Consider the following 109572-nt stretch of genomic DNA (forward strand, 5'->3'; position numbering starts at 1 on the left):
CTCCCATACGGCTTTGCTCCTCCAGAGGGTGGCTGCTGGTGGTAAGCAGGTTTTGCAATGGTCGATTTTGTGCAGGAGCTTTGCCAAACCTAGTGGGAAATAAAACAGTTCCAAAGGTGCCCGTTGATGCTGGGCAGGTCTTGTGGCTGGACCATGCTGTATGTGTCCTGGGTGGGTGCGGACCTGCTGCTGGCTCCTCACTGGGCATGGTCAGGGTGCAGGCCAGGCCAGCACTTCCCCCACTCCTCTTTGCATTATTATTGCTGTCATAATTATGGCTTGTGCCAGGGTCTGGGTTTGAGCACTGGGATGTTTGCAGCTCAGGGATGGGTCAAAGCTCTTCCCAAGCCTCTGTGCCAGCCTCTGCCATGCTCCCAGCTCGGTGGTATGTTCTGAAATCTTTCCCAAAACTACATTGTTTTCCTGTCTTTCTGTACTGAGCCATTTCCCTCCCCTCCTTCTTTCCCTCTTATTTCTTTTGGATTCACTTGGGTGAGTTCCCTGACATTGTTCTTGCATTTTCCCTAACTGGGGAAATTAATTGATTTGCTGCTCCCCAGAGGACCTGGAAAGCCTCACCCCAAGACAGACCAGTGGCCTGGGCAGCAGAGCAGGGTCCGCAGTGCCCACCAGCAACCATCCCCTGTTAATAAGTTTATAACCAGTCCAATCCCACAGCCCAGGGGATTTAGAAAGGCAGGCAGGCAGGTTTATAATCTTGTTAACCCTTCACAGGAGTGAGTCCCCAAGCAGAGCAGCCTATCGCCCACTTCATGGAGGGAGGAGGGGGAGGCAAGCAGGCTTCCCCACATGCTGTATGTCAGTGTGCCTTGGTCCTGCTGGGGTGAAAACTAAGTGAGCTTATTCAAGCTTTCTCATAAGAATGTATTTAAATTTCACTAATCCCTATCTCAGGGAGGTACATGGGAGGCCTGGGCTAGACCAAATGTTGGGCGACACTTATCTTGGCTAGGTATGGAGTTCTGGCATAAACACCTTTCCCAAAAGCTTCTGGCAGACCAAGCCTGGCCTTGCTTCCACCTGAAACAGCCTCTCTTCCTAATTAGTGCAGGACTGGATAGTTAGAAATCTTTTTGCCGCCTTCTCAAGCAAAGCCTTTTAGAGTAACAAAGGAAGAGCTGCATGTCGATGGAGGGCTCTGTTTGTGGGAAACAGTCATAACCCCTCTCCAAGCCCCAGCAGTCTCAGAGACCAGCTCTGCCAGGCAGGTGCCTGCAGGCTGAGCTGCTTCTCACTGGGCAAGAAGCACCTCCAGAAAATGCTCCACTTTGGTTGACTTGATACATATCTTTCAGGTGGGATCAGCTCCCTCCTGAAAGGGAGGGAGCCCCTGTCCCCACCAGGGTGTCGGTGATGGGCAGTGGAGACCTGACTTTGACAGCAAAAGTTCATTGGGATAAGCCCTTCATGCTGAAGAAATCCACTGTCTGAGAAAGATATTGGAAAATGGGATGAAGTTTAGAGGAAGGTGATAAAAGGGGTCAAAGAACAGAGAAGCCTGGCCAGCGGTGAGAGGTGGCATCTCCACCTGCCTGCTGTCTTGGTGGCTGGGTGGTGCTGGCTTGTGGGGCAGATACGGTGGGAGAAGGGGGTCTTCCTCCTTGAAGAGTGAGGAGGTGCATACAGCCCAGGGTGGAGACATCTTCCTTCAACAGATGGAGGGAGTAAGCATTGGGAAACTGCCTTGGCTTTAAAACCTTCTCACATGTCCATCTTTAGGCTAACAAGCAGGCTTTGGTTCAGGCAGAAGTGAATGGTGACCCACCAATACAAAGAGTGGGGAGATGAAATGCTCCCCAGGAGCAACCTCCTGAGCTGCACGGCCAGAGGAGACCTCGGTTTGGCTGCAGGGCATGGCGCTTGGTCAGCGAGGGGGGTTGTTAGGATTGTGTAGGGGTGCTATGGCCCCTTTGTGAGGCAGGGACGCTGCAGAGATGAAGTGTCTGACGATGACCAGCACTGGCCATCTGCCTCAGGGAGGAGGGCGTGGGTGTGCAACCATGCAGGTGGTGGTGGGATGCAGTAGCTGCCCCTGGGCAGCCCCTCTAGTCCCCTGGGGTCTCCCTCTTTGCCCCAGAGGAAGGGGATGAAGGAGCACCAAGGCCTGCACAGCCATGGGGAGGAAGGTGCCCATAGGGTGCAGAGACATTGATGTGTGACTGCTGCCAGGCTGGCTCTTGGGGATGAGCTTTCTCCATGAGTGGTGTCACTGGGAAGAGGCAGAACCCTGGGCTCAGGGGAGAGGTGTCACCCAGCTGGGGCTGGCAGCACCAATCCATCTGCCTGCAGGTGGGTGTCCAAGGAGTTGCTGTTGCCCAGGGCTGGGGCAGGGGGCACTGTGGTGGGTGCAGAGGGCTGCCAGTCCCTGGGTGCTCCCCATAGTACCTGCCTGCTTTCTCCACCAGTAATTTTGGCAGCATGTTTTTGTTTGTTCCCTCTTCTGTTCAGACTTGTCTGTGAATGTCCCTGATCTTATGAGCTCATTTGAAGCAGCTTCATGGGTAATATTTATGAAAACAATGTGGGCTGCACTGTGACTGTGGACAGTGTGCAGTTGCTTCCTAGCTCAAGAGTAGCTGATTTATTTTGTTTGATTGATTATCAGTGCTTTGTAGCTGATTTTGTAAGCAATGCAACTGCATTTTCTGTTTTCTAATTGGATGCAAATGCCTCTTCATCCTACACTAATTTTGTTTTGTCATGAAGCAAATGTTGGGTCATTATTAAGCAAGTGCCTGATGTCACCCAGGCAACCCTTTGCTCCCATGGCAGCTCCCAGCATCAGTGGGACACAGGCAAAGACCATAACAAGGTGCCCTGCCAAGGGCTGCACCCTCCCACCTCAAAACTCCTTACTGCTGCTTTCCAGAGCCAAATGCTTTTTTTTGGCTGCTGCAGGACATCTTTGCACCTCTAACTCCCACCCACACAAACCTGCTCAGACCCTGTTCCTCTGCTAAGCCATGCACAGAGGCTCCCTGTGGGCTCAGTGATGCTGCTGTCAGCACAACCTGCCTGTCCTCAGCTCTGGCATCCTTGTGCTGCTGATTTTTTGAGCTCAGGATCCTGCCTGGAGCTGCCACCTATGTGGGATGATTTGGTCTTGGCCGAATCACCTGATTCAGTCAGCGATGCTAACTGCGGGACCTGGCCAGGCTGGGCATCCCCATGGGGTCTTGGCTGTGTCTGGGCTCTGCTACTCCCCGCACTGAGGGCGGCCAAGCTTGGCTGCCCCTGCTGCATGGCTGGTGTGGGGCAAAGCCCTCCTGGCTCACTAGCAGGGCTGAGAGCACCATGTCCTCGTACCTGGCTCTATCCCTTGACTTCTCATTTTGCCCTGTGTTTCTGCCAGGGATGCACCTCTTTACTTCTCATGCTAACCAATACACCTGTCCTTGTGGTTGGGTCTCCTCTCTTTCTGTAGCTATTTTTCATGATAAATCTCACAATTCCCTATCCTGCAGCCAGCGCTGACTGCAGTGAGTGCCTGCCTGCGAGGAGCCAGCCCTGGTTTGTGGGGACAACCACATGCAGCTCCTTCAGCTGCAAGTGCGATTCAGTGGCTGTCATTCACCTACTCTGGTGCTCACATTGGTCTTTCCCAAGAAGCAATGAAAGAAAGAAGGCAAAAGACAGACCAAGGAAGAAACGTAGAAGAGCCTTTTATCCACAGACAGGCTAAAGGCTGCTTGCCCAGAAGGTCCTTTCACCAACACACAGAAGAGAGGTGGATCTGCTACCTCGTAGCAGACAATTGCATCTGCTCATGATTTTCTGTTGGATAGAAAAGAAACTCATCAATTGTTTTGCATCCTTACCCAAACCATTACTTTATATCTCTGATCTTAATGGTGCTTTCTAAAGCAAGAAGGCTGAAATGTCCTGCCCTGGGCAGTGAAGGGGAGGAACCCTCGAGAGAGCTCTCCCTTCAGGCAGCATGTTTCTTGGCTGGAGACAGGGAGGATTGTATAATTGGTATTTAGGAGAAAATCCAAATTTAAATGTGCTGCCAGGAAAACTCAAGGGGGAGGGAAGCAGGAGAGATCATCCTTCCCATGGTGTCTTCACAAAAGGATTGAGAACTAACACCTTGAAAGTCCAGGAGCTGATCACTTCTAAGGCTGGAAGTCCCGAGATGCTGTGTGTCCTGGGGCAAACAGCCCTGCTCTGACACAATGATATCTGTGGGTCCTCTTCATCTGGGGAAGTTGTGAAGTTGAGTTCTTGGCTCCCCCACCAGCAGACAGACATCTCCTTTGATGTGCTGGAGACGTTTCTTTAGTTCTAGTTTCAGACAATATGGCTTTTCCACCTGCCAAAGGAGCTCTATGGGCTGCGGCTTGGGCTGCACAAGCCTTCCAGATCTCTTTGCCATCAGTCGGTACTGAAGGCTAAGTTGCTTGAAATGATGGGTTCCTGGGCTTTAGCCTCAATATTGGGGCTGGAATAATTGAGGAGACCAATGGCTCTATTTATTTGCTTGTATGGCTTTAACATGTCCTGGAGATGACCCTACCTGAGCGGACAGGCTGCAAAGAACTGTTTGGCTGGGGAGAGCAGTCATTGAATCCCGCAGTTTCAAATGAAAGTCTGTTTTACAAGAGATGAGTCTTGAGCGATGTCTTCCCACACAATTCTGCATTTTCTGCTGGACACCCCTCCTCCCCCACATTGATCATGCGGGGCCAATGCTCCCAAGGATGTTAAACCCATGACCTCCACCTATTGCGGGCGAGCTGTTCCTGGCATTGTTTGCTTGTGGTCTGGGTAGGAAGGGCAAGGGGAAACTTGAATGATGAGAAGAAATAACTTTACTGTTGGTTGAGCATGTTGCAGCCATTGTCTTCCCCTCTTTTCTTTCTGAAACACAGGCAGATATATTGCCACCGTCTTCTCCACCTGTTTCCTCTCGGCAGTGGCCAAAATTTGATGGCTTGGAGAAGGTGCAATGCCCTGGAGGAGGAAAAGGTGGGATGGTGTGTTAGGGCACTGCCAGTCCCAGTAACAGCCTGCTTTGCCTCCTTGCTCCTCAGCAGCAAGCAGCAGCTCAGCTGGCTGCTGTGGGGTGGGGGAAGAGCACTGCTGCAGCAGACACAGTCGCTGGTTCATAACCCACTCCCTTCCTGTGCCTCTCCCCGGCGCTCCCAGTTTCTCCCCCACTCTCCCCTTCATGATCTCTTAGAAAAAATGTATTGGAAATGCGCCTGACTTGTGCTATATTTTGCTCGCAGCGTTTTTTCACCTCACGGTCCTGCCCTGAGACTTATTTTGATTCCACTCATAGCTTCACCCACCCCCTGCTTATACATGCTAGTGTTAAATAAAGCTGACGGATTTATTCTCACTCAACTTTTTATATTAAAAATATTTTTTCAAGCAAAAAGAACTTTTTACATAGAAAAAAATCAAATTTTTTCAATGAGTTTTCAAACTAATTTTCCTAGCAGTCAATGAAAAGGTGGATGTGCAAGTTAAGTGCATGTTTATACGCTGTCTAGCCCAGCGGTGTTAGTTTGTACTTAATTCATGCTTCTTTCATTCACCCATTTATTTAAAAATATAAAGTCTCGTTGGTGGTTCCCTAGGGTAAGAAGCCTGAGCTTTCCAGCTGGATTTACTCTGAGTTGCTCAGCTAGGTCCCAGTTTGGTAAAGAGCTTGAGTGTATGGCATATCCCCTTTGCCAGTGGGATGTTTGCCTTCAACACTGGTTGTACACAGCAGGACTGGGACACTTGGGGAAGTTATGTGTGGCTTAGAAATCCTTCCTGATTGTAAGCCCAAGTTTCAAAACACTGAAAAACTTTTGAAGCTCTTTTGCTGAAACTTTCTAAATAAGACAGATGTTAATCAGCAGGAGGAGCATCAGCATCTGATGATTTTGCCAGTGTCAGTCTGTATTTTGGAGGATGGAGTCAAGGGTCTGAGGGTTTGGAGATAAACTTGGAAGCTGAGCTGTGCTCTTCTTTCCTGAGAGCCTCTTTGCTTTGATTTTCATTTACTTCATGACCTTGCAGACAAACGTGTGCTTTATTGCAACATCCCACGCAGCCAGTATGAAGCATGAACACAGAGGAAGGGTGACCGTGGCTCCAGGTGCAGCTGGCAGTGGTTGGTGGGACCACGGTTGGACTGCTGAAGGATTTGGTTTCGAAGGTGCTGAGTACCCAAGCCCCAAACAAACACCTGTCTGCTTAACGCTGAGAAGCTGGTCAGAGAGGTCACCTTGTCCTGTTGATGTTGCCTCCAGCACTTGTGCTATCCCTTCTCTTCAGCAGCACTGACTTATTCTAGCCAAGGCTCTGGCCCATGACTGAAAGGCGTAATTCTGTGAATTAATTTATTAGCAGAGCCTCAAAAGATCTCAGAAGGTTGTACATTGAATTCTGGTGGTGGGATGGAAATTGTCTCTTACTGTGACCAGGACGATTATTAGAGGACTTGGAGTATCGTTAATGTAACCACCAAGAGGCTGGTGGGTGAAGGCTGTTTGTGCACCCATTTACAGGTGAGCTGCTGAAAAAGGCACCTCAAGGTGGGCATGGCGCATGCCCCTTGAGGAGCTGTGCCCTGGCACGGACCAGCTCTCCATCGCAGGAGAACAGGCATGGATGGAGGGTTACTCCACCCTGGGGCAGCTGAATTTGTGTGTCTGGTCTGCCACAAAACTTCCTGGCTAGCCTTGACCGAGTCACTTAGTACCAGAGCTGGGGATCACCAGGCACTTGGACTCTCCTGCCTTAATGGAGCATGATGTTCAGCTCTCTGTGAGATGTTCAGCTCTCTGTGACATTGTCTGTGGGATAGCAGAGTAAACAGCATCTTCCCACTGTTGGGTTGGTGTGACGATGACTAGCTTTGTGAGGCTCTTGGTGCGGGGAAGGCTGCAGCTGTCCAGCAGACTGGGAAATGGCTCCATATACAACCCCTTGTTCTTAGTCCGATTTGGCCAAAGCCTTTGTGCAGATGTGGACTAGGTGCTGGGCACGCCTCGCCTTAGTGGGGTGTGCATAAAGTATCGCCAAATGCGTCCATGTTTGATGTCTATTTGGCATTATTTATCCAAATTTTGATCTTGTAGCTAAATTAAGTAATTTTTAGGAGGGTTTTGGCCACCTAAAGATCTAGTTTATCCGGGTTTTTAATATTTCATCTGAATGCCCCCAAATGGAAGTCACTTTAAAAAAAAAAACAAACAAAATGCAGGAAAACTTCCCATTGTCATTATTTTAAAGCACCTCAGACTTGCCCAGCAAGGCTTCACATGGCCATTGGGGAAGCTCTTCATAATAAAATTAGTTGTTCATGCATGGGAAAAGTAATATCCAGCAGCACCAGCTTCAAGGAAATATTTGGCTAAGAGTTTGTGGTCCCAAGCAAGCATGTCCATATCTGATCCCCAGCTGAGCCGGACTGGTGTACGCTGATGCTCAGCTAGTGAGGTCTGGTACCACTAACGGGGTAAGGCTGGGAGCCTGCAGAGAGATGCTGTGGGAACAGCATAAGAAAGACACCGTTGTCAACACCAAGAGCTTACCTGTGACCTTAGCTGTACCCTAGAGCTGATGGGGATGCAGGACCCGTGTCTTCCCACTGCTCGCAGCTCCAGGGAAGCATGTTTCCAGGGAATTTCTCTTCATTTCACACTGTGCCCACCAAGATCACAGCCCCGCTCCTGCCGAGCCCTGAGGTGGCTTGTTCGAGCTCTGTCCTTGCTCACTGGCCAACCTTGGATAACGTTTCATGCCTCAGTCCCCACAAACCAGGGGTCATGCTCCTTCTCTGGCTATGTGGATGTGTGGTGAGATGGGGACGGAAGTGACTGTTAAAAGGCAAATCATACTTCTGAGCTCCCAACAGATAGTGGAACAGCTGAATTTGCTTTGTCTTAAGAAGAAAATGTTGTGGGCTGGAAAAGATGCTAAAAGAAAAAAAAAAACCAACCCCAAACCTAAACCCCTAAGTGCTACAGTCTGTTATTACTTCCAAAGCTTTGCTATGGATTTTAAGCCTTTAGGGATGGCGAGCACACATGTCCTGTACCAAACGCTGCCCTTTGTCCCTGGAGGGGCTGTTCCCAAAGGCACACAATAGGATGCATCCAAATTACCCTGTTGTGTTGATGATGAGTGCAACAGCCCTGCTGGAGGGGCTGGCGGAGCTCCCTCCCTGTTTGTTCGGGAAGGCACTTGCGATGGGCCATGTTGGCTTTGGCTTGCATAAGCTTTAATCTAAAGTTGAGATGTTTTTAGTTGATCTGTGTTAATGTTGGGTGGAATTAACATGCATATGGGGAGACCACGTGACGTCCTCCGACCTCCCCCCCATTTTTTTTTTCCATTGCTTTAACGGATTCCTGCCAAATCAGAGTGGCTTGTGCCCGGCAGGGCTGGGCTGCCGCTGCCAGCAAGATGCCCGCCGTCTCTGTCCTTTACAAGGGAGCTATCATCATCAGCAGGTAATCCCCCCACAGCTGGGGCAGGGACTGGGGAGGGGACATGGGGCAGCCCTGGGGGTCCCGGTGGCCACCCCTAGCCAAGGGTTATCTGCTGCGGCTTCTCCAGGAACAGGGCTTGGTAGCAGAGATGGCTCGTGCGCAGCAGAAAGAGTCGAGGACATCATTGCTAGCGCCTGTTGTTGGGTTTCTTGCGTCTCTAGCTTTAGTGAAGCTCACTTCTGCTCCGCCGTTCATGCATCAAATCGGGGATAAAAATTGATTGTATCAAGTAGGCATCTGCTTTACCGAAACCTCCATCCTCATGTTGCATTTCAGCCTGGTTTGAGCTATTTCTCTTTACTCATGGTGGAGTTTCCTTGGTGATTTACGCAAAATACTCTGAAAATCCTGGATCGTATATTGAACCAGTATGGGCTGAGGGCTGCTCTGGCTTTCTAGAATGCTTTAGGGCTCCATTTTCTGACAGCCAGGTGTGACCAGTTGTTTGTTCAGTCTCTTGAATATGTGAAACATTGCAAGAATATCAAGGAGGTGTATTTTTTAATGAAGAGAAAAAGCTTCCAGTCCAAATCTTAGAGGTGGGTGTTACTGGTTTTGCAGATAGCTTGATACTTTGAGAGGCATTTGGATGCCTGCAAAGAGAAATCATCAATGTTTATTCCTCTCCTGCATCCCACTGGACTCAGAGGAGCCTGTTGTGCACCACAGTGTTGTCCCTCCTCAGCTGTATCCAGATTTGGGATCTGGTATTGATTCAGAAACTTCTTTTATCTTATGACTTAACTCCTGGGAAGTGGAGTGTTTTGGGAGCCTCTCACCCCTGGTTTCCCACCTGGTACACCTGGCTCTGGGTTTGTCAGATCAAGGTCCACCCATCCTCATGGGCGTGACCACCATGGGCCACCCAAGGAGGAGAAGCGCTGGTGGTTGCAGGTTTGGAGTCCGGGGTCCCTACCTAGGGCAGAGTGCAGCTTTCAGTATCATTTATTTGGGACGCCCATCTTGCTAGTGGGTGTTTAGGGGGAGACTGCAGGGCAGTTGGGAGAGTTACTTGGCACAGGGGAAACTCAGGTGTATGATGATCTTGCACCCACTTTGGCTTGTGATGAGAAGCTCCCACCCTTGACCTGGTGAGGCAGGGACTTGAAGTGGCTTAGCAGATCTTGCATCCCCCTTTTCCAGACCCCCTGCCAGACGGATGGAGACTGCCTGCATTACAAAACCTCAGTAGCAGATCGTGGCTGGCTGTCTTCATTACAGGCTGTCTGTATTTGTGAAACCGGTTTATTCCCGGAACATTGGTCCAAGCTCTGATCTCATTTACCGGGAGCTGGACAGCTGTCCAGCCCCATTAATCTGGGGTAATGAATCACAGACAGGTCCATCAGATTTGCTGGGTGGGGAGGATGATGTCCAGCCCTGCACATATTCTCTCATTTATCCGCATAAACTTTGGGGGAGGTAGGAGGGGGCTGCTTTTTACCAGCGAGGACTTAATATGTGGGGCTGTGTCCTTCAACCTGCACGTCTACATTGTTCCATGGGCAACATCTGGGGTGGTGGGAAGGACGTGCTTGCACACATGTTGGCTGGGCTCCTGTGCACCTGTTTATTTTAGCCTGTGAAAGAAAGATGCTTCTCTTCTCTCTCCCAGGACGCTCATGGGACCATACGGAATGGATCGAACTGTGCACTGCTTTGATTTCTATGACTGTGCAAATGGGCTCGGTGAGTACTGAACCTCTGCCAGGGACATCAGGGTGGGCTGGGGCAGCTTGAACATCCCCCTGGTCCCCAGCACCTGTGCTGTGATGTGCCTCCCTACGTGAAGTTTGATACCTCACAGAAATACTGGTTCCTGTGTCTGCCTGTGTCAAGCATCTGATAGCACCTTTTGCAGCTGGGAGGTTAAAATAAGGTCAAAATCCTGACTATTCCCCACTGATGGTGAGCAGCCGCAGTGCTAAGAGCTGTGCAGGAGCCTCTTCTGAGCAGGATGGGGGAAAAAAGGCTTTTCAGAATTTTCTGGTTAATTAAAATTTAAAATTTAAAAAAATTAAAAATTAAAAAAACCCAACCCAAACCCAAGAATAAAACCCCAAGCACTTGCCTGCCCCTGCCCTGCTGCAGGCAGGGCCCTGTGGGATGCCACCCTGATGGGTGATGCAGGGCGTTGCAGCTCTCCTGGGGACCAGGCTATATGAGTTGTTTTTGGAAAGTTTGGCCCACGGGCAAGGGTATGATCGCTGAGCAAGTCAGACATTGTTCCACGATGCTCTGAACATCAAAGCATGAAAGAGAAGGGAAAATAGATGGTCATATCCATCAGAATGTGAGAAATAGCCACAGGTCCATGAAACTCAGCCTGAAAGGATCTGGTACAGCATCTCTTCTGACTGCTGTGTATCCAGCAGCATAAATACTGGTGCTCTTTCATGGACGTTATAAAAATTTGCAATCCTGTGCCAGGACTTCTCAGGGCCCACCACACAGTCTCCTCCATAATTTTTTATTGCAAGTGCAGCCCATCATCCCGCAGAGCAGCTGTGGGCCCCCTGGTGAGGCCCCTGGTAACCATTTGGGGACCCCTCCTGAGAAGTTAAACTCACCAGAGAAACAAGGTCAGGTTTCCTTAGACCTGAGATTAATTATAGATTGATTATTGGCTGTTTCCACCTCTTGGGTAACAGGGCTTTGCCACAGAGGAAAGGCTTTGCTCACTCTTCTCCTGGTCTTCTGTTTATGATGTTCACAAGAGCTCAGGGAAATGTCTTTGTTTGGTGAATGTGACATTTTAATCTCCAGAGGTGGATTTGGTTGAGTTGATGGGATTTTAGCTGTTGGGTTAGATTAGCTCGTTAAAGAAGGAGACCCAGAAAAGCCTGACTGGGCTGCCACTGACCTCTGGAAGAGGTGCACAGACCTTACAGCTTGCTGTGAGCCGCTTTGCTGGGTCCCAGTACGCCTCCTTTGCCCCAGTCTGCCATCAGAGGGTCTTTGCAGGGTCTTGCAGACCCTCTACAGGGTCTTGCGATGTGCTGCAGGAATGATGTGGATTTTCTATTGCCATCATCAGCTTTCTTCATCCTCTCTTGTGAGGCTTGAAATGCTCAAGACAAGTGGTTGTCGTCCAGAAATCATCTCTTTCAACTGAGGACCAAGTGGTGGTTGCAGGATATCCATGTCTGCCATAGGTGTAGCTGCTCAAAATGTTTTTTTTTTGTGTGTGTGAGAAAAAAAAAAGATGCTTCCATGAGTTTCTTATGTTCAGATGTGGGTGTTATTCTGGTAGAGCTTCTTTAGGGCAGCATCAGCCTGCTCAGTGCCGGCATGGCAGGTCAGCGTTTGGCCCCAGGTCTGTTGCTCTGTGGCTTTAGGTGGAAACCCATGTGTGAACCTCAGCAGAAGTTCAAAGGGGTTACTTGGCAGCTCCTAAAATGTGAACTTTGAATTACAGAATAGCCATCAAAGGGAAGTGCTGATTAAGAAGCATTTCTCAGAAACATTGAGATCCCATTATCTTGACCTTCATCTTCTTAGGACAGGGCAGTGAGTGATTCAACTCTAATCTGTCCCTTCCTCCAGACAGAAAAAGCTGGCCAGGGCTGCAAGATCAACAGAGGGATTAAGGGAAATGTAATTGAACATGGCTAGCTTAGGCACAAAGCAGGCAGCCTCTCTCTGTGTGGACCTCTGGGAGCATGGCACAGCCACCAGTGGGGTCAGGATGTGCCAGAGATGATTACAGTTAGGCTAAACAACCAGATTAGCCAGGACACCCCTTGACCTGTGGTATAGGGAGCTGGGAGCAGGTGAGATTATAAACCTGAGAAGTTGAGAACTGCGACACTGGCATTAGTGGGAGTGGGATTAGATGTGCCAGAGAAACTCGAGGGTCTGGAATAAATTTATAGGATCACTAAGAATCTCAACAAAACACTGTCTCAGTTAGCCTAACCTGTATGCCCACCTGGAGTTTCCTCATAATCATTTATTCTGAAAAAGAGGAAAGACTGGGGACATGGGCATTGGCTCCAGGACCTTTGCCAGAAAGGAAAGATTAAAGAAAGAGATCCAAAATAGGCTAGATTATCTGGCCCTAAGTATGACTTAATAAGCATTATACTGGGACGTTGACGCTGTGATAATTAAAGAGCCGTTATTTACCTACATTAGGTCCCAGATATAAATTTCATTGCAATAGGTGTTTATAAAATATGAAGACTCCTAGGAATGCTACCACCACAATCTTTGATGATTGGGGCTTGTTGCAACCAGTCCTGGGCTGTCCCACAGCTTGGTCTGAGGCCTGGCAGGGGTGAGGCCTTCCTCTTCCTACTCCTCCTCCTCCCCGCCCTGGTGACGACTCCCCAGTGCATCTCTCGGAGGCAGGACTGGCACTCTTAGTGCCTCTATGGCAAAGTGATGGCTGGGAGGGCAGCATGGGCAGAGCCTGGCAGCACCCAGATGGTTTGCCAACAAGGGAGTTAACAGTCAGGGCTTTTTCCTTCCCCCCCCCCCCCGTCAAAGTTTGAGTGTGTCTGGGAGCAATACTGTGAGTAATCACTGATTTTAATAACAAGATCGGATTTTCTCCTGACATAGTTGGGGATAAAGGAGGATTTGTAGATACTTCAGTTATATTGAGCCATTATTACAATTGATTTGCAACACAAAAAGGAAATGAGTCATTATTGATTTGATACCTTGGCAGAGGAGCCTGTCACAGGCAGGTCCTGTTGGTTTGCTGGGTGATGCTACAGCTGTGCCTCTTCTGAGATGCAGACTTTTACATGATTTGTCTACTGTGTTTTATCATTCCTAATTAATTCATGTTCTGTTGTGAAGAAAGACATATGATGACTTCCTGAGTCATCACCTTGACTTAAGCCAGATTTCCAATGTCCTCCCTGTCCAGGGGAACCAATGGGGCTTTGCCTCTGCAGGACCCCCCACCACGCCAGGGGTTTCCCAAACCCACCCCAAGTGCGAGCCTGCTCCCCAGATTCTCTCTGCCAGCTGGTGGCAAAGCTCACCAGCAGCCACCCTAGCCCCTCTGGGAGCCGAGAAGCTTTCTAGCTGAACATCCTCAATGATGAGCAGGTTTTACCTTCTGTCAGTGGGTGCTGGGAATGCAGCATCTTTTCCCCACTTTGGTCCACAGGTGCCTAACCACCCCCCATGACTCAGTGAGGCTCACACCACTCAGAGATACCTCTTTTGGACAATACTTTAAATTCTAGGGAATTTCTTAAAAAAATGCAATGGAGAACAACATTGGTGCCTTCTCCTGAGGACTTCTGCCATGAGTTCCAATGGCCATTGGTACAACAGCTCCTCCCAGACACCTGGGGGATGTATGGTTTAATGCATCAAGCCCAGAGAATAAACTCCAGCACTTGGATGGGGCTGGGGTTTTGTGCCTGGGAGAAGCAGCAATTGGTGCATATGGGAATGAAATGAAAAATTGTGATGAATTTGTTTTTAATCAGAAATTTAATGTAAGGTGACTTGAGACACAAAGTCTTTCTCTAGAGGTAGCTGAAAACTGGGAGGGTCTTTAGAGCAGAGCTTGGGTTATAAAAACTTTTTGTGCATCCTGGTACCCCACCAAGGCTCAGAGCAGCTCGTCAGCCCAGGGAAGCAGCCGGAGGATGAAGCTGGCTTCATGCTGGCAGTGACCCTCTCTGTGGTGCCGCCTGTCCTCAGCATGCCCTCCTGTCCAGAACAGCAAAATGCCTGACCAGCGGCTCTCGGGGGAGATTTGTTAATTAAAGCCAGGCTTTTTAATCCTTCTGTCCACAGCCTGGATCTTTGAAGCAGGACTTAATAAGCCCTGGACAAATAAGTCTCTTAGGCCTTTTCCTGCCAGCCAGCTTATGCATGCTGGCAAGGACAGGTCCTGTGGCTGGAGAGGTGGTCATGCAGAGCATGAGTCCTTTGCCAAGGTGCTACAGGGTACCCAAGCCATGCTGCCTCAATGGGGGGGTCTCAAGGTTACACCAAAGGTCACCTCTGCACCCTCGCTCCTGCCCCAGGCTGCTCCTCCCAGGTCCAAACACTGATAAAAAGTGTCTGCTCTTGGGGCTGCTCCCGATGTGCAGCTCTGCCATCGTTGGCAGCTTCAAAGGCTGTGGTGGAGCTGCTGCTGGAGCCTGGCAGGCAGGTGAGCATGCAGAGAGGGTGTTCTCACTGTATTGAACCTGGGACTTGTCCAGATGTCCTGTGGGAATCGCTTGTCCCCAGTAATGTTTCCTATGACAAGTTTTATCAGAGACAAGAGCACAGGCTGAGGCATCCACACCAGTGATGAACTTGGACCTGTTGGAGCAGGTCCAGAGGAAGTCACAAAAATGATCAGAGGGATGGAATGCCCCTGCTGTGAGGGCAGGCTGAGGGAGTGTGGGTTGTTCAGCCTGGAGAAGAGAAGGCTGCGGGGAGACCTTATTGTGGCTTTTCAGTACCTAAAGGGGGCCTACAGGAAAGATGAGGAGAGACTTTTTAGCAGAGCCTGTTACAATGGTGTAAAACCACCACCCCTTGTCCTAAAAGAGGGTGGATTTAGACTAGATATAAGGAAGACATTTTTTACAATGAGGGTGGTGAAAACATTGGCCCAGGTTGCTCAGAGAGGCTGTGGATGCCCCATCCCTCGAAACATTCAAGGTCAGGTTGGACAGGGCTCTGAGCAACCTGATCTAGTTGAAGATGTCCCTGCCTATGGCAGGGGGTTGGACTAGATGACTTTTGAAGGTCCCTTCCAACCCAAACCATTCAATGATTCTATGACCTTGGGGAAGGTGGTTGCTCCTTGCCTATGCCTTTCTCGGAAGCTTTGTCTCCGTAGCTCTTGCTCTGAGCAGGCGTTATTAGATGCCTTTAGTCTTTGTGTTGTGTCAGCGGCCCCATCCTGTTGCTTCTGCTTCTGCTTGTGTAGTGCAGGGGATACGTGGGGCTTTCCACAAATGGTTTTTAAAAGGGGTGTCAGGTGGTGCCAGGGTGCCAGGGAGCTGTGCAGGAGGCTGTGTCCCTCTGAGGTGGCCTGTGAAAACTATGATTCTTCTGCCTTCTTTTTCTCCAGGTATTAAGGTAATTGGTGGCATCAAGGAACTCACCGGGGAAGAATATGGAGTTTATGTCAAGAGGATCATTCCAGGGGGTGTTGCTTACGTGGACGGTGAGTTAATCATCATGTGGAGTACTGCAAATTCTGAGAAAAGCCAAAATCCAGTATATTTATTTTATAAGTTGCCTTATTAGACATTTCAGGTGCTTCCTCCCTGATTTTTGAGCAGCAGGGGTATTTTTTTTTAGTGTGGCAATTATTGTAACATCTGATAGTGGCTTTCTCTTGGCTTCCTAGCATTTGTATGATTGCTTCATGTCTTTAAAGCTAGATCCGTCTCTGTCCCACAAAAAACTTCACTTTGCTGCGTGTCCTTTCCCACCTGCCACTGACTGCCTGTAGCCCCAAAATCCTTTTGCAAATTCAGCTCTGCTCTGGGCCACTGACTTAATTCTGAGCGTCTTCAAATAAGGAGGTATCTGGCAGGGCTCTGCAGATTATTTTTTTCCCCCTCCAAATTTTACATCATTTTTCCATCTAATAAAGCAAAATAAATCCAAAACAGGTGGAGGTGCCATTCATGGTTTTCTACCTTCCCTCAAACTGAATTAAGTAAAAGCCTTATTGCTTTTTTTGGTATATACTTTCTTAACTTCCTATAGCAGAGGAAGTGCTGCAACATTCGCATGGATTGTCAGGGAGGTTGCAGAAACTTCATCTGTTGAAAAACAGGCTGGATGAGCATCTCAGGAATGCATATTTCATCCTGTCTCTGGGCAAAGGGAGGAACTGCCCAACCTCTCCCAGTCCCTTCAAGCTGTATTTTCTGCAGTTTCTATCCATTGGTTTTCTTTTCTAGGGCGCCTGCAGCCAGGAGACCAGATCCTGGAGGTCAATGGAGATTCCTTAATTGGGGTTACAAGTGAGAGGTACCTTATCCAAACAGAAATTTTGCATTCCTGTTGCTTTTGTATAATTCTGTGAAGTGGTTTAGGTTAGAGGTTGCATGGAGGACATGCATGTCCTGTGATGCAGACAGCACTGTTCCAGAGACCCAACCTGGAATTATCAAATGAAAGTTCCTATATAAAAATAGACTGGTGAACCCAAACTGTATTTGTGAGATATTCAGTTAGAAAAATGCTGGGTTTTTTAACAGCTCCTGACACCCCCACTCCATCTGCTGCAGCTTCCCAGCAAACCCTGCAGCTCCCAGGACAGGAGATTAGCCAGTGCCTAAGCCCAACAGTGCTGGTCTGTGTGGGGGATTCCCTCCAGAGCTGCAATCCAGCCCCTCACCTCCCTGCCAAGAAAATAATTAACTGATCCAGAGGAGTACTGCAGTCTTGGGGCACCTCTTTTCCATTAAACATGGTGCTAGCCTGCTGCTGCCTTGCGCTTCTGCATGGTATGCTTAGGCTGGCTGGATATTTGGGAACCAGCATGAGGAGCTTCTGCTGCAAAGCTCCCAGGGTGGCTGGGTTTGATGAAGGTCCCCGAGCACATCTCTGCAGTTGCCGGGAGGCTACATCTGGCTCCCCGCACACTGCCCTGACGCCCACAGGGATATGTGTATTTTGAACCAGAAAGTGGTTGTCCCTGAGATGGAAACTTCCCAATGGAGGAGGTGTGCTGGGAGGTATTTGCTCACTGCCACATGCATCTTCTGAGCCTGCTTTGTTATCAGGGACTTCTAATTTAGTGCAGAAGTAGGAAATCAGGCTGCAACTTGACTCCTCTCTGGCCCTGCTGCCAGGGCAGGGAATGGGGCTGCTCCACAGGCATCCAGCCACAAAAAGTCACTTGGCTGCTGATGGGTTTTGCCCAAGTCACGGGTCTCTGCCCAGTTTGCCATGAACTTTGACAGGCAGCCATGCAAGCTCCATGGGGCATTGCTGCAACCTGGCATTGACATGTTGAAATCCTTGTCTCACAGAGCCGTGGACATCCTGAGGATGGCATCAGCCACCAGCCACATGCGCCTTCTTATAGCCCGCGATGATGATGCCAGGTGAGGGGTGTCATCTTGTGCCAGGAAGGGGGATCGCAGCACTTGTCAGCACCGTAGCTGGAATGCCTTTGACCTAACTGAGCTCAAGGCCCATGGTGAAGATGGAGGTGGCCAAGGGTCTTTGATAATTGTACTTGGGTGGGAATGCGCTGGAGCTGTAATGGGAAGGGAAGGGAAGCAAAGCTGCTGGTTCCCAGCTGCAGACCTGGCATCGCCCCAGCCTGTGCCAGGTCTGTGGGGCATCCTGGCATTGAGCAGATTTCTGCAGCGTTTCCCTAGCAAAGAAAAGGGCAGCTCCAACCATGGCTGTAGGGTGGCATGGGCTCCTTCAGCTCTGCTGTGTGGGGCTGAGGTGCCTATGGCTTATCACATTCTGCAGGAACAGCAGGAACTTCCAGCAGTAACTTCCCTTTCCTTTCCTTTCCAGTTAGACACATTTTGTTAAGGTCTTCCTTCCCCAGAGGATTCCTCCTTCTCAGGGATGATGAGCAGTTCCTTCCTGAAACCTCTCCCCTTGCCACTCCCTGGAAAACCTTGCTTCCTCTAGAGAGGCTTGGAGGATTCAAAAGGAGAAGGAAAGAGTTCAGTTTTGTCTTGGCTGGATTTAAGCTGTATGGGACAATGATGGTGTCATGAGAGAGGGCAGGGTTTTGAAAACTGAGGTATGGGATTAGTGGGGTCCTTTGCTCATGCCTGCTGGGAGATCTGGTGCGATGTGCTGGAGCATGCTCTCCCTGCTGAATAGAAACACAGGTCTGGAAACTTGACATGCACCAGAAACCACTGAAATGAGAGTGGGTTTAGGTAGAGCACGGTCGTGAGCAGGCAGGCTGTTGGCGCTGAGGCTATGTACTGCATGTGGGTGGCTGAAGATCAGAGTTGTTTGCTCAATGTACTCGCATCCCGTTAGCGTCAGAGATGATGGTTTCATTCGTTATCCATCAGCAGCTGCAAAGCACTACTGCCTTAGTAGAATAGTGAGAGTGCTCTAATGACAGGGGTGAGACTAATTTTGACACAGTAATATGCTGGTGGAAGAATTATTTGCTATTAATGACAGGCTTTTTACCTACCTCTATTCCGCTCTTCCAGTGAAAATAACATCTCAAATTATTTTATTAGCTCCAGTCCTTCAATAGCTGTTGAGGAAGCACTGGGTGAAGCAGGCACGTCACCAGAGCTAGACTCGGGAGTTTGACCCTCTTTTGGTCTGAGTAAGGATGCGCAGGATGCACTTCTGTGTCACAGCAGTCCCTGTGCTGGCCTTAGGAGTGGAAGTGGCGGTGGGCATCTTGCACTGTCCCCTCTGGGGTAGCTGTTGCTGGGGCTGGTCCTCAGCAGGAGGGATGGGTTTCCACAGCTGAGCAGCTTCCTGTGCCCAGCAGCAGCAGGACTTGCTCGGGGATCACTTTTTTTCTCAGCTAGAGTCCCCAAAGCAGGTTTTCTGCCTTCACCCATGCTGATCTGGTCCAAGCTGTTCAGGCAACTCGATGTGCCTCCTAATATCTTAAATTGCAGCAGATGTTTCTGAAAGCATACGCATGCGTGGCTTTGTCAGCAGGTCCAGCTCCTTCGGGCATCTGTTGGCAGTCCCCAGTCACCCTGCAGAGGAGCTGACTGTAAACCAACTGAGGGAGACTGGGAGGGCAATGAAACTTTAAGCAATTTATTTGGCCTCCATTTGCCATCAGTTATCTGTTAAATCTGCAAAAGGTTAGCGGGTGGAAGAGCAGGGAAGTAATCAGTTGTGGGGTTTTTTTGTTGTTGGTTTGTTGTTTTTTTTTTATAAGATTTGCAGAGATTTCACTTACATAATCAGCTCGCACACTGTTTAATACATGAATACATATCTCCAGGATTAAGGGCTGTGGCAACAGGGGAAGGATTTTTCTGCTTTCTACTTTTTTTTTCTTCTTAGTTTTGTCTTTATTTTATTGATGCCCTATTATCTTTTAAGTCTGTCCTTGAGCGTGGGCGAGCAGACAGCCCTCTGTCTGGGTTGAAACGGGCTCTCTGGCTTCCCAGGGACTGTCAGCTATGTGGGCGATACCCACGGAGGTGCTGTGCTGTGATCTCCCGTGAGTTGAAGGCAGCCTTTCACCTTCCTACTGCCCAGCAAAGTGGCTCACGAGACATGAAAGACAAGAGAATGACACGGGGAGGAGTGTAATTCAGAGTATTTGGAGATACTCGCATGCAGGTCGTCTTCATAAACCCTGAGCGCACAAGGCATGCGGAGGAAGAAACATAATGGTTCTGGGTTTGGAAGACAATTCAACCTGCCTGCCAATTTTCCCAGTGACTCAGCTGAGTAGCATTTTGTTGTGGTTGCCCTCGGGTGAATTTGACTCATAAATGCTATAATTTGTCCCTGGAGTTAATTATAGGCCCAAATTACCTGTACTCTTAATGGAACTCAGTCCTGGCATGTATAAGATGCATGTTTTCAGCCTGTCGCATCAGACATGCTGTAGAGAGCAGCAGTAATGCTAGGGCTTAAAGCAGAAAATTCAGATTTAGAGCTGGACACACTGGGTTTGGATGATGGTTGGTTCTGATTTTTGTCTGTGCTCATATTTAGCTAATGAGGATGATTTTATTGCATATGCATAATTATTGTTTATTCATTCTCAGCCTGAAAGTTACAATAGTTCCTTGTTTCTATGCATTGCACAGATACCATCCTGGTCTTTCAGGTTTATCACTGTGAGAAAGCCAGTTTATGCTGTACCTCCTGTCCTCGCATGATAAAATGCTAAATACATTGCATCTCTGCATGATATGCACAGTCACCTTGGTGAAAATGGGTTGTTGTATTAATAGGGCTTGCACAAGAAGCAGTAAGGAAAGCAGTTTGCTTTTCTGCAAATGCACAACCAATGTCAACCAATACCCAGGAATCAGCAAAGAGGCTGTTGCTGGAGTTTGTGCCCAGCATGGTGTGAATGAAAGGTAATCCCTTTTTTCCTGTGAGCCCTGCATGTGACAGCGGCTCAGCCCATGGGTTTGTTTGAGCACTTGGTGCTAAAATGGAAGGCAGTAGCGGGGTTGACTCCTGCAAGCCTGGGGTGTCCCAGGGTCACTGGGGAAAAACATGCAACACAGAAGCAGTACGTGTGCATGTCACCACTTCCTAGGCGTTAATGAGAAAGCAAAGACAAGCAGCTGTGATGTGCTTGTGATGTGCTGCCCAGCACAGCCAGTGCAGGAGGGCTTACAGTTTGGGATGTGCTGGCTCTGTGCAGCCCCACCCCTGGCAGGTCTGTGCTGGGATGGACTTGGGCTCCATGCTGAAGCTGCTGCTCCAGTGCATCATCCTGCCTGGACAGCAGTGGAAATGCTGCACCTGCTGCGAGCTAGGGGCAAGAAAATCTGCTTTTGTGATGCTTTTGCAGTGCTTCGGGTTCACAGTTCCCACTGACCTGCAGGCTTTGCTTTTTTTAAGACAAACTATTAATTTATCTGGTGTCACAGGCTCCTCTTTCTCCCCCAGCTGTGGTGCAGAGCTGAGGTTTCCAGACGCTGTGCTCTCACATAACCTTTGATGTAGGATTCACCCTTTGTTCTCCCAAGAGCAAAAGGGCAGGACGAAAAGGTATTATGAGATAAAACAACAACATTCTGCAGGAAGATTGACCCCCCACTGCTTAATCTGCAGCAAAGTCGGCCTACAGCTGGCTGCTGCTGGCAAACCCCATTATCCCACTCCACGCTGTGGGGCTGGGCTGAAGGCTGCGCCAGCCTGACCTTTGTTGCAGGGATCCTCCAGACCTCAAATGGCTGCATCTTAATGAAAAAGAGCTGGAGAAGGAATTGTTAAAATGAACTTTCCACCTAATACAACCCCATGATTTTTTTTTAAATAAAGCTGGCGGTTTAGTCCTGCAGGCACCTGACAATTCAGAATGGTTTAGTAAGGGTCAAATTTTAAATATTAAAGACATCTTTTGAAATCTTTTGGTGTCTGAAAGCACAAAGCAAGACCTGTTGGCATTCCTTCAGCGTACTTGTTCATTAATCGGCACTGTTTGGGCATCATCTGCCCACTTGTAAACTCTGTCAAATACAGCACTGAGCACAAAATTAATTCTCAGGAGATTGACACCAGAAAGTGTATTGCTTGCTGCTGGGATAAATGTGTGCTTCAGGTTAGTCATGTGTTTATGTCCTTGGTGGAACTGGGGCTTGCAGTACTAACCAACAAATCAGGAGCCGGGACAGTCACCTGTGATGTAGCATTTAGTCACACCGCCCCTACAGCAAAGCAACCCTAGGCTTAGAGCTTGTTGTTCAGGCTCCTGAGCAAATAATGATAAATACTGCTTTGTGGATGAACTTAACGACATGAAATATACAACAAAGAATGCCCAAATCATACCTGCTCTTGCTTATGACAGAGTTTGACAGCATGGATCAGTGATTGGGTTGGCATTGTTTAGCAGGGTTTTAAGAACATAAGAGCTGCCAGACTAGTTGCATTTGCATTAACTAAGAGTTTTTTAGCCATTGTTTTAAGTTCATTACCTGTTCTGTGCTCTCATGATTATTATCTAGGAAAGTGTAACAAAAGATGACCACAGAAACACCTAGCCCAAAACAAAAACCCAGCTGCTGATGGCTTGGCAACCACTGGAAATAATACATTAGCTTCCAGCAAGTCAGACCTGCCATTGCAATAGGTCATGGGAGGGATAAGGCCATCACTGCATGAGTTACTAGTGCAAAGGGAGTGTGTGGATCACCTCTAGAAACAGAGGCTAACTGGAAAAATCCTGCAAAGGTAAGACCCACCCAAGGCTTAACTCAGGGAACTACAGAACAGCAAACCGCTGACCTACTGCTATAGGGTCAAAGCTGTCCTTTCACTTTGTCAGTGCTTTTACATCTATTTCAGCGTCTAACCCTACAAAACTGCTAGTTAGAACAGTTTTGTGGAAGGGAGGTGGTGGTTTGAACAAAGTAGTTGTCTTTTTTTAAGGTCGTGGGTTTAGTAGATAAAGACAATAGTGTTGATGCAAAGTATTGGGATTCACCAAGGCATTCCACTAAGTACTGTGTGACACCTGGTTTTAAAATTAGCATTAAATGGAATGAATGAGGCAGACATTTGATTGCAATAGTAGATAAGGCAGGCACTGGTCTTTGAAGTTTGTTAATGGGAAAATGTAAATTACTGAAAGCATTTCCAGCAGGAACCTAAGGAGCTGGTGATTCATCATTTAATATTGTTGACTCTAATCTAGCCAATAATATATAACATCTGTCCCGGTAAAGTACGCAGATGACACAACGTCTGCTTGTGTGTAAGAGCAGTCTCTTCGCTGAGGAGACTTTGCTGTGGCTTGTTTCCTACAGATTTATGTCTTGAGCTTGTCTGACTGTCAAGTGTGAGAGCTAGCCACTCATAACCAGGCTTTTCCTGTGGTTGTAGCATCAAGAAGGCACCTTCCCATGGGGGTTCCTTCGTGCCTTCAAAGTGGACATCTAACGTTGTTACTGTGGCCACAGAAACACTTTCAGGGTCTCTCCTCATTGCCTGGCTGCTTTTTTAATTACACCTGTAAGAAATTAGTCATCCTTGAGGCTCTTCTCTCTGCCAAAAGGTTGGATTGATCCAGAAGTTTTGGGTTATGAAGAAGACTGCACAGTCATAGAGAGACAGCATGTTCCTGGGAGCTGTGTTGCCTAACGAGCCAATGTGGCAGGGACGGGCACAGCAGGCTGATGCTCGAACATGGCGTCCCCTTTCTGTGCCTCCTCATCCAAAAGGATGTGAGATGCTCACGGCAGCTCAAAGAAATGATGCGAGAGCTGGTAAACGGTGGTTCTTACTGGTTTAAGAACTCAACATGTTACACCTGGGAAAAGGAAGGTTGCAAAGCAATTCATGTGTTCTGTAAAGGTAGTTACAGCTCAGCAAGGACTCAACACACTTGGGTAGGTATATGGTGGTCAGACTCAGCCTGGAGGCAAAGCACTAATGAAGACACTTGGGCACCAAGCCAGCTTTCCAGGGGATGTTGTGGATGCTTATCCTTTGTAGAGAGGTAATATAGGAAGCAGCAGGATTACCTCAAGACAAAGGGATCATGCTAAATGCTGTGGATTGCCATTCTTCCCTGTTCTTGAATTCACTGACAAGCCTTTCTGATCTCGGTATCTGTAAATGTAGCACGTGCCTGCTGGTTCAGCATTTTCAGCCATGAGCTGCTGGGAAGCCTGCACTGCCCCAGCATGCTTTGCAAGTGCAGGTGTTTGTTAAGGTTGTATGCTCCAAGAGTTTATCCTGCAACGTTCATGGAGGGATATCACTGTGGATGGATTCAGAGAGTGAGCTGTGGCTTTTGCCTGTGCTCCAGAAGCCATCTCTCGTATTTATCCCAGCAAGAGCTAGCAGGATCTGCTTTCTATCTAGGAAAGAAGGAATAAAAAACCAGAGAATAATCTACATTTAACTATTCTGGAAGGAGTCATAAATAGGCCAAGCATTTTTGTTTTATGTTTACATAGTTACAGCTCCTTCTGACAGTCTGTTTATGTGGTCTGTTGGCAAACCTTCTGAGCCTTATAGCTGGGGGTTAAATTATTCCAGCTGATTCCTGGGAGGGTCTGCGCAGTGGGTGAAGGGCAGGGTGCAAGGCAGGGCTCCTGTGTTCATCTGCTCTCTCTCAGGAAGGGCAGTCCACATCATCAGTGCCTGCCCATACATCCCTTCCCAGCTCCTCTTGCCCATGTTCACCCCGACCACTTTCCAGGGTGGGGCAGGAGCACACTGAAGTTCCAGCCCATCACAGGAAAGCTGCACTACCATGAGATTGATTATCGACCTTAAGTCTTGCACAACCTCTTGAAACCAGGAGGATTATACCCTTCTGCATGAGAAAGTTCTGTCTGCTCCCCATTGCTGGAGGGCATTGGCCCTATAGACTCGGTAGTAAGTCACTGCCATCAGAGGCACCATTGTCATATAATCAGGTAGGGAATAGTTTTAAGCAGCAGCTGACTATACCATGTTTTTGTTTCCAGGAGAGAGTTCTCTGAGCTGCTGGAGAAGTTCGGCTCCCAGAGCAATACAGGCTCAGCGCGGAGCTCGCCAGTCCTGCATGGAGGTAGTGAGTAGCTCAGCATGTCATTAGGGGGAAACCAAAAGCCCCTCTCTGCCGAGAGTCATCTTTATCCCAGTGTTATTGTGAAGGAATTTTGGTTGGATTTGTGTAGGTGTTTGGGTGGAGGTTTGAAGGAAGAGAAGTCCTGCTCATCCTTATTGCAAGCACTTAGTGCAGAGCAGCGTGCATGGCCGGTCCTGCCAGCACAGAGCAAGCAGAAAGCAAGGCAGTAAGCTAGCCTCCTTGGGGTGAGAAAGGGAGAATTGAGTTGGGGTCACAACAGCTTCCCCAGTCCCCAGACTCTGCCTAACTGACAGGCCAGGCAGGTAACCCCAGCAATACCCGTCCGTGCAGGTGCAGCTTTCTATTATGGATTTCAAAGCATTTCAGCAATCATTCATTCAGAGATCATTTTTTTTCACTTGCAAATGGGAAATGTTTAATGAGATGCAACAAGTTTAACCTAAGCCAGGTGCCAGCATATCAAATCATGTGTGCATGGGGAAAGAAGGTGCCCATCTGGCTTGCTATACCACCAGAAGGCTGCCAACACTTCCCCTGTGGCTGTCAGGGGGGTGACAGTCCCACACTGGAGTTGTTCCGAGGAGGCTGAATGTTTCCTCTCCATGAGCGATATACTGATGTCTTTAACTACCATGTGGTTTTCCCCAAAAAGCTAGGAAAATGGTGTCAGCTCTCAGTGGTAGAGCAGGGGAGGAGGGTGATGATGGAGTATTTGTGTTCCCTGGACTGAGTCTGACTTTGCTGTTCAGGTCGATACCTGGAAAGTACATCCTCGGGCTCCTCCTCACGGTCTCAGAGCCCGCTGCTGCTGAGCCCCGCCAATTCCCACGGCCCCTTCATCGGAAACCCGGCACACCCCCCTCACACACAGTATGTACGGGTCACGTGGGGCCGGCCCCGCAAAACCTGTCCCTTGGTCAGTCATGAAGGCATCACCAAATGTCTAACACCATCTTAGGGGTAGATCCAGTAAATACTTCCAGTGTCTGAAGAACTGCTTTGTCTTATGTCTTTCTATATGTCTTTGTCTATATGTTTTTATATGTCTTTGTCTTTGTCTTATGTCTTTCTATATCTATATCTTTGTCTTATGTCTTCTAGATCATTGTATCACCACAATGGCTAGGAAACCACAGCATCTCCTAGAAGTCCTTGTCATGGTGGCATCTTGACTGTTCCTGGGAAGCCTGTGCCCAAGAGCTGAAAGGCTTCCCTGTTGAGGCAGTCAATATGTCTGTGATATGGTTAAAAATGCAACTGCTCCTCTTCCTCCCCTCTGAAACCCGGGGTGAAGCTGTGGCTTACAGCCAGCTGAGAGGACCCTGCACATCCCCTTTATAAACCATGTAATGAGTGGAGTGTTTCTGCAAGGTCAGTGGTGCTTTCAGAAGTTGTTTCAGGAGCTTGTTTTCTCCTGCCCTGCTTCTGGCATGTTGACATCGTGCAACAAGAGCACAAGCACTGGCCTCTCAATGCAAACGCTCCCAAAGCCCTTTGCTTTGGTGTGAACAGCAGCTGCCTACAGACACCACATCCTTTGTCTGCAGAGCATCTCCTGGAGCATGTGTTTTCATGTGGTCATCTGTCCCTTTCATATTTCGCAGGGTCAGAGGTTTGGATGGGCAGAGCTTGTTTTTCTGCCGAGTCTCACCTCCGGGGTGCTTGGGGTTGCCCTTCTCAAGAAGGCCAGCTTGAAGGGTGTTAACCATCGTGGAACTGGGACCATTTGTCCCCAGGGCTTGCAGCTTCCCTTCTTTTGCCAACATAAACAAGCCAAGTCGCTGGTAAAAAGAATCAGTCCTCACTGCAGAACCAGTAAATCCTCTTGCTAAATACCAGTTCTTTATTAAGGATTTGCAAAGGACAAATATTTGGCACCAGAGGTTTAAGCTGCTTGCATGGAGTGAGGGACCCTTACAGAGGAGAGGCCAGCTCATCTGCTTGGCAGTTGGTTTGGACAAAGCAGACACCCTTGCTCTGCTGTTAACCCACCGCAGGCTGCAATATAGGCTAGAGGGGACCTGACTCGGTGGCCTCCTCACTCAGTGCTGCCACACTGTGCCGTGTTCTGCTTGTCTCCATGACAGTGCCAGACCTGAGTGGTTGTCTCCTGGGAGCAGCATGAGCCATTTGAAATCACAGACCGTTGACTGCAGCTGAGCATTGGTGGTCAGCTGTGGAGATGTAATTTGGGCCACAGGTCTTTTCATGCATGTGGCTGCTATCCCTTCTGCTCACCGCAGGTTGTCCCCAGGCTGCGACCTCTCATGTGAGGTCCTGCCACCCCTTTGAGCAACAGGACCCAGATATGATTGTCACCCCAGATAGTGTCTGATATTTTGATTTGAGTGGAGGGTTTAATGTTACATTTTGTGACATTTTTTTCTTAAAATATTTCTTGGAGCGATGTTTTTCTACAAGACTAAGATGCATGCTGCATGAGTGCAGTCTCTTTCCCCCATATAGCCAGCTGGCTCTCCCCGCGGCCCACTGCCGGTTTGGGGAGTGCTGGATGCATGCAGGTCTGTCACTGGGGCGTCTGACCGCTGGGGATGGCACTGCTGAGGAACACAGGGCAGTTATGCACTGCTGTCACTGTGAGCCACAGGATGCACAGCTGTCGTTGCATCTTAAGTTATCAGATAACTTAAGGAGGGCCAGTAACTGTAGACTGTTTGGTGAGTGGCTGCTGTGGAAATAGACTGAAAAGGAAAATTGCCAGTTGCATGCAGCCCATTAGGAGGAAAGGGCTTACTGGCTCTTAGATCCCACCAAATCCTTCCCCAAAACCTCCCTGTTGCGATGCTGTCCAGTTGTTCCCACCAGCCTGTGGGTGGTCAATGAAATCTCTGCTCCCACAAGCTCTTACTGCAATTGCTAAACCTCCTTCCCTGCAGGGAGCCACCTGCCATGTCCCAGTCTTGGTGGCATGTTGGGTCCTGTCTAGCAGGCAGCTCTTTGAGGGTAGGGTCCAACTCAGCCACCGCTCCATTCGCAGTATCTCCTTGACTGGGTGAGTTGTCTGTACCACTGCCACAGAAGTAAATCACAGTATGGTGGGTGTTGCTATAAATGTGCTTAAGGGCTCACTTCTTAGGGCATTTTGCAAGGTTTTGACTCCAGACCTTGGTGAAGACATAGCTGTGTATCCTGAGCTTCACTTTGATGTTTGCTAAGGGTTGCTTCATAGTTGACCAATCTGTAAATTGCTGTCGGGTGATTTAACTGGAGTTGAACAATAATTACATTGATCCTTTGAATGCTTTTGGCTATAAAAACCAGGAGTGCCAAATATATTCTGGTTAAACCTTTAGTTTCTTCTCTCTTTATTTTCTAATTGCAAATGAATATTGCCCAGCATTTGAGATTATGCAAGCCAGTCACTTAATGCTGAACAATATCTGCTAAGAAACAGGAGTCCTCACCTCCTCTTTCCAAGGTTGGGTGAAAGAAGAGATACAGGGACAGAAAAGGTTGGGAGAAGTTAGAAAGGTCATGCCAGGCAGAGTTTGTTCAGCAACAGGGGAAAATAGATCAGGTCACCTTGAGTCACCTACTAACATCTCTCCCTTGCAGCTACTCCATTGAATCAGGAATCCAGACCATTTCTATAGCAAAATCCTCCGGCTTAGGGCTGACAATCAGTGGTGGATCTAACAGGCCTGATGGCCCCATGATTTATGTTCAAGAGCTTGTGCCAGATGGCGACTGTTACAAGGTAAGTCAGTGTGGAGACCCTCAGTGACTTTGCAATGGAGACCCCTCCTAGAAGCTGTAGCTGTTCTGAAGAAGCAGCTTTTCTAAGAATAGATGAATAATGCATTGCACAGACTAATGAGGATTTGTGTTGCAGGAGAAGGCTTTGGACAGAGGGACATTCCTTTCCAATGCTCTGACTTTCTCCTTCTTTTTTTAGGATGGTCGGCTCCGACCTGGTGACCAACTAATCGCTATCAACAAAGATTCTTTGGTGGGCAGCACACATGAAGAGGCCAGAAAAATAATTGCAAAAGCCAAACTCAGGTAGGCATGTAACATATTTCCCATCAGCATCATGGTGCTGTTGAGTCTTAGGCAAAAACTCTTCATGTCATACCAATGTTTGGCTTCAGGAAGCATGAGGATTATTAGTCTTAAATGATGCTTCAGATTGGTCCTGATAGGTGATCATATAAGGACATCTTGAATGCATAGATCATCCTGAAGGGTAATCCAGACTTTCCCAATGCTCTGGTCCTCACAAATATCCCCTATCACTGCCCAGCAGAGTTCTGCAACAGAACTGAAGTTCAAACAAGCAACCCAGCTGGTGGAGATCCAACTACACTGGTACAGGCTACATGGGCTCAAGAGGGATTATCCTGGAGAAAGTACCATGGGCATGGAAGTTCTGCAAATTGAAGTTGTGCTTTTTTGTTGTTGTTGTTAATAAAATATTCTGTATTTGTTGTTTGTTTAAGACATGAGGGAAACACAGAAGTGGCCTTTATTCCTGGAAGGGGACGGTTACATCCTGGACTGTCAGTTCATAACAACATCCCGTCGCCACCCCCAAAGGCTGTGGGAAACGGTCTGAGTTCCTGCAGACTGAAGGTCCATGTGAGGTCCCCAGAGGTAGGTTGAAGTTCATATCTAAGACCAAAGACATCAGTCGTGTGACCTTTCTTTGATCATAAAACTCTTCTTTAGGGACTCCATGGCAGTCCTTCTGGATGGTAGAAAGTCTGCAATGCAGGTGTATGTAGCCCTGTTTTACAGCCAGGTGTTTTAAATCTGAAATATTGTTTCTTCTGTCTTGGGTTTGAGGCGCCAAAGGATTTGTGGAGGTAATGAGATGAGTTTCATCTCCAGGGCCTGCATTTAGACCTGTTTCAGAAGTCTCAGGTTGTAAAAAAACCAAAACCCTTCTGTGGATAGCAACCTGCATCTCATTCAATAGCAGTCATAGAGCTGGAAGGGATCTCAGGAGTCAGTTTGATCTAGTCTCCTACCCAAAGGCAGGAACAACTCTTTGTTCTTAAAGACCTCTGATGAGGATGAATCCGCAGTGTTCCTAAGCAGCCCATTTCTGTTCTTCACTAGTCTAATGATAAGCCAGGTTCATTCTTCCTGTGAAGCCTAGCTCCATGTTGTGTTTGCAGAGACAAGTGCTTGAGCTGCGTGTGGTGAGACAGGGTTTAACCACACAACCTTCACAATAATTTAGGTCTGTGGCTGGATTCTGTGCATTTGTCACTCTTCTCCTGGACTGGTGCAGTGCTGGGTGTATCTTCTGCCCTCTTCCACATACACTTCTTTCAGAAAAGGCCGACTGGATGTTCCTTTCATACAAGCATCATTCACAAAAGGTCTTTCTTTCCATACCCTGTGGACTCATGGACTTGCAAGAATGTCATAGATATGTAGCCTTTGGGTGTACCAGGCTGGAGACATGCTTATGGAAGTCAGCCTTAGTCCATATACATATAGCTGAATAGTACAGTTAGATCCTTCATCATCCAGCAGAAGGTGTGCTTGTGTAATGTTGTGCACCTACATAAAATTACACTGCTGGCTGGAATTAAATTCACTTTGCTGCTAGAAGATGGAACTTTTAATGAGGTCTAGGCTTCCTCATTAGCGAAACGTGCTCAGGCACCTGTGCTACCTGTCTGTATGTCTTCAGCCCCAGTCCTGTGCCTCTCTCTGCAGGTAAGTTCCCAGCTATGGAAACACCGTCTTGGTGGTGCTCAGCATATCCACTCTGTGACTCTATTTTTCCCTCTTACTTGTGCTTTCAGCCGTGACCTGGCACTTAAAGGGTGGGCAATGTCACTGTTATAATTATGTGTTTTGGGTAAATAATACAACTGGCCATGGTCAGAATCAAGACCCCACTGGTGTGTTGGATGCAGAGCTTTAGGGAAAACCTCTATGGAGAAGGCATGCAAGGTCAAATTCATCCTCAGCTCTCAATTACAGTAATGACAAACTTGGTTTTCTGTGTGTGACCAGAGATTTTGAGATGGCTCAGGAACGTGCCTGTGCCAAATGCTCCCACAGAAACCCCTGGAGTTTCTTTTGGCCCATCTGCACACCAGGTGTATGTGGTGCCTTTGCACTTTATGGGCCAGATGGGTTCCTCTCTGTTAAACTCCTCTGTCTTCTGCTTTTTATTCACACCAAAAGATTCTGCTTAGCGATTGCCTGTGCTGTTTTGTCTTCTTTTTCTAGAATAGACGTGAAAATCATTTTCCTGTGCCTTCTTTGTCACCGGACATTTGCCCACCAGAGCTTACTGTTTCAGGTACGAGTCCTACTAAATTGTTTTCTTTGTGTGGGTGACAAGCACAGCCTTGTCTCCTCAGTGCTGAAGATGACGAAATTAATTTTGTGTTTATACTGCTGTAGTGGAATCTAATGTGGTGATAATAAGCCTCAGCCCACTAGGAGAGAGGGAAGGTAGCAGCTACTCAACGTGTCGTTATTATGTCCATGTTTGTCCATAGTAGCAAAAGTCTTTACTAAGACATGCAGAGGACTGGAAATAGGATACAAAAAATTCTTCTACTCTCAGCCTGTGACTCCTTTGCAGCAGTGTCTTTGCCCATGTACAAAGATCATGTCAGACTTGCAGGCAGCAGATCCCACTGCAAGCAACATTCCCTTCTGATGGGAATGGGTGGTCCTGAGAGACCCGGTATAAAAAAAGTCAATTAACGATAGTTGTAATGTACACAGCAACCCTGGGCATTATACAGGCATTAAGGCTGCCCTCAATTGGTCAAATTGGGAAATTGCTTATAGATTTGATTAAGTCAGATTTCTCTCTACATCCAAGCTTCACTTTTGGCTTACTTTTCCATGCTACATTTTCTCTCCATGCTCTGAGTCCTGTACTAAACTCTTAACTTTTGTGGGAAAGACCTACTGTTCACCCGATAGGTGTGATAGCAGTATCGGAGGGTGAACTCAAATCACCCTGCAGCTTCACAGGTCCCTTAGGAATCACAGGAAACCTCAATAACCCTCATGATCCAGTGTCCAGGGAGATGACCTCCAGCAAGATACCCCACATCCCTATGATATGAAAGTTGCTTCTGCCCAGAGGAAAAGCTGGGCTTTCCCTAGTGAGTCCCTAACAAGCACAGCCCACCATAAGTCTGACCTTCCCCATGTGCTACCAAGGCACTGGCCCTGCCTGTGAATCCCTATGCCACGTTGTAATTTCCATCTGGAATGTGAAGAGCGAGCATTGCAAGTTAAATTTTGTTTAGTCTATGCCTGGGATTATTGTGAGAGAGAGGGAGCAGACAGTGCTGGGATGAGTGTGTGTCAGCGCTCTGCTCCCAGGGATGCCTGTCTCACCCTGGGCAAGCTCAGCAGGCTTCAGCCTTCACCTTCCATGCTCTGCACTGCAGAGACCCTGGGAGAGGGACTGGCCTTGGTCTGTCCTCCCTGCCCCGAGCATCCTGCAGCCTTGATTCCAGGTAGGCTCTTAGGTGGCCACCACCATCAGCCAGAGCTCCCAGTGATGGGGAGCAAAGCCCTGGGTCGTGTAGGCAATCCAGCAAATAGCAATGACCTAATCCCTTCCTGACTTAGCTAGCTTTTTTTTATTACATGTGGTTTTTTAATATGAAATACTGAGGAGTCTCTGTGTCAGTGGTGTCATCCATGAAAACAGACAACTGGCTTTGAAGGAGTAGCAACCAGGCTTGGAGCCTGGGTGAGTGACCACCACTCTCTGGGTGCCTGATGGATGTCCTGGATCTCTCCATGTCCAGAGCTGACAGTAAAGCCACGTGGAGCTAATCCTGATTAGCCATGCATCGAAGGGTAACAGTTCTGCCCTTGAACTTGGAAAGTAAAGTGTTGGTGGCCAAACCAGCAACCCATTTATTACCTCTTGCTGCTTCCCAGCTGCTGCTATTAGCAGAGCGGATGAATACCCAGATTAGAAGGATTATGCTTGTGCAGCACCTCTGCTGCTTCTTGCTGCCTTCTCCTTGCACCAGGTCTCTGTCCTGATGGTGGAGGAGGGTGTGGTGAGAGTGCTCAAGAGGTTCAGGAGAAGCAGTGTTACTTGGCAAGACAGGGCCTCCCGTGATGTTGATCGGATCCCAGTCAGGTGAAAGAAATTGTTCCCTGGGCAAATCCTGTGCCACTGGTATGAGAAGGCATTTTGTCTCCGACCTGGGCTGATGGCTTGCGGGTGAGCAGGGGCAGGCAGGCAGCCAGCAGGGCTGCAGGCACAGCAGTCCTGCACCTTTCTGGAGTCTGGCAGGGGAGCTCCCAAGTGAGTAACATCTTCTGCAGCCCTTTTCCCAGGGAATTCCACAGTTCCTTACGGCCAAGGGTTAATTGTAGTGAAAAGGTGGTGTTCCCTCCAGGGATGGAGGAGCACAAGTTGCAGGGCATAGCAGCAGGGCTTGCACTCTGTACTATTTCAGCTGTGAAGGCAGTGCTGGTAATGATGAGCCAGCTGTCAGCAGCTGGTTCTTCTGATCTCATGACAGCTTTTCACCAGCAAAGCAGCTGCCATTTCTGCCTCTTTCTCCCTCTGTGTCTGACTCATAATTCATGTGGCTCCTTGTACCCAAAAAAACCTGTCTGCCCAACTGAGGGAAAAGGGTTCAAGGCTTTTTGCTGTCTTGTGGAGGGAAAAAGCCTTGCAGTGGTGTTTTTCTGCATCAATTTTAATCTGTCAATTACCTTTTCCATGGATGTTGTGAAAGCCAAGGCTGCATTTTAGAAAATGTTGGGTTTCAGTTTTGCTTAATCAATTAGAGAAGACAAGATCCAGGCAGATTTTTTTTTTCCATATATCACCATAGCTACAGAACCCAAGACTCCACAAAAACCTGTGATTGGAAATTTCCAAACTGCTATTTTTTCAGTCCTAGGTCCTTGAATGAAACATCCCATTTTAAATTGTGCAGAAGCCCAGTTTCAGTAAGGGTTTGCCCCAGTATCAAGTATTTTCAACTGTGGCCTAGTTGAACCTTCCAGGACTGGATCCAGTAAATCCCAGTCTTTGACTTTTGGCCTGATGCACACACTTTATATTTCATGCAACAACATGAATTTTTCTTTGCAGGCACCTCTTTCCTCCACCCAAGTGCTCTTCCATTAACATTTATTTTCGGCTTTTCAGCACCCACTTCAGCATCTAATCATAAAGCAGCTTCAGGCACCAAACCAAAAGTAGCACTGGATCCCCATATCAGGCTCAAGGATGGGAAATTGGAACTGGTAAGTGGAATGGGTCCCTCTCCTGAAAGCGAGGTTTCCTCTCAGTCCTCTCCCGAGGTGCACTACACAGAATATAGTCCACTGGCATGACGCCTCCCTGCTTCAAGCTGTGATGTTACTGGCAAACAAAATAAGCTTATGTGAATGGCCTCCTCATATTGTTTTTCTGTGAAAGAACTGATCGAGACCTTTCAGCTTTGATTCTTGCTCCAGTCAGACATGTGAGGACTGGGCCAGGTACTAGCATAGGGGTCACTACGTGCTTGGTTTTTGGGAGGGATTAAAAAATGCAAGCCTGAATAGCAATAGGCTAAGAGAAGCAGCCTGCCTGTTTGCACAGAACACCCTGATCATGTCCGAAGGGGCATTTAAACACACCTTGGTTCATCTTGGCTATTTCTCAATGCTCTGGGGAGCTCCAGAAAATCTCCTCCTGACAGTTGCATCTCCCTTGGATGTAATGCATTTGACTCAGGGCTAAGGGTGCAGGCAGCTGCCCTCCAAACTTTCTGATGCTGCTGTTGCTGCTGGGGTGACCTCGGGCAGCCTGGTGTGGGCGAGGGCAGGCTGAAATATGAGATATTTCGCTGAGGATCCAGCCGGAACCGCTGCTCCTTTCATAATTTTATGGAAAATATATTCCAGGGGTACCATCAAAAGGCAGGGCATCAAAGAGCTGCCCATTTGCTCACCAACACGCTGGTGAAGAGCAGAGTGCCCTTGGAGAGACATGCTCCCAGGTATTGCTGGATTTGGGGGTGAGGGGAGAGCGTAGGAACGCAGCCCCTTCTGCAGGGCCGGGGACTCCAAGGCGGACCCGATGCGATGAGCATCTGCTGCCACCCGACGGCAGATGCAGCGCTTGCCCTTCTGCTGCTCTCGCCTCCCGAGAGGGCAGCACGCAAAGAGGAACGTTCCTTTAAGCCTGCATAATTCTCCTAAAGTAGGATTTAGGATTGCATTTTCACAGCGACCTCTCCTCGTCATGGGTATAAAAGCAGCTCCTCTTTGGTGGGAGGACTGGGGGCGCTTGGCTTCCCCTTTTTAAAGCCAGTGTTATGAGTGGGCAGCTGCAGTGGTGCCAGGGTCATGCACGCTGACCAGCACAACCTGAGATGGTTTTGGGGTGGCCCACACCAAATGCCAACACCTGCAGCCTGAGGATTAGGGCATCCCGAGCCCTGGAGCCTGCAGCACTGCCTTGTGCAGGCGTGGCGGGCAGAGGAGCAGGCGGTGGGACTCAAACGGGCCTTGCAGGCAGCGTGTCAGAGCAGATGGGTCCCATGGGCTTGCTGGTGATGGAGTCGAGAGCAAGGACTCATGTCCATCCCTCTTCCAGGGGACCATGCAGGAGGTGCTGTACATGTGTGAGCAGGAGCCGCAGGTGCAGCCTGGGACAGGCAAGCGTTTAACTTGTGCTCTTTCCCAGAGTCTGCTGAGCTTGACTTTGTCTTTTAAAAGCTGCCTGGGGTTGAATTGATAAATATCAGTAGGAGACAGGGCATCAGACATAATGAGAGAGCAAAAGGTGCAGTGGAGAAAGAGAATGTTCGAATGTCTCCTGTTGCCACAGGAAATACTCTGTGAATAGCTTTTATTTTCTCGCTCCCAAACACAATTCCTGGGCATCAAAGGAAAGAATGGCAGAGTTCTTGGCAGCTGAGCTTTACTACAGCTCCACTGGCTTTTGATAAAGCTCGTGACAGTTTTTCTTAGCAGCAAATCTGTATAAAATATTCTTGGAGGGGTGTGAACATGTCCCTGACTTCAGGAACAGGCATTTCTGTACACATGTAAGAAAGAAGTGACTGGAAAACCAGCCCCAGCCTGCTCCTTTGGGAGATGCTGCCTGGAGAGCCACTTCCAGCAGAAAACCCAGCACCAAGTATCTTCCCAGCACCTACTTCAAAGCATTGTCTTTCCAGTATTTTTCTTTTTAAAGGCTTAATGTTTCTGCTCAAGGTTCTGCAGTACCTTGGTCTGGATGTGACTGAGGAGAAGAAGAGGCAGTTACGGCAAAGTTTGACCACAGACTCACAGGGGACGGTGGCCTATGGAGGTGAGCAGGCAGCTCTGCGCGTGATGGGCTTTTTCATTCTTGCATAGCTTTGCTGGAGGTTTGAGAAAGGACAGAGGCATCTGCTGAAAGGTGGCAGGTAAGACACCCAGCAGGGTATTGATATAGCCTCAAAACAGCTAAGGAAAGTCACAAATACAAAAGAAGGTGCTTGGTAGAATCGTATGTAAAATGAAAATACAAGGAAGTCAGTGTGAGGCCTCACTTGCCTTAAAACCCTAGCTTGCCAAGCAAGAGCTGGCCAGAGGACACACAGAAGATAAAAGCCTGCTCTGCTTTCGGTGACCTGCCAGAGCATATCTGGCCAGCCGAGTCTGCTTCCAGAAGTTTTTTCACAAAAAGTCAAAGCCATCAGCAAAGTCACACACACCCCCCAGGACAGAACAGACTTGCAAAGCACAACACCTCTTGGATGGATGTTTTTGTACAGAGTGAGCGATGGGACACAGAACCACACGTCTCTCCTAAGAGCGACTGGCTTTGTTATTTCTGGCAATAGAAATAAGGATAATTAGGGGTATTTGGCAAATGTGCTGGCAGCGAAGATGCTGCTCTTGCAGAAAGGCTCTGGCTCCTGCTGCAGTGCAGGGGCTGAGGACTGGAGGCGCTGGGACCCCGGTGCCACCTCCCCTCTGCTGCACTGGCTCCCGCCTGTCCCTTGCAGCCCCTCACACCATGCTTTCCTCCATGTCTGAAATCAAAATGAGCCTAGATTTTCAGTTATGTCAGTTTAACACCTTTTCTAAGTGCTGAAGTCATTGAGTTGTTTTTTGTTTAAATCAGCAGAATGAGAAATGCCAGCAGGCAGGTGTGTGCCTTTTGTTTGAGAAATGTGGTTTTGGCTTAAAATTTTAAACCATGATAGCAAAAACTCCACTGTGAAAATATCTGGGGTTTTTGAGTTTTAAAAATTTCATTTGTTTTAATTGGATAAGAAATAAGAGTCTGGTAAAGATCGTCAACAACTTATTTAAGCTTGGTGGGATTGCCGAAGAACCTAGGAGTTTTAGAGAAAACTGTTTGGCCTCTCTAAACCTGCTCTGCTTGGCTGTAAGTGGATATCCCCAGAATCGGCAGCATTTTCTCCTAACACACAGTGCTTTTCTCTCTCAGCCTGGTAAAACTGATTCTTTCTCGCAGATCTTCTCCAAGTGCTCAGGGATCTGATGCAGGACGAGCTGGACAAGGCTGGTCTGGATTCTAACTCCATGCTCTTCACGCAACACGAAGTGGCCAGTTTGCTGGATACATCGGCTTTTCACTCTCCGGTCAGCCAGTCCTCCTGCATTGACTCCGTGAATCTTCTATGTGAAATCCATGAAATTCTGAGACGGGAAAAGCTAAATTACCATTTTCTGATCGTTCTAAAGTTATAAAGAGAAGGCAGAACTATGCACTAATAATTTTGATGATAGGAAATTATATAAAAGACCTCAAACTTCTCATTTTTAATAAGGAAATAACAATATCTATGGGATGATATGAAGGAAGCTGCCTCGCAGTGATGCAGAAGGAAAATAAGCCATAATTAATCAATTCCAACTAATTTCACTTCGTTCACAAAAGGAAGGTTCACTGTAGCACAGCTATTCCAGCTGTCAGGGATCAGAGAGTGAAATCCTGTGGGGTGAAAAAAAACCCTGCAGTTGAATTATTTAATGTGCCCTTTGATCTGTTGCATAAAAATGCTGACTCCTTTTCAAAGTTATTTTGATTCATTGTTATTCTGGGTAAGGAAAACAATATGCCTGCCATATAACCCCATGCTTGTCATAAAGCATAAGCGGTGCGTGATGCTGTCTGTCCCTCTGCCTTGCAGACCTTCGATGCTCTCAGCTGTAATGGCAATGAGGAGCTGGAGCAGCTGCAGCTGGAAATGATGGATCTGCGGCAAGAAGTCCGAAAGCTAAAGGTGGAGCCTCTTCTCTGAGCAGATTTCTTGACTGGTGCCTTCTGCTTTAGCTCGCTGTAGTTGTACACGAGGGTAATGGCGTAGCCTGTCCCTCTTGAGAAGTCACCAGTTTGCATTATGCACATTCCTCGTTACAAAGGAGACTCTCACCCTCAGCTCTCCTTAATTGCCTGTACTGAAAGTATGCAGTCACTTTTTAGCAGTGGGTAAATATATTTAAAAGTCCAAAAACGTGTCTCACAAATAATTCAAGTCCATGAATAACAGAAGCACCGCCTGTCCTCCCATCCTGACCTAGCTGCAGATTGCCAGCATGGCTGTTGGCACCACGGTGGTGTCCAGGTGGATTTCTGCAGGCATGCAGGTCGCAGCCCAAAAAGCACTGTGGTGGGGGAGAGTGCACACGACTGCTTCTGTAAAATATTATTCTGGTGGGTAAGGGCTACAAGACCAGGGCATCTTCTAGAAAATGTCCTATCACTTGTTGCTTCTAATCTGATGAAAATTTTTTCCATAGTCTCTCCTGAAAGAGGTGGAAAACAGCAAGAAGTCAATGGAAGAGGAGCTTCAGAGACTGAACCAGGTTAGTGAAGAGATTGCTGGGGGCCTTGGGGTGGTTTTGGTGGTTGGCAGCTGAGGTGGATGTGGTGCATTCACCAGAACTTCTCACTGCTTCCAGAAAGCACTGGGGTTCCTCTCCGAGAACCGGACGCTGCACAGCAAGCTGCAGCTGGCAGAGGTCGTACAGACACAAGCTCAAAGTGCGGAACAGGACTATGAGGAAGTGATCCACTTGCTGGAAGCTGAAATTGCAGAACTGAAGATGCAGTTGGTGGGGAAGAAAGCAAAACATGTCTCTGAAATAGAGGTAATGCAACCCCTCAGACTGGGGAAAAACCCACGGTTCCCCTCCTTCTATTTATAAAGGAGAAAATGAATGTAGCACATACATTATATGCTGTGTATGACCACAAGGCCAACATATTCTCTGGGTCTGAGTTATAATCTGTATATATTCCACTGTCCATTCCAAAAGGACGGTGGTTTTCTGTTTGTAGCAAATATCATAAACTCGTGTTTCAAAAAGCCACAACTGGACCATCATCATCACCTTTTTCTTCCTCTGGCCGTGTCTCAGGAGGACGTCCTGGAACTGAAAAGACAGTTGTCCCTGGCTGACAGCCAGTTACGAAAATCCGAAGTCTCACGGAAGCGCCTGGAAATCTGCAATAGGAAACTGCTCCTGTTTGTTCAGGTGAAGTGCTGAACCACCCCTGGTGCTGGTGGCATCACTGTGGCCTCTTACCTTAAGGGTGATTTTGCAAGTCCAAATAACTTCCTGCTCCATAAGCAAGAGAGGTTTTTTTTAATTCTATCTCATCCTAAAAAGGCACACTGCCTGTTGGTTAGGAGAAACTAGGGAATGAATTCATATATCCTCATATACCTAAGAGCTATGTAAACACTGTGGTGCAGGTTTTGCCTGGTGACTCTGCTGTCCCTGGATCACCAGTCCCCCTGTAATGCTCTGGTTAAGGCTGCTCCAGGAACTCTGTTGGACATGATGGTCAAAGTCATATGTTTCCCTTTGTATAACTGAACGCTTGGTTCTCTACCCAACAAATGTAAACTTGAAGAGTGGTTTTGTTCTTCCAGTGGTTTTCCCCCTCAGATTTCCTGAAAAATTGCACACATAATTGCTTTAGTCTTTTAATTGACTATTCTTCTACTTAACTACCTGTATTGGGAATACAAGCTTGTGTAATTAGTAAAATAGCCACAACGGGATCACTAGTATTCAGTGTATTTGCTACAGCTACTAGCAGCCTATCCCAAGAGCTCTTGAAATCAATAGGAAAAGGTGGAGCAAAAGGAAGAGTAGATGCTGTGCCCTCTGCTTCAGAGAAGGAAGAATTAAAATGCCTTTAGACCTGCAGTTTGGGGCTGGACTTAGGAAATGGATTTGACTTGGTCCCAGGGTCAAAGATCACTGGATTTTGACCACTGGAGCAAAATATCTTCCTTTTTTATACATTCCTCAGTAGTGTTTGAGAATTCACTAACCGTGCATGGTAATGAGTGTTTACGCATGCAGGTACAATCCAGAAACCAGGGATTGCTAGTAGCAATGATGAAGACTCGCTGAAAAGTAGCCTGCAAAATTGTCCTTTGGAAGAGTATTTTTATGTTGCATTTCATATATTTTAGTATTGCCATTAAAAAGGCATAATTTAGATATGTCTGTGTATCTGCATAGACTGTGAATATTGCTTGAGTTGCAAAGGCCTTGAGACATTCGCTTCAAGGGCAATGAATAAGCAGAAGCTGATTACTGTCATATTAAATCTGATCACCAGGAAAAACCCATGGGGTTTGTTCTCAGGAATTATTCATTCCTACAAGTTTGAAACTTTGTTGTTGTTGTTGTTGTTGTTGTTGTTGCATGGCAGAACGTCCACAAGGTCCTGAGCACACCCAGTCCTTTACCAGATGAGAAAAGGTAGGAGATGGCTTCTGGGAATCGCGAACAACAATATGAAATGTTCTTTTCTGACCTTTCTCAGGGGAAGGTGATTCACATATAACAGAGTTTTTAAACATACTGTTGCTTTGGAAGTGAAACCATGGGAGGAAGATGATCTGGAGGCTGCTGGTGGATTAGTACCTGGGGCAGGTTGGGCTCCGTTCAGGCTTTTTGGAGAATAAGGTGGAACACTCCTCTGGTTAAATTACTGTTGTTAGCAGAGCCCCTAAGCAGGTTGTTTCAAAGAAGCGGAGTTTTGACCCACCTGCTTTTCCCAACTTACATCAATTTTTGGCACTAGGACCATGTCCTTTTCTACCAGCAGTTACAGAAACTGATAGCATGTAAGCAAAGAGCTAGCATGACTCTCAACCACATGCATGGTTGGAGAAATAAGAGTTCAGGCTTCTGGACTCCCTTTCAGCCTGAACCTGTCTCGTATCACTTGGAAAAAATGTGTCACAACTGTAATAATGCTGGTGTGATTTTAACTGATGAACTTGTTGAAAGGTCACAGTCTCATTGATAATGACCAGCCCCTTAAAAAAAAGCCAGTTTTTAAGAATGATGGAATCCAGTTTTTAAGTTTCCAAGATGATTACTTCTAATATAACATAGGAAAAATGTTTTTGAGAAATTCTAAAAAATGCATTGATATCTGTCTGTGATACAACAATGCAAGTATGTCTAAAAGAGAGTGTCCTGTGATGCTGAGCAATCGAGGTGCAATTCCCCCTGAATACACAGAATTTATATAGAATATTCTTCAGGAGAGGCTGGTCAGGATTTTCAATGACCATTCTATGACAGAAGTATTGATGGCACTTTCCATATTTGTAAGAGTCAACAGTGAAACAGAAGAGGATAAAACAGGCGCAGTCTCAGATACATCTCTTCCGTCTTCAGATCTTGTTGACCTTTTGCTATCAGAAGCTAAAGAACTGTTAGCGCCAATCCTCTCCAACAAGGACGGTAAGCACTAAATTAACTGGAGAAACCTGAATCCAAACGTCTCAAGGATGTCTGTTAGTGTTATTTAGAGTTTCTAACACCTTACACATTTTTTGCCATACCAGTTAAGCCTCCCATACGTGTATTTGATTCTCTTATGGTAACCAAGATGCAATGCCCTCCGTGTACCCATGTGACTCATCTTTGAATCTGAAATGCAGACTTGCAGTGTAAGAAGTCAAAGGGTGTGACTTGTGCCCAGGGCTAGAGGAAAGGCATTTATCCGGGGAAACAAAACCTAACAGGCAGGAGGATGGTTTCACAGAAATGTAGAAATGCTGGTTGAAGGGGACTGCTGGAGACCAGGACTCAAATCTTCTGCTCCAGGTAGGACCATCACACTAGATGAGATCTCCAGTGGGTTTAGCCAGCTGTGCTTTCAGCCTCCAAGGATGGAGATCCACAGTCTTTCTGGATAATATGTTCCCAAGCTGCATGATGCTCTGGGAAAAAGATTTTCCTACTATCTAGTCTGAACTCCCACAGGTGCAATCTGTGGCCACTGCCCCCAGTTATATTGTCTGCCACTGCCAAGAAGAGTTTGGCTCCGACATCTTGCTAATTGCCCTTGAAGTAGGAGTGGGTGCTGCAAGACTGCCTCTCAGCCTCCTCTTTGCCAGGCTAAACAAGCCCAGCTCCCTCAGCCCTCCCCAGCCTCTCCTTGCAGGTTATGAGCCCTAGGGCTGCCTTTGCTGGACCCCATCCAGCTTCTCAATTGCTTTGAATCAGGGATCCAAACCTTCGTTACGCCATCCAGGTATGACTACAGCAGTGCTGAGCAGAGGGGAATAGTAACCTCCTTGTTTCCTTGGTGTATAAATCGGCCTAGACTTCCTTCCACTTACATGTCTGTGGATGGGAGAAAATCAGAGAAAAGACATCTAGCTCCATGGGAGTCTGAATGAACTCTGGGGCTCTGAGCTTTGTCCATGAGTGGTAAAAGTGTTTTGGCAGCAGTTATTTGGCCCCGCTTCTCTCTTTCCATGCAAAAGGAGAGTTTATGATCTCCTCCTCACAGTCAGGGGAGTGCACAGCCCCAGAGAGATGCTCAGTCTTTATTCTTTGATGCTATTCACCAACTAAACATGGCCATGGTCCAGCATTGTCTTTGTCTCAAAGCACAAGACATAAGGAAAATAATTGTCGCCTTTAAGGAGCACCTCTGATATATGAGTGTGTCAGGATTTTCAGAGTTCCTGCATCATTTAGATGTGCATTATCATAATGTAGCAGTGCTACTTGCATTGAGCATGTTCTCTAACCCTTACTTATTCTTGGCTATGTGCTTACATTTGCAGCTTTGCCATGTGACAGGGACCAGTGCCTGCCTGTGGAAGGAAACCCAAAGTACAAGGAGTAGGTGTCAAAACTGCTGTGGTCTATAATTTTGTCAATACACACATTAAAAGTTCCTGTTTGTTTTGTTGGATTTTCTTAAATCAAAATTTTTGCTTGACAACTTTTAACCAGATAATCTAGCAGAGGTTCTCCAGATGGCCATGTCAGAGAAATATGTCACTTCCTAGACAGCAAGAGACTACCCACCCTGCACAGTGATGCACAGTGTGAATTCCTGGATATCCCTTTTATTTTCTAAAATATTCTTTTTCTTCCAGGCTAGATGGGAATTTACAGTTCTATTGCTTGTCTAGCTGTCGTTTTTATAGACCACTCAGTTCTGAGTAAGGGAAAAAGTATCACTGAATGTGTTAATCTTTTTTGTTGTGGTATCAAGATGCTGCGAAGTCCCAGCCAAGGAGATGAGGACAACATGGCTTTGTTTGGACCTTCAGTATCTTAAGAATTTCCCTAAAAGCTCTTAAATGGTTTACATTTAACAGAACTATGTCCTAAAGATATCTGCTGAAAGGGCACTTTGAGACCTAAATATATACTACCACTGTCGTAGCTGATCACCTTAACTCAACCTGAATATCCACCAGCACCATTTTTTTAGTTAGGTACAAAGTAGACATTTACAAACCATGATTTCAAGGTTATGAAAAGCACTTTCAGACAAAACAGATGGCCACTACAATTCACTAGGCATGCAAGATCGGTGGCTTTCTCTTTTCTTTCCTAAATAACCAGTGTTGCCTTCATGTTATCCTCTGCGTCCTTCTCCCAAACTACGTAAAATGTATTTCTCATTTTCAGCCATCTTCATCAGAAGACCACGTGGCCCCCTCCTCCAAGCCAGAGCACGAGTGATCAACCACAGCCATCAAGTCCAACCAATGAACTGCCTAAGAAACCTACATAAATCTCCCATGGCCTGCTCCTGCTCTGAACTGCAACTGTCCATAACACAGCTGCTGCTATGCTAGGAGATGGGAAGGACACACCATGGATGCTTCAGCTTCCAGGCAAACCAGACTGAGAGACAAGCTTTCTAACATGAGACTAATTCTTCCTAACTACCCAAGACTTTTTCAGCACCCTCCCCTGCGCGTCTACCTCCGAGTTATCACACAAGGCTATTTGCTCATGGTTTTGCAGCTTTATAGGAAAAATATTCTCAAGATGCTACAAGGGCCTGAATTTCACTGGCAGCCTTTTAGAGCTTGTAGCCTGGGTAGTAAGAGGAGCATGAACTTACCCAAGGGACTCAGGGGTCTCCAACAGATTCCTTTTGGCATTTCATATGAAAAACCAAAGTATATTTAGAGACTGTAATCAAAGCAGCTTAATCTGTAGCATCCTAGCTATCTTGGGATAGGTACTCCTCTTCTTATTCTTTTTGTAAAGCTTATCCCAGCGGCAATGCTTGAAAGGGAAAGCACCAGCTCAGCTAGCCCGAGAAAGAGTGCAGAGATAGCCAGCTGTATGCTACCTGTGACGATGTACTGCTGAACACCAAGCACCCCCTGGAACACAACAGAGGACATAGTGAACATATTTCAGAAAAGGCCCACAGTGTCACTTGGAAATTAGATACATGTGATGCAAGATTGTATGTGGTTAGCAATGAAAGGGGTAGAGATCTGAGACGAACACAAGATCCGGGAAATAAAACGGAAACGCTGCTCACAAGGCATTTGCTTTCTGGGTTCTGATTGTAGTTGCTGTGTTCAGTGTCTCTCAGACAAATACCCTGCCTGGGTCCATTTTTCCCTCCTCCTTATTTCGGCAGCTGGTAGCAAGATGCATTGAGAAGCTGCAGGAAAATGGAGTGCATTCTAGCTTTTACAAAGAAATGTTACATTTACTTTGAATCTGCTTTGGGGGGTTCGAAGCATGTGGATCCTTGATAGCCTAAAATAAAGGCTTAGAAAAAATCATGACCCTCACCAGTATCTACTGTACTCAAAGATATCACTTTGTAACTTACAGTTACTAAAACTGTAACTGTGTGGTGGAACTTCACAGTCACATAAATAACCACTCTGAAATTTTGGTTAAACTTCATATTGTAGCTCAGGGTAAATGAAATCTTTTGAATGCATGCCTCAGGATATAAATTAAAGGACTTCTTTTAAAAGGAAACATAATTCTTTGGATCATTCTTTCTTCCTTCCCAGGAAGGAGATACTTTCAAAAAATATTAATCTGGGGATACCCTGTGGTTAATAGCTTTTTCCCCAGTGCTCTCTGTTTTGATGGAATGATAGAAAATACTGATGTTACTTGTGGGTTTAGCCCTATGGCTTTGTTCTCATCCCATGTGTTATACAGACAGGGCAAAGCTGCAAGAAGACGGGTAAGAGGTGCACAGAGCAAAATCCAGTCTCACCAGTTTGGTCTACCCTGTCTCTGGAAAAACATCTCCAGTTTCCCTGGGGTTAGTATGGCAGATACAGTCTGCTCCTAGCAGCAGCATGTCTTCAAAAGCACTTGGCCAGAGGTTGCATCCCAGGGAGATGTCTCCAGCCACTGCCTGCCACACTTGCCAGGGAATAGTACAAACAAGATTTTGGGAAGTAGCAGGTCTTCAGCTGTATGGTGTCATTACCTACACCCAACGGCACCCGAGAAACCTAGTAGAAAAGAGACAAGTTACGGGGAAAACAGAACTATTTAGGCCAAACTTTAATCTGATGGAAGTCAACAGGAGTTTTGCTACCAACTCCAAGAATCATGGAATTTTCTCAAAATATGAGTATTGAACTCGGCCCCCCTGAGTGCCAGAAGGGCATAACCCAGTCCTGTCCCAGCAGGGATCAGTTACATGGTCTGAAAGAGAATATGCTTGACGCTGTTTCCACAGCCAAGTGATTTGGATTTTAATGTCCCAGGAAAGAAGATTTTGTATAAAAGTATCACAGTGGTTGAGGGCTTGGATGAGACAAACCTGACAAAGCACAAACATTGTGCATTTGATGCTAACACACGGCAAAGTGTGGAAACAGCAAGATGCTGATCCAGGGCCGCTGTATTCTGTGTATCCTGAGCTGTCTGCCAGCAAAAGAGCTGTGAAGATATTAACCTTTTAAAAAGCCTAGACAGTTCTGTGCTCTGAGCTTACTGGCAACCTCCTTGGAAAAGAAATCCTCCAGGTTCCTATCAGCCACTGGAGGTTCTTGCATTAAGCAAGGATCAAGCATTGTGTGCGCTTTCCAAAGCAGTTATATTTCATTTAATTAGTTTCCATTATTTTCTTTGAATTTATCATGTTCCTTTTGCCTTTGCTTCCAGCACAGAAAACTTTCCATTCTCTATTAATAGTGCTGTTAATCACTGCTACCTTTCCAGAGCAGTGTTGAAAGCTAAGACAGGATGAGAGTTGTGCTCCTGGAGGTGATGTCTATTTCAGTGACCCAGAATAACAAACCTGTGTCATGCTTTACTTCCAGGCAAGTGGAATTCAGCAGAACTCAGCAAGTCACAGGGTGCTGTCTCCTCACAGAGCTACCACGAGGCAATAAGGGAAACACATAAAAGAACAAACAGAAGTCACAGAAAATGTTGTTTAAGCAGGATGCATTCTATTTACACAGGGCCTGTCTAGCACTCTTGCAGAAAGCTGAATTCTACCTTTGTTCACAATATGATGGCTTGCTTGTAAGGCTGTGGAGAAGTGCTGCTGTTGTGACGTGCTGTATCTGTCTAAGAGGGTCCTAGTATGACTGACAGAAAGGAGGAGGAAAAGGAGGAGTATTTCTGACAAAAATGAGTCTTGCCTGGTATCAGATCTTCCTGAGTGGATAAGATGGAAAACGGCAAGCGTTTTATGAGCCACCAGGGAAAATGCAAACAGTCCCTGTATATGGACATAATAGATCATGTTCAACACCTTGCACGTGTATAAACTCATAAAGATGCATTTAAAGAGCATCAGTGTGGTTAGCTGTTGACCAGGAACCTTTGGGGATTAAATATCTCTCTGTTGTGATGGTTTTATTTTGAGTTTTTCTTATACAAAGCAGAAATTCAGTTCTTAACCTTTGGTGGGTCAGAGGCTGGGAAGCCTCTTTCCCTAACAAAATAAACCAAACCAAGATACGACTGTCTAACTATGTGAACAGCTGCAGAAAAAGGGAAGGTTGGGCAGATAGCCACCTAGACATTATCTTGAAAGGTGAATGTAGCAGAAAGCCATTAGCACACTGTTTATCTGCAGTCCGATGGGTCAGGTAACTAAATCGGTTGTAAACATGCTGGACTAGAGTTTATTAGATCTCCAGTTTCCTCTCTGCCAGTGATCTCTGCCATCTCACTGTGTGACCTTGGGCAGTGCATTTCATCTCAGTTTTGCACCAGAAAAATCAGGACTGACATTATCAGCTTCTGGGAGTGGCATGGGGAAGGCAAAGCCCTAGAGACCCATAGGATATGGGTGCAACTTCTGGCACAAAAGGATCTGGTGAATGGTGTGGCATGATGTACTGCTGATCTATGTCTTCCCTGAAAAAAGCCTCAACATTTTAACTTTTGCTGGCTCTCAAAACGACAGACCCAACTTTTGCTTATCTTTTGTAAAACAGAGCTAGGTTAAGCGCTAAAAGGTTTCTCTACGGAGATGTAGAGGCAGCAGAGGTGAAAGCTAGCCCTGAACACTGCTGTGGAGTAGACTGGCATGTCCTTTCCCACTGCTGGAGGCTGCAGAGCATTTTTCTCCCATCTCCACTCAGTGATCTGGGCTGGAGTGAAGCCCAGTTCTAGACAGTGCAAACACATTTCCATGCTGCTTTAAATATGGCTCTTAAAAGCAGGTGAACTTTGCTGCTGAAGTTTTAAAGACCCTCTTTAATGATTAAGCAATGCTGATTTTCTAAGGGTTGTTGAACACATGTGAAAGAGGGCTGGAAAGCACCTTAGTGTGACGTGCAGAAAGGGCTGGACTGGCTGCATGATACTGCCTTTCTGCTACACCGTGATCTTTGTCCTGCACAGGGCTGAGTCTACCCCAGCACCTCCAAGACAGACCACAGAATTTTCTGGCCTCGCTGACTATAGTGTTGCCACAAACCTCCTTTGCAGCTTTTCAGGGGTCAGCTGCTTTCATAAGGTAAGTAGGAATAACAATACCATGAACAACCCCTACAAGTTTTTTTCTGCATGTGATGTACCAGTTCACTAGAATTTCTGTTGAGCTTTACAAATTTACGCCCACAGTTGAGGCATGAAAATCGAGAGGAAGAGAGTTTGCAGTGAAAAGCCCTTTGTAATGGGGGAAGTGGAGGCTGAATGGTATCTCCAGACCAGACGTCCTTCCTGGTAGATGTTCTCCTTTCTAACTGCAGAGACTGGCAGGAGTTCCTGGGCTGGGCTGCTATGGGGTGAGAACTTCTTTCTGAGCAGTTCCCATGAGACATACTGAGGGCTGAATGCCAGCCCGTGAGGCAAGCACCCTGTGCTTGTAGGTGGAAAGATAGAAAGAGACTTCAAGGCCCTTGGGAACACCAGGGGAGAGTTGGCTCTGTGTCAGGGGAAAAGGTAGCCTACCAACACCAGAAAATGCCGAAGTGACCTTTTAGCAGCAGGAGAAAATATATGTTGGAAAATGGGAATTATAGTCAGGGCTGCCCCGCTTTATTTATTTATAAAGTCAGCGTAGATGTTGCAGGCCTTGGATAACTTTGTGGCTTTCGATGCCCAGCTGTTCTGTAAAGGCCTCTAGGAAAAGCTGCCTGCTCTGACTCTACAGGCTGCAGCCTTGAGTGCTTTGAGATTTGATGGCTCTGTGGCTTCGTTGTTTACAGAGCAATATCAGGCTGCTTTCCTCAGTTTGAGATAGCAGAACATTTCAGGAAATATTGCTGATCAGAAATAGGACCGCGGCTTCCTGAAATGTCTGCCCAGATAAAGGGATGCTCTACAGCTAGAAGTGATAAGGAGACAGGAAAAGAAAAAGCAGCAGTAAATGTGAGGGCAATGTTTTTCAATAACATCATGCAAAGTGGCAGCTGGTCCCTAGGGAGATCTTAAAAGGTGGCTTTGAAGGCGCAAAACATTCCCAGACTGGTCTCCTACATCCCTCTCCTCCACTTCTTGGGACCACATGTTCCTCCTGCCCCAGGCCCACACGCCTGCTCAGCAGCTGTCTCTTCCACCCCAAAGTGGCTGCAGCGTGGGTGTCTTTTCCTCCAGTATAGCCACGTCCTCAGGGACCCTCACCAGATGGTAACAACTGTCAGCTACAGCCTCACAGTTTGACGAACAGGAGCCGTGCTCACCATGTGCTCCGAAGCACAGGGCAAGTGCAATTTCCCCAGGGTTCATGAAGCAACATACAGATTTTCAAAGATGGTGAAAGGAAAAAAAGGCTGAGAGGTGAGAATGCAATCCAGCACCCTCCTCAGCACCACTCAGCCGATGATCGCCTTTTACCTTGCTGGAAGAATTCAGTTACGTGAATGTTTGCTCAAAGTCTGAGTCTGTAGCTGTGTAATAAGACGCGCGGTACATCAGACCTTTACACAGTGCAATGATACGAGTTTAAGGACTGAGGTTGTCACCGAAAACTGGGAATAAAACTCCTTAACACAGGGCATGATAAAAAGCAGGCATTACTTTATTCAGCACTGCATGCATGGGGGATCTCTCTTCCTAGCATGCACCCCTACTGGAGTTCATTTTTGACATTTATAAATGACAGTTAACACACCATGCCTATCTAATACATAATAATTGACTTGACTGAGCATCCTCTTCTTCCATTGGTCTGTATCTTCTCTCCCTAAGTTTAAAGCTACAGTGTGATTTTAATTCACTGCGCATGCTTAAAAGGAGGTTGGGGGTGGCTAGTCCTTTTGTCCCTCAATTGAGTCGGTGGGGTGGTCGCAATCTCCCCCACTGGAATTACCTTTCCCCCAGTTCCTGTGACTTTCGCTGCCGTCATTGTTTCATGGTTGTGGCATCCCTTGCTCTTCCTTGGGGGAGAAGGTTTCTTTCTGTTATTGGTCCTTGAAGTTTCTCAGCTCTTGAATTCCTTTCACAAGTTGGCTCATTGAGTCATTTGTATTTCTTAGGATGTGGATTGAGGTTAATAATGGCTCAAGCTGCAAGTTTAACCCTTTAGTTATTGACAACGAGGCGAGTAGGTATCTCAGCTCTTCCCCGTGACAAACAGGTGTTGTCCTTGCTTAGAAGTTGTGGCTCTGCCTCCTCCAGCCCAGGCCCTGAGTGGGTTCCTCCTCCTGGAGGGTTGATGCCAGTCAGGGAAGCTCAGCCTGCAGGCTGGGATGGGCTCACGTCCATGCACACCCCCTCTTTTAAGGCAGAGAACAGTTGTTAAGGTAAAGCCTTCTACAGATTATGAGTTACCCCGGTTTGGCCTGCTGTGCCAGGCCCCTGGCAGCAACCTAACGGACAGGCAGCAGGAAACCCTGCAGTAAAACCCGTGCTAAAACCGCGCCTAGCGGGGACCAGCCCTGCTTTGCCGGGGCCGCGCCTCCGCCCCGCGCAGTGGCATGGCGGCGGGCGGTGCACGTGCGGCGGGGCGGGGCCATCGCCCCCCGCGCCCCGCCCACTCCGCAGCACAATGGACAGCGCTCGCGGCGCGGCGCGGCGCGGCGCGGCGCGGGGCGGGGCCGGGCCGGGCCGGCCGGCGGCGGGGTGGGGCCGGCGCGCGCGGCGGTTGAAGCGGTGCGTGGAGCCGGCGGTCGCGGCGCAGCGACAGCGCGACCGGGGCCCGGTCGGAGCCGCTGCGCTCGGTATGGGCCCGGCCGGGCTCCGCCGAGCCCTCGGTGAGGAGGCGTGGGGCGGGCGGGACCCAGCCAGCCGGCTGTACTGGGCTCCCCCTCTTTTCTCCGGGGTCCCTCGGGGCGGGCGAAGGAGGGGGCGCGGGGCTCCTCCCGGCGCGGCGGGCGGAGGGGCCGCTCCTTCGCGGAGCAGGGGGTACCGGTGGGTGCGTGTGTGTGTGCTGGGGGGTGCCGGGAGCCGTTATCCGTGCGGCTAGGCGCAGCTGAGAGGGACGTTTTAGTCATAATCCTGCGGGGATTAGGGCGGGAGCGGGTGAAAACCCGGGCGGCAGTGAGCGGCAGGCTCAAGCTCATTGAGGATCGCTTCAGATTGACTTAAAAAAACCCCAGCAAATCTCAACGGTTCTAAACTTTGCTGATTTCTGTCCTGCTTGGAGGAAGCTGGATAAACGTTTGGTCTCCTCTTGCTGAAGGCTGGTGGTGAGTTTGCTTCAGAGTGGGCTTGCCTGGGAATGCGAGGGGGCAGCAAAGGGACCCCAGCTCCTTTTGGGGCAAGTGACAGCCTGGCTGCTGGTGTCACTCCACAGAGCGTGGCACTCTGTCTGCTGAGCTCTGTCTGGGCCTTTAAGTTTAAAAAATAAATTAAAAAAAGACACCAAAAAACCCCAGCCCTGAAGTGCTTATAAACTCAAAGGCTGACCCTGCGTAAGTTGCTACTAAATGCATTGATGTGTTTGGGTTAGCTTGTATATAAAAACCCCACTGGCTTTAGGGCAGGGTTAAACCAAGCATGTGCTGTTCTCTGGGTCACTTGGCTTAACTCCCCTAAGTAGTAAAATTGCCTTGCAGACAGTGAGAACGGGGTTGTGCTGGCAGCACCTCTTGTCTGGTGGGGCTAATGAGCGTGCTGGTGTACCCCATGCCTGTGCTTAGGGAAAATATGACACAAACTTTCCTCAGGGCAAGGTGAAACAGTTCTATGCTGGCACTTTGTTGCACTGTCAAGGGACCTGGTGACTGGACTTACTCTTGTTGTAGGTGTTAAACTGAAGCATGTCTCAATTTTTAAACTGAATTTGACTACTGAACTATTGACTGTAGTGTTGACGGATAAAATGGCGTAGTATGGCTTCCTATGGAGTAGTAAGGTGTGGAATGAGGAGCTTTGCTTCAAGAAAGCTTATCTAGTGCTGCAGGTTGGCAGGTACCAGGGATTTAGTATGTAGCTGTGCATAGAAGGTCAATGGTGGCTCTTTGAGAAAATTAATTTATGAGATGAAGGTGTAGAAGTATTAAGGCATGAAGCTTATTTTGATGTATACATGGAAGACACTGCTATATTTACAAGGCTTTGAGAGCAGAATGCTGTACCCTGTTCCTTTCTCTTCCCCTCTCAGCCAAAGAGACTGTTCCTTATTGTGTTGTAAAGAGTGTGTGAACCTTCTGTGAATGTTTGTGTTGCTTGCCTTTGATTGTAAAGTGCAGAGGGACTCCAAGCATCTCTGCAAGGTGTAGAGAGTGGTGGCCAGGCTCTGCAGCAGCGTGCTGGCTTGCAGCCCTCGCACTGCTTCACCCCTGCACCGTAGGTGTTTCTCCAGGGGTAAGATGAAGTCCTGCCTGAGAAGATGTATGCCTCTAAAAGATAGTAATGGCTTATGCTGGCACCACTCCCCTCTGAGCCTTCCATATAAGAAACTATGAAAGGCTTTTTTTCAAGATCTTATGTGAAAGAGCTCTAACAAATATCCCATGGCTTGGTACCATCTTATTATTACATGTGTAAAGCATCAGCTACTGTATCCACATCTACCTAAGCAAAAGGCATTTCAGGCAGAGGAAATGTCACACACTTGTTTCTCCACCTTACTCTAGAAGGGGGGAGGAAAGACTACAGCCCTGCAGAATCCCCCTTTTTCTAACTAGAAATATCAACTCAGCTGGGTGCCACAGCTGGCTTTCACATGTTGTAATAGTATTTGAGGAAGTCTGGAGTTCTGCTGTTTTCAGCAGTTCTTTGTCAAAAACAAAACAAAGCAAAATTCTCAGTTCTCTTCCAGCTAGAAAGAAGCCACCACAGGTGAGAGAAGTTAATAAAGTCACTTGTTGCCCAGTTTCACCATCCAACAGGCAGCTCTAATGTGGAAAGAGTTGCATGAGTTCATACTAGCCTGGATGTGAAGCAGGGCTTGGGGGCTTCCATTCAGGCCTTTATGTATATTTAATATATAAACTCAATTTCTGATTTCCAACCATCTGGCTGTATTCTGTCAAGCCTTTCCTACAATTAGTAGACTAAAAAGTTGAGCATGTGGAAAACTGTGTAGGTACATAGTGGATGATTCTAAACACAATGGAAAGATATAGTTAACATCACTGCCTCTCTTCCCTTTGCTGTGTGTGTAGTGATGTGCATTCCTCATGGGAGCTCTCCCAGTCTTCCAGCTTGGCTAATGTGTAGTGGTAGCTTTGCATGCTGTATGTATGCCACTTCTTGTTAAGAATTTGTAATTTCTCTGGAATGCTACTGAAGTTACAGCAGGGAAATGAGAGTGCTATCAGGGGTTCACATCCTTCCATTTCATGCCCCCTTCCATGCCCTCCTTCCCCTGGTACAGTGCCAGTGGGTATATCTCAAGCTTATAATTAACTCTCTGCCTTTGAGGGTTTGGTTCATCTGTGAAGTGCTGTATGGGCTGTAGCAAAAGGCAGTACACAGGCCAGCTGGACTCTGCAGGGAGCTGCAGGCTGTTGAGTCTCTGGGCTGTTGGCACTGCTGTCAGTGTGTCATGGGATGCTTTACGAAATGTAGCTGCTGCTGTTTCCTCTGTTCAGGTGTGCGATAATTGAAACACTTTAATATCTAATTGGGATGGTTAAGGCAATTATTAGCTAGGTATGTTGCTTCAATGCACTGATGGCTCCAGCCTCTGAATTTTTGTGAACTGCACTGGGCTTGGCCAGCTGAAATGGTGTTACCCAATGGATGGCTGTGGGTCTGTCTCTAGCTGTGGATTGGGGTTTCTAAGTGATCAAGCTGCAGTTTAGTGAGTCACTGCTCTTCAGCTGAGCTGTTTCCTAATATGTGCTTTTAGCCAGATGCAAATACGAAGTAGAGCAGGTAGCCTGGGCCACTGCGGAGGCTGAAGTGGTATGATGGATGTCTAAGAAGCAGACGTATTCTGTAGTTGTGGAGTTTCTTTCTGGTTTTCTTTATGAAGTGGTTGAATCTAACTGTTTATAATTTGAGTGGAATACATGACATGACTTTAAAAACATGATTGTCTTTTTGATTCTAAAGCCCTGTGAGGATGCATGTCTTTAGCTAACGTGGCCCAGCTGCCCAGTGGTAACACCTGAAAATCTTATGTCATCATCAGTGCTAATCCTCTCTCTGTATCTGTGTGCACTGAGTTGCACCTTTGACTGCCTCTTCTGATTTTTCTTTTTCCAGGAGTTATAGCTGGAGTCCCTCTTGCTTTGAGAAGCAGAATGATTGTCTTGCAGCTCTGTTTTGAGGAGAGGGCATAGAAGGTCTGCCACCATACTTTCCCCAAGGTATGAAAGGTTTCTAGGGCAGGTGTGAGTTATCAGCTGTCTTTCTTCCACAGCTTCCCATGCATGTAATAGTCACAGGCTCTTTTTCTCAAACATCCCCCAACTAGGCAAGTACAGGGCAGTAAACCTGTGGCAACAGGGTATTGCAGCTGCTAAGGAGCAACAGACCTGTCCAAGCAGCATGCCTAAGGCTGTTGAGCTACAGCTTGTGCCACCTTGTTGTACTGTTGCTGGTGATGTTGTTTCTGGGCTGCGGGTGATTCTAGACTGAGTGGCCTGTCCTGAGACTTCCTCCTGTGGAGGTCCCTGACCCCCTCCTACAGAGGTGCAGGAATTCCTGGTTTAGCAAGCGAGGTCAGAACAGGGAGCAAGACCATAGCTAAATAAATTTAACAAGGCTTCTCTTGCTATATTTGCACTTACTCAGAAGGTTCCCACACAGCCTAGGTATTGCGCTTGCATAATCATATTACAGCGTTGCGTTACAAGGTGCCCTGTGTCTCTTGGCTCCGGTATCTGATACATGATAGCAGCCTGGGCTTCCTGGGTGTTTGCCTGCCCCTGCTCCACTCACTTCAGTTTGAGTTGGATGCTCTGCTGATGTATTCTCTCTGCATTTACCTGTTCTGTATGGACTGGCTTTTTAGTACCAGTAAGATTCCTAGAGACCCAGCAAGTCCTGAATGTTGCTCCTTGGGTAACGTGATCCTCTGCAGAGGAACTGTCTGATTGTGAGACACTACTTCTACAAACATTCCGTGTTCTCAGGTACTCAAACTTTTAAAAGTCGCTTTTCCCCTCTCCCTTGCTTAGATTGTACTGTGTAATGGTATTTTGCAGCAGTCTTTCTGAGGGAGAAAACTGCTGTTTGCCTTTTAATTCCTGTTTCGCCTCAATTTTTGGGCTTAAAATGTCAGGGATAAGTTGTCTTAATGCTCTGAGTTCAGTGCTACACTGCGTCATGTTGCCGAGGGCTGTGTCTGCTCAGCGGTGGAATCTGAGTGGGGTGGAATCAGCATAGTGTCTCAAAACAGCTGTCCAGTCTTTTGTGTTTCTGATGTTTGTAGATGGTATTAATGGGAGTGATATAAAGGAACCAAAAGGAATTGCAGAAAGAAACCTTTAAAAAGAAGGTTATTAGGCTGATGTACTTCCTTGAGATGCTGGTTATTGATGCATGTTTGAGGGTTAAAACCCCAGCGAGAGTATGAGGGAGGAATCCTGATGAGAACAGTGAGAGGTGGCTAGGAGAAATGAAATGCTGAGAACTGAATTGTTTCCACTGCATGCAGTTATTTCCTTAGTTCAGCTGGAAGCAGTGGGCATCCAGTCAGTGGGATGTGATTGCTAGCTTAGCATCAGGCATGTTCTTTAAGCGTACTGATTCTTTTTCCTTTGTTTTAGTGGGTTAAAACAGCTGAATGCTACTTTGCACAAAAAGCATTTAAAACACCAAGGTATGGGAAGCTGTGGAAGCTTTCAACAAGGGGGGTTTTGCATAATGATTACAAATGTAATGCAGAAAAGGGGGATGGGGGGAAGAATCACCCTTTAAGCTTTGCAAGACTCCTTTGACAAGCTCCTCCAGAGTACAGTTGATTCTGGCTTCACGTGTCTGATTTGTGCCTTAATTATTGTGAGTTTTGTCGGAGCTCTAAGTTGAGTTTACTGCAGGAATGTTGGGAAGCAGCAAAGGATGCTACCATGTGCACTGGGCTAGGACTGCAGAGACCTGCCTTTTGTTCTGTCTCTGCCACTGACTCGCTAAGCGATACTGGGCAAGAGATCCTACATAATGTATCCTCTTGCTTTGTGAGAAAGAGTTAAGGCTTCTGGTAAGGTCTGAAAATTGCTAAAATGTATTATGGAGTTTGGTGTAAAATTGGATCTAAAATTCTCCAATTTCTTTCTATTACAGGTGTGTAGTAAAAATGGTGCAGAAATACCAGTCCCCAGTTCGAGTCTACAAATATCCTTTTGAGCTCGTCATGGCAGTGAGTAATACTCAGCACTTTCACTTTTCCGGCTGCTAAGGCCTGCAGCCTCAGGCCAGTGGGAGGTGGGAGGCTGTGGTTTTGGCTAGCATGTCTTTGACAATCTTATGGGTACATTGTGGGAACAGAGGTTTAGCTCTCATTATCTTTTTGTCCTTTCTTCAGTTTTCCATGAAAAATAAGAATCAACATCTCAGTATTTCAAGAGAGGCGGTTTAGTCATTAGAGGGGGAAAAAAACCCAACAAAACCGACCCTCTTGTAATTAATCTTTCACAAGGAAGGACAAAATTGACATTCAGGTAGGCAGGGCCAGTCTGTGGCCAGACACCGTCTCTGCCTTATCGCCAAATGCCATTCAGTTTAGAATCTCTTTAGGTCTGATCCCAGTCAGTATTGTAGGATGTATGTGTCTAGAATTCGATTCTAAATCATACTGAGCTTTTTGGTTAAAACCTGGACATCTGGAAAAATTCTTCCGTGTCGTTCTTCCCTGTTCACCCTGTTATTGAAATGTTTGGAGATACCTCCAAATTTTGTGATATCCACAAGGGGCTTGGTTGAGGGCTGTAATTGAAGTTCATTTGCTAATGATACAGATGCTGCTAATGTGACTGTGGCAGCTTCCTTAGAGTTTAAAGGTATTTGTGATATTCTGGACTTTGTCACTGCTCTTCAAGGTCTGACTCAAATATCCTTCTGAAAGGTTTGCTGTTTGCATTTCAAGGGCAGCACTGAGCATTTGGGCATTTATGAGATGCTTGCTTATAGACTCTTGCAAGGCTTTGCTTTGTAATCTGTTGGGCATTTCAGTCTGCTCTAGGGATTCCCAGGACTTGGTATTTGCCGCTTTTAGCCTGCTGCTTTCTTTGTTGTCTCTCTTCCCTGCTGAAAAAGGATGCCATTTTTTTTGATCTATTAGGGATCAGAAATGAAGATGAAAAGCTATAGCCATTTCAGGTAGCTGAAATCATTCCCATGGATGGAAGGGAGAGCCTGATGCAATATATTGTGTTCCTCTTGACAATGTTGCCTTTTCTCGATTCCTGGGAAATAAGTGCCATAAGATTTGTTTTATCCAAGACAGTCTTCAATCTTCTATTTCCATCATTAAAACCAGGGGACAGATTGAGTGTTTGGTCCTAAATGGGAATAATGGACCCCAAAGGCAGCAGCAGTTTCTCAGCTGCAAGCAGGTGCCATGCACTTCAATGCTCTCTGATTATCAAAATAAGCACTTTCTCTTTAACAGTTGGGCTCCTGCCCCAATTTCCTGCCCCTCCCTCTTTTTCCTCTTTCCAGTCTTATCCAAGTTTGCTGTGTCTGTTAACAGCTAAGCCAGTAATGCACTGTAGAATCGCCCCAACTGCTCGGGGGCTGATGTTTGTGGTAGCAAACTTTTCTGGCTGTGTTCTTTGTTCTCTCAGGGCATCCTGTATTAGAATGACACACCCATACTTGTTATGAAGATACTGGTAGTCTTTGCTCTAATAATACCTCTCAGCATTCCTCTTGTCTGTATTAGCAGGATAAACCTAACACCAGATGCCTGTTGATAGATTGGCTGCTAATATAGGAGGGCTGCCTCTAGACAAATCCTTTGTAAGCTTGTTAGCAGAATGCCTAAAGGCCAGGGTTTGATGGGTTTATTTTTCAAGTGGTTTAGTTTGCTTTCAGTTTTTCAACATGACAACTTAAAATTCCCTGGGATTTCAGGGCTGGGATTGTAAATGTCATCCTTTAGGTGTTCAGCAAACTCAAATTCCCATTACCTTAGCAAAGCTATTAGGCCTCTTTCTTATGAAGATCAAGTTACTTGTCCAGGGTCACCCAAAGGACTGTGTAGTGGAGTAGGGAGCTGAATATAGACCCCTTAGTCCCACTGTAATGTCCTGTGAAAATCATGTGTTCACAGCAGGATCTGCTTTATTATGAAGACTGGCATTATAAAGTAGTGTTTCAATCTAGTGGCAGTCCACGCTGGCTGAGCTGGGTGCAGGCTTTGTTATTGTGTTTGGTGTGTTCAGATGGAGCCTCCCATTTGTGTGGAGGCAGTGCAGATTTTGCAGAGCTGTCAGGTTCTAGCTGTCAGTTGCTGGAAGCTTTGCAGGGAGAGTGGGTGTACAGTGAAGTGTCTTGCTCCTCAGCACGTGGCACTGCTGTTAATCTGCTTCAACATGAATCTGACAACAGCTTCCTCAGTGCTGGGAACCTGATATTCAGTTGCTTTCATCTTATCCCCTCAAATGCTTTGTGTGAACCTTTGGAGTGCTGAGGTCTCATACTGTGGTTAACGATAGGAAAGCAGGTGGTGTGTGGGTGACCTCAAGCCACCTCTTTACTTTATGGGTGTCTATGCACCCTTCAGCCTGATGCACTTGTGCTTGATTTTTCATCTGTGTAACGAGGAGGGTCATACTTCCTGTGGTCTGCTCAGGCTGTGTCATGAGGTAAGTAGTGTTTGTTAGAAGTATTTTTCCTCCAGAACCTCAGACGTTTGGACCCCACTACGGAAAACAGTGCATGTGCTTTGTTCAGGTAGGAGGGTCTGAGAAATAGGATTATCATAGCCAAACGAGGCAAATGATTCATCGCTTCCTGGCCCTGCTCAAACACTAGTGTTGCCCATGCCTTTTGTTGAGTCCTACCATCAGGGACACAATTTATCTTCCTTGGATCTATACAGAGTGCATGTGTGTGCAGCTCATCCTCTAGACAGCACGGGGATCTGCTTGACAGATGAGCTGGTGCTTTTACTGTTAATACCTTTGTTATTTTGTGTCTCTGGATAATTGTCTATGGATTTACACTCTGTTGCTTACTAATACTTCTGCAGCTTGTGTTCTGGCATGTGTAGACAGTAGATTTGAAGTATCTTCCAAGCCCTTGGAAGGAGGACCGCATTCCCCTTCTTGCCCTCTTTGCCAGTCCTGTGCATCTGATGAAGTAAAAAGGAATCAGCTTACCAAGTCTCTTCTGGTCATTCAGGAGCTTTGAATTTTTTCTTGCTAGAAGAGTCCTCCATTCTAAAAATATTTCAACAAAGGCCGATCTTCCCACATGTGTTCAAATTTACAGTAGCTGTTTTTCACCTGCTTTGTTCCTAATCTGCACTTGCATTAAAGGATCACAAATCTTACACTCTTCAAATTATAACACGTGCCTGACAACTTTTTACCTTATAATTGAAAAGAACCTTGACATTTGTTACTCTTTATCTTGTTATGTTTTTCCTTTCCATTTATCTCTCTGGTTTGTTTTGTTCCTCCTTTTAACTGGAGCCTTTTGCTCAAATAGATTGTCCAGGCCTCTCTGGGCCTGATCTCGTCTTCTCTTCAATTAGATCGGCAGGCCTGAAATTGTTTGTCTCCTCACTTTATTTTACAGCTAAGAAAGTCCCCAAGTATAAACTTTTAGTTTTCTGTGTATAGTAGCTGTAGTTTTAAAGCTAAGAGTTCTTCACTAAAATGTTAGAAAGAGGGAAAAATCCGGAAGGAGAGGTATTTCTGCCACAGAGCTCATGAGTGATGACTTACTCTGGATGATATAAATTATTGTGAGCCCTCTCTGATGTGTGGAGATGAAAATGTGATTTGGGTGAGCAAGTCCAAAATGCAAAATTGTACAGGAAATTGAGCTAAGAGTTGGCATTTTTTGATACTGTTTGTTGCCAGTGAATTATTAGGTTAGATTAGATAGTTCTAGCTTTGAAAGTAGTGGGGGGTCTTATTCCCATTAATTTTAATAGTGCACTCAGCCCTTCACACCTGCATTTGACATCTACCATTTTTGCGTACTTTGTAGTGTACACTAATTTTGCTTAGGGGTGTTTCCTAATGCTACAAAACTGAAATACCCCTCAGGAACTCTTGTACCATCTTCCATACTTGATGTTCAGTTTGAGTTGCTGCAGTAGTGGTGTAAGTGAGAAACTTCATGGTGGCGTTTCTGTCAGTCGTTTGATCCCTTTGCTGCATTTACAATGCACTTCACGTTCAGCTCTTATTGCTACTAGTAGCAATTTATGGTTTCTGCTGCAAACGAGGGGTCTTTCTGCATACCCTGCTGCCAAGGGAATGGTGAAGGATGCAGATCCTGAAAAGGGGAATGTTCTGCTTGCAGGTTTTACACCTCGAACCAAACCTTTATCACTTTGCAATTTGAGATTCTATCTTTTATATGAAACAAAAGCTCTGCAAAACACAGGTTAAAGTCTGGGTTTAATTAAAAGCTAAAAAGCTCTATGTATATGTGAAAATATATATATGTAACTTGACATTTAAGCTTACTGCATACAGGATATCTGTATTATGTTTGCAGCCTTTGAGTAGTTTACTACTGTTACCTAAAAGTATGTCACGGTTTTGAAAAGACAGAACAAAGATCAAGCATTTGGAAGTTTGCAATGGCATCAGCTCTTGTTGTGCGTACCAGTTGTACTTTGCGCTCAAGACCAAACTGCTCTGGAGCCTCACATGTGCACAATGTGAGTCAGTGCTTCCTTCTGCTTGACCTCATTTCTTGGTGCTGCCGACGGCATGTGTTGACACATAAATGAGCAGCTGAGAGCCCGATCTCTTGAAAATACATGCATGGACAGCAGTGGTGTATGTTTCTCACTGTGCTGGTTGAGCGGTACTCTTCATTCTAGCGTGCTTCTGCTACGTGCAATGTTAGTTTGGGATGGGGGATGGTGGTTCTTTGGGTGCGTGTGTGGTATACAGGTATTTCTTATCTTGGGCATCGCTCAGACTCTCTAATAGATCTGTTAGGTGGCAGCTCGTGATTTCCCTGCCTGCATCTGCAAGTGAAAGCTTTGTCATCTGAGGTCCTGGCCTGCCACCTGTACTTCCAAGCAGCTCTGTGACTCTCTTTTTCTAGCTTTAGTGGCAATTTAGTGTTCTTTGTGTTTAGTTGATCTGGAGCTCTTTATTTTTCAGGTAAGATAGAGTGAGAAAGTAATGCTGTATACTTCTGTTTCTTCTCAATATAGTTTGAGTGTCGGGGTCGCTAACAAACTGGGTGGCAAATTTAGTTCAGGCTACAGATGTTGCAGGTTTAGAGTCAGAAATTATTTCATGTGGAGCAAGCAGCAGAAAGTATTCCTTCTCCATCATCTTTACTCTCTCATCCTGTAACATAGGGTTGTAGCCAATCAAAATCAGACATCTGTGGTCCCTGTGTGAGATGTCTTTTTCACATGCCTGACCTTGCTGAAGCAGTCTGATGGTAGTAACTGGATTTGGCAGGGGTCCTCACTCTTGTCCCCAAATAATCCACAAGCAGATCAGCCCTGACTATACTGGCTATTTGCACACTGGCAAAGCTGTTTTGCAACCACTGACGCTTTGCTCGTTTACAGTGGTTGAGGTTGTGGCCCACAGTTACATACAAGAGTCAAACATCCAGCACGACTAAAATAAAAATGTATCACTTATTTCATAATTGTCCCAACAATCTTTTGTGCCAACAGTGTTGGGAGGCTTGTACATGCAGTCTACTCAAAAGTGGCTCCTTGCTATTTTAACTGTCCGGTTTAGCTGCAGGAGGAGAAACTCTCAATACTGAGATTCTGGTGCTAGAATTGGACTGAATATGGAAGCTAGAATTGCTTTCCATGCACCCTTTCACATTTTTTTTTGTGCCTTTTCAGCATCAACATGCATTGTGTTAAAGATGTTAGATCTTTAAGGAGCTTTATTTAATTACTCTTTCCTGTTGCATTTTGCACACTGAGTATATAAAGAGACTGCTTAAATCCTGATATAGCATGCATGCTGTCCTCTCTAATGCTGTGGTGTCTTAAAGGATTCAATGTTTCACTGGCTAATGTGGTGATGCTTTTGCAACAGAACCTCTGAGCCCTCTTTTGATGGGTAGGTGCCACGGTGTGGCCCAAACAGCTTGCGGTATGCATTGGTAACAGATAAAATAGTGTGTGAAAGCAGCACAATGTACCAGCAGACTGATGTCTAGCAAGGATCACATTAGTTCTGTGGGTTTGTTTAGAGTGACAAGCTCAATGTGTGTGCTCACAGCCTATCCAGGCCTCAGAAAAGCTGCTGCTGTCTTGCTACTAAGATGTGCAGACTGGCTGTCTAGGTCAGCTATCAACAGTGCGATACCTTACAGTACCTACAGCACAGATACATCACAGAATATATTTTTTGCCTTTTGTTTATACTGAATTGTAATTACAGACTGGAAAATCCCCATCTGCAGCTCCAAGTTGTTGTCAGTGTTCTAGTATCATCACAGTCTGGTTTTAAATACAAAACATAGAATCTTAAATAAAATATTGGATGCTGGTTCACAGCCTCTGCTTTCAAGTGTGAACTCTGGAACCAGAAGAGCACTTGCTGCAGGGAGAGTGGAGTGGTTTCTGGCAGCTGGGATCCCTCTGAAGCAGCAGCGATGGTGCAGCTGATCAGAGGCCTGTACAGAGCAGCCAAAGAGACTGGGGGGGAGCTCTAAGCGCAGCATCTGCATGAGTGCCAGAGAAGAGGTTCCTGCAGAGGCCTGCTACCCGCTGTGTTCTTGGACAGCTACAGATGACATAGGGTAGAGCTTTGCAGCCTGTAGCCTGGTGCTTGACAGCTCCTTTGGAGCTCTTCTGATGTAGATAATGATACAGTTTTCAGATACTGTTTGAAGTGGTATTTCTGGTTGGCAGTACCCTAAAGATTGGAAGAGAATCAATGTGAAAGGGGGAAAATGTTTTAAAATAGTTACTCTTTGGTGTTCAACCCATGTCACGCATGACATTAAGTGTCCTGATGGTAATCTAAGCAGTAGTTAAGAAATAGATACTCCCCTGCAAAACAGAATCTGCTCTCTCTGGTAGGGTTGTTAGGTATTTTGCCATGTTTTGAAGGTAAGTTTGTTGTGACTGTCAGAAGCTACTGAGTTAACATTTTATCCCCTTACAGATGATCTAATGTTGACTCAAGACACGATGCTTCAGTGTGACTTGATGGTTTGATACAGGACTGTCAAGATACACTATAAATATCCCATCTTACTGCCGAGAAGCATTTGGCAACAAGAGTCTGAAAGTAATGATCTCTGTGTCAGTTGGGATGATTCTTCACAGCTGTATTCATGTGTTCAGTCCCTGTGCCCTGCCACCACCTCCTCCTGGTATTAAGCAGGTTGAGAGTGAGCAATAGTCAGGCTGAGCAAAGAGCTGACATTTCTCTTGAGATTATGGTATGGGACGTTTCCACTCAAGCGAGTAGAAAATGTTTGGTGAGTGCTGTTTACCAGAGCTGCTGAAGTGGATGGAAGAACTGCTTATTCAGAGTTATGGAGAACTGCTGGCAACTTATGGTCTGCTTAGCATGTCTCTTCGGGATCATGCAAGTCTCTCTGATAGCTTTGCTTTGCCGCTGGTAAGACTCCACTTGCTGGGCAAGAATGGTTTAGGAGTGGATGGTGCTGACACTGTGTGTGGATTGGAGAGATGATTTGCAGTAATTCAAAGAGTCTGTACAGGGTAGTCCCTGTTTTCTTTAATCACTTTCTCCAGCTGCAACATGGAGTCTTATTTTCTTGAAGGATGAGCCATGTCTTAAGCTTAATCTGACCAGTGCAGTCTAGTGCTGGAATGGATGAGCTCAAAAGTAAGGTATAGTTCAGTGGCACTGCAGCATAGCATAAGGAGACACAATGTAGCTGGAGGTATCACCATCATCTCGTACTCCAGCAGTGCCTAAAAGACCTCTCTTTCACTGAATGTGTAGGTGCAGAAGGCAAATAATAAGCTCTTGAGCAGGGCCTAAAAGAGGTAAGAAAATTTAGAAACATCATCAGTTGTTACATCTCAAGCAGCATGTATTTTTTTTAATGGCTAAGCACAGTAACCTGCCCAAGTTTGACCCTTAATTATGGCCAATTCGTATAAATTCTCACACAGCTTCTAGCAACGGCAGCTTGTCCTTCCAACTAGGCATTACTTTGTAAGCCAGCCTTTTTGATTTTTGGGGTGGTTCACTGAGCAGTAAGTGTGTGATGTGACACTTGATTGCTGTGTTTTGCTCTTTAAGGTGTTAGTCATAGAATCATAGAATGGTCTGAATTGGAAGGGACCTGCAAGGATCATCAAGTCCAACTCCTGTCCCTGCACAGGACAACCCAAAAATTCACACCATGTCTCTGAGAGCATTGTCCAAGTGCTTCTTGAATATTGTCAGGCTTGGTGCTATGACTACATCCCTGGGGAGCCTGTTCCAGTCCTCTACCACCCTCTGGGGGAAGAACCTTTTCCTAATACCCAACCTAAACCTCCCCTGGCACATCTTCCTGCCATTCCCTCAGGTCCTATCGTTGGTCACTGGAGAGAAGAGATCAGCACCTGCCCCTCCTCCTCCCCTTGTGAGGAAGCTGCAGACCACAATGAGGTCTCCCCTCAGTCTCCTCTTCTCCAGGCTGAACAAACCAAGTGACTTTAGCTGCTCCTTGTATGGTTTCTCTTCTAAACCCTTCACCAACTCCGTGGCCCTTCTCTGGAACTCTCTAGTAGCTTTATATCCTTAATGTTCTGTGGTGCCCACAACTGCACAGAGCACTTGAGGTGAGGCCGTACCAGTGCAGAGCAGAGCGGGACAACCACCTCCCTCGACCGGCTGCAATGCAGTGCTTGATGCACCCCAGGACACCGTTGGCCCTCTTGGCTGCTGGGGCACACTATTGGCTCACATACAGCTTGCTGTTGACCAGAACCCCCAGGTGCCTCTCTGCTGAGCTGCTCTCCAGCCTCTCGTTCCCCAGTCTGTGCACACATCCAGGGTTGCCATGCTCCAGGTGCAAAATCTGGCACTTGCCCTTGTTAAACTTCATACAGCTGGTGATTGCCCAGCTCTCCAGTCTATCCAGATCCCTCTGCAGGGCCTCTCTGCCCTCAAGAGCATCAACACCACCTCCCAGTTTTGTGTCATCAGCAAACTTAATTAGTATTCCTTCCAGTCCTGCATCCAAGTCATTTACGAAGAGATTAGAGAGTACTAGCCCCAGGATGGATCCCTGTGGAACCCCACTAGTGACTGGCCCCTAGCCCAATATAACCCCATTTACTATAACCCTTTGGGCCCGACCCATCAGCCAATTGCTCACCCACTGCATTATGTCTGTCCAGCTGTATGCTGGACACTTTGTCCAGGAGACTAGTGTGAGAGACCGTATTGAAAGCTTTACTGAAATACAAAAAGATCACATTGACTGGCTTCCCTTAGTCAACTAGGTGGGTAACCTTGTCACAGAAGGAAATTAAATCATCTGAGATGCCTGCTGCCTTGCCTTCCCATTTCAGTGTATCTGTCTCTTTCCACAGTGGGCTAAAGCAGCTGTATCCAACCAGTTAGCAATGGTTCCTGGATAAGTCATTGCTTCCATAGCTATTTGTAAAGGTCAATGCGTTGTGCTGTTTTTGACTTGAACTGCTCCACCACCGAGTTTCTTCTTTCATAAGAGGAGAATGCTATAGCAGAATAGCTTGAATGGGGTATTGTTTCGTCTCAGACAGGAGGTCATGCACGTTGGTAGTTTCCTGAGTTAGCTTTGTGCAGCTGCAGTGCATGTCCTGGTTTTAGTAGGTTTGCTGTGTCACTCAGTTGTGCCTGTATTGTAATAGACAGCTGCTGTTCCCTGAATTGTTTCTTTCACCGAAATCTGAAGAAATTAGGCAAATTATTGGCTGTAGTCCAGGAGAGATAACACTGGGTCAATGTTTGCAGCCTGGGTACTGTGGTCCAGTGGACTTCTTGCTGGCCAATGTTTTTCTTCTTTCCAGCAGAAGTGTTTTTTCTCAGGCCCAAAAGACTTTCTGCTACTTGGCAGATGCTCTGCACCTCTTTAAAACGAAGTTATCTTTTCCCTAACTTCAGTGTGCTTCCGTACCCCAAATATCCATTTGATCCCTCCCTGCTCCCAGTTCTTCCACGGGTAGTAGGTTATTTTGCACTTCTCTGGCTAGGAAGAGACTAGTATTTGTTCTGGTGATTACAAAGCAAATGATTCCTGTGTCTGGTGAATACATATGCACACCCTGTGGTTCCCTTCAGCAGTTAGACTAAGTAGTAGGAGAGACTACAAGACTAAATTATTACTTTTTCCTAGAAGGCCATAATCTGAAAACACCTCAATGTGGAGAAGAGATGGAGAAGTGGAGGATTATCCATCGAGATCTACAAGGGCATTGCCAGAGCGTGCAGAGATGCAGTTAGAAAAGCAAAAGCCCAACTTGAATTGAAACTGGCTGTAGATGTGGAAAATAACAAGAAAGGTTTCTTCAGACATGTCAACCATAAGCAGAAAAAGAAGGAAAACATAGGCCCACTGTTAAACGGAAAAGGAGAGTCAATCACCAACAAAGCTGAAAAGGCAGAGGTCCTCAACACCACCTTCACCTCTGTCTTTACCAACACTCTTGGCTCCCAGGCTTTGGGAATGAAATTGCTGATTGATCCAAACACCAACCCACCATCAGTGAAGGAAGAGTTAGTACATGAATTACTACAGGAGCTTGACCCCTACAAATCAATGGGCCCTGATGACATTCACCCGAGGGTGTTGAGAGAGCTGGCTGACATCATTGCAAGGGCACTCTCCATCATCTTTGAGAAGTCGTGGAGAACGGGGGATGTCCCAGAGGATTGGAGGAAGGCAAATGTTACCCCTATCTACAAGAAAGGCTTGAGGGAGGATCTGGGTAACTATAGGCCCATCAGCCTTACTTCAGTCCCTGGGAAAGTTATGGAACAAATCCTCCTGGGGGCCATCACAAGTCCAATGAAGCACATGATTGGGAAAAGCCAACAGGGCTTCACTAAAGGCAGATCGTGCTTGATGAACCTGGTGGCCTTCTATGACATGGGGTGGGCAGTGGACATTGTCTACCTGGATTTCTCCAAGGCCTTTGATACGGTCCCCCACAGTTTCCTCCTGGAGAAATTAATGTGTTATGGCCTAGAGAAGTGGCCTGTGCAGTGGCCACACCCAAAGGGTGGTGATAAATAGCTCCTTTTCCAAGTGGCAACCTGTCACTAGTGGAGTTCCCCAGGGATCAATATTGGACCCAATGTTGTTCAATGTCTTTATAAGTGATCTGAATAATGGCATCAAGTGTAGCCTGATGAAGTTTGCTGATGACACCAAGTTGAGTGGGGAAGTAGACACTCCAGAAGGGAGAGCTGCTCTGCAGCAAGATCTGGATAGGCTGAAAGAGTGGGCCAGCAAGAACCTTATGAAGTTCAACAAGGACAAGTAAGGTCATGCACCTGGGAAAACATAATCCAGGAGTGCAGCACAGACTGGGATCCACCTGGCTGGAGAGCAGCTCTGTGGAAAGGGACCTGGGGGTCCTGGTGGACAGGAAGCTCAACATGAGCCAACAGTGTGCTGCTGCGGCTAAAAAGCCCAACAGGATGCTGGGTTGCATCAAAAAGGACATCGCCAGCAGAGATAAAGAAGTCATTACCCCGCTCTACTCGGCGCTTGTCAGGCCACACCTGGAGTACTGTGTACAGTTCTGGTCCCCTCTATACAAAAAACGATGTAGACAGGCTGGAAGGGGTCCAGAGAAGGGCCACCAAGATGATCAAAGGACTGGAAGCTGCCATACGAGGGTAGGCTGGGAGAGCTGGGTTTGTTCAGCCTTGAGAAAAGGAGGCTCAGAGGGGATCTCATCATCATGTACCAGTACTTAAGGGGTAGCTATAAAGAAGACGGAGACTCCCGTCCAAGACGGGGTCACTTGGAGAGGACAAGGGGGAATGGACACAAGTTGCTCTTGGGGAGATTCTGACTGGACATGAGAGGGAAGTTTTTCACGGTGAGGACAGACAACCATTGGAATAATCTCCCCAGGGAAGTGGTTGACGTGGCCATGTTGGACACCTTCAAGATTTGTCTGGACAGGGTGCTGGGCCATCTTGTCTAACCTGTGCTCTTCCTAGAAAGGTTGAACTAGATGATCCCTGAGGTCCCTTCCAACTGGTGGTTCAGTGGTTCTGTTAGAGCTGCTCAAAAGCTAGTCCAAATGCATCCACTTACTACTTAAAAGTGATGAGGGGTCTTATCTTGCTTCTTGTCATCCCTTTTCAAAGAGAGGATGATCTGGACATGTTTAGCTCAAAACTTGATTTCATGAATGAATGAAGAGGAGATCCTTTTCATTTTGTGCTCATCTGAACAGAGTTGTACATTTTCTTCCTTTATCTTGGCAAACTGCACATGGCTGGAACATGACCTTGAGGAATCTCATTTGTTAATCCAGATTTAAACTCTGATCATGAAAGTTTGAAGCGTTTTAGCTGTTAGCACAAGGATGAAGTCTTATCCTTGTAACATTCACATAATATTGACTATAACAGCTCCTGTCTACATCACATGCATAACAGTTTAGTTCCTTCATGTGTTCTACACAATATAATTTTTTTAAGATCCCTCTCCAGTTCATCTTGGCATCATACAGGAGTCAGTTTTTCCATTCCTGTGCTCTTGCTCGAATCTGAAACAGCAGATCTCCATGATGCCATCACTAAGGAAGCCTTACCACTATTAAAAAAAAAAAAAAAATAACGCACACATACAAAAAGAAAACCTTAAACACAGCTAACCAACCAAACCGTGAAGCCATGATGGCTGTGCGGCCACTTCAGAGCATCACTTACTGAGTAGAAAGGTGAATGTGTTCTTGCCAACCGCTGTTCTGAAATAGCTCAGTATGTTTCTGCATGATTTCATGGACAGCAGTGTTTATCATGCAAGCTCTGTATATTTACTTTGCTAAAGGATCTACATGCTGATAGGAAGAATCCAAACCAGTTTGCCTGTTTGCTGCGCATTAGTGAGAAGCTTGAAGAATTGCTTCTCTTAGACGACTGGTGTGGGGAGAAAGCCAGAACTGCTGCCTGGGAGTCAGTTTGCAGTCCCAAGACTAAGGAGAACATTCCCTCTAGGATATTAAGGTATGAAATTAGCTCATCTAACAAAAGCTGCCTCTTGTTGGAGCACTGGAACCACTCAGGACCCAGCAGACATTGCACTGGAAGAAATTGTCAGGAGCCTTGATGTGTGCAGGGGACTTTGGTTTTTGAGGTGTTTTGTTTCTTGCAGTAATTCAGTGCATAGACATCCCTGTCATTTTGGATTCCTAAGGCCTCTGCTGTATAAATGATTTCAAGGTCACTTGCTTGAAAAGGATATTGAAACCTGGGGAGGAGAAATGGAAGTAGCTGTTGTAAGAGATCCTGCCCTCTGGCCATGTTCTCTGGATTGCGTAGGAGACAGCAGGGATACAGCTATTGTCAGGTTACAGGAGATTATACTGGAGTGGGGAGCAGGAACACACTTGTGCTGTCAATATGTATAACACCTTGCTACTGAAGGGCTCGGAGAGGACCTCTGTGCTTTGGAGGGGAAGGGGTTAAGCAGGTAAAATTAGAGGGCTTGTAGAGGAGGATAATTTCCCTTTTTCTCTGGTTGTGAGCTTCAGAATGTCTTTTATTTGTTTGTTTTTGATATTTGTATTCTTGTATAACTTGTTCTTTGGATTCTGGCTGACCTTCAGGGCAATCTCTTCACAGATGCATTTCTTTGTACTGGTTATTGTGTATTTGACCAACGATTTAGGACACTTAAGTGTGGCTTCCTTGTATTGTCCTCAGAGACTCTCTTCTCACAAGGTATTTTTGTCTGTCACAGTGTTGGCCCTATAAAATGTTTGGCCAGCATAGGTAAAACCACTCAGATGCATCAATGAGACGACTGCTGGGCAAAACCCTGGTCAAAGTGCCCTTCACCAATTTCATAGTCAGCCCTATCGCCGATAATCATTGCTTAGTGCAATTTAATCACTTGTCAGCTCCTGTGGCACTAAGGGGTCTTGGACTGGGCTTTGGAGGTCACTGTGTAAGCAGTTCAAAATAGCCTTGTCTGTACTACTGCTAAGCTGGGTTTATGTGGTGAAGCTGGAGAGCCCCGCTTTCCAGCACCCTGTGCCATGGCAGTCTTCCATGGCCACTTTGCCATGCATGTTGCTGCAGCACGTTTGCTGAGGCGCTTTGGGATAGCAGGGCAGGTCATGTCAGTGGCATGTTCATGCAAACACACTGCAGTCTTGTACAAACTTCCCTCGTCTTCCCTTCAGTGTGAAAGGAAGATCTGACGCTTCTGAAACCTTGAATATCTGTTATGACTTTCCTGCATGTTTTAAATTTTTATTAGCTAGGAGTTGTTTCACTTGTAAATTTTTTCATTTATTTTCTACTTTTTGGAATTTTTTAATTCCAACAGGGTGTCTTCTGTATCTAAATGATTTTTTTTCACAATTTAGATGCACCTGGATCCAATTGGTTATATTTCCAAGCAAAATATCTCAGTGAGTTCAAAGAGATCCCAAATCCCTCTGTCTTGACCCAGGTCTCTTGTGAAACTTAATGTGTAACTTCAGTCTGAGGGAGATAACTGCAAAGATTTAAACGACATTTGTGTATGTGTACAGTCCGCTACAAAAACCACAACATTTTGCTGGTTTTTGCAACAATTCTTTTGCAAGAAATCTGGGAAAAAACCAGCCTAATTTAGGGAAGGACACTGGTGGGCCTGAACCACCAGCTCATGTGAAATGGTTGTTTTGGGTGCAAAGAGAGCATGTTAATCTGAACCTTTAAGAAAAAAAAAGAATGTAAACTGGCTTGTTGAGATAGTTGACTTGCTAAATCAGGTGTATGCAGTCCTTTGGCCTGCCTAGACAGCTCCTGCTGCTGTGCCACTGCTTGGGCATTTTATTAATCCGATCTGGTGTGAAGTCAATACTAGAGACTGATCATGCTAGAAAAGGAGCCCAAGCCAGGATTCAGTCTGATGTCTTGGCTTGCTTGGGCTGGAGGATTTGCAGGAGGTGCACAAAGTGTTAGCTGGTTCTGCCTCTCCGTTTTAATCCCAGTGAGGTTAGAAGGGAGGGAGTGCCTTCATGGAGCCATTCGGTTGTTGTGTATATATATGTGTATGTATATATATTTGATCCTGTTCAAGACTGCAGTTGTCAAGGAGGTTGTCTTAAAGCAATATTGTGGGTATGCACTTAAGAAAAAGTGGGACAATACTGCTGCTGTTCTTTCTGGGGAAGAAGGGGCAGAGAAGAGAGACAGATCATAGTTTGTACATACAAGTCAGCGCAGAGTTAGTGCAGTGAGGAGATGAAAGAGCAGATGCAGGCAGATTAGCAGCTGAAGTATTAAAGCAAGCTAATATTAGGTGCTCTGTGCCTTTCCTTTGACTGGGATGTTCTGTTGTTCATCTTTCACTCTGCAGAATCATAGAGGAGGAGAAAATAACAACTACTTCTGGCAATGGTTTGAAAAAAATAATTAAAATATTTCTCTGCCTTTGATTCCCCTCAGTTTCTCTGTTGGACCAAAGAAGTACTATTGTGTGTAGATACTGATTTTGATAAGGGGAAGCTGGGTGCAAAAGATGGATTGCTCTCCTGATAGCTCAGTCTCTTCACTGATGAAAGATAAGGCATGTTAACTGTAAAACTTTATTGTGACTGCAGCGTGGTGCTTCAGCTGTCCTTCATATGATCTCAGGCATCTTCAGCGGCTGTATTTTTAGAGGAGTTGTGCAAAGAAGATTAGTAAAGGACTTAAAATCCCTTTTGCAGATTGATATTTTCTCAAATATGGAATGTTCCACCTATTCAGGTGATGGGTTTGGGCAGTTATCTTGGTTATATCACCAGGGCTGTGCATAGATATACGCCTCTCTGCTCTGACCTCTCTTCATACTGCAGATGTTGTCTAGCTGTCTGAAATAGTGACTGCACTCTGTTAGTAGTTGACCTGGTCTTGGTTTTGCTAGATTTAATGACAGTTTATGAGGAAGCCTGTCTCCAACTGGGTCAAGTACATAGAGGAGAAAAAAAAACCAAACAGCTGTATGTTGAGATCCAGTGACTTGATCTTCAAATCAGAGCCAGAGGTACCGGGATTCAGCGGTGGTATGTGGGCTTCAGATTGGCAATTATAGTCTTTCAGTGGCAAGGAGGCACTTATAGCTTCACTCCTGGTGAAGCTGCTGAAGTGAGGCCTTTGGAGGATGTCTGGGTTTCTGTCGTTTGCTGTCCTAGTAGAACAGCTCTTGTTTCTCTGCAAACTCCCTGAAATGTTCTTGGCACAGGTGCTTTGCACCTCCTACATTTCTAAGAAGCCGTGAGTACTTGGGGCAAGAAATCCTTGGCCAGCACTAATCCTGACCCAGAGAAATAGAAGGTGTTGGCTCAGCCTTTGCTTCCTACAGTTAGTCCTTGCTCATTGAATGTGGAGCCCTGGAACGTATGGTGCTACCTGCTTGCTTGGAGCTGTGAGCCAAGGTGGTGGAGACCGTGCCTGAGTTTAGGAAGCAAGGGATCTGGTGCTGCATAGCTGAGGGCGAGGAGGGCCTGGCACACTTTGTAGGAATGGAGGTGCGGGATTTTACGTGTATTTATGTGAACTTGTCATTTGCTGTCAAGCCAACGGACAATCCTAGTTCCATTCTTACGCGATTTTCAGGCACTCAAGGTGTTGTCTAGGCCCTGCACTAGCTGCTCTTTCCCAAAGTCATGGGATTAATGGGCAGCCTTCTTTCAGGGTAGGGTTTTCAGTTAGTTTTTGCAGCTGTGATGAGGGCATGTGCAAGGAGCGGCATGGAACAAACAGTTGAAAAATAGTTGCTAAAAGTTCCAGTATTCCAGTGGCTTACAAAGGTGTTCACACTTTCCCCGCCTGAATACTGAGACTAATAACTAAGAATGGGTGGTCTCAGTGGCCTGGATGGACTCTAGCTTATGCACACTAGAATAGAAAAGATTAGCAAGGGAGAAGAAGGTAAAGGTTTTGACCTCAAGATTGCACTAGATGGTGGTTTGGAGTCTGAAGGATTGCGAGAGGGCAGGTAGAGGCACAAGTAGAAGGTATTAACTTTGCCTGAGAAGATTAATGCACTGGCAACTGCAGATATCAGAGAGTGGGTAACAAGGGATGCACCCCTTATGCTCTGTGACCCTTGAGGAAAGGGCAGCATGCCAGGACCGGATAGCTGGAAGCATCCTGCAGCAGTGCCTGACAGCCATCCATGGATTTCCGTCATAACAAATTAAGCTTCTTAAAGCAATGACTATGCTTTTGATGTGTGGAGCCAGGTGCATTGGTGCTGGAAACAGTCATTGCCATGGGAAGCTTTATATTTATCTAAAATGTTTAGTTGTGATCAGGAGAGAAAAGCATGGGTAGAGGCCTCACAGATGTGAGCAAAGTTCTCCAAGAAATGCAGCAAAGCAAGCAGAACCCTACTCAGTGACTTGGAGAGGATGATTTAAAGACCTGTGCGCTTTTTTCATCGCCAGAACTCCTGCTGGTAGTCTGCTTGCACTTTCCTCCTGATGCTAGAGCAATACGATAATCTGAAATAACTTCTGTTCCATTCAGAGGTCTTAGAAGCAGGAGATATGGAATGTGTCCTTAAGTGCCTGAGCTATTTTAAGAGCAGGTATTATCCACAGCACCAGGCTACAAAAATACATACGGGGCAACCAGCCTTTGAACTGCTGTGGCAACGGAGAATGCAGCGACCCTTGAGCATGCCCAAGGCGCTGTGCGTGTGCTGACAACTGAGCTGATGTCTATCATCACATTAATATTTTCTTCTGTGGTAGATAAAGATATAAATACTGGTGAGAGAATTGTGCTGTATAAAATGATTTGTCTGACAGAAGATGGGAAGATGGCAGCAGTTCATAGAGGTTAGGCTCATCTGTGGAATGATAGCAAAACAATCTGATGACCAAAGTGGTATAGCTCTCAGAGTGCAGTGAGAAGAGCAGGGGTTCTCCTCTTGTCACAGCTGTAGTTGAATCCTGGGCTCCTTGTGCAGCTTGTGCTAGTGTTGCTTCAATTACGTATTTACAACAGCATCCCAACACGCAAGGCATTTTTCAGAAATCCAAGGAAAACGTTCTATCCTGCAAAGACCTTGCAATATAATGAGAGATGGAGAAGTTAAGGAAAGAGGAGCAACAGTAGGTAGCATTTATTCAAGTTAACTTTGCTGCAAGGGCTGTGGAAAGTTGGATTTTTGCTGGAGCTGATAAAGAAGCTTTGGATAAAAGGCTTTTTAGAGGGATGTGGGTTAATTAAAACAGGGAAGATTTCAGAACGAGGACAGAATTGTTTTGGAAATGGATAAATCAAGGCAAAGCAAGTAGCCAATAATTGGTGGCCTTACCCTTGATGGTCTAGGACAACTAGAACTGTTTGTTGCATCACATTTTTAAGGCACAGGAGTGTTCATATTTTCAAATAGCTTCTTCATACAGGCAATATGTCTGATATTTTATTATCTCTGGGTCAAGACTTTAGCTAGCAGAAATCAGCAGAGCTGTGCTTTTTTTTGCTAGCTAAAGATTAGGTTCCTGATGTTCAAGTTGTCATGAGTCCCTTCCCAGTACTCTTTAACAACAGGCTTTTGTTTCTACTTCATGCGTGAAAGAAAAGTTATGTTAAGACATGCTTAACTTGATGACTGACATGAGTGGATGCCAGCTCTGTTCATAATTATTTTGCTTTAACTTTAACCCCTGCTTTGGCTCCCTTTTCTCAGAGGTGAAGGGCATCTGTGTTGTTGGGCCCTTGCTGGAAGGGAAATAATAAATTCAGAAAGGGTTAACATTGATCTACTCAAAAGCTGAAACTGATTTTGTTTTTACTGCCAGGCATATGAAAAGCGCTTTCCTACGTGTCCAGAGATCCCAGTCTTCCTGGGGAGTGAAATCTTGTATGAATCCAGGAGTGAGGACGGAGCTATACATATCATTGAACGGAGCTGTAAACTGAACGTGGATGCTCCTAGGCTGCTGAAGAAGGCAAGTGGAACCTAGCGGGCAGAGTGTCTTGGATTTTGTTGTCTGGCCCAGAGACATAAAGGCTCCTAAAGATACTCTTTCTCTTCTTTTGCCCCTCCTTTTGGTTCTTCATCCCCCTCAGATTGCAGGAGTGGAGTATGTTTTTTTCATCCAGAAAAACACAGTGAACTGGAAGGAGCGAACCCTCCACATTGAAGCCCACAATGAGACTTTTGCCAACCGTGTTGTCGTCCTTGAGACATGTAGCTACTCAGTAAGTGCCTTGTTTCTACTTGTCTGTGACGAAAGCAGTGAAAGTCTCGTGCAAATGTACGTACAGGGTGAAGTTGAATTAATTTGAACTGGACTGTCACGTGATATAATTAGATACGCTTAGACTGGAAAGCCATGGGTCTTAGGGTGCAGGCTTTTTGCAGCGCTTTCACAGGGCTTGAGAGCCTTTTAGATTGACTGTGATTCTCTGATTGGAGTGTTAGGCCCTAGGGCGAGTGTAGAAAACATGGTTGGTACTCCAGAACTGATGATGCTCCCTGAGTTTCTTTTGGGTTGAAATTCAAGTTAATAAAAGCATCTGGAGCTTGGGCCTGTATTTAGATCTGGGTATTTAGAAGGAAACCCTTAATATCTACTATATCTATTATAAATTAATATCTATTAGTATCTAGTAGAAATTAATTTTGCCCACAAATAAGTCAAAGTTTTAGCATCAAGTCATGATCTTTCTGCTCTAAATATTTGGGGAAAGGTCTTGAGCCTTATTTGTGGCCTGGGATGTCTCATTTTGTGGCTGTGTCTTCAGCAACAGTGTGCCATTTTATTGTAATTGTGCTATTAAGGCTCAGTCACAATTAAATAGCTTCATCTGTTTCTGGAAGCAGTCAGATACTACATTGTTCCCTAAACAAAAGTTCAGATAAAATTACTTTCCTCCCCCCTTGGCAGGTAAGTAACAACAACTCAGCTTTGTGGGAGTAAGCAAACTGTAAGTAGCTTCAATTTCAAGCAAGACATAGTTGAGAAGCTATTAATATTTTGGATGGTGAGGGGGTTTCCTGAGCCAGAGATCACTTAATGGCTATGCGGGGCTTCCTAAAAACTACAGTAAATCAAAATTCCATCATTGCGAAAGGCACTCACAGCTCTGAAATGCTCCCAGGTCAACCCTAGAATCGCTCAGACGTTGATGCACTTGCTGATTTTGGCTGTATTGCCTCTGGCTCGTGTCCTTTGGAAGGAAATGTCAACAGCTGGACCTTGAGGGGAGCGCTTTTCCTGGAACAGGGTGGGAGCTAGCTGTCTGTTTCCTCAAGATGGTTCCCTGCTCTATTTTAACCAGTTCCCTTTTCCCTGCGAGAGTGCGCTGGGAATGGGTTTATTCTCATATTTCCTTTTCTGCAGTGTTCTTGGAAGCAACTTGGAGAAATATGATCCTGCTCTTGCAGTTACTTAATATCTTTCTGGGGGAATTTGTGTCCTTTATAGAGCTCTTATCTTCATGTGTGGGTTGGAATTTTTTTCTTTCAGTTCAGTATGTGAACAGAAGCACCTACAGAGAAAAGGCAGAGCCCTCTCAGAAAAGGGTTAAGTTTAAAAGAGGAAAAGATTACGTAGGTTTTACCCATATATAGAGTAACTGAGGGGAAATGGCTAGAAAGGAAAGGTGGATATTGAACTGACGGTGGGAAAGCTCCCTGCTCTGCCACGTCTCCTGTGATTTGGGCGGTGAGACTGGCATTAGTGGCTGAGTTTCCTATCCAAAATAAGAAAAACCTGTTTTGCATTTTTCTTCCTTTGCAGATGTGGGGGTTTTTAATTTTGTGTTCTGAGAGGCTATCCCTGTCTTTCTGTAGGGAGATCTTGACATGATGGTTTCAAGTGGGCAGTCTCACTTCTATTTTAGTGCAACTTCTCCTATGAATATCACTGTTCAGGTCTGCTGGGGCAGAGATGGTTTTAATCTTTATTTCCTTGTGCATGTGAAAAAAAGCTGGGCTAACCACAAACGTCCATATGTCCAGTTCATTATGTGCTTCTATTACTTTGGGAGAATTAAACTGACGGTTAAACACGGGTCTGTTGGTGCTTTATAGGAAGCCTCTTCTGCCCCCTCACTCTGTAGCTCTGGAGGTTAAATAGCTAGTTTGGTACCAGGGGCAAGGGGCCTGCCATAATGTGAATTATCTGCTACCATCCAACCGTATGTGCGTCTTCGGGCTTAGGTTCACCCTGAGAACGAAGAGTGGACGTGCTTTGAACAGTCTGCATCTCTGGACATCAAGTCATTTTTTGGCTTTGAAAGCACAGTGGAAAAAATTGCCATGAAGCAGTACACTTCAAACATCAAGCGGGTAAGATAGGCTTCCTTTTGTGCCGTAAAACCAAAATCAAACAGCTGCTCTTGGTGTGCCTCTTTTCTTTTCTGTAAAATTGACTCAGTGTAGTTTTACACACTCTCATATATCTCTGAAATCCCTCAGTAGGGCAAACGAAGAAAAAGCCAGTGTGCAATAAGCAAAAACAATCTGCTCGCTGGAATGTGTCTGTGCAGGGGAGGGAGCAGGCTGTACCAGAGGAGGATTGCAGTGGATGCTGTGGGTGCCAGGCTCCTTGGACACTGAGGACACTGTTCTCATGCAGGAAGAAAAAAGTCTGGGTAAAAATCAGCACCCGGTCTCTCCAGTAGCTTGGGCAGTGGCGCTTTCTTTCGGTGGCCTTTTTCCCTGGGCTGCAGAGGAACAGGGCAGCTAACTGATGGTTTGGGAGCAGGAGAATGGGATAAAAGTGTTAACAAAGGTAGCTGCATCCAAAGCATTGGAACTTGCCTGGCCAGCACAATAATTCACAATTTGTATGCTGCTTTCATACTGAAATTTTTCCAGCAGTCATCCAGACAGGAGGAGACAACTATTTCCCTTCTGTTTATCTCTAACAGCATTTGTCATCTGTCCTGAGGAAAACTTTTCTGCACCTTGCTGGCTTTGGAGAGATGGGATCGGTTTTTCCTAATGAGAGTTTTCCCCTTCAGGGCAAGGAAGTGATTGAACACTATCTGAAGGAGTTGATCTCCCAAGGGATCACATTCATCCCCCGCTGGACACCTCCCCCAGTGTGCGGGCAGAAGGATGAGCAAACACCAGCTGTTGGATACGATGCTGATGACGTACCACTTGAATCTGGGGCTTATGGAACTACCAAAGAGCAAACTGGCAGCTCCTGCCCTCCGGCAGAGGCTGTCAGCCCTGACGGTATGCACTGTCCAGGCAGTAGCAGCTGCTGGCAATCTAAATGCCTTGAGTAGCACTAATGAGTTTATTTTTATTTTTTTGTCATGAGGCTTTTCTTCTGGATTGTGGGTGGAGAGGAGGGAAAGTGTGCTTTTCTTGAAGAAAGAAAATAAAACAGTAGAAAATTTTTCCCCAAAGGTGAAAAGCCAAGAGAAACTGCAGGCAGTATGTTTTTGTTTGAGCTTAGAAAAAACTTGGTTTTGATCTGACCTGTAAGGTATTCTGTACCTTAAATTGGAGAAATTTAAAGGTATCCTGAGTATGTTGTAATTGAATTATAATGAAATATTTTGGCTGTCTCAAAACTAGTGTTCTTGCGGATTGGTTTGGGTGGGTTTTGCCCCTATATCAAGCCAAGACAAACTTGCAGAATGTTGCCTAATGCATTTCTCACAAAATGCCTGAATTGGACGTTTATCATCAGATCAACATACAGAAAGATATCTTCTAGACGAAATAAAAATTTTCTTTGACAAAAAGAAATAGGAGGGGTCTTTTAACTTAGAGCTGTGGTATTAGAAATAGGAGTTGTCATTCCTTAGGAAAGACAGCACTTGTTTTGCTCGGTATAACTAGGGAAAAAGCTTGGTTGGAATTTGGAACTATCAATGGTTCTTGTCTCAACAGACCTGGTAACTTTTCTGTGTTAGAATCCATGTGGAAAAAGGATTTAAATCCACAGAGGAGCTGACTGTAAGAAGCAGTCATGTGCTTTGAGATTAAAGTTAGTCTAAGAGTGGCAGATCTAGCAGAAGAAGAGAGTAGCTCTTACTTTTCTGCTTATATTCATGTTTAGGAAGCAATTAGCTTCCCTGGGAGTGCTCCCCATCTTGCTAGCTCTGTAGATTCGGTGGGGGCGTAGCACTTGTCAAATAAAATTTCTGTATTATCAGTCAGCAACAGCATATCCTATGGGTGTCCCGGCCTTATTCTGTAATTAATGGTATCTGCTGAAAAATAAAAACCTGCCTGATGAAGAGCTAGGTCAGAGGTCCTCCTCCTCCTGTGCCTGCATGCTTCCAGCACAGCTACTGGCCTGTGCTGCTCCCCTTTGGGTACCACGTTCTCCTTGCTGGCATCTGCACGAACAAGCCTCAGATAGCACATCTGCTTCTCTCTGAATGCTGGCAGACGCAAACCCCTTGTCCTTTGTCTCTGATCCAGAGGGACCTTGAGCTACTGGTATGCACAGGACTTCTCATGCCAAAAACCTCCCTTGCTGTCAGAAATGGTAGTGTTATTCTCCCTTTCCCTCTGGTGTCCGTAAGCAGAATAACATTTCAGTTTTCAGCTGTCTGCTTTTTAGCTTCTTGTCATTGGAATTGTGCATGAGATCTTTAGGACACATGGGGATTTAAGTGTCTGGTCTTGGAGTGGTTAATGAGATGAGTGCCAGAGCTCCTGTTGGTTTGGTTTTTTTGTTTGGTGGGGCAGTTGTTTGGTTTTGTTTTTGTTTTTTGTTTTTTTTTTAAAAAAAGCTCCTGCTGGAGCACTTCAGGGTTGAATGAAATATTAGTGTTCTAAGAGGCAGGCAGAGTGATCTAGCTTTGATACCTTCCATACTGTCTGTGTCCTCATGCCCTAACCACCGCGAGAATATCACTCACTTTCTTCCTCCAGGCAACTAAAATGAGGGCTTCTGCGCTCTCCCACTGTAAATCATAAGTAACCTTATGTGTAGAAATAACTGCTTATCTCCCTTCTGGCTGTGCCAAGTCTCCTCTGAATTGTTCTTTTTTTTTTTCCCCACAGCTGACAAACTGGATGCTGATTACATTGAGCGATATCTGGGCCAGCTGACTCCAATGCAAGAGAGTTGCTTGATCCGCCTTCGCCAGTGGCTTCAAGGAACACACAAAGGCAAGGTGGGTAGGTGAGGCAGAGAGCATCCTTTTGCAAGCCTGAACGCAGTTGTTCTCATAGCTTGTGTGCCTTCAACCCTAAAATAAAACTCAGGGTCATGGACACTTCGTGTGTTGAGACTCAACTGTTTTGGCAAGGTTAGTTAAAAGGCCAGGGGTGGAGAATGGTCTGTGTGTACTTGTGGCAGGATCCAGGGGTATCACAGGCTGCACCTGCATGGCCCAGTTCAGTCCTGTCAGAACTGAAAGGCTACTCCGTGGTGTCTGAGCATAGTTTGCTGTGTGCTTAGAGTAGGCATTGGCTGGGGTTTGGTGGCCCAGACTGGCCTGTCTGGATGGCTTGTGTTTCCCAAGACCTGCAGGGTGGGGTGGGAGAAATGGTTAGCTGCACTGGTGGTGCATCCCCTATCTCTGGGCAGATGCTGCTCAGCAGAGAGGCAGTTGGTAGCACCAAGCTCTTGGCTGATGCATATCAGCAGTGTGCTGTGTGCATTACATCAGGCAGGCTGAAGCTTGTACAGCCAAGGGCTGAAATCTTTTGAGGAGAATTCATTCTGTTCTTGTTTTAATATCCTTTATCAAAATGTGCTATTTCAAAATCACACAGGATTTAGGAAGCAGAGACAGTCTCACCTTATGGTGTGAGATGCATTGTGTAAGCTTCCAAAATAGAGGAGCTGAGGGCACTAAATTGGGGCAAGTACAGCTGGACCTGGCCAGCTAGTGTAGGGGGAAACATTTTTCCCTGAAAAGCAACATGGGCTAGATGTGTCTCTGGTTTGGTGTAGTGTTCAGCAGCTGCTTGGGCTCCTCCTGGTTGAAGGGGAGTCTCTGTATGAGGCCATGAGGGTATGTGGCTAGGAAAATAAGACCAAGGGCAGCTTGAATGCCTCTAGAGGGATCTAACTCCAGATTTCCTGATGGAGAGAGATCAGGTGGGAAGGAAGGATGGACCAAGCATAGCAGCAAAGTAATTGGGTAGGCTGGGTAGACAGAGTGCTTAGGAGAGGAAAACAGGAGAAAGGTGGTTGGAGCAAGTGGTCTCCCTTGGAAACAGAGTACAGCTAGATAGGGTTTCAATAGTAATAGCTTCTTGGCTGAGAAGCTAACTGGTCAGTCAGTCATACAGAATGGGTTAGGAGGTGCTCTGCATTCATGAGCTTTGGAAGATTTTTCTTTTCTTTTTTTTTTTTCATTTTAACTGGCCTTTCCAAAAGAGGCTACTGTTTGCAAGGAGCTTTGCCAGTACTTTCTGCATGTCTTGCTGTATCTTTCTCAGAGCTGAGAAAGCATGTCTTGTCTGAATATTAGGAGTTTAAACATGATTTTTAAAACCCTGATTTTTCTTAAACACTAATGCGAAACCCATTAGAAATAAAATGCAGAAATAAAACATAACAAAGATTTAGTGCTATAGTTCTGTTGTTACTGAACTTGTGAAGAAGTCTCCTTCTGTGTGAGTGTGCACCTGGGTTTTGTTGGTACCTATGAATGTGCATGGAGAAACAGTTGCCAGAAAGCTGTGGGCTGAAGAGAAGAACGGTATGTGTCAAGGTAGTGTGTGAAAGTCTCTCAGCCACTGACAAGCTCCAGAGACTAACACCACTGTTGAATCTGCAAGAGCTGATGAATTCAGAACACCAAACAACTGCCAAATCTGTCCAAGGCCCCTTGTATACAGTAGCATCAACAGGTTGCATAACCTGGACTGTGTCCAAGAGTGTGGTGGCTCCTAGATGCAGGTAGAGACTCAAAGAATATATATACACCTGGTGGAACAAAGGACTCCTTGAAAGGACTTTCTGAACACCTACTTGTGAGCAGCTGTCATGCCACAATGATGCTCTGTCTGTGAGTAAACAGCTGGGGCTGGCCTCCCAACTAACCAGGTGACTGTGAGTATGTGTGGTGGACTGTGGGAATGGTTACCAGCCAATAATAACAGATAAACTCATAAAACTTGCTCTACTAAATATTGCTTGTGATCCATGTCTTCCCCAATTCAACATCCTGTCAGATGAAAGGGGCTTGACAATAAGCAGACACAGAACAAAGTGGGTGGGGATGAATTCTCAGGTATAGTTATGTTCTGAAATATAGGACATGAAGCTTTTCAAGTGTACAGTGATCTGTCCAGTAAAACAGCATGGACTCATATATGGGAGGAGATATCTCAGCTATTGGGTATCCAGCTGAAAATGAGCCCTAAATGAGAGTAAGACAGTGAGACTTTATCCATGTGTGACCTGTAAGGGTCTCAGTTTCAGGTAGAAGCAGCACATTCTAAACATTCGGCTGTTTTGTTCTGTGGGTTGGTTTTTTTCCCCCCTCCTAGTCAGAGACTGGGGAATGGAAGCTGGAGAAGGTGAAAGTGACAGTACATGAGAAAAAGTGACACAACTGCCTGTTGGGTGCTTGGAGCTCTGTGAGTGTGTGCAAGCCCTTGTGCTTCCTGAGAGCAGCTTGCTGTACCTAGGTACCTTGGCAAGGTAGGGCTGATTACTGAGTGCTCTTAGTAACAGCTGGGAGCTGCCTCACACTCCATGTGTAGGCTTTGTGAGCTCCATTTCCTACTTGGTCTTGAACAAGTAGGAAGGATGGTGCTGCCTATTGAAAAGTAATCCTAAATCCCCTTACTACTCACCTCTTTGATTCTCTTGCCAGTCAGAATAGTACAAAATCAGGAATTTGTCCTACATGACATGGGTTTTCTCTGGAGAGGCTGTTACCTGGCTGTGACAATCCATTCTAATTCGGAGCAGGGATGTTCTTATTCCTCTATCAAAAAAATGTGTAGATCTCCTGTTTCTTGGAAACCGTCCCTTCTTATTTTTGTCCCCTTCATCCTATTTTACCATCCGTTCCCTGTTCCTTCCAAAACAGACATTATTCTTTCTAATCAGACTTACAATTACTTTAAAAAAAACTTCAAGTGGTGTTAAAATTGCAGATACTTAAAGCTAGTAATTAATGGCTTTGCACCATGTAGAACAGTATATGTAGTTTCACTAATAAATAGAAAAACAGGCTGAAATTAATACTGCATTTTCTTGCATATGGCGGTTACTGCTTTGGTTGGACAAAGACAATGAAGAGGCTAATTCCCCTCAGAGTGGAGTAAGTCCCCTTAGAGCTCCCTGCCTGTGGTCCAGTCAGAAGTGCTGAACTTGTCTCTTACTGTATATAGCTACAGTATAGCTATGTATATACAGCTACAGGTATAGGTTTATAACATTGGCAGTCACAAAACCTCCAACCAGCCATCCCCTCTCCTGCAGCTTACAGGAGATCCAGGGGCGGTTGTAGATGTTTGTGATTTTTGTCTGTCTTGTGAGCAACAGCTTCCTCTAAGCAGCAAAAATGCAAATGTAAATCATCTGATGAAAGTCCCGGTGTCTTTAATCTTGCTACAATGCATAAAACTTCCTTGGCATTCTTCTAAATATATTTGAGGTCCTTTTTTGGAAGGGTGCCCTTTTCCTTTCTGTGACATACAAACACAGTATTTGCAAAGTATTAGAATATGCTGAACAGCTTTAATCTCCCATCTCCTCTTCAGGTGCTTCTAGGCTTGGCTTTAGGCTGCCTGAACTCTTTACGTGGAATCAATTCTTAATATCTCTTGCAGCTTCTTACCAGCTTGTGAAACTGAGATTGCTCCCAGCCTGACACTGATGGCAGCTTTGCTTTCTCCCCTGCTTTCTATTTTTATGAGCATGTCAGTGAAAAAACAAAAGAACTTTGACTTCTGAACACGTACTTTTTTTTTGTCATACAGCAGGGCTCAGATTACTGTGCTTAGCACAATGCAAGCAGAGATACTCTGGAGAAGACTATCCCTGCTCAACAGAGCTTGAATTTTTAATGGAAACTTAATGTAGCAAATGAGTTCCAACACTTTTGGGGGAGTTGGGGTGAAGGGACTGATAAATTAGCAGCATATACAGTTGTTTTGGCAACTGGCAGACTTGCAGCCAAATAGGGCACTTCTGTTATTGTTGACTCCTGCTGTCTAGTATTATTGGCAATTTTTCTTTGACTTTCAGCTATAGGGAACATCAGAGATTTGGAAGGAGGTTGGAATAAACTGTTCTACAGACTTGGTTGGGAAGGCTTTTTTGCCTGTGGTAAGAGAATTACTGATAGAAAGTGCTGGAATGAGTGATTGAGGGTATATTATACTTTTGGTTAATGTGTTTTGGCAAGAGCTAGTATGATGTGACAGAGAAGGGAAGCCTGTGGAAGAACTAAACCTTTCCTATTCAAACAACACCAGGGAAGCGTGGTCAACAGCAAAGCAGAAGGGCCTGTGCAAGAGCTGAAATCGGTGCTAGTGGGTAATCATTCAAAGACTGGACAGCCATGATCCCCCTCCAAACAGTGCATGCGTAACTTGGTTAATGTGTCACCTGTGGATGCTTTCCATCCTTCAGTAATTTGCACTACAGGAATGTAAGCTTGCAGCTCTATTACTTTCACTCAGTATTTTTTTGGCCTTGTGGATAGCAAGCTGAGGGAAACTATAGCCAGTCCAGAGTTTGCTGGGGCTTCTGGCAATTGGATCAGTGAAAGGCATGTGCAATACTCAGATACAGGCTTGATATTTATCTCTCCAAGGGGCACAAATTGGTCACTTCTCTTGTGCTGCTAGCACCATCTGCTGAATTCAGCTGGATTAGTTAAGGAGGGAGGGAAAAGGAAAGTAGGTTTAATATTTGTTACTATAGGTTTAAGAGATGAAAAACTGGTGCATTCTCTGCAGGCTTCTCTGCAGGCTTTATGGAACAGGTATAGGTAATGTACTAGTCCTGATCCTTGGACTTTCTCTTATCTCAGATCCCCAAAGATGAACATATCCTTCGATTTCTGCGGGCTCGTGACTTCAACATTGACAAAGCTCGAGAAATGCTCTGTCAGTCTCTGTCTTGGCGAAAGCAGTACCAGGTGGATTACATCCTACAGTCATGGAGGCCCCCAGCCCTCTTAGATGAATACTACACTGGAGGATGGCATTATCAAGACAAAGGTTAGAAGCTGTTTCTTATATTGATACAACAGCATAGTTTGCATTATAGGACCTCATAAGTAACCTGGGATTTTTGGAGAAAGTTGTATTGACACTTTAAACATTAACAAAGCTGTTCAACACCTGTAAGTAGCTGCTCTGTTTTGCTGTAATTTTGTTGTTTGCTCTGCAAAGACCAGGCAGACCAGAGAGGCATCTCTTTGATAAGGTTGCCTGAGGATACGACTTTTATCCTTTTCAAATATTTAATGCGGCTTTTATAAAAGGTAATAGTGATAGCCTGGGAGACTAGACTACTTCCCTCTTTAAACCCTTATGTTTGTTTTGAAGATGGACGACCACTCTACATCCTTCGTCTTGGCCAGATGGACACAAAAGGTTTGGTGAAAGCTCTGGGAGAGGAATCACTGCTGCGACATGTAAGTTGTATTTTCATCCTTACCTGAGGACCTCTATTTCCCTTGGGGTCTTTAGAAGTCCTGTTATAGGGCAGCAGGAATCTACCTGCCTGACACAAATAATTCCTGTATTTCATGGCTGGCAACTCAAATTTGGCTTAGTGACTTTGGCACAGCACAGCTTCTCTGTCTTCCTGCAGAGACAGAAGCAAAGCTTTCGTAACAGTATGAATGGGCCAGAAAGACGTTTTCTGATAACTTGTGGTTTAGCTGTAATCTTTCTGTGGCTTTTTCATGCAGCTCAGCTAATAACATTTGATCTTGAGACTCTCATATTACATCTTAGATTTTCAGTATCTGTACCTTGTATGGTCAGCCCAACTTTTCAGTAGAGAAGCTTTTTTCTTATTCTGTTTTGCACACTGCAGGTTCTCAAACTGGTATACTTCTGGGTTCTGTATCTTTTGAAATAAGATCTCTGGGCTATCCTGGTTTCTCAGTCTTACTCAGGCTAATCCTAGTCTGTACTGCACTTGATTTCAGGTTCTGTCAATTAACGAGGAAGGACAAAAGAGGTGTGAGGAAAATACCAACATCTTTGGCCGCCCTATCACGTTAGTATATATAGTTTTCTTGTATCCTTGCAGAGTTTGAACTGACATGGTGAGAAGAATACTTCTGTGAAGGTTTTAGATTATGTCCTTAGGGTTAAACTGCAGACAGCAGTGTGTCTCTGTTACGCGCTGTGCCTGGGCTTGGGGTACCATATGTAGTGGACTTAAATGCCAATATATGCTACAGCTTCATATGAAAGCAACTATTGGTCTGTTCTTACATCTTTTTTATGTCCTGTTTCAGATTAATTTAATCTTGCTATCTTGGTGACTTCAAGATCCTTGAAATTATCTTTTTTTTTTTAATCCAGGAAACTGTCTGCCAGATTGCACTCTCATTTAAAATGCACTTTTGAATTATTTTTAGCAATAGGCCTGCATACTTTCAGCCTCTTCCATGCTGACAGCACATGTTTTTGCCTTCAGGTTTGGGTGTCTGTTTTACCTGAAAGCTCAACTGGATTCAGGCTGTCTGCTGCCTGAGTGGAGATCTACTTTTTATTGGAACTGCTTGTCTCCCTTGTTGGCTTCACTAGATCCTGTACAGGCTGTGGTGTTACTGAAATATTCTGTGGTTCGTAAACTGAGCAGCCACTGTGTGATGAAGTTCTGACAGGTATTTTTCTGCATGTTTATTTTAGATCCTGGACATGTCTGGTGGACTTGGAAGGGCTAAATATGCGGCATCTCTGGCGACCTGGAGTTAAGGCCCTGCTTCGGATAATTGAGGTTGTAGAGGACAACTACCCTGAAACTCTAGGCAGACTACTGATAGTGCGAGCGCCCAGGGTTTTTCCCGTGCTCTGGACTCTGGTGGGTGAAATCTGGACTGCAGGATCATAAGCGCTTGTGCATGTACAAATAGCTACATCATCCAGTCAGTGTAAGTTCTGCTTATTTGAAGAGTTAGGGAGGGCAAAGCTTCCAGGTAACTGGTGGGTGACCTCCTGAAGAGGCCACAGCATTGCTATAGAGCAAGGCATAGCATGCCTATAGCTCATTTAATTCTAGTGGCTGTTGTTCACCAGAGCAGGTCGGGATGACGGACCTAAACTGCAAATCCTCATGCAGCAGTGGTAGCCCAGACTTGGTAGGTTTCCATATCAATGGGAAAAGACAAATATTTTTTTTAATCTCATGCTGGAGGACACTGAAGAGTAGAGTAATAAATATGGCTCCACCTGGTGCCTGCTGACTGCTCTGGCGATATAAGAACATGCTTGTTAAATTTCATGAGAGGCTTATATGTGGTTGTCATGGTTTTAGCATGGCTTGCAGTGACTGCAAACTTCTTTTACGTGAAGTAGAAAATGTTGCAAGATGATGATATAGCAAATTTTCCTTTTGTTGCCCTTTTCTTTGGGGTAGTGCTTTAGAGTTGCAAAGCTCTGCACTACTGCTGGTCTGCGTTCCTGCTGCTGAGGCCTTCCAGTCTAGAGCCTAAAACATCCATATAAGATGGTATAAAGACTGGTTTTAACTTCACTCAGTGACACTGATGTCTTATGTTCACTTTCTATTTCAGGTTAGTCCCTTTATCAATGAGAACACAAGGCAGAAGTTCCTCGTTTACAGTGGGAATAACTACCAGGGTCCAGGAGGGCTGGTAGACTACGTGGACAAAGATGTGATCCCAGACTTCCTGGGAGGAGACTGCATGGTGAGTTTTCCTTCCTGTTGTGCAGGTGGAATCTACAGTGTGCGAGCTCTCTCAATTCACTCCTCAACACCCTGGCCTTCCACTCCCTTCTGAGAGAGATGGTTAAACCTCTGTTCTGGCTGGGATGCCACTGCTGTGAGCAAGGTGCAGTTAATTTGTGCACAGGACACTTCACCCTGAAGTGGTGATGCTGCCCTGGAGAGGTGGGGTAGAGGTCAGCTCTCTAAATGGAGCTTAGATAAATCATCATAGTTTGAGTAAACTTAGTCCCACTATGAAGTCTTGTGCCAGCTGATGGTGACCCTCTGTGTCTGACAGCTGGCAAGTGTTTCTGCTACGGATGACTTGATACTTTACCACTGGCTGTGTATGAACCCTCATATTTGTTTGTTTGACTCTTCCAGTGTACTGTCCCAGAAGGTGGACTTGTTCCCAAGTCACTTTATCAAACAGAAGAAGAGCCAGAGAACTCGGATCACATCCGATTATGGACAGAAACTATCTATCATTCTGCAAGTGTCCTCAGAGGAGCTCCACATGAGGTACAAACCAGAACTTCATAAGGCTGAAAAAGGAGCTGAACTGGTGTCAGTGATCAGCCTTTTCCTAAGGCTGACTACAACAACAAAGGGCTCCTTAAGTGTGAGCATGAGATGGTTCAGCAGCAGCGTGCTTTTCTTCAGAGGGCTGACGCTAGCTAAAAGTGTGGAAATAAAGAACTGCAATTTGAGAAGCAGTGTCTCTTGTCTCTGCTATGGGCTGATCTTCTGGACCTCCTTCTTGGGGAAATAAATCTCCCTCAGTTTCCCTTCTGAAAGTAGAGCTTCCATTTTCAGTGCCATAGCTAGGACAGTAATGGTGGTGATATAAGAAGGAATGTACTGGGAATGTCCTGACAGGGGTCATCAGAAAAGTGAATGCCCAAAAAGGGAGCACCTGAATGTCAAAACAGTCTACAAGCTTCACTGATGATATGTGGCTCTGGTATGGCCTGCTTAGCCTCCTGAAAAAGCAGCCGTGTGTTTTGGAGTTCATAGCCACTTGGAAGGTGTTCTTTGTGCCCTGGATGCTTTGCTTCAGTTCCACTGAGGTTTTCCTAGAACTAGCAAATTTTTTACAAGCAACTTTGATACGGGGGAGAGATGGAGTAAAAATGCTTGGGCAGACCTATTGGGGCGGAAGAGTGGCAATGGAAATCAGCCTATATCCTCCTTAGGAATCAAGACCAATAGCTTAACTGAAGGATTATAGAGAAAACCATGTCTGCAGAGTGGGGAGGAAGATGCTGGCTGCCATCTGAAGACATGACTCTTTATGATGTGCTTGTTTTGTTCCCTTCTCAGATAGTAGTGGAGATTTTGGAAGGGGAATCTGTCATCACCTGGGACTTTGACATCCTGAAGGGAGATGTCGTGTTCAGCCTCTTTCACTCCAAACGAGCTCCTGAAACAAGTCATAAAGAAGCCATGTTACCAAGTACCTCTGCAGCTGGGGACAATATGCAGCTAATAGATAAGACGTGGGTCCTTGGGGTGGATTACAGCCGTATGGAATCTCCACTGGTTTGCCGGGAAGGAGAGAGCATCCAGGTCAGATGTGTTTGGGTCCTGGCATGGATCCTGCAGTCCTAGAAAACTCCAAAATGGCCTGGTGGTGGGGAGGGGAAGGAACTAATGGCGTGGGAAATCACGCATTGCTTGGAAATAGTTGCTGTGGTGGTCATTTGCTGGATTCCCTGTGAAAGTGGCCGCTCTTGCGGTCTTAATTTAGACTGAGCCATTGGAAAGAGATTCTACAATCCATGATGATAAGCTAATTGAAAACAACCATTTTCAATAGTAGTATAGGGGCATGGGGCTCAGGCATGTAAAATAAGTGAATGATATGTGCTCCCCAAAGTAGTCAGCTCAATAGTTTCTTTTGACTTTTCCAAGTCACTCATCTACTTCTTAAGATGCCTGGTAGTCACTTAATGGCACTCTTTCTTCTCCAGGGATCTCATGTGACTCGCTGGCCTGGCTTTTACATCCTCCAGTGGAAAATGCATGGCCCTCTACCCTGTTCTGGCACTAGCCTCCCTCGTGTGGATGATGTTCTTGCCTCTCTGCAAGTTTCCAGTCACAAGTGCAAGCTTATATACTACTATGAGGTGCTTGCATCCAAGGACTTCAGGTAGGAGATTTACTGGGGCAGGGGGTTACTATACGACTTGCAGCAGAGAAGCCAAATAAGGACTCCTTGCAGGCTAAAAGTCCAGATACCAATGACCTCCACAGAGTGTGTTTTTTGCTGATAAGTAAGATGGACACAATCTTGGTGGTATCTTGTGCAAAGAATGTCCTTTATTGCTGTAGGCAATAAGGGACCCCTTGGCTGTATGTCCACCGGTGGAATTTGTGCTTCAGTTCTTGCTTGCAGCCACCTGAAGTGGGGGAGGTTTTCAGCTGAGGAGTTTGTTGATCTTAGTTGGGAACACTTTGAGAAGTTACTTTTGGAGTAAATTAAAAAATACCAGCTGGGTTATTTCATATATATTTTGTTTGGCACTTAAGAAGGATGTCAGTCGTGACTCGGAGAGTGCTTTTTGAATAGGTGAATACACCAACCTTGACAGGATTTGTCTAGCCTCCTTCAATGCAAAAAGTACTTTTCAAATTACCCAGTAATTTGAATTCTTTGCAAGTACTTGACCTTCCCCTGGGAGCTGGAGGAAGTGTTAGGTAGACCAGACTTGCAGATGAGTAGGTGGTAACCTTGATAATGTGACCTGGCCAGATCCTGTTGTGTTGAAGCAGCAGCAAATTCCTCACTCCAACCATTCAAATGTGTTCCTTGTTGCTCTACCTGCATAAAATGTGTCAGGAACAGTAGGCAGTCACAGCTATGGTGAACCCCTGTCTGTTTTGGCAGAAGAAACTGAAGACTGTGGCTGGACACACTGAAGCTGGGACTTTTGCTTAGCAGGCTGGAGCTCTCAGGTTAGCGGTGGCAGCTGTGTTCACTGAGCTGTGCTGCATTTGGAGTGCTCTTTCCTTTTCCTTTCTGGTCAGGGGCTGTGAATGCAGCTCCACAGAGACTCCAGCTGCATCCCACTCCCAGAAAAACCACAAGAGATGAGGTATAATGTCGGTAGCGAAGAAAAAAGATCTCTCTGATAAATCTTTCATTGTGACAAAAAGGAACCCTGACATTCTTAGAGACAAAGTTAAAAATGATGGGACAAAAAGTAAAATACTTTTGCAAGCATTATAGAGTGTAAGTTAATCTCCTGTCAGATATATGGAGTTATCCATTAATAGCTGCCTTCCTAATAAATATGTTTTGTCCAATCCCAGAGGATCCATGTCAAGCCTGGAATCTTGCAACAGCGGCTTTTCCCAGCTGAGTGGAGCCACGACGTCTTCCAGCCAGTCCCAGAACAGCTCCCATCTTTCTAGATAGCAGGGCCAAGTCTAGGCCAGCAAGGAAAAATCACTGGGGGCTTCCTGGCTGCCCTGGAGCTGCTCCGTGCACCAAACCAAAGAGCCTGCAGGGGCTGAGCCTTGAGGCAATTGTTCGTGTGACCACAGGGAGCAGCAGTTTGGACGAAGAGAGGCTTGTGGGAGCTATTTTAAAGACAAAAATGTAGAATTCAAATGGCAGATTTAGAAATTTTATATCGGACACCTACTTCTTGGTCATCTTTTTCACAAATTGTGGTTTTGGATGAACGTCGGTTTGCATGAATCTGTGTATTACTCAACTTTAAAGGGCTCTTTCCAATCTGTCCATTTCTTACATGTGGTAGAGGAGACTGGTGTTGCCTTATCTGTTTGATCTGTAGGACTAGATTATTCATGTGTAGCAAAACTAATCTAGTTTTCTGGGTGCCCAGGGTGCCAGTTACACATCAGAAAGTAAAGTAGACATTTCAGGTGCAGGGACTTGACGCAAACTGTAAATACCTTACTACCGATAGGATGTTTCAGAAATCAGTTCCAGGTCAAACCTAAAACCTCTTCCGATCTGACAGAATGCTATTAGGAAGTGTGTTGGATTTTTTTGTAACCCACTGAGACACAAGCCAAAATGGTTTTCCAGAAAGTACAGGCAGAGAGCCTGCCTCCGGTAAGCACTGTCTTTCTTAAAGATAGACTATTTTTCCTTTTTTCCTCAGGTTTACAAGCAATAATGAGTAGATCTGACCTGTCTCATCAAAGCGGATGGGAACTGAATCAAGTTATAAAGGGCTAAGAAAAGCAATACTTTATTTCCTGAAGGCACAAAATTTTATGGCAGTATTATAGAACTCGCTTCTTTAAAACTTGAGCTAACTTGAAGAGAAAACTTTTAAAAAAAAAAAAGGGCATATATGTATTTAAGCACTTACTGAAATGTATTTATTCAAATACTAGCTTCTTTTAAATTGATTTTTAACTTATTTATAATTTCAAAATGACTATTTATTAAATTCAGTCACCTTTTTTAAGAGGACAAACTTTCCTATAGAAAAGAATAACTGATCCCAAGAAATCTTCCTACTTCAGTTCTAACCTTTTGTGATCACAGGATGTTCTTGCATAAAGGGCTCTATCATACACAGCACTTGGAGTAAGGGCTTGTCAACTTTTCCTGCAAGGTAAGGTTAGAGTCCAACACTTTTTTGGACTCTAGAGGGGTGTTTCTTAGGATTAAGAAGCAAGGATTGAGTTCAGGAGTTGTAAGACAATAGTGCATCTTTGTGACACGCCAAAAATACCATCTTTGTCCATAATCTCCACTGAATATTCCAGAGAGTAGATGTGTAACAAAGGTGGTGATCCATGAATCAGGTTGGGTACCAAAGTTATATGCAGTCTTGTCTAGCTGGCAACAAAGTGACAATGAGCATCAGATACTCAATTGCCCTTAGGCAGTATTTGCAGCTAGCAGACGCGAAGGACTTGCAGTGTGGATGGACATCTGCTTTCAGATCTAGCTGTGCTGTGCGAAGACGACATCCCCACCCGCTGGAGGTTACCTCTGCACAGATCTGCTGCCTACAGAAGGGTTGTGAGGGTGCTGCTCCTGCAGTTGTTTGGGTTATCCCAGCCAAGTGGCTTATGTCACATAACATGGCGAATGGGGTCTAAAACAAATGAATTTCCAGGTCCCTGGCTGGGGAGAGGCACAAACAATTCTGGGCATGGGTGTGGTGGTGGAAGTGTGGTTTCTTTCTCCAGCACAGCAATTCATGTATCCATGGCCATGTTTCTCAGTAAAGACTTGGAGTTTCTTTCCCTCACCAAGGTTTTTACTAAGGCTGATAGAATCTGTGCAGCTAAGAACAACATGTAAACTAGTTCCTCCTAACCTTACTTTTTTTAATTACTGGTTTTGAAGCACACTGGCAAAGGAGAAAAGAGACATGATATTTGGAACAACAGGAGATGAAGAGCTTGATGTGTTTATGTAAGTTGCTTGGGTGCAGTTTTTTTGTTTTGGGTTTGTTTGTTTGTTTTAAAGGATTGGAGTCGAGGAAATTACTCTCCCACCTTGCATCTCACTGTGAGCACAGAACAGGTAACTTAGTTATGCAGGCCTCTGGGTAATCTGAAATTAGAACTTTCCCCAGTTGTTCTGTGGACTTTACCATTTCTTCCAGATGAATGAAACTTTGGTCTCTAGCATTTCAGCATAACTGGAGTCTGATAGAGAGGGAAAAGTACTACCTTTTGCCCTGGAAAATCAAAAGTTCTGGAATTAAAAGTGCATGTGTCTATCCCTAATGTAAAATCCTTTACCCATAATTAATTCTGATGCTAGAAACAAAGTTTCAGGCTGAATCCCAGAGCATCAAGACCAAACCCAGCCTCATCCTCCCTGTGCTCTTTCAGGATTTCAGCTTCCTGTGGCTTGATTCTTACATGGTTGGTCACATCCCATGGAGGTAACATCCTGTTCCCTGTGTTTCCCTTGGTTTGCTCTGGTTAAGAATCTCTTGCATTGCACTGGATTTTATTTATTATTATTATTACTATTATTATTTTATTATTTTAAAATGTGTCGTGTGTTGTTCTCTTCCCACCAGTGAAAGTTTTGGGTGTCTAACTCTTGTCAGTGAGGCATCTGGAGCTTGACACCCTCAGGCAGGTCTCTGAATTAGCCAGGAAGAGATGAAGGAAGGGCTGGTCGGACAGAGCATTCCCTCCTGCTGGCTCCAGGCATGTCGCAACCGTGGCTCTTCCTCTCGTTCCTCAGCGGTTACTGCTCTTCTGCCCCGCGAGAGATTGCTGCATGCATCTGTTTGGGAAGCAGCTTGTGATCTCTCCCTTGTCAATTTTAAGCAAAATTGCCTGGCTTATTCCACCTACCAATTTACTTAGCTACCAATTGGAATAGTCCAATATGGATTATTTCCCCCTCCCCCCTTTTTCCCCTGAATTTAAACATAACAGGAGAGAAGGGGGCAACAGCCTGGATTTTGTGGCTGATGCTGTGCTGTGCTTTTTAAACCTGACTTTGCGAATTGCAGATACAAGAGGAGCAGAATTCTTCTAAAACACTTCTTTTTCTTTCCCCTCTCTAAAAGGACATAGGTATGCTTTAGGAAATAAAACATGCTGTTTTCTTCACAGCAACCTCTTGTGAGTTGAGACTGGGAGGGACGTTGCGTTGTGGCTCCCTGGGAGCCACTCATCTCTCATAAATCTTGTAAGCCAGAACCTTGAAAAATGGACTCCGGTTCTCGGTGCTGAGCTGGAGATGCAGCAGGGCCCTCCTGGCTCCCCAGCAGTGTCCTGGCAGCTGCTCTTCAGTGAAGTCCGCAAGCTCGGGCTGCGCTCAGGTAACTGGCTGCTGTGTACTTAAAAAATAGCTCCTCAGTAAATGGAAGCTTCCCCGTTTCAAATACTCCATATGCAAAACACAATACCTACCTCAAAGAGCTGTTGCTGTGTTTAACATGTGGTACGAGATCTCAAGAGAAAGGATGCTACACTGTAGGTACGGAGCGTTGTGCCATTGTTTACAGTTGTGAATATGGCCATAGGAAACCTTTATTCTTAGCAAGTTGTACAGGTTTGCCCCATCCTGCCATTTAATGGTTTCTGTCCCACCAGGACTGGGAAAGGTACACATGCAGCATGTCACCAGCGAGCATGCGTTGAAGGTGGATGTTGGACCAGACTCAGGTGAAAGCTGGAATGCAGTAACAGAGTAATTTTGGCTGAATGTTTTGCTGTCTTTCAGGTTTGAAAAGGGCTTTTTCAACTGCCAGGGCCAGAACAGCTTAGCCTTGTGGAGGGACCGAGGGAGGCTCTGGCCCAGGAAGGTGCAAAAGCAGCAGTGCAGGCTTCTTTACCACTTTACCAGGGTCAAGCAGGGAGGCACTGAGGGTATGTCCTGGTGGCTTCTCAGCTTCCTGCGCTTGCTGTCAGGGGAAGAGCAACCCTGATTGCCATGTTGTGAGGGAATTTGGCATGACAGCTGTCACCTTGGCTGTGCAGATGTGTTTGCAGAGTTCTGGACACAACCTTCTTAACTTCAGCTCTATGGCTGGCCCATTTGGTTGTATCAATTCCCTTTCAGTTCAGGAAAAAAACCCAACTTTTAATAAGAATTTATAATCCCAATTTGGTTTTCATTAACAGATGTTGACAATGCCATAATCCAGTCATCTTAAGTCTGTAACACTGCACCTCAGAATTCCTGGTAGGAAGCAGTGAGCCCAACTGTCCACTCAGCTCAGGTGTGAAGCTGCTGGGTACTGATGCAGTAGCTGAGGCCAGCCATGCTAGGGTCAGAGGAATCCCTTATTTCAAAATGCATTTCACTAGCTCACACTCCTTTAACATCTGAAACATTTAAATTGTGAGCCAAATGCTGCAAGAAACAGAGCTATTGGACTCTTAAGGACTAAAATTGACAAGCCTTTGTCAAAGATTCCTGCATGCTATTAGCTTTAATATTCTTCCCACATTTGTGATGATTCTTATACCTGATTATTTATCTCTTGGAAGGCTAAACTAGAATCGTGACACGCATTGTCTTTTAATGACATCCACTTCCAAGCTGTTAGTTAAACAGGCATTAATTTTCTTTTTTTTTTTTTGCAAGCACTTTCTCTCCCTTGCAGTTGTCTTCATTTTTATATATTGAAGTCCTGATTTTCCTCAGCCAAAAAACCCCAAACATTCTCCAAGAGCACAAAGCAAAATGCAGAGCGCTTTGTAACCTGTTACTTGATCACAAATGTACTTAGTTACAGTATTTGTAGGTTCTGGTAGGAGCTGTACCTTTCTGTATGTTGGAAATAAAAAAGCATTGTTAAAGAACAAGGCTGATTGTTTGATGCAACTGTTCAAATTGTGGTAAACTCTAAAAATTTGTGTGTGCTGTTCTCTACCCACAGAAATAAATGTAAGTCTTGCCTGTATTCAGTTATTCCTACTTTTGAACTAAAACATTCTTTAATTTTTTACTGTAGAACCAGCATTTTTTTTTTGTTTTCATACCACAGAGTAGGTGGGTACGCCTCATCCTGCAGTGTAGTTGGTTACTTAAAATAAAAAGGGCCCATGGGGTTTGAACAGCCAACTAAGATGAACTAGGAAGGGATCATGTCTTCCTTCTGCAACTGAGCATTAAGCATTTGAGTTTCAGGCAGTTATTACTAATAGACTTTATTCAAGTTTCAAACAGTTTTCTGTAAATCATAGAAAAATAGAATCTTCCCTTTACAGGTTGATCTGATGCCAACAGTGGCACAAAAGTTGTGTGTCCTTTACTCAAAGAGATAAAAGCAGAGTGCATAAAAATGTTAGTATTCAGGCTCAGACAGGCTTTAAACCCCCCCCTTTCCAGCATCAAAGTAGCAACATTAAAGGCTAGCTCTCCCTCACATGGAAGCAAAACTCCATATTATGCTATTTTTTTCTTGTTTTCAAAATACATTTTGCAAGGATCTATTCCAGCTAAAATGTCTGATCTCCAGCTGAGCTGTTCAGGCTCATGGGTTGCTCTGAAGTACTTTCTGATCGTGGTCCTAGCTGCTGCTGGCAGTTGTTCCCTCTGAGGGAGGGCAGTTCTAGCAGCGGTGAGCAAGGGCTGCTGCAGGGATTCTCTGGGGGCTGAGGGCAGCACAGGTTCCTCAGGCTTGGCCCAGGGCTTGGTTGTGTCATGCTGACCTTGCCAGGCTGCTGCTCTTTGCCCTTCCCCAGGCATGAGAGCTGCTGGCCCCAGTGCCAGCCCACGCAGCTGGGCAGAGCATGCTGGCTTCTCAGAGGTGTGAGAGGATGCAAGAATGACACTTTTGAATTGGCAAGACTCTTTATGTTGCTGTACTGCAAGAACCTACCGAAAATGCAGTGCTAGTCAAGCACCTGTTAGTCCTAGGAGCAGTCTAAGGAATTCAGTAAGAAAACACCAGCCCTGCAGTCCACACACGCTGGGTGAAGAAAGTCAGGTGCAAGAAAGCCCTGACCCACTGCAGCCAGAAGGAGGAATGGTGTGGTTTCACTGTGTGCTGTACCTGTTCCAACATTTTTAAACCAACTTTTTTCAGTTTTATGATAAAAGTCTGAGCTTACTAGGGAAGAGTAGACAGTTATAGACCACAACATCCTTAAGCCTAGCTTTATGCTACAGGCAGTTTATCTTGCATCTTGAAAATACTGCTCAGGTGTGAAGGGACCTTTCTGAAGTGCCTATGGCCTGCATTCCTCACCTATTTTCCCCAAGTATTGGAAGGAAGCAGCCTGCTTCCTTCCCTTATCCACCTGTGGAATTCCCTTATCTGCTTGTGCCCTGCATCCTCCTGTTGCAACTAATTACACAGTCTTGTTTGCTCCAGCTAGAGGAGCAGAGGAAGGGAGGGAAACTAGCCATGTTCTCAGCAGGGCTGGGCCAGAACCAAGGGAGTTTCTTGGGTTAGTCAGCAGTTTTGCACGCTAGGTCTAAACAGGCTCTGTAACAGTCAGTGCTGAGTGGCACAGTACAAGGTGCAGAGTAAAATGCCTCATCTCTGGGCCTCTAAAGGAGTGCCTGACTTTGGTCCTGAGGATCTTCTGTCTCGGAGGCAGCAGAGGTGGAGGTATGACTGGCGTCCCCATTCACGTCCCTCAGGGGGTGGTAGAGGTAGTCACCACCCTCATGGTGCTTCTCTGACCTGGCCTTGAGAAAGAGGCCCACGTTCCCCATGGCACTAATCACGAGAAGCAGCGCCAAGACCGAAGTAATGGAGGTCCAGGCTTTTCTGTCAGACAGAAGGAGGAGAAAAAAAAAACAAAAACCCAAATAAGCAACACCTCTTGACCTGCTTTTACTTGTTCCCAGTGTGCAAATGATTTCCCAAGCTTTGTACTTCCTTCTCTGTCATTGTAAGCTTGTGGTTCTGCTCTCAGGCAGGTGAGAGTATGCTCTGTGAAAGGCTTTGAAGGGCTGCTCTGGCAGCCAGAGCAAATAGATGCTTTTAGCTTTCCACTCAGTTGCTCAGCTGGTCACTTGTAGCTTCCCCACTACTACGGAAGCTGTGCTCTGGTGTTGGAACTACCCTCATCTGTTTGTTGTGTATACAGCGCAGCAGGGGCAGAGGAAAGGTGGCGCTCGTTTAACTGCAAGCTGCAGTTCACCAGGCTCAGAGCATGAGCTGTCAGAGATAGGGGGCTTCAGCTCAGCACTTGTCTCACGATTAGGTTTTTATCACCCTATCCTCATCCTTCCGCCGATGAGAGCGGATGTTAGCATGCAGATGCTTTAGGCAGTGAAGCAGGTCTCAGCCTCACTGACATGTTGCTCGGATGGGGTGTGAACAACTCCATCCCACAGGGAGCCCCTGATGGCATTGACTCAGTGTGCATGCATACACATATATGATGAGTATTACACACTTACTCTGACAGAGAGAATTTTTCTTTGCTCCGTCCCTTGTTCTGGAAAGCCAAACACCGCCCAGCTGGAAAACAAAGAATAGAGGGAAGAAAGGCACCATTGAGGGGAGGGTATAAAATGCCACTGAAAAAGAGTAAGATTAGGTAAAACAACAGCTGGCCAGAGCTGCTACTAAGCAAACAGAATGTTATGCACCAAAGCTGCTCTTCCACCTTCTTTTTCTCTTTAAACCATAACCACCGTAACCAGAGGTACCTTTGTCTAACTGGTCCTGTACTGCCAGTTCATGGGTGATGTTGCAGCTGCCTGTCTCCCGGTTGCAGGGACACGTGTGTTCACACACACATGGTTTCTGGCAGTTCGGCCCGTACCAGCCCATGGGACACTCTAGGGAATTGATTACAAAGAAGCCGGTCATTGTCAGAACTCCACATGCTTTGAAATCATCCAGTCCATCACTGTGGCACCCCCAACCTGACTCTGCCTGTGTCCCCAGCTGCTCCAGCTCGGTGCCAGGAAGGATGGGCATGCTCAGAGCTTTAGGAGAGGCTCAAACCTCTCCTACATCTGCCAGAGGTATTTATCTTGCTTCCCATGTCTTTTTTCTCCCTGCCGCATATGAGCTACAGCCCAGCTGTTTGGCTCAGAAGCAAAAGTGGAGGGGGGTGTCAGCAGCCCCTTCCTAAAAGGAAGCAAGTATTTGTGTTTGAGTACAAGCATCCAGTGGGCTCCATGGCCACGCTAAGCAGTCAGGGCCTCAGGTCTGCTGCAGCCTGACAGAGCTCTTCTGCCTGCCCACCCTGCCTCTTCCAGCAGACTGAAAGCACCAAACTGTGAGTTAATGGCTGTTATTTTGTTTCCTTCCACAAGAAGATCTTGTAAAATAGGGATGGGGCTGTCTGAGCATTCCTAGGCTGCGACCAAAGCATCAGTAGCACAGCCCTGCACGCAAGAAGTTTACACCCACGCTGTAATTAACTTGTTCTGTCAGCGAAGTGGGCTGTTCAGTCAGATACATGGGGGGCTGCGAGCACTTCAGAAAGGCTGGAGTAGTTATACAATGGAGAACACAGCTCCCTCTGTTAGCGCTAGCACCTGCGCAGCCAGAGTTTAAAAGTCATAAGCCGGAACAACCCTTTGGAGCATTTCATACGCACTGACCTGGATCACCCGACGCCCCAGCTACAGGCGGGCCCTGGTGCAACACCCTCAAGCAAAGGATATTCAAGTATTCACGTTCTACACTCACACAAGCTTGGGAAAGCAACACAGTTCTTTGGGGCAGAGACTAAACAGGCATTCACAATTTTCTAACGATGAAGAAAACTCCTCTTTCCTCTCTGCTCCCTCCTTTTCTGTTTAGCCAATTTAGGTAGGGCAGGCAAGCCCTTAAGAGCTGGGAGCTGTCAGGTTATACTCCAGCTGTGAGGTTCAGGCCTGAGCCTGCCCGGCAGACCTCACACGTGCTTTGTGTGGCTCGGATGTGACACAAAAGACTCTCCCAGCCCAGCCTGTTCTTCAGAGCAGCCCTTACCTTGCTCGCAGCTGGTGCCATAGTACCCAGCTGGGCAGGAGCAGGCTCCATGCACAGGGTCACACGAGCCACCATTCTGGCAGCGGCATTTCTGGGTGCAAGCGTCCCCATAGAAACCATTACCACAAGCTGCAAGAGACAAGCAGAGATCTCATCAGGGCCCTCGTTACAAAGGCAGCAATCCTACCCCATGCTCATACCCACAGAGCAGTCACCAGTCACCCGCATGGGGTGTCGATGGCTGCTCAAAGGACAGAAGCCAAGTCTGTGCCTTGAACAAAGAGCAAAGGCTTAAAATGCTTTGCACCAAGCTGATCTTAAGATGCTCAGGCAGCAATTAAATTCACACTGACAAAAATAAAAGCACACTGCATAGCCTTTCCCTTCACTGCTCCCTCCTGCGGAGCCACCCACCCACCACTGCAGGCAGCCAGCTGCTTGGAAGTGGTTCACACCATCCTCTTGCTGGCTATGAAGGAGCAGAGTGGAAGTCAGCATTACCTTCACTGCAGTTACTGCCAGTCCAGCCAGCGTCACACAGGCATCCAGCTGTGCAGAGACACGCAAACAGGCATTAACATCAACAGAGAAAGGCTTAGAGATAGTAGGAACTCAAAATTAGGAGCCTCTGCTTCTTGGGGTGCCCTTTTCACTCTCCCTGCCTCTGCCAAGGAACCCACAGAAGAGGAATCCTGAACTCACACACAGGTGAGGTTCAAATGTCCACCCGCTACAGCCGCCAAACACAGCAGAACCTCAGGCTGATTTTGAGGTGGCAAAGAAACAGGATGGAGCAGGCACAGAAGAGCAGGAGCTGGGGGTGTATATTACACAGCCCCTAGATTCAAAACAACTTCATGAAAGAGCTGCAATTGCTCGCTTATAAAAATCATGAAGGAGAGTCAAGAAGAAACAATAAGGGGAGGTGCAGAATTCAGCTGCTTTGTCATATGGTGTAATATACTGCCCTTCCCATCAGCAGATTTACAAACAAACCAGGAGCACAACCCCAGGAGGCAGAAAGGGAAACTCAGGCACGGAGTATGAAGTCAAGTCCTACTGCAGGTCTATTTTCCAGATCTGAGTCCCAGCCTAGCCCTACTGCTGTTTCCTAAAGGCAACATGTTCTGACCATCTCTACTGCTGCTTCAGATGCCGGAGGGAAGGGGGAGAGCAGCTCCGTACGCCCAGAAGGTGAGACAAGGGCTGAGGCATGCAGCATCAGAGGGCTTCCAAAGTCAGGGCATGGGCTGGCCAGACCATCAGCACCTGCAGCCCAAAAAGTCTGTGCTCCCGGGGCTGGGAAGCCTCTCCAAAGGCTGCTGCTCGCTGCAGCGAAGGAAGCGGCTGCTGCGGGTGCCAATTCACATGAGCTACGCTCCTTCACACTAGGGTGGGGAAGGACTCCATGGACCATCAGGACTGCACATGGTGATGCGCTGAGGCCTCACCATAGTGCCTCCTGGGCAGGTAAGCGATATTCCCCTTGTATATACGGCCCAGGTTCATGGTTCCCCTAGAGCCACCCACAAGCTCCCGCTGGCATCTCCACGTTAAAGTCCTCCTCTGCATACCACAGCGACTCACAGTCAGTGCAGATGCCACGCAGGCTGCAGTTGGAAGGGCCACAGTCCAAGGTGTCACAGGCTGGGCCTCTCCAGAAGTCCCCGGTGCAGCGGCACTCCCCTTGCACGCAGTCCCCGTGACCGCTGCAGTCTGCAGGCTCACAGGCAGGTTCGTGGATACACATGATGGTTGAGATGCTCCGAGGGCAACGCCACATGTTGTCAAAGGAGCTGGGGAGAGAAGACGGGTCCCATAACATCTGCAAGTGCTGTGCTGCTCCCAGCCCTATGCGAAACCGCTTGATATAATCCACAAGTTTTCATCCTTATTCATACTGGCAAACAGAATATTAATAATGGGAAAATACAAACATAACACTAGATCTGAGTCACTGTTTTAACTAAGTGTTTACTCCTATTGGATAGGAGTAATTTCAGACACAGAATTACAGAAAGTGCCATGCAATCAAGGTCTCCCTTTAACCAGCCCAAGCTTCCCGAACTTCAGCATTCAACGTGCCTTTTCTTTAATATTATTTCCTTTGAAACAAGTGACATCATTGCAAATGCTTGGTTTTCATCTGTCAGACAGCAAACTGAGTTTTAAATCCCTTCATGTTTACAGTCAGAAATTACTCAAAAGCTAAATCTAAAGTAAAATGTTCTTTAGGTTCCCTCACGTGAGGCAGGGCAGGGTCTTCAAGCCAGTGTTTCTCTTCCATAAAAATAAGCTGTTGACAGATCTCTGCTCATTCCTGTGAATGTGCAGCTCTGAATCTCCTGGTCTAAGAGCTGTCTCCTTATCCAATTCCCACATCAGGCCACTCAGTCATGTCAATCAGCTTTGCTGCATGTCTGAAAACAGCTAAACTTTAATCCTGGATGTCTAAGTAGAAAAAATATGTAGTCACTAAATCACTTTAAATTTTAGTGACATGCTCTCCCTCAAAACCTGTTGCTTGCCTTTACATTGTGATCTCCCAGCTATGCAGACTGACCCCCCTGCAGAGCAGAGGCATCAGACTGAGCTCCGCACACTCATGGGAGCTGTGTGGTTATTTGTGCCGCCCTGGGCACGTGCACCCAGCACCTACCAGTGCTCAGATGGGTAGCTTGCAAGAGTCCCATTTAAGACCAGCGTTGCAGACCCTCCACCATCCAGGTTGATAGCATTGATGATTCCCTGCTGCTTCAGAAATTCAGCCATTTCCCAGAGGTTGACCCTGCAAAAGCAAACAGTTGTTTGTTGCTCATTCATGCTATTTGACTTCAAGGAAAACTGCTATACTAGAAGCCTGGTCCCTCTCCTCAGTGGAAGGGGGAAGCTCTCACACCCCAGGTGTGCTGACTCGCTACCGGGAGGCTGCATTAGCCTTTTATGGCTCTGCCAGAAAGACACCAGACAGCAGTGTCTTCAGCTGACCTCTTGTGCTCTGCTAGTCTCTGCCTTAAAACATATTATTGGCAGCTGCAGAGTTCCTCCAGTTCCAGTGACAGAATTTCAGGACTGATCTTGCACCTGCCCCAAGACCCTACCACGACCGTGGCCTTACCCTCTGGATTCTGTCTGTCCATCCACATGAACCAAGACCAGCTGCCCCTGACTGTCATGTCCTACCGCAGTCCTGGCTGAGATCACATTGATGAACTTGTTGAAGGTTCCTGTACAGGAAGAGGAATAATTCACGCACCAGCTGGGTGACAGAACCGTCTGTTTAGACACATCTATCTGCAAAAGAGCTCCCAGCAAGGAGCTCATCTAAATTGAACCACGATGAGAACAGAGCCTAGGTTTCTCCTGTTCATCCAAGCCCATCTATGAATAACATTTCCAGAAGCACTCTTGTTAAGGTTTTGTCTGGCACAGGGAGGAAGAAGGGGATTCACAAGCCCTCAGTTTTGAACTCCTGTAAGAGGGCTCTGCTTTGAGTTTCTCTGGACAAGTATTAATGCCACTCATGCCACCACTATTTACAGTCCTCAGCCAATTCTGTTCAACAACCCTGAACAGGCAAGCGCAGCCTCATCTTGCAGGCAGCCTACTTCTTGAACTGCACTTGCCACAGACTTGGGGTAAAGTAGCATAGAAGAAATTTGGACCTCTTAAGTGAGTAGCAAACTGAAATAGGCAACATAGTTTCCACTGCTATCCCCTCCTTCCAATAGCTCCATCAGAAGGACAATCTATACCCAGGCTGAAGCTAGGCTTTACAATATTTACCTGTGGTTTGAATTTCACCACACTCAGCCATTTGACTCTGCCCGATGTACACTTCTCCATCTCTTAAGAGCCAAATTACCCCACTCACAAGCTGCACAAAAGGGTTTGTTTGGTCCAAGACATCTTCCTCAGACAGGTAACTAGGAAAGAGAGAGCAGGAGTGGTTACCCACAGTCACAGTAGGGTCAGGCAAAAGCCTCTTCTGCTGCCAGCAGGCTCCAGAAGCAGGGAGAGGGGGAGACAGTGGCTGAATGAAGGCTAGCTTCATCCAAAACTAGACACCAAGCAGTGCAAAACATCACTTTAGCAGTCAGAGTAGACCCTGTTCTCCATTATTCTGCGCTTAACCACTGTTAATGATGGTCCCAGGCTACTGTGCATGAAACAGCTCCTGCCAGCAATGCGGACAGTGGACCTGAGCCAGGATAATGTGGGTAGAAAGCATCTGGCAGAACATGGGGGCAGAGCCATTGCCAAATGCTCAGGGACCTGCAGAAGCAGCTGTAACATCTTGCTGTCTGTCAGCTTCCATTCTGCAAAACAGTGACAGCAAACAGCTTCTGAGCGGGTTTTCAGCGACAGCATCCCGTCTGCCTACAGCTGCACTGAGGGGAAGATAATGCTGGATGTACCTGCTCCCCTCCATGTGGAAAAGAGCTTCCTCTAGTCTTCCAGACAGCAAAACCTCTCACTGAACAGTCAGACAGTGAAAGGACTGTTCAGCAACTGTGTCTGCCATCGGGTGCTGTGTGGCACTGTGGGGTACTTCCCAAGAGGTATTCTTTTCTCAAGATTTAGGGTGCTGAGTAACCCACCTCATCAGAATCTGACGCCAGGTGATGTTTGCAGCTGACAGGAGAGGAGAGCAGCAAAGGTCGGGGCTGAGCAGCTGTGCTTTTGCTGTAAGCTCTGCCAGTAGTTTTTGATTTAAAACTGATTGGTCTGCGTGCTCCAGACATATCTTGTAGGAGCTGCATGCTCAACTTTTAGTTTTTTAGTATCCACGATTGCAGCCGAACAAAGCTTCACACAACTGAAAGTATGTGAACAGAAAACATGCAAAAAGAAATCCCTTTACCCATGGGAAGGGGACACAGAGACAAAATGAACACAGCTGAAAATGGATCAAATTGCACAACAGCTTGAGCATGGACTAATCAACTATCAGCTTTTTAAAGCCTGCAATCATCCATTGCCAGTCCAGGTGGCAGAGGCAGCATCTTTGCTAGGTGGGAGGTAACAAGGTGCACCATCCTGTTGATCTTGATACAGCCTGAAAGGGTCAAGTGCAAATTACTTTCCCCACTGCCCTGACAGACCAAATCATTTACACCAAAACTACTTCTTGCGTCATGTTTTGGAAACCGCAAAGACCTCAAGCAGACAACAACTCACACAGTGCCGTGACTACATTTAACAAGGGAAATCCTGCCAGAGCAGGAGAGAAGCAGAGCAGAGCTGAGATTAAGGACTCAACAGCAACCTTGCAATTGCTGTTGGTCCCCTCTGCCCCCTCACTAAAGCAGCCATGTCACCAACTCCACCAGCCCCTCTGCAACACAAATTAAGGCTGCAGTTCTCAGGGCTATCAGAGAATAGCTGCACACAAAAGCCCTGGCTTGGTACAGTCAGTTTGGCTTTGCAGGGACCCTTGCTAAGGTCTGAGGGCATGTGGGAGTGGGCTAACAGAAGGGTGAAGAATGCAGCCAACAGACAGAGCAGCTTCCATACTGCTTCTCAATCTTCTGAGACCATCAGAACGACCTCTGGGAAACTTTCTAGGACCTTTAGGGTGCCTGCTGCTGCTGGGAAGGGGCCTATACATCCAGCAAGTACTAACAGTCCCTCTGTCAGCTATTCCTCATCAGAGGGTGCTTTGATCTTTTCCCTCCAGCTGACTAGGGAGCATCACACACCCTTTCACCTTGTGCCAGGAAGAGGCTGACACCACTGCCAGGCTGAGCCCACAGCTCCCAGCAGCCAAGAGATGCTGTGGCTTGTGCAGTGGGGAGCTGGAAACTCTGCAGTGTCTGTGGTGGCACACCACAGGATACAGGCTCCAGCACCGACTTCTACAACTACCCCCAGTACAGCAGACACCTCGATTCAGCCTGAGCTGTGGAGGGAGCAGGCAGCGCTTGGGCTGCAGGGATACCTGGTGCCCTTTGCTGAAGCTGGGGCCAAGGGGAATGGTGTGTGCTGGCTGAGGAGCTATGCTGCCACAGTAAGGAGCTACAGGAGGTCTGCATGCTGCGCAGCAGCAGGGGTGATGAGAAAGAGATGGACAGATCTTCCCTAATAGCTTGCAAAAACAAAACCCTGAACCCCACAATGCCAGGAGCACTCAGGATCTCCTCACTGGGTTGGCAAATCCTAGGATAAGTCTGTGAGCTCTGGCACCCAGGTTCAGTGCCTTGGCAGCGGGCAAGGGGCCAGGAGCACTGTGAAAGGATGCATCTGTGCCAGCTGAGCCTGAACCCCACGGCAGCACCAGAGGAGGTGGGTGACAGGGGGAAGCTCCCTGCTGCAAGGGACAGCCCCCACCCGCTAACCTGGCTAGGGGAGTGTGCTGGGCTCTGATACAGGACGGTGTGGGGAGGCTGCCAAGGCTTCTCCAGCCCCCAGGGTATTACCCCCTGCTGCTCTTCCACACAGGCGCCAACAGCACTGCCAAGGGAAACCAGGAATGTATCACAAGCAACGACATGATGCTGGGGTTGATAGCCAAGGTTGGCCCAGGTGGCCCTCCCCTCCATCCTGCTGGTGAGGACGAAGGGCTTGAGAAGCAGCTGATGGATTCTGTGGGCCAATATGCAGTAGCACAGCTGGTACAGACAACAGAAATTTGGCTTTTACAAGGACAGAACCCTTTCTGAGGAATGAGGCCCTGACCAAGTGAGGCAAAAGTAACTTCTGTAAATGGGTGATCTGTTGAAGAGAGGTTTAGACCAGGAATGACACAGGAGGGAGGTGATCACTCACAATCAAGTGAGGAAGTGGTAAACCAGGCTAGCAAGTGAAGGTTTCAGGGTGACTTGGGCATAAGAACTTGAAACAACAAAGTATAAACAAAAGGGGATCTTAGCCTTATGCACATAAATAAGGAAGAGGGTGAGAGGACTTACGGGAAGCTCTCACCCTCTTCCTGGAAAACCAGAGTGGGTGCCTATGTGAAGTTGTACAGTAATGCATGCAGTGTAGGCATGAACAGGAAGAATCTGAGGTCTGTGCAGCTGCAGGGCTACAACCTCACCGGGATCATGCAGACATGGCAGGATAGTGCGTGACTGGAGTGCTCCAATGTATGGATACATGCTCTTTAGGAAGAGCCTGTACCCAGAGAATGCAGTGGGAAAAGTGGGAAGCAGTTGCCCTTTTCATGAGAGAGCAGCAGGAACACCTGGAGGTCTGCCAAGGCACCGACCACAAGCTAGCTGGGGGCTTATGGGTTAGGATTAACGCTCTGGCAGATCAACATGGGTGACATCATGGTGGGTGTCTGTCACAGACTGCCTGGTCAGAAAACAGTAGATAAGGCCTTCTTCAGAAAACTGGAAAAAGCCTCATGTTCACAGGCCCTGGCACCTATGGGGGACTTAAACCACCTGCTGAAAGGGCAATACAGTGGAGCACAGGCAATCCAGGAGATGCCTGGATTTCTTCTTAACAGTAAGTAACGTAAGACAAACTTTTGTACTGGAAATGGTGGTCAATCACATGAACAGGTTTGCCCAGAGAGGTTATGGAGTCTCCATCCTTGGAGATTTTTCAAAACCTGACTGACATGGCCCTGAGCAACCTGCTCCAGCTAACCCTGCACTGAGCAGGGTGTCGGATAAGGCGCCTCCAGAGGTCCCTTCCAACCCCAGCATTTCTGTGCTGTAGCCAGAGCAGTTCTGTAGTCCACTCTGCCTCTCCTCTGTGGGGAGGACAGAGACTTTTTGCCCTTCTACCATAATCAAGTGTAACTGCTACATGTTGGGAGAGGAGACACAGGAACTTAAGCAGCTAGAGATCATCAGAGTAATTTACCTAGCTTCTCTTCATCCTAAGAAAAAAACAACAATGGCCAGAAGTAGCTCAGAGGGGTACAGGTAGGACAGCCCTAATTTAAGAGTTCAAAGCATCCTCACGCTGTAACTGGCCAAGGAGGCAGTGCTTCCTGCCTCGGTGATTCCTACCAGTCTTCAGGGAGGAGAGAGCACTCTCCAAACATCTCCCAAGTTCTTACCCAAACACCATGGTGCCATCCTTCCGGATGCCAAACTGAGCATTTTGCAGACCTCCAGAGTTTCTCACCAGCTTTCCATCACTCACAATGTTCCCAAGGCACTCTCCAGTTCCCATGTCGAAGTACCCACCGTTCTGGGCCACCAGACACTTCCCGAGCTTTGCAGTCTCTTCCACGGGGGTTCTGCGGTGAGCCTGGCAGCCCCCCGCGCCACCTGGCTCTAGCACAGAGAAGGTTCTCAGGGGGTTCCTCACAAACGTGAAGTGGCCATAGACCACCCTGCGGTCCTTGCCCATAGCAGGGATGTAAGAAACAAATGTTCTGGTGGTAGCCACCGGGCCGCCCGTCCTGTTGTCGCTGGGCCAAGCTTCGTGCGTTACGTTGCCGTACCTGACGGGCTGGCAGTCCCTGACGTGCCTGTGGTGGTGCCGGGGGCCGTGCTGGGCGGGGAAGTACGGCTGCAGCAGAGGGTCGCTGGGGGGGCTCCTGCAACGAGAAGCCCCGGTTGCCCCCAAGACCACCACGGCAGGGCGCGTCTGCGGCCCTACGCGGCGGGACAAGAGCTGTTGGGCCCCGCTTCTCCCCTGCCCCCGGGGGAGTCCCCGGTACCCCCGTAACCCACCCCGGCTTAAGGCGGGCTGTCCCGCTTAGTACCCGCACCACCAAGCCGACCTCGGGGTACCGGCTCGGCGGCGCCCAGACAGAGCCCCCAGGGGACGAGCGGCGCTACGGGCCAGGAAGGAACCCCCGGGGCCCTCCCGTGCCGCCCCCACCGGGCCCGCAGGACTGGCACCGCCCTGGCCGCCCGCGGGGACACTCACCCGGCGCCGAGCGCCGCCTGCAGCCAGCCCAGCGCCGCCAGCGCGGCGGCCACCGCCGCCCGCCCCCGCCTGCCGCCGGCCGCGGCCCCCGCCGCGCTGGAGGCCGCCATCTTGGCGGGCGGGCGCAGGTAGCGCGCCCTCTGCCGCCCGGCTGCCGCTTCCCGCCGTCCCTCCGCTCTGCACCTCGAGTACCTCAAATCCTGTGTTCGGTTTTGGGCCCCTCAGGACAAGAAGGAAATTGAGTTGCTGGAGCGTGTCCAGAGAAGGGCAACGAAGCTGGGGAAGGGTCTGGAGAACAAGTCTGATGAGGAGCGGCTGGGGGTGTTTAGCCTGGAGAAGAGGAGACCGTATCGCTCTCTACAGCTACCTGAAAGGAGGTTGTAGTGAGGCAGGGGTTGGTCTCTTCTCTCACATAACAAGTGATGTAATGAGAGGAAATGGCCTCAAGCTGTGCCAGGGGAGGTTTAGATTGGAGATTAGGGGAAATGTCTTTCCCGAAAGAGTGGTCAGGCATTGGAACAGGCTTCCCAGAGA

The 109572-nt window shown here is 46.6% G+C and overlaps 3 protein-coding genes across 8 annotated transcripts; 2 read left to right on the forward strand and 1 right to left on the reverse strand.

Moving 5' to 3' along the window:
* Positions 1-8430: 8430 nt before the first annotated feature.
* On the forward strand, positions 8431-44041 carry LOC104053934 (syntaxin-binding protein 4). The gene is made up of 23 exons (XM_064462234.1): positions 8431-8477; positions 9338-9410; positions 10106-10205; positions 15559-15654; positions 16403-16472; positions 17480-17554; positions 24581-24666; positions 25434-25554; positions 28261-28402; positions 28601-28707; positions 29145-29298; positions 30898-30970; positions 33821-33918; positions 35881-35977; positions 37136-37263; positions 37815-37907; positions 38425-38490; positions 38587-38775; positions 39046-39162; positions 40358-40407; positions 41273-41403; positions 42741-42798; positions 43600-44041. Exons 1-23 carry the CDS (start codon positions 8431-8433, stop codon positions 43703-43705), a joined length of 2277 nt encoding a protein of 758 aa, XP_064318304.1. The 3' UTR covers positions 43706-44041.
* Positions 44042-50429: 6388 nt separating this feature from the next.
* Positions 50430-96115, forward strand: SEC14L5 (SEC14 like lipid binding 5). 4 transcript variants are annotated; one of them, XM_064462186.1, is made up of 18 exons: positions 50430-50570; positions 53977-54080; positions 54728-54848; positions 55999-56074; positions 74825-74974; positions 75096-75227; positions 77194-77322; positions 78000-78219; positions 80011-80123; positions 84957-85146; positions 85477-85565; positions 86088-86158; positions 86800-86971; positions 87684-87818; positions 88223-88360; positions 89162-89407; positions 89812-89990; positions 91154-96115. In XM_064462186.1, exons 4-18 carry the CDS (start codon positions 56012-56014, stop codon positions 91257-91259), a joined length of 2133 nt encoding a protein of 710 aa, XP_064318256.1. In that variant the 5' UTR covers positions 50430-50570; positions 53977-54080; positions 54728-54848; positions 55999-56011; the 3' UTR covers positions 91260-96115. The 4 variants fall into 4 exon arrangements, with proteins under 4 accessions (XP_064318256.1, XP_064318259.1, XP_064318257.1 ...); XM_064462189.1 differs by lacking the exon at positions 91154-96115 and adding an exon at positions 90729-91145; XM_064462187.1 differs by lacking the exon at positions 54728-54848.
* Positions 96116-96442: 327 nt separating this feature from the next.
* Positions 96443-109161, reverse strand: NAGPA (N-acetylglucosamine-1-phosphodiester alpha-N-acetylglucosaminidase). 3 transcript variants are annotated; one of them, XM_064462191.1, is made up of 11 exons: positions 109039-109161; positions 108218-108703; positions 103987-104126; positions 103319-103427; positions 102860-102988; positions 101788-101996; positions 100702-100749; positions 100201-100329; positions 98922-99053; positions 98670-98730; positions 96443-98031 (listed from the first exon to the last, which is right to left on the reverse strand). In XM_064462191.1, the coding sequence occupies exons 1-11, from the start codon at positions 109146-109148 to the stop codon at positions 97809-97811; spliced, it is 1776 nt and encodes a 591-aa protein (XP_064318261.1). In that variant the 5' UTR covers positions 109149-109161; the 3' UTR covers positions 96443-97808. The 3 variants fall into 3 exon arrangements, with proteins under 3 accessions (XP_064318261.1, XP_064318262.1, XP_064318263.1); XM_064462192.1 differs by lacking the exon at positions 100702-100749; XM_064462193.1 differs by lacking the exons at positions 103319-103427; positions 103987-104126.
* Positions 109162-109572: the final 411 nt, after the last annotated feature.

This window comes from Phalacrocorax carbo, chromosome 10 (assembly GCF_963921805.1).
Source record: "Phalacrocorax carbo chromosome 10, bPhaCar2.1, whole genome shotgun sequence".
In the NCBI taxonomy this organism is placed as follows: Eukaryota; Metazoa; Chordata; class Aves; order Suliformes; family Phalacrocoracidae; genus Phalacrocorax; species Phalacrocorax carbo.

Excerpts from the sequence above, each read along its gene's own strand:
- SEC14L5 (XM_064462186.1), top strand. The coding sequence starts at position 56,012 with ATGGTGCAGAAATACCAGTCCCCAGTTCGAGTCTACAAATATCCTTTT. Across the intron at positions 77,323-77,999 it reads ACACTTCAAACATCAAGCGG|GGCAAGGAAGTGATTGAACA; the intron begins GTAAGATAGGCT and ends TTTCCCCTTCAG. Across the intron at positions 85,566-86,087 it reads AGGAATCACTGCTGCGACAT|GTTCTGTCAATTAACGAGGA; the intron begins GTAAGTTGTATT and ends ACTTGATTTCAG.
- LOC104053934 (XM_064462234.1), top strand. The coding sequence starts at position 8,431 with ATGCCCGCCGTCTCTGTCCTTTACAAGGGAGCTATCATCATCAGCAG. Across the intron at positions 25,555-28,260 it reads GCACACCCCCCTCACACACA|CTACTCCATTGAATCAGGAA; the intron begins GTATGTACGGGT and ends TCTCCCTTGCAG. Across the intron at positions 33,919-35,880 it reads AGGATGGGAAATTGGAACTG|GTTCTGCAGTACCTTGGTCT; the intron begins GTAAGTGGAATG and ends TTTCTGCTCAAG.
- NAGPA (XM_064462191.1), bottom strand. The coding sequence starts at position 109,148 with ATGGCGGCCTCCAGCGCGGCGGGGGCCGCGGCCGGCGGCAGGCGGGGG. Across the intron at positions 100,330-100,701 it reads TGGCAGTAACTGCAGTGAAG|CTTGTGGTAATGGTTTCTAT; the intron begins GTAATGCTGACT and ends TGTCTCTTGCAG. Across the intron at positions 98,032-98,669 it reads GAAAAATTCTCTCTGTCAGA|AAAAGCCTGGACCTCCATTA; the intron begins GTAAGTGTGTAA and ends TCTGTCTGACAG.